The sequence below is a fragment of the Macrosteles quadrilineatus genome, unplaced genomic scaffold (genome assembly GCF_028750875.1).
Source record: "Macrosteles quadrilineatus isolate MER2022 unplaced genomic scaffold, UCM_ALF_1.0 Scaffold_4__1_contigs__length_99947679, whole genome shotgun sequence".
Classification (NCBI taxonomy): domain Eukaryota; kingdom Metazoa; phylum Arthropoda; class Insecta; order Hemiptera; family Cicadellidae; genus Macrosteles; species Macrosteles quadrilineatus.
Window position 1 is genome coordinate 59,876,183 of NW_026542597.1, and position 137,529 is coordinate 60,013,711.

Genomic DNA, 137,529 nt, shown 5'->3' on the forward strand with positions numbered 1-137,529 from the left:
AGGGCCTTAAGAGCTATGACAGGGACACACCCTGATCACTGCAAACCTCTTTTTATAGATCTGCAAATTCAAACTGCAGTAAATTTGTTCATTTATGATCTGATTGTTTATATATTAAAAAACCCTGAATATCTTCAATTTAGTAATCACAGTCACAACACTCGTTTTAAAAATACTGCGCTGTTAGAATCCCATCGTCTTAGTAAAACTAGTAATTGCCACATAATTTTATCAATTAAAGTGTATAATTCAGTAAAAAATAATATAAATTTTCATTCAATTAACAAATTTAAGGCTATATTTTATAATGATCTAATTCAGAACCCTTTTTATAGTCAAAAGTATAATTTACATATTAAGCTGAAATAATTAATATTAGGGAACTATATTAGAGAGACGCCCTCCTTGACATAGAACCGCCACTGAGTACTGTGTAGCCATAATAAAGTAGTTAGGGGATAGGTTGTGGATCATTATCGATACGTTCGATCGACCGGACAGTGAAGTGAATTGAAAACCTAAGTTTCATGATGCTGTACTGTCCGCCGACGAACGCACAATTCACCAATAAAAGTGAGGCTAGTGTAGGGAAACTCCCACATACGAATAACCTAGCCTTATTTTTATCCGATTCAATATCTCTACGGCGAGTTTCATTCACGGCGTGTGAATCAAATAAATAGAAATGATCTTGGTGACGCCAAAATGCAACAGTCACCAGTTGCCCCGTGAAAAGAAACCCGCCGTCGAGAGAATCAGCGGGCATGGCATTCTCCAAACTGGATGATAAAGACTTGACCGCCTCATCCAAGCCATCAACACAAGTCGGGTACAACCCGTTAGAAACATACGTAATTTCCTCAATGGAAATCTGTTTCTCTGCAACATCAAATGTCATGGACAGTTCCTCGGGGAACAGGAACCTGTCAACAACACAATACTCACGGCGAGATTTCGCATATAGGCGATCGCCCGCCATGAGTATTTCATCGATGGCGGATGAACTGAAACCTCCGCAGAACACTTGCCAGGCAAGGGCACAAGCTGCATTGGCCACGCACTGAGCGTTGTTACTATCAGTGAATCGTGGATCTCCCTGATGGAAAGAACCAGCAGCTTCACAAGTGTAATCCATGCTTTCAAGCCAATTTAAAACAAATAATTGTGTATCGCAAATTGGCAAAAAGCACAAGTCCAAATAGGATTAAGTGATGGTGAATCTTTAACAGGTATAGTCAAATTTGGTAGCAAAAATAAGAGCGAGAACCAACTTATTATACTGCATTACCGACCAGGTATAGTCAAATTTGGTAGCAAAAATAAGAGCGAGAACCAACTTGTTGTACTGCTTTACCAATAATCAGCCATTATTAATTTTTGGGCGGAAATGAGTAAAATTAAAAGTAAACTAGGGAAAATACAAAGCATTAATAATATTTGAAGAAAAAAAATTACGGAGGAAAGAAAAGTGAGAAAACTGTTAAAGGTTAGAAAGAAATTTGACACATTTTGGGGAGTAAAATTTGAAAATGATATTGTTGCAAATTTAACTATTAATTTAGGATCCCATACTAAAATACTACCAAATTACAAGCCTCTAGCACGTTTCTATACGATTCGGATGACCATAACAAAGTCATTAAATTTTAATGTTATTCTCCATAAGAATAACATAGGGCTCGTAAAAACTTCCAAATTTTGACATTAAACCTAAGTTTTGGGGGTTAAGGAGTAAAGTTACGAAAAAACATGTAGTGAGTAAAATTTAAAGTAAAGGAAGGAGAATACAAAGCAATAATAGTATTTGCAAAAATTAATTATTTAAGTATAAAAAAATAGCGAAAACCGGTACAAATTTGAAAGAAATTTACAAAATTTTGAAAGTAGGGCGTTTTTTGAGGGTTAAGGAGTGTGATTTTCGTAAAACGTCAAAGAGGGTTTTGTAGAAAATGTGATTCCTGTTCCTGGATATACTTTCAAATCTTTTCTATCTCTTACCGTTTTCGAGCTATAGCCCTTTGAAAATAACGTGTTTTGTCGTTTTCAGAGGTCCGCCATTTTGGATAAATTTGAAAATGGGACTTTTGAAAATTTCACCATTAGCTTATGATCCCTGACTACAATACTACCAAATTACAAGTCTCTAGCACGTTTCTAAACGATTCATATGACCATACCAAAGTCATTAAATTTCAATCTTATTCTCCATAAGAATAACATGGGGCTCGTAAAAGTGGCAAAAAACCTTCAAATTTTGACATTAAACCTAAGTTTTGGGGGTCAAGGTGTAAAGTTACGAAAAAACATGTAATGAGTAAAATTTAAAGTAAAGTAAGGAGAATACAAAGCAATAATAGTATTTGCAAAAATTAATTATTTAAGTATAAAAAAATAGCGAAAACCGGTACAAATTTGAAAGAAATTTACAAAATTTTGAAAGTAGGGCGTTTTTTGAGGGTTAAGGAGTGTGATTTTCGTAAAACGTCAAAGAGGGTTTTGTAGAAAATGTGATTCCTGTTCCTGGATATACTTTCAAATCTTTTCTATCTCTTACCGTTTTCGAGCTATAGCCCTTTGAAAATAACGTGTTTTGTCGTTTTCAGAGGTCCGCCATTTTAGATTTTCGGCGGGGTTAAAATTTGAAAATGGAACTTTTGCACATTCCACCGCCAACGTAAGATCTCTCACTACAATACTACGCAAATTTGAAGTTTCTAGCACGTTTCTAAGTTGTTCAGATGAGCTTACCAAAGTCGGCAATTTTCTATGCTATTTCCCATAAGAATAACATGGGGGGGAAATTCGAGATTACGGGGGGGTTAAAATAAAAAAATGTCACTTTTTAGAATTTTCCCGGGGGTTTGGGCACTAGACCTACAACCACCGAAAATTTCAAGTCTCTAGCTCATCTAGAAGTGGTCTAGAATTAGTATCCCCAGTGAGTGAGTGAGTCAGTTACACATCGGGCTGTATAGTTATTTGAGCAACAACACAGACATTACAATACCGGGACTACAAACACAAAACACCACAAAATACCTAGGCATCATAATTGACTCCAAGCTATCATGGAAACCCCACATAGACCAGCTCTGCAAAAAGCTAAGTTCAAGTCTCTACGTTATACGTAGGATCAAGCAAGCTTGCAGCCCAGAAGTAGCCAAAGTTGCATATTTTGCTCTATTCGAGTCCCACCTCAGATATGGCATTGCGACTTGGGGTGGAACATCAAAAGGCAACCTGGAAAGAGTACTCCTAAAGCAAAAAAGAGCAATTAGATGCCTTGCCGACCTGAACTACAGAGACAGTTGCCGAGAAGCCTTCAAGAACCTTAAAATTCTCACATCAATTTCACTCTACATAAGAGAAGTCATTATCCACACCACTAAAACAGCCCAGCCAAGACACAGAGACATACACCAGCACAACACACGACATGCCGCCAATTTTTCCCTCCCACAACACCATCTGAGTCTGTACGAGAAGAAACCATCCTACAAAGGTGCTCTGTACTTTAACAACCTACCAGAGCACCTCAAGAGAGAACAACCCAATCTGCTCAAGAAGCACCTGACAACATGGCTTATGGACCGGCCGTTCTACTCTGAGGATGAATTCTTAAACAATAAGCTACCATGAAAAAAAGAAGAAAAAAATTCTAATTGTAATTGCAAATTACTGTAATAGTTTACGTACATACTGTACATTTTATGTACCTGACGCATGAATGTTCTCTAGGAATATTTCAATAAAGATTTTGTCTATTGTCTATTGTCTATTACCATAACCTCATTCTTTAAACTAAAAAGATTAAAAATATAATCATATGTAAAAACAATAAAATATAAAATATGTTAACTAAATCTTAATAAATTTTGGTATTAATTTTTTCATTATACTATATTAATGTTTTTCTTTCTTTCCTTAGTTTTTCAATTTTATCGTAGATAGGTTGGTTTAATTTTGGAATCATTGTGTTAAGTATGTTCTTGGGGTCCTTTTTATTGTGTAGATAAATATATAGCTCTTCTTTTACATTAAGTTTCTCGCGTTCTTTTTCATATTCTAAAATTGTTAGATTTTCTTTCATCTATATAAATAAAATTAGAGTTTTGTCTTTACTTTGCTCAGAATTATATACTTTTAGGTTATTTTTACGTTTTATACATTAAAGAAGCAGAAACGAGTCTTATCTCTATTTATGTCTGTCTGTCTGTCTGTCTGTCTTTCCCTTTGTCTGTAACACTCAAGATGGCATTTTACGCAATCTTCTCCGTGAAAACCAGAGTACCTATCAAGATCCAAGTCATTTTAATGTATTCACTGGATTGGCGAGAGTGTCTTTAGTTATTTAAATATAGCCTCACTACTTTGTAAATAAAATTACGGACGTTCAAAAATGCAGTTTTGTGCGATTTTTGTCAAATTTTCGTTCAATTTTTATCACATAATCGTCTATGAAATAACGAACAGCTGTTCGGATCAAGATTATTTTTTCTAGCTGTCAATGATATGTTTACAAATGTTGTTTACAAATACCGCAACCATTTCGAATCACGTTTTGAAAGCAAATCCCAACCAAGTGAGATTAAAAACGTTTTTCTTACATAACGGATTTAATTAATCGCAAGTGCAATAATATAGTCTAATAGTGTAACCGTAAATGAAATTAAATAACTAGACATCGTCCAAATCGGAACCAGAAATTCTTTGAGTATAAAATGTTTCTTGAGTTTTGACAACCAGAAAGAAGACCTTGAATCAGTGTTGTATAGGGCTGGGACACTGAAATGATCGTCGCCAATAGCTTACAAAAAAGGTTTCCACTCATTGACGGCGCTTCAATGGCGGTTGTGTGAAGTGTAAAGTAAAAAATCACAACTGCAGTGGGTGATAGTAACAGAGGTTTAACAGAGGAAGTGCTAAACTCGCTTTTCCAATGTGTCACTTTCTGTTTCTACTCACCGTGTGATGCAATCGCTGGACCATACAGCCAATAGGCCCATAGCTCATATCTTGGGTACGTAAGCCTACATATTTATTCATAACAACCTTTTTGACGACGATCCTTGATACCGGTACTTTTCCATAGAATACATGGCCTACCTACTTAAGAAATATAATTACAAATGACCAAAACCCCAACATTGTGTGATTTTCGTCACATTTCCTTCTAATGTTAATAGATATACTAATCATTGTTTAGAGAATGCGTAATCTATTAAATAACAAAAAGTTGTTTGGGTAAGGTTGTTTTTTTTTCAAACTGACACCGATAAGTTTACGCTATAACTTTTTACGAGAAAATCCAAAAGCAAGAGATCAATAACCTCGGGACTAGATATTAATGTATTTAATTGGTCGGATGTACTATAGTTCTTAGGTAGGTTCTTACGTAGGTACTGGTTCTTTTCCTTAGAACCGTTGGTAGCTGCTAGAATCATTTTTACGTAGGTACCAACACATCACTGTAGTTTACAAATTAGTTATCGTTGGTGTTGCACCTTATTTATTAGAGCCGTCCGTATTCAATTTAAGTGATGTCTTAACTCTGTTTAGTTTTGCTTTTTCTGTCTGGATTCCAAATCTTAGCTTACCCGGTATGCTAAGAAAATGATAACCTATTTGAGTAAAACATTTGTTGGGCAAACCATCATGAATTGTTTACGCCTTTATATTGTTTATGTATCAATAGTTCGTGGCCTTTTTTGGATTGTTGTGTGTTGGTAACGCATTAATGTCCTTATTTCTTAGTGTTTCACGGAATGGACAAGAGCACCTTTGATACTGAAAATGTCAACCGGAATAAAGTGTTAAATGGTGAGGTTGAGGTAGTACTTTAAATACGTTTAAGTTAACCGATGTGGAAAGTAACTTTCAATTATAGGCCTACTTTAGGGCTACGCTTTATGGATCTATAAAACATTTTTTAGTTTAATCATTGGACATATGGACCATAACGATCCGGGTGACATTTGATTGCGAAGCATTTATTTTGGCTTGAACTGTCAGATACTGTATTTGCGAAGGTTTATATATAATAGTTTTGCCAGCATATCTGCAAATATGCAAACTAACTGCTGTTCTTAATCTTAATATAAGAAGGTTTCAACTGACTACTATAAGATCCCCGTGCGTAGAACGGGCACACAGCTAGTGTTTTTATAACTGTGGTCTGAGTTCATTATATGGTCGGCGAAGTTCGACTTCATTGATGTTAGATTTTTTGATTTCAATGCTTGTAGATGTTCTTTAAATCTTGTTTTAAAACTTCGAGATGTTTGACCTATATAATAATTGCTACAGTCACTACAGTTTATCTTATAGATTCCTGATTTGTTGTACATTTCGTCTTCATTATTTTCTGTGTATTTGATTTTTTTTTTTATTAATTGGTATATATTGTTCTTAGTTCTGTAACTTACTCTTATATCCGAGTTTTTAAAAGTATTTCTTATTGCTTTAGTCGTATATTTGTTATAAGGTTTACATATATATTTCTTTTTCTCTTCATTTTCCGTTGATTTTCTTTGCTTTTGTATATTGTTTTTCAATTTCTTCTTTATCATATTGTCTATCATTTTTTCCATGTATTGACTTTTTTACATTTAGTTACTTATACAAATATCAAATCACGTTTGTTCCGCTCAACTGGCTTTCACCTCTCTGAAATCAACCCTAGTAAATTTATTTTCCTGTACAGCTGGATGTCTAGTACTTGTTCAACAACTGATTTTTGTATCAACAATGTTTGTTTGTAGGAGCAGGGGAGCTCACAAGGGCAGGAACCAGGAGGCCTAGCCCAAGAGGTAATATTGGCCTTAGCCAACCGATTTAAATTTAATTTTAAAATAGCGCATTACTAAGTAGCTAAAATCTAAAATTTAAAAAAATCACCCTACTTTGCTTGTCATCAACACAATTATGTGCCAAACGGGGAACACTGATGAGTGTAAAGCACAATGCAAGCCCCGTAAAAGGTCCATTTTGAGTGAAACATTCTGTTTGTTCAGATCAATGACATCGGATAAAAACGAGCAAGTCAGGATACCTTTAAGTTTTTTAAGCTGTAGAAATGTTTTTCAAGTTAAGCTTTTATAATATATTTTTGACCTTACATATTTATTCTTGGTACAAAATCGGTACAGTCCAGGGCTTCCAGTATTTTTCTTATTTTATTTCATTGACATTACGATAAAAATTAATGATTTCCTGCATTTATGGTTTTTTAACAAAAATTACAGTATCACACATTATCAACAACTTAGTTTTAACCTGAGTTATCGACTCCTAACATGATAATGTCAAGAAAAAACAGTTAAGATAAAAGCTTAACCTATTTTACTACTAAGATAGGTCATAGCCATAATAAAGTAGTTAAAAATTAGGTTAAGAATTTTTAGGAATAAAAATGTTTGCAGCTGTGTTGTTGAAACGAGCAGTAATATTCTTTTTTCGCTGTCTTTCAGGTTCGATGGAACAAATACCTGATCCTACAGCGGTGGCACAGGCCCTACTGAACTGGTATTGCAACCATTATTAAAAGTATGTATAAATGTTTTAACTAAAATAATATTAACTAGGAGAAACCCGTCGAAATGGACGGTTAGGGGCCTCTTCGTTTATATGGGCGTGCGGCTTCATTGGCAACAAATAATGCAAATGACATAGCAAAGTGGCATTTCCAAAAAGCAAAGAATACTGTAAATTGGCTGTTACGTAAATATTGACGTTTAAATGCATTGTTAATCAACGTATCTTATAAAGGATGATGTGATCTAGTTTAAAAGGAATATATTGACCTTTCTCTCATGACAGTAGCTGCTTAAATAGTAGGGCCTATTTACTCTTTGTGCCATTTTTACAGCCAAAATGTCATGTTATTTTCAATAATGTTACCAACCTAGTGGGCCATGGTCCGTAATATAGGCCACTGCAAATAATTTGTAAAAGATAGGTACTGGTACCATTCAAGTCAAGGTTTCTGTGTTTGGATGTTATTAGACACAACTAAACTAACTAAATAAACTAACAACATTTTTTTGTCTGTAAGAGCTCGATGAACTTCTTCTACAGATAATTAATCTGTTGGGAAAATATAAGCCGAACTCGCCTTTGGCTCGCTGGGGGCTCCGCCCCCAGGCCCCCTTTTTTGGTAGGGGGTAAATAGAAATGGGCCATGGCGCAACGCAAGACCTGCAATTGTGCCAAATTTCAGATCTTTAGCTATTCTAGAAGTGGGTAAAATTGATTTAGACCGATGCACCTGTAGGAATAACATTGGGGGGGGGGATTCTATATTTCGTGGGGGAGGGAGTTATATTTGTAAAATGTCACTTTTCGGAAAGGGCGCAAGATCTACAATCATGCAAAATTTCAGATATCCAGTTAATCTAGAAATGTGTAAACGTGATTTAGACTTATGCATCTGTAAGAATAACATTGGGGGGATTTAATATTTGGGGGGGGGGTTGTAAATACGATAGGGTGATGAAACCTTAAGTAAACCAGAGTAAATGTATAGCATGAACGGACCATGGGAACGGGGACTTATGGTGGTTTTTATGGGGTAAATGTTTTCTCCATAAGAATAACATGGGGCTCGTAAAAACTTTCAAATGTTGACATTAAACCTAAGTTTTGGGGGTTAAGGAGTAAAGTTACGGAAAAACACGTATAGTGTAAAATTTAAACTAAAGTAAGGAGAATACAAAGCAATAATGATATTTGCAAAAAGGAATGATTTAAGTATGAAAAAATAGCGAAAACCGGTAAAAAGTTTAAAGAAATTTACCAAATTTTGAAAGTAGGGAGTTTTTTTTACCCGAAAAAGTGCGATTTTCGGAAAACACCGACGAGGGTTTTGTAGAAAATTTAATTCCTGTTCCTGGATATTCTTTCAAATCTTTTCTAGCTCTTACTGTTTTCGAGCTAAATCCGTTTGAAAAAAACGTGTTTTATCGTTTTCAGAGGTCCGCCATTTTGGATTTTTGGCGGGGTTAAAATTTGAAAATGGGACTTTTGCAAATTTCACCGTTAATATAAGATCCCCTACAACAATAATACCAAGTTTCAAGTCTCTAGCACGTTTCTAAACGGTTCAGATGAGCACACCAAAGTCGACCACTTTCAATGTTATTCTCCATAAGAATAACATGGGGCTCGTAAAAGTGGCAAAAAACCTTCAAATTTTGAGATTAAAATTAAGTTTTGGGGGTCAAGGAGTAAAGTTACCAAAAAACATGTAATGAGTAAAATTTAAAGTAAAGTAAGGAGAATACAAAGCAATAATAATTTAAAAAAAAAAAAAATTATTTAAGTATGAAAACATGGCGAAAACCAGTAAAAATTGAATAAAAATTTAACAAATTTTGAAAGTAGGGCGTTTTTTGAAGCTGAAGGAGTGCGATTTTTGGAAAACGCCTATGAGGGTTTTGGATAAAATTTAATTCCTGTTCCTGGATATACTTTCAAATCTTTTCTAGCTCTTACCGTTTTCGAGCTACATCCGGTTGAAAAAAACGTGTTTTGTCGTTTTCAGAGGTCCGCCATTTTGAATTTTGGGGGGGGGGTTAAAATTTGAAAATGGGACTTTTGCAAATTCCACCGGTATTGTAAGACCTCACACTACAATACTACGCAAATTTGAAGTCTCTAGCACGTTTCTAAGTTGTTCAGATGAGCTTACCAAAGTCGGCAATTTTCAATGCTATTTCCCATAAGAATAACATGGGGGGGAAATTCGAGATTACGGGGGGGTTAAAATTTAAAAATGTCACTTTTTGGAATTTTATGGGTGGTTTGGGCACTAGACCTACAACCACCGAAAATTTCAAGTCTCTAGCTCATCTAGAAGTGGTCTAGAATTTGTATACCTGAGTGAGTAACAATTGCGGCTGTATAGTATTTAGACTCGCCTTTGGCTCGCTGGGGGCTCCGCCCCCAGGCCCCCTAGCTGTTAGTCGTCATTAGTAGATTAGGAAGGGGTGAGAGGCCATCACCAAGAAGCCGGGGAAATTTCAAGCCCGTAGCACACCTAGAAGTAGTCTAGAAAGCACTCTCCGCATCTCTAAATTCTTTGTGGGGTTGTAATAGCGAAAATCGATATTGAAGTAATAACCATTTCACAAAATATTCGAGTAGATTGATAAGTAGAGAATAGTAAAGTATTATATTAAGTAAATAGTTTATCGTAAATATTCATGTATATGTTTATGAAAATAGATGAAGTTATTTTTGTTTCCCTGTCAGTTAGCCACAAACTGTATGGCATATCCAGTTCCGCCACGGGGAGGCCAGGAAACGTAGGAACCATATTAATTTACAATTATTTATATTAACATAATAGTATTTCAAGTAAAGAGATGTTAGTAAATATTTATAAATTTATTAATGAAAATAGATCAAGTAATGTTTGTTTCCCTGTCGGTTAGCCATAAACTGCAAGGCATATCCAGTTCCGCCACGAGGAGGCCAGGAAACGTCGGAACCATATTTACAATTATTAACACATGTACAAGTCAGTAAAATTTTGGATAAGATAAGTAGATTGATAAGTGAATAAGTTGATAATAGTAAAGTGTTATATTAATAAAATAGATTATAGTAGATATTCATGTATATATTTATGAAAATAGATCAAGTAATGTTTGTTTCCCTGTCGGTTAGCCATAAACTTTATGGCATATCCAGTTCCGCCACGAGGAGGCCAGGAAACGGCGGAACCATATTTACAATTATTTACAAATGTACAAGTTAGTAAAATTTTGTATAAGATAAGTAGATTGATAAGTGAATAAGTTGATAATAGCAAAGATAATAGTAAAGTGTTATATTAACGAAAAAGATTATAGTAGATATTCATGTATATATATTTATGAAAATAGATCAAGTAATGTTTGTTTCCGAGACGTAGGAATTGGCTAACTCAGGAACTCGCTAACTCGGTCGTGTGGCGGAACTGGCTAACTCTGGAACTGGCTAACCGTCTCAGTCAGGAATTGGCTAACTCCGGAACCCGCTAACTCGATTTTGTCTCGCGGCGGAATTCGCTAACTCTGGAAGTCGCTAACCCGGCCGTGCCCACTGCTCGGAGCGGTGCCAACCTTGTACGACAAAATAATCGTGCACTGCCGTATTTCAAAATGTCAGTGTCTATAAAGATACAGTAAATGTTATTGTTTTTTGTTATCAATTCCACTTTTAACAGATAACTAGCCCAAAGTAATTAAAAGACAATTAAAAAATCATGAAAAAATGTTTTTTGTTAAACTGTACAATGGCCAGTTAAATGTTTATGATTTCGATCTTAAATAAAAATGCCATCAGTATAAAAGAAAATAATAGAATATGAACAATATTCAAAATTTAGTTTAATTGGTAATAAATAATTAAACCTCTACGAAATTAAGCTAAAATACACGCAAGTTCTTAAACACGGAAAACAGATTTAATTGTAATGTCGTAATAAACCAAAACCATTAATTAATACAGTCATCAACCATCGTAACTTTCATAATTAATTCATAGATTTTAAATTTAATGTTCGTCTTTGAACCGTCCAACTTACGTGTACACATATGATGACATAGACTAAGTTATTATCTAGGCCTAATAGTTTGAACCAAAGCATTGTAGGCCTACTAGTAATTAGTTGCCTAATTCTAAAATGTGTTGAATTTTTTAGCAATAATGTTACATGTTTTAAAACAGTTTTTAGATTGTACACCTAAGCACCACTAGTAAAAAATAGGAGAAGATATAATATTCATATAATAAAACGTGACAGGGTTATTTTAATTCACGATTTTTAATAAACTAATTGACGGATTTTCCTGATTTGAGTGTTGGGTTTCCTTTATATTGCTTTCACAAACGATATAAACAATAGCAAGCCATTGCTCGGTTCACGGTTCCCCAGTACTGAGCTACACAATAGACAATAGCTTTGTTTTTGGATAAGATAGAACCAGCCTGGAAAAAAAACTCCAGACTTTTAAAAAGTAAGCCTACTGAAAGACGTAAAATTAATATTAATTCAACAAAATTAAGAGGATGACCCGGGTTCTACACTAATAGCCTACGATAAAAGAAATTTACAAGTTGTATTTATGCATAGACCAACTTTTAATGCAATCCATGAATACATTAGGCCTACCACTTTATAATGTACTAGCTGTTGTACCCGTGCTTTGCAACGGAAAGAGGACACAAAATAGAAACATTTTAATCTTTACATCTGTTGCATATAATAGTTACACACCCGCCAACGCTTTTAGAAACAAAATTAAACTTTATAGCCTTAGAAACGTTTAAGTTGTGTTATGACTTTTAAATTTGGTAAGTAATGGATACCACCATTTTGGTTTTGATTAATTTGAAATCTTGTGTAGGCTGATATGAGAAAAACTGACCAAATCTTCGAATAAAACTTTGACATACATGATTTACCTTCATCTCCCTTAATTGTATATCTTTTAATTTATTATTGACATTTTAAATTTCAATTTTGAAGTTGTAAAAATACTAATTATTAAATTTAAATGAACATTTTTTTTTATTTCACTCTTCTTTATATTAAATCACAAATCCTTCCATCTTCAGTTTCTTCACTCACAATAAATCATTAGCAAAACTAAGTCAGCTGTTATAAACTTTAGAAATATAATATTGCTGTGCCTTATCAATACAGTCTTTTGAAATATTAAAGAAACTATATCTATAGGTACTATAAAAAATGTTAAACAAATAATTTAGCATTTAAGACAGCAGACAAAACTAATATGATTATCAAAGCATCAAGGACTAAAAAATGTAATAGCAAATACAGTATATGTTTCATTGCATCTCTGATTCTACTCTACAAAAATATCAACAAACAACTTAATATACAAACCAGTTCTTTTAATCAGTTCCATCGTCCATTGCTTTTACATTTTCACACTTACCAAGTAAACATAGTAACAGATATTTCATTGATAGAAACAAAAGGACACTGTGTACTGCTTAGTTTTATGTTATTTTCCTTGGTTTAATTTAATCAGTTGTGTGGCAAAACACAAATAATAAATGTATCAAATAAAGTAAATGTAAACTGAAAACTATGTTAAGATAAAATAAGAGTATTTTGTATTACCATTTGATAATTAAATATAGTTACACATATACAACAGATTTTAGAAAACAAAAATCAACGACATACAATTGAGTTATTGATGATATTCTTTAGTTTAATTAATTGAAGCATAGGTTTAGCAAAACACAATAACTTATTTTACCTAAATATACATATAAAAAACAATGTGATGTGCAAGTTATTTTAAGTTAATCTAACACATGTTAAGCAGTTATAATTTATTTAAAGTAGCCTCCAAATTCATACAAAACATCTATACATAGTAATTTTCGTACTGTTTCCATGAAAACATAATAACATTATCTTCATAACTTAGACGCTTTAAAAAATCCAAAGCAGGGCTGGAGTTGATATAACAACGGTTATAGAATCTTTTTTTTCTATAATCATTGACATGACATAGGCATAGTTTTAGAATAAATAATCCATGATAAAAGGTTAGATTAAAATAAACCTACCTCATAGTTATGGAAAATATTATATTTGATTTATTTGTATCAGCTGTCTGAAACTGTGAAATATGCAGTTTAGCAGTTCTTGTTGTTTACATTTAAATGTCAAAGCAAATGTAAACAAACATTGTTAGTATTCTCATCGCAGCCATGGAGACCAATCAATATCTACTTTTAAAATGTTCACCTCAGAACTTTTAAAGCCAAAGGGGCAAATCCTACGGTCAGTATCGAAATGTCAATAGTCCTATAATGATCCTTGGTATGGTAACTATATTTTTGTGAAACTTAAGCCCAGTTGATGCAGTAGTTTTTGCACCTATTAGTAACACACATACAGACAGACACCATTAGATTTTTATATAATAGTATAGATTGATAAATATTTATTTAAATTCAATAGCTCTATTTAAAAATGCGTAACCACTACAATGTAATTCTGTAATGACGTTTAACGTGTAAATTTTATTATGATTTATGATTTAAGGTTACTACAAGCCCAGTATATAAAATACGAACTCAAAAATTGTATTTGCAGAAGTTCACAAAATGGTATTTATTCGAATAAAAGAAACAAATGGCAGACTACGAAAATAGATATTTCATAACATGTAATAGATCCAAATTAAATGTGCATTTTTATCTTTTTCATACCAATAAGCTACTATTTAAGTAAGAAACCCACATATAACACATACTCCCTTATATTAGTACATTTCTAATCCTTATGGATCATCTGAAGACAGTTGTATTGTTAGTTCTGTCCGGTGCACTGTCTTTAGAGGTCGTGTTTTGTTTACAATTGTTTCTTGTTTTCAGTAATTTAAAACCTCGTTTAACCAAATAAAACGTTCTAATTACAACTAATAACACGTCCCCTAGTTATATAACCAAACAGTAAGGAACAAATCATGAAGTTAACTATAAAATGATAGAAACACAATTTTGTCGACACTAGCGATCAGTGTCACCGGACATGAACTAGACACGAAAAACGAGCTTCAAAGTTTACAAAGGGATGTAAAGTTTACTTGTGTTGGTTAGTCTATGGTAAGACTATAATGCATTTTCCACCCTAATAACCATAAGAATAATGTTAAACATACTTCCAAATATATTTATTTTATCGACTACGTTGTTCTTACTCCTAATTAATCGTAGGATACGACATTATGGTACCGATACGATATAGGTAGTACACTTTCGGCAACACTGGCCAAAAATATTCGTGCTTGGCTCCCATTCGACGGCCCACGAGGCTTCTGATTGGGAGTTAGCGAGTTCCGCCGAGGGACCGAGTTAGCGAATTCCGTACGAGGACGGAATTCGCTAACCCGGCTTTAGAGCGGGTTAGCGGGTTCCGGAGTTAGCCAATTCCGAAACCGAACAAGTTAGCGAGTTCCTCTCATCGACCAAATTTGAAGATAGGGCATTTAACATGGGGTTAGCGAGTTCCAGAGTTAGCCAATTCCGCGGACCCTTGTTTCCCTGTCGGTTAGCCATAAACTTTATGGCATATCCAGTTCCGCCACGAGGAGGCCAGGAAACGTCAGAACCATATTTACAATTATTTACAAATGTACAAGCTAGTAAACGTTACTAACTAGGTACCTAAAGAAATATAAACAAAAACTTAACTAACTAATAAAAAGAAGAAAAAAATATATACAACAACGGGGACTTTTGATAAGGCAGGCCCCCTATCGTACTGCCAAACTAAAATACTAAAAACACACGAAAAACGACTTATTTCTAAAGAAAAAACCAAAAGAAAATATATACAACAACCTACAGCTAAAGTCAAGTCAGGGAAAGTCAAGTCAGGGTTAGAGGAGGAGATCGTCATACACGATATTCTTCGCGTATGCGATTCCACCTTGGACACGGTCGGGACGGACAAGGACGACTATATGGTCTGGATGCCTGACTCTACTGAGCAGGACGTACAACTGACCATGAGTGAAACAGTCACTGCGAAGATCGACTCCGACGCGATCAATCGTCTGGCCCTGGCTTTTGTGGCCAGTCATGGAATATGCCAGCATGAGAGGAAACTGAAGACGGCGGACACGAAGCGGTGACCCCTCAACGAACGGGAAAACGAATTGAATCCGGGGAATACAAATCGGATCATGTTGTCCAGGGAGTCGCACTGTGATCAGACGAGGTCTTATTGCAGTCACGATCACTTTAGTGCCGTTTACGAGTCCGCTGTCAATGTTCAAGTTCCTCATGACGAGACACACGGAGCCAATCTTGAGTCGCAGGACATGGTCTGGTACACCCTTGCCAGTAGCTTGGTTCAACAAGTGAACGTCTACATCCATACCATCGTCGTTCTCCTTGTCGATGGAATCCGCACTCCTCAACTCATGAACGACGCCGTCCATCAGGTTGAGAACGGTGTTGTTGATCTGCTGGACATTGGCGTTCATGGTTGAAAGAATGGACCTGCCAGCAATTCTGTCAGTGTGGTGTAGGTCACAAGCAGGAAACACAAAATCGATCAAGTCGGGAAGGGATGTCACGTATTTCAGTGGGATCAGGCCAACAGAGTCACGGCCTTCCCCAAATGGAACAGATGAAATTGTTCCATTGCCTACTTGAAGGAGGAAGTCAGAGTAGGCAGTGGACCCAGAAGTCCGGTGAGGGGTGGACAGAGAAAAGATTTGGAAACTTGACCAAAGAGATGACGCACGCAGTGATACACAGGCAATGTCGGCCGGAGTACGAGCCTTTGCAACAACTGGTGCGATCTGACGGAAATCCCCGCAGCAGATAAAGATCTTATTCCCGAATGGCTCAGGTGAATTCATGAGGTCACGCAGAGATCTGTCGATGATTTCAAAAATGTACCAGTGAGCCATCGGGGCCTCATCAAAAACAATGAGCTGTGCTGCTCTGATGAGTTCTGCTCGCTGAGACCCGTTCGTCAAGTTCCAATATCCAGTGCCATCGCCGAGATCAAGTGGTAGCCGAAACATGCTGTGTGCTGTCGTGCCACCTGGCAGATTACCAGCGGCAATGCCGGAGCTAGCGACAGCAATAGCGACCTGGTTACGACTACGGACGTATGCAAGAATAACATGTATTAGACAGGTCTTGCCGTAGCCTCCGGGTCCGTCAAGAAAGATAAGTTTTTTAGACCGGCTGTAGACTTGGCCCTGCAGTAGAGACCGAACATAATCGAAGACCGCCCTCTGGTCGCGGGAAAGTTTAGGTTCCCACTCATCTACAAGTGATCTCTGACGATTTTCACCGTAGATGAGAAGTTCCCTCCCCAGTTCGGTCGTGTCGTCGTCTACAGTAGGGAGACCGTGATCGGCCAAGCAGGATCCCTGACGTCGAAGGCTTCGATCGATCTCAATCAGAGCCAGCTTGTACGCAACCTCGTGATCAAGAGGATTCTGCTCCAAATGGTCTTCGCACAATGCGTCACGGAAAGCATCCCACAAGAGGGCCGCAGGAGCTCCCATGTTGCACAGAAGGACAAAGAAAGAGCGGAGCCTCGGGCCGACCATGAAACGAGCTGCTTCCTTGAGGGCTTGGTGGTACTCGTCCTCGTCCTCAACCAAACCGAGGGTGCGCGCAACCTGTTGATATGTCGTGCAACCATCACCACCACGAGCAAGCAGGTCGGCGTATCCCCGGCACGGAATGACCATCAAAAGGAGCCTAAGAAAGTACTGCTCGCTTCTGTTTGGCGAGACCCAGAAGAGACGACAGATCTTTTGACCACGCTTTCTTGAGGTAAGGAAATGCTTGCCGTCTGGATGGTCGTACACCTCAGCATTACTAGGGCGTTTGTTATGAATAACGTACTGCTCGAAAAAAGACTGGTAGGTTAAATCGTCGAATACCGAGTCAAGAGGCCTATTGAAATACAAGAGCAGGTCAGAGGTAGCTCCCGAAGTGGCGTGTGTCAAGTTGTTAGGGCGGAAGCACACAGTCTGTTTTCCCTCTAGGTGGACAGGGAGACAATCGACTGTGGGCTCAGACTTTGAGATGGGAAAGTCCAAGAGACGCCAGCATGCATCGCTGGCTCCCACCATACGCTTCGTGACGTAGTGCTCAACTTCATCGTCTTGTTTACTAAGAGGAGTAACTTTGACGTTCTGAAGCGAGCCACCCTTCATGAGGTATTTAAACAGATACTTGATCACACGACGAGTGGAAGCTACCTCCAAGTTGATGTGTGCCTCGTATTTAAGTAGTAATGCCGAGTTGTACGGAACGACCCAGCCGTCATGTACAGGAATCGATTTGTTTCTTGAAGTTATACTCCCCTCGTTACCATAATCACGTCGATATTTTACAAAGCACCTCTCGTCTACATGGGTTGATTCACAGGGAGGTTTGGGGAAAAATTTTGAACAGCTGCCTTTGGCAGTGTCCCAGCAAGGGAAGTCGGTCCTGTGATCCGTACCACAAGGGCCGTGGATCATGTGCCGCAGAACCAACGCCCTTAATCGGCCTCCTGCCTCCTCCGGAGATGGAATGTCAGCGCGGATGAGGGAGTCTATGTCCGAAGCCTGCACTGGTCCATCGCCATCGATTTTGAACACGATGTGGGCATGTGGAAGACCCCGCATCTGCATCTCGATGACGTGGACTATGTAGATAGACCGACCGAACATAGCTCCGCTGCGCAAATCACGGAGGAGTTCCAGCAGTTTGATATAGAAAACTCTGCAGGCCGTGCTGGGATCACTGCGACCGCTATTTCGGGGACAGGCTTTTTTGTTCTCCTCCCAAGTCGCACTATAAGTGAATGTGAGAAAAAATGTGGGGAAGCCGAGACGTGAGACCAATGCCATAGCATTCGAAGTTTCATATATCTCGGCCCCCCGGTAAACGAACTTGGGAGGTAAACTTTGCCAGCCTGTACCCCACCCTCCCCCTGAACTGTCTCGTCATTGTTAATGTCGTTGAGCACTTGCCGTCCACCACGATTCGCCGCTTCAATCTCATCCAACGGCCCTATCCTCATGGCATTTTCAGCTGCCTTCGTCTGCGTGAACTTGATGTAGTTGAGCTTCTCGTCCTCGTATCTGGCATACATTTCGACCTGCCAAGCTTGAGACAGTCGGCCGAGGTGTGAGAAACGAGGCTCAGACAGCAGAAGGCAACGGGAATAATCATACTGGGACAATTTGTTGTTAAAATTGTCGCGGCGACCAATATGCCAGCCCAAAGTGCCTTGAGGATAGAGCAGAGGGTACTGGAAGGGTTCCATGAGGGGACTGAAAAGGTTGATAGAAGTGGGTCTTCCGGATCCAACTTTCCATACGGATAGCTTGCGGGGCTCGTAAACTGTCTCGTCGGTGCTTATGACAGCGTGCACCTCAACGCCTGTTTGCCTGTCGCCTAGAACGGGACAATGGGTAGATCTACTTGTCACTTGGAAATCCAAGTGAGCGTTCACAGCTGGCTCACTACCCAAACGCCGATAGTGAGTGACGTATGGATTCTGCTGTGACAGGTATCGATTGATAGAGTCAACAACGTCACCGTCAAGTGATCTACCCAAGGCAATGTTCCGCCGTTCTTCACCGTCGTCGATGTAAAGACGGGACCGGTTCACAAACTGAACGTCCCCAGCCTTAGTGGTAAACTTTTGACCAGGGTCGGACAGATTGTAGACCTGGTGGTACATTCTCCCTTCGATTTTAAAGAAAGAGAGGCCACTGGGGTGCCTGTACCCACCAGATACCTCTAAAGCACAGAACGCAAACAGGTCGTTGTAGGCACGAGCCCTATCGAGAAAACGCCGATCCGAATAGAAGGATTCATCAAGAGGACTTAGATCAAGGACGTTGTATGCCCCTTGTCCGCAACACCACTTCTTCCTACCCTTTTCCTCCTCAAAAAGTGGAGCGCCACAGTGCATACATTTAAAAATATCACTGTCCCAAAGACTAACTTTTTTAAGACTAAAAGCTGGAATATCATTCAACAGCTCCCCCTTCCAAGACCCCATTGGACCGTGATCGGAAATGCTTCGAGCAAGTGAAGCTGGCAAGTGACGAAGATCGGTAAATAGAGGATTTTTCAGACGGAAAATCTGCACCCTTTGTCGAGAGGCATCAGGATTTCGTTGGCTATATCGACCAACCGCCTCTCTGTTGACCTTAGGGTGACTCTGGCTGTAACGCTCAACAGCTGCCCTGTTGACCTCAGGGTGCGTTTGGCTATAACGGCCAACTGCAGCCCTGTTGACCTCAGGGTGCGTTTGGCTGTAACGCCCAACAGCCGCTCTATTTACCTCAGGGTGATCTTGGGAGTATTGTTTTTTGTCATCCCTGATTTGATCGGTGTGCGACTCCCTATACTTCTTTTTAGCCGCATTCACTTGTTCTTCCCTTGTGGTTTCCAAAGTTTTCGGGCGTCCATGTTTGGCTTTTTTAGGTCTTCCGGGGCATTTTTTTGGGGCAGAAACTGTCTGGGAGGGGGGGATAGGTTGTGGATCATTATCGATACGTTCGATCGACCGGACAGTGAAGTCAATTGAAAACCTAAGTTTCATGATGCTGTACTGTCCGCCGACGAACGCACAATTCACCAATAAAAGTGAGGCTAGTGTAGGGAAACTCCCACATACGAATAACCTAGCCTTATTTTTATCACATTCAATATCTCTACGACGGGTTTCATTCACGGCGTGTGAATCAAATAAATAGAAATGATCTTGGTGACGCCAAAATGCAACAGTCACCAGTTGCCCCGTGAAAAGAAACCCGCCGTCGAGAGAATCAGTGGGCATGGCACTCTCCAAACTGGATGATAAAGACTTGACAGCCTCATCCAAGCCATCAACACAAGTCGGATACAACCCGTTAGAAACATGCGTAATTTCCTCAATGGAAATCTGTTTCTCCGCAATATCAAATTTCTTGGACAGTTCCTCGGGGATCAGGAACCTGTCAACGACGCAATACTCATGGCGAGATTTTGCATATAGGCGATCGCCGGCCATGAGTATTTCATCGATGGCGGATGAACTGAAACCTCCGCAGAACACTTGCCAGGCAAGGGCACAAGCTGCATTGGCCACGCACTGAGCGTTGTTACTATCAGTGAATCGTGGATCTCCCTGATGGAAAGAACCAGCAGCTACACAAGTGTAATCCATGCTTTCAAGCCAATTTAAAACAAATAATTGTGTATCGCAAATTGGCAAAAAGCACAAGTCCAAATAGGATTAAGTGATGGTGAATATTTAACAGGTATAGTCAAATATGGTAGCAAAAATAAGAGCGAGAACCAAATCATTATACTGCATTACCGACCAGGTATAGTCAAATTTGGTAGCAAAAATAAGAGCGAGAACCAACTTGTTGTACTGCTTAATCAATAATCCGCCATTATTAATTTTTAGGGGGAAATGAGTAAAATTAAAAGTAAACTAAGGACAATACAAAGCATTAATAATATTTGAAGAAAAAAATTACGGAGGAAAGAAAAGTGAGAAAACCATTAAAGTTTAGAAAGAAATTTGCCAAATTTTGGGGAGTAAAATTTGAAAATGAGATTTTTGCAAATTTCACTATTAATTTAGGATCCCATACTACAATACTACCAAATTACAAGTCTCTAGCACGTTTCTAAACGATTCAGATGACCATAACAAAGTCGTTAAATTTAAATGTTATCCTCCATAAGAATAACATGGGGCTCGTAAAAACTTTCAAATTTCGTCATTAAAATTAAGTTTTGGTGGTCAAGGAGTAAAGTTACGAAAAAACATTTAATGAGTAAAAGTTAAAGTAAAGTAAGGAGAATACAAAGCAATAATAATATTTGCGAAAAGGAATTATTTAAGTATGAAATAATAGCGGAAACTGGTAAATATTTGAAAGAAATTTACCAAATTTTGAAATTAGGGCGTTTTTTGAAGTTGAAGAAGTTCGATTTTCGGAAAACGCTTAACAGGGTTTTGTAGAAAATTTAATTTCCTTTCGCTAAGATTGTTTCAAATCTTTTCTAGCTCTTACCATTTTCGAGCTACATCCGGTTGAAAGAAAAGTGTTTTTTCGTTTTAAGAGGTCCGCCATTTTGGATTTTTGGGTGGGTTAAAATTTGGAAATGGGACTTTTGCATATTCCACCGGTAATGTAAGATCTCTTACTACAATACTACGCAAATTTGAAGTCTCTAGCACGTTTCTAAACGATTCATATGACCATACCAAAGTCATTAAATTTCAATCTTATTCTCCATAAGAATAACATGGGGCTCGTAAAAGTGGTAAAAAACCTTCAAATTTTGAGATTAAAATTAAGTTTTGGGGGTCAAGGAGTAAAGTTACGAAAAAACATGTAATGAGTAAAATTTAAAGTAAAGTAAGGAGCATACAAAGCAATAATCATTTTTGAAAAAAAAATTATTTAAGTATGAAAAAATGGCGAAAACCGGTAAAAATGTAATAAAAATTTACCAAATTTTGAAAGTAGGGCGTTTTTTGAAGCTGAAGAAGTTCGATTTTTGGAAAACGTCTAAGAGGGTTTTGTATAAAATGTAATTCCTGTTCCTGGATATACTTTCAAATCTTTTCTATCTCTTACCGTTTTCGAGCTATATCCCTTTGAAAAAAAACGTGTTTTGTCGTTTTCAGAGGTCCGCCATTTTGGATTTTTGGTTGGGTTAAAATTTGAAAATGGGACTTTTGCAAATTCCACCGGTATTGTAAGACCTCACACTACAATACTACGCAAATTTGAAGTCTCTACCACGTTTCTAAGTGGTTCAGATGAGCTTACCAAAGTCGGCAATTTTCAATGCTATTTCCCATAAGAATAACATGAAAGGGGGAAATTCGAGATTACGGGGGGGTTAAAATTTAAAAATGCCACTTTTTTGAATTTTCCCGGGAGTTTGGGCACTAGAACTACAACCACCGAAAATTTCAAGTCTCTAGCTCATCTAGAAGTGGTCTAGAATTAGTACCCCCGTGAGTGAGTGAGTGAGTTACACATCGGGCTGTATAGTTATTTAGACTCGCCTTTGGCTCGCTGGGGGCTCCGCCCCCAGGCCCCCTAGCTGTTAGTCGTCATTAGGGGATAGTAGTTTAGTTGCAACAAAGCGGGTAACAAAGCAGTCAGCGAAACAGTCAATATTGCGTTATATCAAAACAATTTCACGAATATATTTGATGAGGCTGGCAAGTTAATTTTAACCTCCAACTTAAAGAACCCATTATAAAAAATCAATTTTAAAGTTGCGGCAAGAGAGTATGTTAGTAAAGTATGTTTACAACTGAATTTTTGAAAAATTTTCGAAAAGGGCGCAAGATCAACAATCATGTCAAATTTCAGATATCCAGTTAATCTAGAAATGGGTAAACGTGATTTAGACTTATGCACCTGTAAGAATAACATTAGGAACATATTAAATTTGGTTTTGCTTAGTGACTTATAGCATGGCGGAAGCACATTGTACAATCTCAGCCCAGCGTACAATGGAGATTTTTCATATAGGGTCAAACGGTGTCTGGGAAGTCTAAATATATTTTCATTTCTGGTTTCATACCTGTGATTAAAATGTATTGTTTCTGGTAGCTCATTTTTAACTGAATGTATGTAATTTAATAATTCTAGTATATACAACCCCGTTAATGTATAAATTCTTAAATTATATTCATACACACATATATATATATATATATATATGAATTTGAACGGATGGTGTTTTTGGCCTCTTGGGACCTCAAAACGAGAAAAAATCAGTCCCGGGTCGAGGTCTTACCATGAGTACTACGGTAATAGCTTATTCCCTATATGGGAAATTCGCTAAAAAACGTTATTTCTATTAAATTTCTTCTCCTTGGTAGTGCTCTATAACTTTCCTATGTTTCCATAGTTTGCAAATCGGCTCTCTCAATGATTACTAAGAAATGCAGCACAGTGTTAATTCAGTTGTCTTTTTAGTATATCAATTTATCCAGGCTCTCTCGCTTTTTTCCATTGTAATATTTACGCCAACCCAAATTCAAATAGTAAATATTTAATTTCAACCAAGTCAGTAAATGGATGTAGCGAACTGCTAAATTAGATAACTTATTGACTGTTTACAATTAAAATATGTTCTTCTTATCACTTTTAATTTCTGACAACAGCTGGAGTTTCATAACAATTTTTAATTTTTGTTTCCCATGTTAATCTTATGGAGAAATATGAAACTTTAAAGAGCCCCAGGGCCTCACTCTCTAATTATTTCCCTAAAAAGGAAGTTTCCTGCACAACTTCACGTTCCAAAAACATGTCAAGCGGTTCAGTAGTTTCGGAGGAGTAATTGTCACAAAAAACCTGCTTGCGTATTAAATAAGTATAGATTTAAATGCAAATAATTTAATTAGGGGTATGCAAATAGTGATTTTTGGATTCGAATCAAATAAAATTGAATACTTCATAATCCTTATATATAATACGTGAAGGCGATTTCTACAAAACACTACTCCTCCGTTAATAATGGACGGATTTCTACAAACGACGTGTCAAAATAAAGTATTTTTTGTGTAGACGCCCCCTTTCACCGATTCATGTAGTACAAATCTTTGGGCTTTGCCCCACAGGCCATCAAAGTTGGAGTTTCTCCCATAAGATTGACATAGGGGAATCTAAATATTTTATTGGAAACTTTGTCCCCACTAATTTAAGAGAACGGTTGGGCGTAGAAACTTGGTAGAGGTGTCCAAAGAAAGGTCTTGGTCCGTAGATGAGTTATCAAAAGAAAAACTAAGCAAAATCCCTTAGGACTCTGCCCCAGAGGCCTTTAAAGATCCCTCCACAGAGTTGTTTACATTTTGGCCATGAGAATAATACTTTTTAATGAAACAGCTGTTCATTTTTAAATTGTAGCCTATTTCAAACAACACATATTTATTGGGAGTTGAATTCTACCAGATAAGTATTTGCAATGTTATTTTCTGATTTTAAAATTGATTTTCTTCTTTATCATGCCATGTTTTGCAATATAACGTTCCATTACGAAATCAGTGGAAAATCCTTTTATCACAGCAATTCTTAAATTATTTCTTATTGAACTATCTTATATCTATTGTACGGGTTGGTGTGTGCCTTTTTCGCCACTTTTGCCTACATTTTATCATATTATTCTACAAAATATCAAATATTTATGTAGAAATATCTGCTCTTATTGTGTCTAATAAAATCCAAACTTAGAAACATTGCCTAAAATGGTACCTATCTTGACAAATTATTTGCACCTGCCTATATTACGGACTTTGGCGCACTGAATTAGTAACATTATTGAAAATAACACGACATTTTGGCTGTAAAATATGGTACAAAGAGAAAATACTATTTAAGCAGCTACTGTCATGACAGAAAGGTCATATTCCTTTTAAACTAGATCACATAATCCTTTGACTGGGACGGGTGGCGTCGTCCTGTAATCCACTATCGTGACTATAGGAGGTCACGAATTGTGGATATTTATAGGAATGCACTGTGGATGCGATACTCCCTGGTGTGGATTAACGTCCGCACGAGTGAGTACTACGACTACCCGCAGTGCTATCCTGATAATTATACCAATTCATAAATACCAATGCAAAAAAATTTGGTTCCAATTCAACTATAAACTGTAGGTCCCTTGGTTGCCATTCACTGTATGGGCTATTAATTAACAGCTGTATCTAAGGAATGTCGGCCTTAGTCACTAACAAGACTACAAGATCGCGCCACTCATCCTACACTCATCTCCATTCATACTTGGCTTACCTACTATGAATGGTCGCCATAAAAAAACGTATTAAAGGATTAAAGTATTTATCATATACGTTGATTAACAATATATAAACGTCAATATATACGTTTACAACTGCCATACGTCAACAGTTACGTCAACAGCCATTTTACAGTATTTTTGCTTTTTGGAAATGTTCCATTGCTATGTCATTTGCATTATTTATTGCCAATGAAGCCGCCAAGATCATATGAACTAGGAGGCCCCTAACAGTTCAAGAATAAAAGCCAACTTTACTTCATGTATTCCACTACACCTAACATTCCGTAGAGAGATTATATTGACAACTTTATGTTATTGATAAGGCTGAGACAACTAACTGGCATCCCCCATGTCAAGGAATTCCAGCTTAATCAGTAACCCCATAGTCAATTTCTCAAAACTATGCTAGAGGGTTCATTCATTGGCACAGAAGTACGATATGAACTGACGCGACGTGACGAAGGAAAATCAAACTTACACTGTAGCGGATATACCTCCCTTTGAAGTTAGAACGTGTCATATATTTTTTCTCAAACACTGATGAAGTTGCGGAAGTGTTTAACTACAAGATCCACCAATACGATTTAAATACTATTTAAAGGTTCTACCAAAGGAAGAGATACCATATAACATACTAATAAGAACTCCGATGACGTACAGGATAGGAAATATTTTAATCATTGAATGAACAACCAAATTTGGCAACTAACGCAATATTGTTATTTTTTTACACTTATTACTCTTTGAACAATATTAAATGCTCAAAATATGTATATTTCACCCAATTCATCGAAGTTAGATGAATTAACGTAAGCCTTGAAAGTAACCGTCGATTTCGACGGGTTTCCCCTAGTATTTTTAAATATTAGTCACTCCTATAGGTTTAAAAACTAGGGCTGGAATCTAGACTTTGAAGATGGCTTTACCACGTGGTTTCCATCTCCTTGCGTTTAAATTTATTTTCCTGTACAGCTGGATGTCTAGTACTTGTTCAACAACTAATGTTTGTATCAACAATGTTTGTAGGGACCAGGTGCTCAGATTCAAGAACCTCTGATTCAAGAACCTGGTCAAGTTGAAGAGCACCCCATACCACATACAGAAGATGAACCAATGACTAGATGCATGGCAACACAAACAGGGGTAATAATTCAAATTATCTTTATTCATTCACAGTACGGTACAAGTTTTATACAATGAATAGCGTAAAATAAATATAAAGATGAATTATGCTTTACTTATTGCTAAAACAATTATTATCTTTTCAAAACAAATTTTAAGCTTAAGAAGAATTAACAAAACAAAATTAAATCAAATCATCTTTCTAAACTATCATTTATGATTTCTCTTGAATTCCAAAATTCATCCAAAGAATACAAAGACAATGAAAGGAGATAATCTTTCAATCTTTTTTTAAAAACGTCAAAACTTTTTTCCTCTGCTTAAAAGTCACTGCTACTCCCGCGGTCATTTGCCTATCAGCTCCAAAATCCCCCGATATGCAATGAGCGAACGCAGTTTTTTCTTGATTTTTACAATTATTGATTTCATTTTTCATATTTGTTTCAATTATTCTGATAGGGGGTTGAAATGATTTGTACTGGTATTCCATATCTTGGGTTTTCTACCTAGTAATGGCTTTCAGAAATATTCGGGCTATTTCAGTTGTACCAAGAGTGTTTAGATGTAATCCGTGAGTAGTATAATGAATCCTCTTCAGATGGTTAAGGTTAATTAAAACTACTTTTTTGACTCTTAAAACAAGTTCTCTTATATAGCTATTTGCCATTTTTATTTCTTGGTTTTCTTTGTGGTGTAGGCTCTTATCATATCTTGTCGGGATCGTACACAAGAACACTGGTTTTTTTTCACTTAGTATTTTTAGTTTGTTTTCTAAGTTTTTATAAATAGCTTTGAAATCCCCATTTAAGCTGTCATTAGTACCTCCAAGAAGCAGCACTGGGTTGTTATCACTATTTATGTTTGCTGAGTCAAGAACTTGTATTAGAGTCGTGTTTGCTCTTACATAACCAAATGCATTTACTTTTCCTTCACTAAGCTCATCGACTTTCCAGGCCATATTTTTCCCTTGGCTGTCAGTGCAGATGGTAACTCTTGTTTTTATATGATTTGATATATGTGGCATTTTTGCAATATTTTTCAGTTTTGAAGTAGTTGTTCTCTTATTTTTATTCATATGGACATGATGATGTTCCTCATTATAAGTAAGACTATAATTTGCTTGATCCAGTACTGTGAAACGGTTGCTTAGTATAATGCTAGGTTTTCTGGTAGAGGTTTTCTGGCTATTATGCTGCTGAGGTTGAATCACCAATGAGCTGCCTGGTTTTCTGTGCTTCACTCTTGTCCAGTGTGCATTACACTCTTTGATTTTATCACTTTCGGGGCATTCGATTGTACTTTTAGGTAAGATACTTGTAGTTGACATTAAAAAACATATATCATCGTTTGTCAGGTATGCACTGTTTTTTAGGATGTATGCTAATTGAGATCTAATGGTTATAAGTTCATTCTGGTTCACAGTCAGCAGTTTAGAAAGTAAGTTTTCATTTATTGAGCCATTAACAACAACAAACAATAACAAATGTTAAAGTTAAGCTTTTATAATATATTTTTGACCTTACATATTTGTTCTTGGTACAAAATCGGTACAGTCAAATGTTTGCGGTAAAATAAAAATAGTTGCAGCTGTGTTGTTGAAACGAGCCGTAATATTCTTTAACTTTCGCTGTCTTCCAGGAGGAAGAAGAGGGTCCCTTTATTTGGATCCGTCGATTTCTTCCCTTTTGGTCCAAAAAATAGAAAGTTTTTGACAACTCGTTGTAAGTTTTAAGGTATGTATAAATGTTTTAACTAAACTAATATGGGGTGGTAGTGGTAGAATAAAAGAAATTTTGATTCTCCAAAAAAGGGCCTTAAGAGCTATGACAGGGACACACCCTGATCACTGCAAACCTCTTTTTATAGATCTGCAAATTCAAACTGCAGTAAATTTGTTCATTTATGATCTGATTGTTTATATATTAAAAAACCCTGAATATCTTCAATTTAGTAATCACAGTCACAACACTCGTTTTAAAAATACTGCGCTGTTAGAATCCCATCGTCTTAGTAAAACTAGTAATTGCCACATAATTTTATCAATTAAAGTGTATAATTCAGTAAAAAATAATATAAATTTTCATTCAATTAACAAATTTAAGGCTATATTTTATAATGATCTAATTCAGAACCCTTTTTATAGTCAAAAGTATAATTTACATATTAAGCTGAAATAATTAATATTAGGGAACTATATTAGAGAGACGCCCTCCTTGACATAGAACCGCCACTGAGTACTGTGTAGCCATAATAAAGTAGTTAGGGGATAGGTTGTGGATCATTATCGATACGTTCGATCGACCGGACAGTGAAGTGAATTGAAAACCTAAGTTTCATGATGCTGTACTGTCCGCCGACGAACGCACAATTCACCAATAAAAGTGAGGCTAGTGTAGGGAAACTCCCACATACGAATAACCTAGCCTTATTTTTATCCGATTCAATATCTCTACGGCGAGTTTCATTCACGGCGTGTGAATCAAATAAATAGAAATGATCTTGGTGACGCCAAAATGCAACAGTCACCAGTTGCCCCGTGAAAAGAAACCCGCCGTCGAGAGAATCAGCGGGCATGGCATTCTCCAAACTGGATGATAAAGACTTGACCGCCTCATCCAAGCCATCAACACAAGTCGGGTACAACCCGTTAGAAACATACGTAATTTCCTCAATGGAAATCTGTTTCTCTGCAACATCAAATGTCATGGACAGTTCCTCGGGGAACAGGAACCTGTCAACAACACAATACTCACGGCGAGATTTCGCATATAGGCGATCGCCCGCCATGAGTATTTCATCGATGGCGGATGAACTGAAACCTCCGCAGAACACTTGCCAGGCAAGGGCACAAGCTGCATTGGCCACGCACTGAGCGTTGTTGTTGTTACTATCAGTGAATCGTGGATCTCCCTGATGGAAAGAACCAGCAGCTTCACAAGTGTAATCCATGCTTTCAAGCCAATTTAAAACAAATAATTGTGTATCGCAAATTGGCAAAAAGCACAAGTCCAAATAGGATTAAGTGATGGTGAATCTTTAACAGGTATAGTCAAATTTGGTAGCAAAAATAAGAGCGAGAACCAACTTATTATACTGCATTACCGACCAGGTATAGTCAAATTTGGTAGCAAAAATAAGAGCGAGAACCAACTTGTTGTACTGCTTTACCAATAATCAGCCATTATTAATTTTTGGGCGGAAATGAGTAAAATTAAAAGTAAACTAGGGAAAATACAAAGCATTAATAATATTTGAAGAAAAAAAATTACGGAGGAAAGAAAAGTGAGAAAACTGTTAAAGGTTAGAAAGAAATTTGACACATTTTGGGGAGTAAAATTTGAAAATGATATTGTTGCAAATTTAACTATTAATTTAGGATCCCATACTAAAATACTACCAAATTACAAGCCTCTAGCACGTTTCTATACGATTCGGATGACCATAACAAAGTCATTAAATTTTAATGTTATTCTCCATAAGAATAACATAGGGCTCGTAAAAACTTCCAAATTTTGACATTAAACCTAAGTTTTGGGGGTTAAGGAGTAAAGTTACGAAAAAACATGTAGTGAGTAAAATTTAAAGTAAAGGAAGGAGAATACAAAGCAATAATAGTATTTGCAAAAATTAATTATTTAAGTATAAAAAAATAGCGAAAACCGGTACAAATTTGAAAGAAATTTACAAAATTTTGAAAGTAGGGCGTTTTTTGAGGGTTAAGGAGTGTGATTTTCGTAAAACGTCAAAGAGGGTTTTGTAGAAAATGTGATTCCTGTTCCTGGATATACTTTCAAATCTTTTCTATCTCTTACCGTTTTCGAGCTATAGCCCTTTGAAAATAACGTGTTTTGTCGTTTTCAGAGGTCCGCCATTTTGGATAAATTTGAAAATGGGACTTTTGAAAATTTCACCATTAGCTTATGATCCCTGACTACAATACTACCAAATTACAAGTCTCTAGCACGTTTCTAAACGATTCATATGACCATACCAAAGTCATTAAATTTCAATCTTATTCTCCATAAGAATAACATGGGGCTCGTAAAAGTGGCAAAAAACCTTCAAATTTTGACATTAAACCTAAGTTTTGGGGGTCAAGGTGTAAAGTTACGAAAAAACATGTAATGAGTAAAATTTAAAGTAAAGTAAGGAGAATACAAAGCAATAATAGTATTTGCAAAAATTAATTATTTAAGTATAAAAAAATAGCGAAAACCGGTACAAATTTGAAAGAAATTTACAAAATTTTGAAAGTAGGGCGTTTTTTGAGGGTTAAGGAGTGTGATTTTCGTAAAACGTCAAAGAGGGTTTTGTAGAAAATGTGATTCCTGTTCCTGGATATACTTTCAAATCTTTTCTATCTCTTACCGTTTTCGAGCTATAGCCCTTTGAAAATAACGTGTTTTGTCGTTTTCAGAGGTCCGCCATTTTAGATTTTCGGCGGGGTTAAAATTTGAAAATGGAACTTTTGCACATTCCACCGCCAACGTAAGATCTCTCACTACAATACTACGCAAATTTGAAGTTTCTAGCACGTTTCTAAGTTGTTCAGATGAGCTTACCAAAGTCGGCAATTTTCTATGCTATTTCCCATAAGAATAACATGGGGGGGAAATTCGAGATTACGGGGGGGTTAAAATAAAAAAATGTCACTTTTTAGAATTTTCCCGGGGGTTTGGGCACTAGACCTACAACCACCGAAAATTTCAAGTCTCTAGCTCATCTAGAAGTGGTCTAGAATTAGTATCCCCAGTGAGTGAGTGAGTCAGTTACACATCGGGCTGTATAGTTATTTAGATTATAAATGTGAGTTTGGGCATTTTGTAACTGTATAAGTAAGTTACATAGTATTTTTAGGCTGCTGCTAAGTCCACTTAAGAATATATTTTTTTGAGATAAATTAAATGGTTTTTGTTGCTGAGTAGCAATAGTTAACATGCAGAACCCTCTTCGTTAGTCTAATAACATTCAAAGGCTCTCTAAAGGCGGTTTCACACTGGCGTCCGCGGACGGATGAAATGATTCGGATGGATGCTACGCGCCCCCTTCACATTGCGAGCTACGTTTCAAACGTCCACTCATTCGCGCATGCGCATAGGGAAGTTGGCCATTCCTACAACAATCATAGATTAAACATACTTCCTCTTACAACTCAGTGGAGGTGTGCAAAATGTCTGAACCTTCTGTCCCATGGTGTCAACCCGGATTTTCTGTTCTGCGGCTTGAATCAAGTAGTGATGATAGTGACGACGAGGTTGTACTTTTGTACTCATTGTCAAAAAGGAGAAAGTGGGTTCATCCGATTAACAGTAAGCGGCAGCGATTTGGTGAATCATTGTAATAATGCAAATAATCATAGTAATACAAATCATTGTAATAATTATTTACTGTACAGTAATTCGTATAAATATACATGGTTATTGGTTAGGATAATTTATTCTCTTTGTAATCTCTTTGGAGTGTAGTCGCAATTTCCAACCAAATTTTATCTTTCTCTTGTTGATCTCTATAAATTTCTATAGTTGTATCCCAGATAACTGGGTAGGCACGGACAGCCTCAATTAATTCAGCCATAACAAACAACAAGGGAGGACACAAAACAACAACTAGATGAACACTATGACTGTAAACACAAACTACTAAACACCGTGATGCAAATGACACATGCCTCGCTGAGAGCTACACGTGGTTTGGTGCTCTGTCTGCGCATGCGCGAGGGCGTGATCGTCCGCGGACGTCTTAGAAAAATCGCTCCCAGAGCGATTCCGCCAAATCGTCCACGGACGAATTTCTGCATCCGCGGATGGACGCTACGTTTCAATGGGCGGTGTGAACGGTCCCATCTGATAACATGGGCAGCGATTTATTTTCGCATCCGTCCGCGGACGATTTCTTCGTCCGCGGATGCCAGTGTGAAACCGCCTTAAAAGTTGAAGTTCTTATTTGTATACATACCCTTATTATGTTTTTACTAAGCGGAATGAATACATCGAAGTAACCTCTCTGAAAAGTCTGCAGTAAATTGCAGTTTTCCAGTTTAATGACTTTCTAAATCCTACACATATTTCTACATAAGTATTGTAAAATGTTTTATCCAGTTGCTGTACACTAATATTAATTAAACAAAATATGGACACGGCTCATATGGACAACGTGCCCTTCTGCACTTGTATTATTTTGTAATGTATTACACAATCAAAGACTTTTCCAATGATTGAAAACATGTATGACAATAATCTCATGAACCTATGATGATCTGTCTAGAATAATATGATAAAATATAGGCAAAAGTGGTAATAAAGGCAGACACCAACCCGTACAATAGATATAAGACAGTTCAATAAGAAATAATTAATTGTAAGAGTTACTATAAAATGATTGTCAACTGATTTCGTAATGGAACGTTATATTGCAAAACATGGCATGATACAGAAGAAAATCAATTTTAAAATCAGTAAATAGCATTGCAAATAATTCTTTTGGACAATTCAATAACTCCCAATAAACGTGTGTTGTTTAAAATACAATTTAAGTATTAACAGCTGTTTAATTAAAAAGTATTATCCACATGATCAAAATGTAAACAAATCTGTGGAGGGATCTTTAAGGGCATCTGGGGCAGAGCCCTAACGGGATTCACTTTGTTTTTCTTTTGATAACTCATCTAGAGACCAAGACCTTTCTTTGGACACCTCTACCAAGTTTCTACGCCCAGCCATTCTCTAAAATTAGTGGAGACAAAGTTTCCAATTAAATACTTGGATTCCCCCATGTTAATCTTATAGGAGAAAACCCAACTTTGATGGATGATCCTGCCCAAACTAATAAAGATTTCAAAAAACGAAAAACACTTTGCAAAACTACAGATCAGGGTCATTATTTTGACTTTTTAACCATTAAAATCGGTCCAAAAATGAGGGAGGAGTTCTGTTCACAAAAATCGGCTTAGCGTATTATATATATATATATATATAGATTTTTGTATAGTTTGTAAAACCTATGTAGATAAGACATGTAATGCAAAAGAGTGAAAGAGTTTTCATCTTGAGTCCAGACTTTAACATAGGTTTCCTGTAGTCACGCCCCAATTTATTGTAGTACGTCAATTCCATTAATCCGCATTGAGACACACTTGAATACATACAAATAAAATGAATTTTGTAGGTATTAACTTTTAGACATTCCATCCCCATTTTGAATTTGTAGCAAGATTTTTTATCACAATCGTTGTAGTTGTTGTGAACCACCTACAGATCTCGCTGATCTAAATCACATTATTCTGTAAATACACAAACCTTTTTACCAAGTCTAACTTAGGGAATGACTTATAGTTAGTTATAGCAACTGTTATGTTATGACCCATCAACCTGGTCAGCAACAAAAAATAAGGTGTAAAATAGAATTTAGACACTAGCGCATTCTGTGACTGGCTCACACAACTATGTTCTTTTTTCATAAAAATTGTGTTACATCTGGTCCATATAGATGGGAAGTTTAGGTTTTCCGCTCAGCTTGAGTTCTGTGAAATGTGTGAATCCTTTGTAGGCAGCGTTAGGGCTGTAGCTAACGCTATGTGCTATTAGGTGTGTCCGCTATATAATGTACATTCTTAATAGTTTTACCGTCTTCATGTTCACATGACCATGTAATGTGTGTTTCTGATCATGGTTCATCAAGGGGACGTTTGGGTTCAATTTGGGTTTATGGCACTTTTGACTGGAAAATCACTAAAATTCCATAGGTTTTTGTGGATGATATAAAAAGAGCATAAAATACAAACAAATAAGTATTTCATATAATTTATTGTTCAATGAAGGGTTGTGGGAAAAATTGTAAAGAATGGGTCCACATGTTATTTTAAAGAAACAACGGTTATTGCTCTACACTACTTAGAATGAAACTGGGTATACAAGAGTTAAACATATCCAATATGATGAAATTCACAAAGCATACCTAGGGGTTGCGACATTCCCGGACCCTCAGCGACCAAAACAAATTTAAATCAACCACTGTTAATGATACTCCAAAACCATCATGACAGATCATGATTATAAGAGAGTTAACACATAAACAATATAATAAGTTTCTCAAATCATCATAGATTATGAGAATGGGTTTTCACATGGGGTTGTATTGGGTAAATATAAGATTTTTTTAATTTTATATTCTGAAAACCTAAAAATTTCATGGGTTGATGAATCTGTTTGAAAAGAGCTAAAAAATGAATCCGTTTGAAAAGAGCTGAAGAATACAAACAAAGTAGTACTGTTTATCGCATATTTCATCCCTCAATAAAGGATTACGGAGGTGTCGGTAAAAATAGTATCCAATGAAATTTAAAGTGACCACTTTTAATGAAAATCCACTTTTAATATGATTACCGGTAAGAGAGTGAACATTATGATGAGTGTAACAAGTAATTCTGGTAAGACTACGAAAACATACTTTTTACAGGGGGTTGTATAGCGTAATGTATGATTTCTTTGCCATTTCAGATTCTGAAACCTTCAACATTCCATGAGCTTAGTGCACATGGTAAAAATAGCTTATATAACAAACTAAGTAGTTTATAACAGCTTTTATTCCCCTATGAAGAGTCACAGAGGTAGGCTATAGGTAAAAATTATATCCCATGACATTTTAACCCATAAATTTTATTCAGCATGAAAAGAAAAGTGAAAGCATCCTGGCCAGATCATGATAACAGGCTGTCATAGAGAGCTGTGGTGCAAATCTGAGTGTTTTTGTATTTGTTAACTAACTCTGAAAACCTCCTAACTACACATACTAACAGAAACTTTTTAATAGATTGTAGAAAAAAAATACTATTTTACATAATTTATTGTTTGATTTAGGGTTATAGAGAAAATTGCCAATCCAATACACATTCATATGTAAATGTACCATTTACCAAAGTCTTTGTGCGACTATGTATAAGGAGGAGTTGACAAGGGATCTTGATAATTCTATTAATTTGGTGTAATACAATAAACATTCCTTTAACATTTTGAGTTTTACGGTTTTACTAACTGTCTTGATTAGATCATGTGAACTGGCTTTCATGTGGTTTTATGGGGTGAATATGGAGTTTTTTTGCCTATTTGTCAAGAAAACATCCAACAAAATTTCAAATATTTTCGGTTCTACATTTTCTTTAATGACATCAAAAGAGTTATCATGATCCCTTCTCTTAAGTTGGCTGACAATATAAATCTTTTTTGGAAAGTTGCTTCCCTCTATGACTTTCGAGTCCTTGCTCTTCAGCTTGCTCTTTGTTTGAATGTGCCTTCGCTCTTAATAATGTCTTAGCTAAGACTTCAACAAAGAATATGGTGAATCCCACCAAAAATAAGTTGAAAACATTTAGCATTTAGCAAAATTCTCTGGATGTTGAACTCTTCATAAGAGTTCGAGCCAGACATTCACCACATCTGCGCCAAGACCTCTGGAATTCTCAAAATGATCTCATGCTCTGCAAGACACTGTTTGAGCACCTGTGTGGAAACATGCCTGCTATATCCAGTAATTCCTCTGTTCACCAACAACGAGAGTACTACCCAAATGGTACTACCGTGTATTCTGGTCGCCTTACCGCAGCCTTATTCCACTTGTTCACTATCTTCGTTTCGTCTCAATACGGGAAGAATGAGCGTACGCCTAGTATCACAAAACTAACGAAAAGTTTTAACTTATTATTTCATAAAATATTACAACTACAACCCGTTTGCAGGTTGGTGTACAACATACACGGCGGGATGTAAACAAAGCTACACTAACGCTCAGCACTCCCAGTGAGAATATTGAGAATCAACGCATAGTGGGCCAGCTCAAATCGACCCACCCTTCTCCATATACCAATGCATTGTTCCCTGACAGTCAAGCGCCGCCGGCTGGCTTTGCGTTGTCCATTACATTCTTATGGTGGCTAGAAGGGCCCAAAATCTGTGACCCTCCAATGTGTAATAAATCATGTAAAAACAACAGTCCTCCATCATGTAAAATCATGAATTGCTTACTGTCTGTCTGTAAGCACAACTATAGTGTTAGCAAAACGGGAGTGCCGATGGAGACCTGTGGGGGTGCGTGCGTTTGAAGGGACTTGACCTGGTCTCCATCGGCACTCCCGTTTTGCTGACACTGTACTTTGTGTGTGACTAGCTATCCAAAAGAAGGTTACACAGCGTAGTCTATACTATGTGGGAGGCTTCCCTTCTTGAGAATTTCTTTAGAGGTTGGACAAAAGTAACAATTATATGGGACCTACATGTTAAATGGTTTATCCTAAAGCCCTCAGTCTTTCTGTACCCAGAACCCGTATTCCTCCCATTTACAATGTAGGCCATGCCCAAGCAGATAGACAATTAGCTAAGTAACATCCCTCTAGTTACTTAAAATTTTTTACAAACTATTTACAATTTCATATAATCTTTTTATTTGTTTGCTTTTGACTGTTACAGAAGGCTGTACAAGAGAACTGTGTTAATCTTGAGTTTCCTGTTATGGCATGGAATTCTGCTTGTAAGTTCTACGAGGCAGTCGGGGCCACCAAATTAACAGTTGCCAAAGAGTTGAACCTGAATCGTCTCGCTGTCGAAGCCATGATGAAAAGAACTGCCCAAATGTGAAGTTAAGTTTTCATACTGTATTAAAACATGTTTTTTACTCCTTGTTATTTCTTCATTCCCCCTTTCTGAATGCCAATGCTATAAATTGGGTCATGAGTTTTATCGTAACAGGTTTGCTGCGGCAGGTTTGAGACAGATCGCTACCCGAGAGGGCTGCGCCAATCACAGGGTGCTCCACAATTCTAATTTTTGACCAAACCAATGGCTGTGACACTTAAAAGACCTGAAGTCCTACTGTGAACTGTGTTACAACTGGATGTAATTGTATGGCAAAACTGATATTCAGTAACCAATAACAAAGTGCGGTGTAGATCTGCAACATTTGCTGGGCAGTCACTCTGTAGATACACCGCACCCGCATCAAACTTGTTTATAGTTGAGAAATATTGAAAATGAACTTAAATGAGTTATGGTCACTTAACTTAGGCTATTGATTCAAAACAAATATATATATGAACAAGGAATCTACTTATTCTCCATACAATTATTTAGGATTTTTAAATTTACAGTTTTTTAGAATTTTTCCCATAGCTATTTGGCATACGTTTCATTATAATAAATTATTTATTTTTAAGCTCTGCAAAATCAAAATGGTTTGGAAAGAAATTGGAAATTGTATGTTTTGAGGGTAAAAGAAAAAAAATTTTCAACCAAATGGTCATGGAAATTAATGGAAAATTTTCTGTCGACACATGAAAAGGTTGCGACGCTACTTTCTGCACTGTAAAAAAAATATTACAAGTAAGTGCAGTCGCAAACGTTTGCCGGGGATAGCTCAGCCTACAATGGCTGGGTAAAGTTCCAGGGTCTGCGATAAGGTCAGGGAAACCACTAGGCCAAAAGCCGGGTCTAACCGGTATAGGACTGACTCATACACGGGCACTGTGAACAAGTAAAAAACAAGTCACCAAAACAAACCTGCAATAATCACTACCAGGCCTACGCCGATTCTCCACTCTCCTAGGGGGTCGTTGCTGACTACGCAACTCGGGCTTCGTCCTAACTATCCAATAGTTAAGCCCAGAGTGCCTAAAACACAGTGAGTTACACGACGACTTGCCAATAAAAACCACAACGCGAGTTATCCCCAGGCGGGGTCTACTAGGCCACTATAATCCAATACACAACTCTATTGCCCAAGCTAACAATCAAACAGTTCACTCAATAACAATACCATATAATAGTACAAGTATACTATAGGCAGAGTGACAAAACCTCTAGTAGCTGGTCTCAATAAATACCAAGCCAAACAAGCAAAGCTAAATATCAATTGCACTACTATCAAATTATTGAGTTACTTAGTAGCAGATAAATAAATATTAAATACGTTCCAAACACTAGATAAATATATTATCTGATAGCCGGTACTCCGCTATCCAAGCTACCAAGATAACGTGTTGGATTACTAAACAAGCTGTTCAGGTTAAATTAAGATAATCAAATGATTAATCAACAACAACCCTACTACTGCTACTGCTACTGTTACTACCAACTTTATATTACTTAGCTGGGCTTCTGTTAATAGGCTAATAATATTAGCTACTAGCCTACTGGCCACGTGCTTCCAACTATGCACGCTAAATCGTGCAGCCTAGGTTTGTCGGGCCTCACAGTTATTAGTAATATAACCAACTCTTGGTACAACGCAAAATAATATCTACTACAGTCAATAAAATATATTATTTGCGCTTTAGCACCTGCCCAGAACCGTCAGGAATATACCTTGATATTATTCCTGACTAATAAATAAATCCTAACTACCGTCAGGCTTTGACCAGTTTGGTTACAACTAACTCTCGCAATAAAATCAGATATTAATATTATCAACTCTTAAACCAAAATGTAAGGAACGTCGTCCACTCACCAATAGTGGGTCTGTACCCAACTTACACCAACACTCGGTGCGATCACACCACCAACGTACTCCGACACCACTGTCACGTACACTCCTCTCTACGTACCCCACCGACGTATCCCAGTCGTCTCCACAAGACACCTCACTATCCTCATTGTCCGGGATCCACGACTCGAATGTCTCTGTCCTAGACTGTCCTGAGAAACTAGGATATCCCAGGCTTATCGACACTGATAAGCCGGGTCAAAGGGCGCTCGCTAGCTTCGCCGCCGCCGCTTGCTGATGCCAGCAATAGGTGCGCGGTCAAATAGCAAATATTTACCCCCCTAGGAAAAATAACTCGTTACAAGGTAATACCCAATTTTTACCCCATAAACCCTGTTTTCATAGTCTGATCATGGTGGTTCGTGAACTTTTTAGAATCAATTTAGGTTTACACGTAAGTGGTGATCGATTTCGATTGGACACTCCAATAGACCCAATGGGCGAATGAACTTTACCTTGATTCGCCTATTGTGTCTTATGATGATTGGAGTGTCCAATCAAAATCGATCACCACTTAACATCTTTTATGTGTATTTACTTTCTTTTGAGTAACAGTATAAGCGTAAATATATGTTGGAAGTGTTTTAAGACGTTTCTTTCATTTACTTTCCGTTTACACGTTTAAACAGAATTTCCTCTAAATTGGATGATTTTTTTAGTTTTTGTAATCAAGGTAGATATATAAATTTGAACGGATAGTTATTTTGACCTCTGGGTACATCAAAAGGAAAAAGCATTTCATTCCTGATGGGTTCCTTACCATGAAAATAGCCCTAATAATAATCCTAGCCATGATTCCAAGGGTAATAGCTTATTCCCTGTGTATGGGAAACTCGCTAAAACTATAGCTACACAAATTAACAAAAAATAATATAATGACTACCAAATTTCTTATTCAATTTCTATTGGACCATTTTAGAGCTACAGAACCTGTTCTACCTACTAACAATTAATTTACACTCACTGACATTTTTGATGTGGTTCAAAGTATGATATGTTTACTTGCATACTCTAAAATACCTCAAAATTAAATTTTCAGAATATTTCCTCTAGCACATTTTACAACTCTACTGAACAAGTAATAGTTGTATATTTGCAGAGAGATGCCATACATGATAAGGGAATGTTTGTTAACCAGTGTTGGTTAAACTTTTGACAAAACAGCTTGTGATACGGAAGTGTGTATAAGTTACTTCTTTAAAAATCAATATTGTTAAAAGTTTGTTTATATAAAAATAAGAATGATTATTACTCACAAAAAGATTTTGATTTTGTCTCTCAAGCGTAGCTATTGCTTTGTTAAACGGATCAATATTCAATTAATAGGCCTACAGCTAGGCCCAACTAAATCGTACACTGACTTGGGTTTCAACATTGACTTTTATTGTCAATTTCAGTTTTAGTTACAGTCTTAAGATTTTTTTATTTCATGCAGCAAAAATATAACAATCTTTGTTCTTTTTTTAGTGAAAGGTTGGAAACATAAAATATGTCTCAGCGTTGGATTTTCGATTGACATTGGGGTTCGATTTAATAATGAACGATTATTTTACACAAAAAAAGGAAACTCTAAAAAATACAGCACTAACCTTAGTTTTTACTTTTGAAAAATAAGGCCAACTAACGGGCTGAGTAAATACAAATAAATAAATAAACAGAACTAATAAAGCTGTTACTTTTGTTTTTACCTTCAAAAATAATAAAAATCTTTATTCCAGGTCTGCATTATGTTGCTGACACATTATGATGTGTATTTAATTGACATGTATCGAATTAAAAAGGATGAGGACAAAACTACTTATTATTACTCACTAAGAGAAGCTGATTCTTAAACCAGGACCACTTGTTAGTCATAAATCTTTAAATGGCAAAACTAAACAAAAAACTATATTAATCAACAATAAACTAACATGTTTTTTTTAATCATTTGATTTTACAATAATTGTAAAGAGGATTTTTTATTTCATAAATTCCTTACATGGATACAAAATTGGAATCATAGGTGACACTATTAAAACTGTACACAACTTTAAGTCAAACACTTAAAAATGTTTGTGTTAGTTGAATTATGATCTTACAGTTATTTGGTAGCGGTGTGATAACAGTAACTATATGACAGACTAAGATTTAAGTAAATACAAAGATAAGTGCGAGGCTAAGGCTGTGATGAGGTGAGGTAGTCAATTCTCAACATGGACGCAAGTGTGAGGTCCATGGTACGGATGCCGCGGGCCAACCCTAAGATCAAGGCCAGCGCTGTTTCAAGATTGTTTTTCTTGTAAGTACAATGATTTTTAAGAAACGTTTTCAATTTATTGATAAAGTTTTAAAGAATGTAAATAAGTTACTAGGCTTTAATATGCACTTTACTTTAACTATGCACATAGTATTACTACTTACATTACGTATAATACTGTTAAAGCAATGTAGGATTAATTTTCATACTAAACTGTTATTCAAACCTACAGCAACTATATTACCAAGTATAGTCCATTCACTAAATTTAGGCAGTTTCAGGGGGTTCCCCCCACCACTTTTCTTCTTGATGTATGTTACAGCTTGACGGTTAGAGCTCACTATAACAGCTGACCAGCTGTTTCAAATCTGCTTTTTGCAAATTTGCTGCAAATTTTGGTGGAGGGTATGGAAATGTTTCCCCTACAACTGCCAAAATTTATGAACAGAAGCATGTTAATTCTACAACTGAAATTTACTTGACTTTCCCGGTGTACCGTAGTTGGTGACGATGATTTGTTAATAAGCTTGTAAACATGAAAGATAAAACTGTTGCATAGAACAATCCAACAGATAGTCTTATGTCTATCCATACACTGTAGTTGTTTTAATTTATACAGGTGGATGATAGATATAATTCGACAAGGCAACAAAGAAGATTTTGAAGAAGATGACATTCCTGAAGCTATGCCAGATCATAAATCTGAATTCCTTACAAATGGTCTTGAAAAGTATGTATAATTTATTAGTAGAAACTGTTTAACAGATTTAAAATATACTAGTATACCCTTAGCTCGAAATTGAGCAATTGTTACAGGAGTGATTTTATAACAGAGTAAATTAGAAATAAACTAGCATATTAAAAATATAGATAACTCTCATTATTATTTCAGATTAATGTATTAGATTCTACTTATTAAATACCTATTAAGTATCTTCTGGAATTACTAACTCTGTTAAAAAAGCTCTTAAATATTTAGACTATTGGACATATTTTATAACTTTTCGGGAGCTGACTTTGTTCATTGTTGTTTTACAAAATAGTAACAAATATAACTATTTCTTCGATTCTAAAAATCTGTTTTCATAAATAGTGTGTTTTATCCATATATAAATCCCAAAGTACCCTTGAACTTTTGAGAAAACTAAGAGTCACTCATCCATAAACCATATACTGTACTTGAAATGTTCCTCATGACAAGAAACCTTGTGCAAAACCATCCATTATTTCATAAATTGCCTTTAAAGGACATAATTCCTTTCTAAAGGGAACTTATACTTATTTAAAAAAAAATACCTTAGCTGTACTTATTTGTTTGTTATTCTTTCAAATTATTACCTCAAAATCAGGTGTGATCATTAGTTTGTATTACTGTATTCTGTTTTGTTTATTTCAGCTTAACTTAACCAATCAATAGTTTTATTAATACTTAATATGAAGTCAAACGGGGTGAAGCCCAAGGGTAAAAGCTAGTTTACATAATTTTCCTTTGTTTAAGTACTTATCTCTCCTATAGTTATTCTTTAATATGAACTAGTGTACATGTTGCTCGAATTCGAGCAATTGCAAAGTATTACAGGAGTTATTTCAAAACGAATAACGGTCATATTTACAATGAGTTTAAAAGAGCCAACTCAAAGATAACCGGTGTGTAACTCAGACTATGTTTATCTTCGTTATTGATAAACCTAAAGCACTCCAGCCGGTTTTCTCCTTCTCTAAATGCCTCGCTATACATGCAACACAGGTAGAGGGCCAATTGGGAACGAAAAGTCGTTTTGGGGTAGGCCTAGTGTTAGGGCGCATTTGTAACCTAATAGTTGAGATTGTCCAGGGTCAGGTGCTGACTGTGGATGAGTTAAACCTATTACGCGCCACTGTTCTGTAGCTGAGGTCGTTATCACGATTACGCCATCTGTCTGTTTCGTTGTCGTCGCGTTGGAGGCATTTAAAAGATTAAACAACAACTAAACAAATTATAGCTACACAAAACAACGATAAACGCATAATTTTAAGTTACAATCATGCTAGCACGATCCGTCATAGCGACACAAAACAACGATAAATACACAAATTTAAGATACAACCATACTAACACGATCATCGATCTCTATTATCCGTCTTGGGGTTATGTTTACACAAACTCAAATAGTAAATAAATGTAGCCTACTCAATGCGTTTCATTGAATTGAAAAATAAATAACAGCAATTAAATTATACAGCTGATCAAAATGTAAACAATTATGTTCTCCATAAGGATAACATGGGAACTTTCAAAGCCACTGGGGCAGAGCCCAAGAGACGCTTTCAAAAATGTAAGGTCAGTTTGCAAATCTACGCGACGTGCTCTTTCCAATGAGACGTCAACTGTTAAAATCGGTTAAGAAATGGCGGAGGAGTTCAACTGACAAAGTTTCATGTAGCGTATCTATATATACTAGTGTAAACGTTGCTCGAATTCGAGCGATTGCAAAGTATTACAGGAGTTATTTCAAAACGAATAACAGTCATATTTACAATGAGTTCAAAAGAGTCAACTCAAACATTACCGGTTGGTGTGTAACACAGACCATGTTTATCTTCGTTATTGATAAACCTAAAGCATTCCGGCCGGTTTTCTCCTTCTCAAAATGCCTCGCTGTACCAACACAGGTCATTGATAGAGGGCCAGTTGAGAACAAAAAGTCGTTTTGGGGTAGTGTTAGGGCGCATTTATAACTTAATAGTTGAGATTGTCCAGGGTCAGGTGCTGACTTGATGAGTTAAGCCTATTACGCGCCACTGTTCTGTAGCTACGGTCGTTATCACGATTACGCCTCCTGTCTATGTTTCGTTGTCTTCACGTCGTAGGCATTTAAAAGAAAAAAACAACAATTAAACACATTATAGCTATACAAAACAACGATAAATCCACAAATTTGAGATACAACCATACTAACACGATCCGTCTTGGGGGTTATGTTTACACAAACTCAAATACTGTAGTAAATAAATGTACTCAATGCGTTTCATTGGATTGAAAAATAAAATAAATAACAGCAATTACAGCTGATCAAAATGTAAACAATTGTGTTCTCCATAAGGATAGCATGGGAACTTTCAAAGCCAATGGGGCAGAGGCCAAGGGACTTTTTCAAAAATGTAAGGCCAGTTTGCAAATCTACGCGACACGCTCTTTCCAATGAGACGTCAATGGATAAAATCGGTTAAGAAATGGCGGAGGAGTTCAACCGACAAAGTTTCATGTAGCGTATTAATTATATAGATAAAAGGCAAAGCCCTCACTGACTCACTGACTGACTCACTCACTCATCACTATTTCTCTTACTTCCCATTTACCTAGGAAGCTGAAATTTGGTACACTGATTCTTTAGGCTTTAAATAGGAAAACTAATTAGTTTTGATTCTGATCGGACTCTCGGGCTCCGCCCCAGTGGCTCTGGAGTTTCCCATGTTAACCTTATGAGTACTCATATTTAAATGGAATTAATGAATCTTAACAGCTGTTTCAATTAAACAAGTTGGTTCTGTTCTATGATGTTCAATAGCATTAAAGGTACAAGGATTACCAACAGGGTGCAGCACTAATATTTTTTTAAATTTATGACAACAGCTAATTTGCAACCCAAAGGTGAGTGAGCGTAGCGAACGAGCTAACCTGAAGGCAAGTGAACGCAGCGAACGAGCTCCAACGTAAAGGTGAGTGAGCGTAGCGAACGAACTTCAACCAGGGCGTGCGAACGAGCTCACTTATGAAGTTAAACAGGGCAAAGCCCGAGGGTACAGCTAGTTAATTATATAGATAGCCATTTTAAAGTGGAAAACACATTGACTCATATACATTCAATGAATTCCAACCCAATTCTACTATTTTTTTTTTCAATGTAGAATAAATATCTCTAGCAAAATTTAGCTTTTATGGTGGGCATTATAACTACTCATCTATTAAATACTGTTTTTATCTAGTAATCTTAAAGCCAGGTTTTCCTAGGCGCGGAAGTGGAGAGTGGAGAGAGGAACGCGGAGAGCGGACTCCACTTGTCTTAGGTAATTTAATGTTACTGTTTTCCTAGAAGCGTAGCAGAACACCATGTTAATCTCTTTTCTGCTCTCCGCGTTCCTCTCTCCGCTCTCCGCTTCCTCGCCTAGGAAAACCCAGCTTAACTATGAGATCATTGGTTAACAAACTTAGTCATTATCATTTATCATTTTAATTTTTTAGAAAATGGGAGGAGGAGAAGAATAGAGCATCAATTCACAAGCGATCCCCTAGCCTGACAAAAGCCATTATCAGGCAATTTGGTCTGCAGTTTCTTTACATGTGTTTGCTGTATCTTTTGAAAGATCTAATCTCTGCGTAAGTATAGCTGCCAAAAATGTTTCTAATTCTAATTCTAATTCTAAAATGTGAAATTTTCTATGTTTCTTGTATTGTGCAAAGACTTTCTTAGCCAAACTTTTAGATATCCTGGATACAAACACAACTACAGTTGACTCCCTCTTATCCGGACTCCTCGGGACCAAGGCCAGTCCCGACGTCCCCAAAAACTCGTTAAAACGGACTGTTTACTGTGATATTAGACTTAAATTTAGAGTATTGTATTTAGAAACGTGATCACTGGTCTCAAATCTTTCCCACGAGAACAGTCGTTTCAGTACTGCCCACTTCCTGCCAATCTAGTCCGGTTAAACCAATGTGCATTTTTAGAATAAACCATGTAAGAATAACAAAAATTGTCCGGTTAAAGAGATGTCATTTCCGCCGAGTGTAGTCCGGTTAAACTGATGTCCGGATAAGAGTGAGTCTACTGTATTAGTGTCGTTAAACCGAAATCAATGCTAGGGGTGAGAGATCTTGATGCCGCCTTCAGGGATTCCGAACTGGTAAAAACCTCTGTTCCTATGGGTGATCTGTGCTCTGGGAGTTAGAGACACAACTAAGTTACTAGCTGAGGGACCTCTCAAGATTGGGTGGGTAAAACTTTGGGTTTAGAAAAAGCTTGTGACCTCAAGACGTTTTAAATGTATAAGTTTAGACTACATACAAATTCACTGCTCTCATCCGAATCAAATTAAAAGAAATTCAGTTAACAACCTTTTTGCTCTAAATCATTGGGTTATTGATAAATTGTCCTAGCTTTGAAACCAGCTGATCTTGGTAACAATGCTAACATTTCATTCATTCAACATTCTTTAACCTTGAAAGTTGAAATACACATCGTAGAAATCTAATCTGAAATCATCTGTTGTAGACTTTAGGAGTGGACATCAATAAACAATTTTAAGGCCAACTACAAGTTCTTTTATCCTATCATTCATCATTGTGTCCTCAGTGCTCTAAGTCCCTACTTGCTCGGTGTCCTGCTTCACTTCTTCAAGCCGGCCTCTACTCTCTCTCAGTCCGATGCACTGCTCACCGCTACCACCCTCTCTCTCACTACTTTCATCGTTGGACTGATCACTGTCCATTTCATGAACTCTGCACAACTATTCGCCATCCGAGTCCGAGCTGCTTGCATCTCTATGGTGTATCGCAAGGTAAACATGTCAAATTATATGTTTTAGCTTTGACTATAAAAGTAGACACAGTGCCGTATTTAGGATCTATGAGGGGTGGCTCACCCCAGACAGGTCCCACTGATCTCATTCTTCAGTACCTGGAGCATAGGGGGCCTAGAAATACACCGTGATATTGTTTCAAATTAATGACCTCAATGTGGCTAAGCCATGAGACTGTACATAGCAAATGTTTTTATTTAGACCTACTATGTACAGTCTCATGGCTTAAGCCCCCCATACACTATCGAACATGCCACCCGACCTGACAACCTGACCTGACGACGGACCCATCATCCAACCTGACTTATGTCGGGTGTTTCCCACACACTATCGAGGATGTTACCCAACAAGTCAGGTGAAATATTAGTTCTGAGATGGATTTTGAGACGACTGTTAACTGTTTCAGGGGGATTTTTAGCGATGATTTTAGGGATTTTTAGAGCCTATGGAACTAGGCTCTTAAATTTTCAATTTTATTTTTAACGAACTTTAAATCGAACTCTGGATACAGTTCCTTGCACTTTTCCATCAGGATATCGTGCCCCTATGTGCATGTTTGTTGCAATAGAGTTTACTTTTGACATCCCACAACGCCTTCTGGTCTCTGTAGAGTTAAATAAATTCTGACCAGAACTGTTTATTATTATTAACATTTTTGTTTATTATTACAATTACACACGGTCCAACATGTCAGGCGGACGGCTCGAGTCGGGTGGTGCTACTGGACCGAGCATCCGACCTGACATATCCGTCGAGCATGTCGGGTTGGAACCCACACACTGTCCAATATGTTCGACAAGACGTCGGATCCCGACATGTCCGTCCAACATGTTGGATAGTGTATGGGGGGCTTTAGCCACACTCAATCCTTTGTTTTCAACTGTCCGACGAAATAGACCTAGTAGGCTAGAAGATGAGCTAATAAATAATTCAATTTTTTTAGCATAACAATAGGGGTGTGTGTGAAACATTTTGGCCAAATCAGGTCAAAATCGGGTTGCTTTAGAAATCATTGGTTTTAAAAAATACAATTGTTGCAGTAATCGGTTTCAGCAATAAAGCCGGGATTGTGAACACCAAACAAAATTGAAAATAAAACGAAAAAGTCCCTTGGAGTCTCAACAAAGTCTTGGACATCTTCTGCGATCACGGAGATATCATTTTTGACTTGGCAAAGCAGTGAAACCAAACCAAAACCATGAACATCTCTTGTAACCACAGGAAAATCTTGATCATCTTACACAGTAGCAGAGACTTCATAGTTCTTTCCCACAACGATGGCAAAATTGTAATTTTTATAGCGCAATCTTCGCAGACGCCTATGTTGAATGTAAGAATAACAACGCTGCAAAAAATTTGAGCCTCCTAACATATTACCGATGAAATTCATTTTTCAAGAGAAAAAAAAGTTCCTAAGTACTGTAGCCCCAAGTGAGGCCCTCTCCTAGGCCGAGGTCCCTGGACATTTTCTTAGTCTGCAGGTTTTCTGTGGCGGAGGTATTTTTGCATTGCTAAAGCTTGTTGTATTGTTATTGAGAATAAACATATTGTATTAATTGTACATTTATTTTCAGTGTTTGAGACTAAGTCAGTCTGCCATGTCGGAGACCTCCCCTGGACATATCATTAACCTTGTCTCTAACGATGTCGCCAGGTAATCTGATTGTATTGTTTAAGTCAAATTATTGAGCTGTATGGGATGTGATTAAGGAAGAACGTGAATTAGCAAACTTCAATGGAATACAAGTCAAAATTAGCTGTACAATTCTTTAGGAACCCTGTTTTGGAAATTAAAAAAGAATAATGATTTGAACATATATTATTATGATATATATTTTTTTATAATTAATTTAATTTAAATAACATTTTATCACGTGCTCAAGTTGCAGACCAGTTGAGCATACCATCCTGAGTCACAATCATGTCATTGGTCAATGAGTTTTATTGAAGTAGTATGATGTTGTTATCTGATGATGTCATAGGTTTGGTTGCAATCACGGTAGACTATGATAGGCTAATGACTAGACTACAGGAAGTATTAACGATTTTGCCGCGATCATGGAAGACGACAATGACGCCTCGGTGCCTCGGGAGATGCCGTGCCAAGCTAAAGTGTAAGTTTAGGTGGCAATACATGTGATAATGTTTTTAAAGATTATTGGGAGAGGGGGCCCTGCGATCCAATTTTCCGGGGGGGGGGGGGGGGGCGGTCTCTTATCGTCGTCACTGTGTTGCCTTGACAGGGATCTCTTTCATAGACACCGTACATAATGGATGGGGTACATGCCATCTTTTTTATTGGTTGATTGATTGATTGATTGAAACATTGGTGTTCCAGATTTGAGCTGGTTACGTACATGATGATGCCAATGCTTAGTGCTCCGTTTTTGTCCGCAATTCTAATATATCTAAATTACCAAATTGGAGGACCAGCCAGTTTAGCTGGTGCCGCGGCTCTTGTGATAATTCTCGTCATACAGTGTAAGTTGGAATCCATAACAATTGTGGTAATTTAATCATTCAACTATCCATTAAAAGTACTTTAAAATCTTGATTTACATGATACTTGTTTCATACAAGAAGTCTGCAGGTTTTTCGGTGGTGGGGGTGTAAATTTTTATCACCTGTTTAGTTGTACATTTTGTTTACATTTTACTCAAGCATAAGACTAAATAAAAGTTTGTTTGCTTCTGCTTGCTACCCGATCATAGCAGAATCACAATTGCTTGTCCTAGTTAATAACATACCTGTCTCTAAAAGCTGAAAACTGTACAGCTCTCATTGGGTTCTTAATTTTGTGTTATGTCTAACCATGTTAGCCAATTGTGGCTTGGACCTAGAACAAAGTTTTATTTGATATATTTACCATGCAGCTAAACAAAAATGAGACTGATGTGATGAGGATTGTGTTAGTCTGTAATCTTTTTCATGATATGTATATAAATTAGAAAACCAGAAACTTAAAATTAAGACTATAGTCATAAAAAATGAAATATATATTTAAAATCAAATAGTTTTTTTTTTATATTTCTCTGTGGTATTGACGCTGTCTTTAATCATTGGTCAGCTTGATTTGATAGATGTAGAAAATCTGTTGCAGTTGCCAACGCGAAGTTCACTGCATATTACCGTCTAAAAGTAGTAAAGCGCACAGATGAGAGGGTTCGGATGATGGATGAAATAGTGCTGGGTATCCAGGTGATCAAATACTACGCTTGGGAGAAACCTTTCCAGGCCTTCATTGATCATGCGAGAATGTAAGTTGGATTATACATTTTCAGTTGTTGTGAGTTGAAGTAAAAGTGTTCAAGACTTTTCCCCCTTGATCTGCATTTAACATGTGTATATTTATTTATCATATGTTATTATTTCTTTCTGTTTACTTTTTCATTACATTGTTTTTATTGCTCAAGTCAACATGGTTTCTTTTTATAATTATAATTTTTCCATTTCCCAATCCAACATTTGGTCCTAATTCGCAGCCGGATGAAAACCTGGTAACTATATTCATTCCTTGTTACCCCATTTATAATCTAAATGTTCTACTCAGTTCCCTTACAGTCCACTATTAATTTATTGTTTTTGAAGTTTACCCGATTATAATCTTTTTGGACTCAGATCACGATATGAAATGAACTCTTTACTTACTTTAATACTATATTTTTGGTGCCAATCAATCAAACAAGCTCAAGTTTATTAACTTTTTGTGCACTTAATAGACTATACATTCCTCCTTTTAGTTAAAAACTTGATTGAAAGAAAATTATTATCTGTATCTTTGATGTACAATTCATTGTTTTGACTTCAAACTGAGATTTTGTGTTTACTCAAGACCTTTTTATATTGTGTGTGCTGTTGGTAAATTTTGTGTTCTACTACTTTAATGGCTCCTAAAACTTCTGATTTTAAGTCATCCACATACACTCGCTCAACATCTCTAATTAAAACTCGTTTTAATAAGCTTAAAGATACTGTTGATGAATACTCTACCTCAACGGAACAACTCACCCCTATTCAAATTAAACAACTAAATGCTCATTTAAATGAAATTCGTAAAAGAAAAGAAGAATTCGACAACAATGTGCAACGGGTCTTAGTCTTAGAAGAGGATCCTATCTCTGACGAGACATTGTCTCAAGACCTGGATGAAATTGAAAGTTTATTTTCTCATATCGTGGCTACTATTGAGTTCTTAATGTCCCATCCTGAACCTTCAAATTCTGCTATCTTAAGTGACTCTTCTTCCGTTTCTCTTCACCAAACACCGATTTCGCAAGCAGTACACCTTCCAAAATTGGATTTACAAAAATTCTCCGGTGACCCACTAACTTGGACAAGTTTTATAAATTTGTTTGATACTGCAATACACCACAACGCATCGCTTTCCAGTGTCATGAAATTTCAGTACCTCTTAAGTGTACTCAACGAAGAACCCCTCGACTTAGTCAAAAGTTTGAATCTTACTGAAGCTAACTATTTGGTTGCATATAATCTCCTCCGTGATAGATATCACAATGAACGCCGCTTACAATCTTTGCACCTCAATCACATTTTGGACCTTCCTACCATTAATGTATTTACTATAACAGGACTTCGCCATTTTGTAAATTGTTTCACTGAACACACGCAAGCTTTAAAAGCTTTGGAATGTGACATTACAAATAATAATCCCCTTCTCTCCGCACTGCTCCTGCGTAAGATGGATGCTGATTTACGCAAAAAGCTTGAAATGTTCCGGTCTTCAACCGAAAATCAGCCGAATTCTCACTCACTTCCCGAGGTCAAAGATATAATAAAATATCTGAACACTGAATGCTCTCAGGCTGAGGATGCAAATCTACACAGCGCTCCCACACTGAATAAAATTAATAACACTTTTGCTCATGCACCCAAAGACACTACACAAAAGCAAGTACAATTTCGCTCAAGAAACGTTGCTATGGCCACGACCCACACTTCCCCCCATCAGTCATCTCACTCAACAGGCATTAAAAAACCGACTCATTGGCAGTGTTTTGCATGTAACTCAAACGAACACAAGATCTATGCCTGCAGTGTGTTCCAAAATAAATCTCCGCATGAGCGACATAACCTCGTCAAAGAAAATCATCGCTGTGTCTCGTGTCTAGGCCATCATAACCTCAAAGATTGCCATTCACAAACTTCATGTCGTACATGTAACAAGAAACATCACACTTTGTTACATTTCCCTGCACCTCTTGTTGATCAAAATCATTTTAAGCCTGTCAATGCAAATGTGAGTTACCCACATGAGCCTACTCAAACCTCAATGACGTCAACTTCACAAGATCACTCTCAGCCACCTTTTAAAAGCTCCACTATACTCTTGGGAACTTTTTTGATAAAGGTCACTTCAGTTCAAGGCACATCTCATGTGTTCCGTGCCTTACTTGACTCCGGCTCCATGTGCGACTTAATCACCGAACGAGCAGCTCAACTTTTAAACGCTCGACGCTACAAGTCAAATGTTCAACTTTCTGGACTTGGCCAAAATGCAACTAAGAGTAATGGGCAAACTTACCTCAATCTTGAAACTCTTTCTGGATTTCTCATATCTCCGCAACATCCAATGCTCATTTTAGACAAATTGACTGACGACTTACCTCGTGTTCCAGTCTCTCCGGAAGTGTTATCGCTCACTAAACGGTTTTGTCTAGCTGATCCATCATTTCACCTGCCAGGACGCATTGATATCGTGCTTGGTTGCTCTCTCTTCCCTAAGTTACTAACTCATGAAAATTACTCTCTTGGCCAACATATGCCCCACGTAATAGGAACTCATTTTGGATACATCGTGATGGGTTCTGCACCCTGTGAAATACCAAGAAATTCCACACCAAATTTCATCAGTCACACCGTCTCCCTACATTCATCCAATGATGTTGACCTTCAGTCCTCACTTCAGCGATTCTGGACTCAGGAAGAACTTCCAAATCGTCAAAAGAAAACTGAAGAAGTACTCAGAACACAAACCTACGTTGACGACATCATCACTGGTGCGGATACTGAGGAAACGGCCTTGAAATTTCAAGATCAATTGGTCAACCTGTTACGAAGAGGAGGATTTGAATTACGTAAATGGGTCTCCAACTCTGATCGTCTTCTACAAGCTTTCCCCAAGGAGCATCTTGAGACTCCCGTCTTTCTCCAAGATTCTGAACAGCCACACTTCACAATACTTGGCCTACATTGGTCTCCCCACTCTGACTGCTTCACTTACAACCTTAACTTCCCTATGGACCCTCATCCATCAAAACGTTCGATCTTGAACATCATATCAAAAATCTACGATCCTTGTGGATTTCTCGCTCCCTGCATCATGCAAGCAAAATGTTTTATGCAGTTACTATGGACCACAGGCTTATCCTGGGATGATCCCCTGCCCACTAACCTCGCCGAAAAATGGCATTCATTCCTAATCGATATTCAATATTTATCTCAAATTTCTATTCCTCGAGCGTTACAGTTTTCCCTGTCATGCACCGTAGAATTACATGGCTTCCCAGATGCGTCAGAGAGTGGCTACGCTGCTGTCGTATATTTCCGCTGTCAGATGTCTAATGGTGACACCATCATTTGCCCAATAATCTCAAAGACTCGTGTCTCTCCTCTCAAAAGAGTAACTCTTACTCGCCTTGAGCTTTGTGCTGCTCATCTTCTCGCGCAATTAGTAGCACATTGTCATTCGCTCTTCTCAGATAAAATTGCCATAAAAAATATGTATCTATGGAGTGACTCCTCAATAGTCTTGACATGGTTACGGACTCCACCCTACAAACTCAAGACATATGTAGCCAACAGGGTTTCTCAAACTCAAGAACTTGTTCCCATCGACTCTTGGCGACACATATCAAGTACTGATAATCCTGCAGACTGTGCGTCAAGAGGAATTTCTGCTTCCCTACTTGTCAACCATCCGCTCTGGTGGACAGGCCCTCCTTGGCTTAAGCTCCCCAATTGTTATTGGCCTACCTCGCACTTCACTCCTGAGGACCTCTCTTCGTCAGAAGAAATCAAGAAGACACCTTTGGTTGTTCTTACATCGGCACCTCAAAAGGAGTGGGAACTTCTTTCTGCCTACTCATCGTGGAACAAACTCCAACGCATTGTCACTCTTCTTAACCGCTTCATCCACAATTGTCATCATCAAAATGACCGTCTCAGTGGTTCTTTCCCATCGTCTGAAATCTACAAAGCTTGTCTCAAGATATTTCAACATGTTCAACAAGCCACCTTTGCAGATGAAATAGTGTCCCTCCAAAAGAAGCTTGACTGTTCCACCAGACTACAACGTGAAACGCCATTTCTTGACTCTGGTTAAAGCACTTCGTTGCTTTAAGGCGGGCAGTATGTTCAAGACTTTTCCCCCTTGATCTGCATTTAACATGTGTATATTTATTTATCATATGTTAAAATTTCTTTCTGTTTACTTTTTCATTACATTGTTTTTATTGCTCAAGTCAACATGGTTTCTTTTTTATAATTATAATTTTTCCATTTCCCAATCCAACAAAAAGTGTATAAAATATTATTAGAAACATAAAATGTAAAATATAGATTTTGTTAAAATATTGTTATAAAATGTTATTAAGTCAGGGTCAACGCTGGGGTGGAGTCAGAAAGGATTTCAGAAAGGATTTTTGAGATAAGAATATGTATATATGTTAATCGTGAATGTGAGCTATCACCATACCAAATTTCTGCCCAATCCAACCAGTAGTTAATGCGTGATTGAACTTCAAACAAACAAACACACAAACTTTCACATCTATATATATAAAATCCAATTTATGTTTGTTTGTTTGTTTGTCCTTTATGGACTCCGAAACCGCTTAACAGATTGTAATGAAACTTTCAGGCATTTTTAAGCATTATTCAAGGATGGTTTGTGTGAAGTTTGGTGCAGATTCGTCAAAAGGGCTCCGCCCCAGTGGCTCTGGAGTTTCCCATTTTAACCTTATCAGTACTCATATTTAAATGGAATTCAAGATTCTTAACAGCTGGTTCAACTAAACAATTTGATTCTGTGATGTTCAATAGCATTAAAAAGTTAATAGGTTTACCAACAGGGTGCAGCACTTTTTTTTAATTCATGACAACAGCTAATTTGCAACCAAAAGGTGAGTGAGCATAGCTAACGAACTTCAACCTGGACGTGATTGAGCCATGCGAACGAGCTCATCTTGAAAATGAACGAGCACTTGACATAAAACCACATTAGGACAGGACGACGTCTGTCGGGCCAGCTAGTTTATAATATTATTAGTAAGATTCTGCACATCTACAGGCAAATATCTTTCTAAAGCCCCGTTGACACGGGGCGAGTTTACAAGCTACACGCCAGCGTATAAGAAGCCGGCGAGTTGGCGAGTGTGCTTGTATTCGTTCACACGGAGCTTGTCAACTCGCAGACGTGTAGAAAGACGCCAGCGAGTCGGTGAGTGCGCTTGTAGTCGTTCACACGATGCTTTTTCCACTCGCTCAGTAGCTGGCTTGAACCAAATCCTCCAACATCTTTGAGTAACAAGCACACAAGCACAAGCAACTGTGTTCACACTGGGCTACTTTACACGCCTACTCGCTCAAAAGCTGGTGAGTTGGCGTGTAAAGTAGCGGCAGCGTCAACTTTTTCCAGAGCTTTTTTACAAGCAGCTTTTGAGCGAGTACGTTGTTCACACTGAGCTATTTTACTAGCTGCGTGTAAAAAAGCCGGCGTGAAGCTTGTAAACTCGCCCCGTGTGAACGGGGCTTAACAGTATGCGTAGATTTTCCCTGCAATGCACAGAAGCTGAGAAAAAAGGTTTTGAATTAACATGCTTGTCTTTTAATATATAGAATTAACTCCAAATTAAATCTTCATAAGAAAAGTTGAATTTCCATTTTTGACCCAATTAACATAAATATTCTCAAAATACAAAATATAAAACCTGCACATATAGGACCTTATAACCTTTCTTTTGGTACAGCCCACATGTAATTCGGTCCAGTAATCAGGCTAGCTGTCATCAGTTTTGCAAAAGTTTTTAATATATAAGATGGATTCCAGTTGAGTGAAAGTGGCAGTACACCTCAGAGTTATCTTTTTAATGTTTAATATGTAAGAAAACAACTGGACCACAAACAGAATATATCTTTTGACTGGTTAGCCTTGATGATTCTCTGCAACTTGTTCTTACTTCGTGAGATTAAAATTGTAACCTTTTTAATTTGAGTAAACACCTTGATTACAGATACAATTTTCTAAACAGGTATTTTATATCCGCCTGTAGTCCGAATTACATCAACAAAGTACTGACCGCTTCCATTGTAAGACCAACATCAAAGTTTTGCAACACTTCAAAACCTAAAATTTAATTATTCAAATTCAAACTTGAGCATGTTCTGGCTCAAGCTTTTCTAATCCATCAGAAATTTTAGAAAACAACTAGTTTACAGGTAGATAATTTCTTTTTACAGGTTAGAATTGAAAATCCTCCGCAAGCTGTCCTTCCTTCGCCTGTGTTTCATGATCTTTTCCCTGTTTTCCCCTCGAGTCAGCTTGTTCTGTACATTGTTGGTTTTGGTTCTCAGTGATGCTGAAATAGATCCAAGCGCTGTAAGTATAGAAAAATAGTTGGAATTGTAGTTTTTTGTGACAAAATATTGCTATAAAATAAATGTCAACATTGTCCATGAAACGTTGTTCCTGAATCACTTATAACTATATACATTTTGATTTTACTTTAACCTTTAGGGTCAAAAGGCCGATATATTGAACATAATGAGTTACACAACCTAACATCCATTTACAAACTACATTGCCAGTATAACCAGTGACTTGGATGTAGAGCTGAACAAAAGCATCTCATACCTAACATATGTTTCAACTTGGGGTCAAGTTTAGAACTACCATGTTTGGGTATTTTGTTCACTAATGATACTAATGTTGGGTATAGCTAACAGCCAAGGTGTACAAAACATTGTCACTTTCCTTCAGGAAACAGCCCTTAACAATCATAAAAAGTATAATATATTTGTATATTCACTTGCTTGCACCTCTTCTATTGATACGTTTACTCTAATTATTTTGTCTATAATTTTAATATTTGATCAAATACACACATAAATATTTGTATTATCTTTTCTTTTACATGTCTTTGTCATGCTTATCTACTTCGTCCAACTCGCCAACAATTTGGGAGGTTTTGTCACTCGAGGATTTGAAGAAATTTATCAATGTTTGGTTTCCATTCATAGAATACAAGTAAGTGACAACAGTATGTTACTTTGTGAAATTAATTAGAATATTATACTGTTTTGCTTTATGATAAAAATTACAAAATAATAAGTATTTTCATTAGTAAAAAAATTGGCTGATATTACTTTGTTTTGTTACTTTTATTTTATCAGTATAAATACAATTTTTGCTCCACAATCATTAAAACAAAACACATTATTCTCTTATGATTAATTTAATACATTCAAAAGAGTCTGTAGTCTGTACTCCACTCACTAAATTTTGGCTGTTTGAGGGGAAGCGATTCCACCCCCTCCACTTCATTTTAACTTTGAAAAAACAACTGACAGCTAATCAGCTGATATATTAAGCTAAAGAAGTGATGGGGGAAACCCAGGTAACATTCCGCTTACACCGCCTATTAGATATACAAATAATACAAAATATATGAACACAACTCTTGATACATGTTTATTTCTTAATAATAAATGTAAACATTGAATTATTTTCAATATGAAATTATTCCAGTCATATGATCAATATTAAATAAAAGATAGATTATTTGGAATATATAACAATTCCTCCCTACTTATTTAAGAGAATGTTCATTTACAAGTTCATCCTTTTAATTGGTTTTCTTATTCTCAATGAGCGGCGAATTTTAGGGACAGGAACATCTGGTTGTGAGTTTGCTTTGGACACTTCAGCGTCTTGTTGTGTACTTGGCTCTTCGGCCTCTTGTCGGCTGCTTGTACGATGGATTGTACTTGACGCTTCATTGTTATGTATAGGGCTTTTTTCCTCAATATTAGGCATAGTGCTTGCTGTAGGACCCGATGTTTCAGTGTCTATAGTTCCTTCCCAGCTTGGGGTGTTACTTGAGACATTTTCTGTATCTTGTGACTTTTCTGAATTGCTTATTGATTTCCTTAACATACCGTACCTTGTATTTCCCATGAATATAGGTTGTCTTGAACAATTTTGATTGGTATTTTGGAATATTAAAGTTCGATTAGTTTGCTTTGGCTTACTTGGCTTAGTGGTACTTTGGCTTTTGGGTCGCATCGGTTGTTTGAACTTTATTGCCTTGTTTGTGTCAATGAGCTAGGTAGAGGGCTTTTGTAATGAGTAGAATCTTTTGGCACTTGACAAGCTCGAAGTTGATTGAAGTGGCGTTTTATTACATACCCATCATCAATTTCTACGAGATAGTGAAGTCGTCCGAGTCTTTCCACCACAGTTCCAAATTTCCACAGAATGGATCCTGCGTAATTTCTTGATTGTACTCTCTCCCCAATATTGTAATGTTTGTTAAATATTGGTTGTTGAGCCTCATTTTTGTCATCTTCGCCAGGCCTTAAGAGATCTAGCTTGGTTCTCAAGTTCCTGCCAAACATTAATTGTGCTGGGGATGCACCAGTACTCAGTGGTGTAGCTCGGTACCGAAATAATAGTGCACATAGTTTTTCATGTAAAGTGCCCTGTTCAAACTGCATGCACCTCAGTTTTGTCTTGAGTGTTTGGCAAAATCTTTCCGCTTGACCATTTGTAGAGGGGTTTCCTGGTGCAATGAATCGTTGTCTTATTCCTTGGCGTTTACAGAATGCTTGAAACTCTGCAGATTTAAAAATTGTGGCATTGTCACTGACCAATATTTCTGGTAGGCCATGGTGACTGAATATTTCTCTGAGGTAATGAATAGTACTGGCAGTTGTTGGCGCACTTTTTATCGGATATATTTCTGGCCACTTTGACCTGGCATCTACAACAATCAAGAAGTTGTGATTCAGAAAAGGTCCTGCGTAATCCATGTGGACTCGCTGCCAATTGCGTTTTGGTATTTCCCAAACATGGGTAGGAGCCTTCTCTGGATTTTTCTTATTCTCACAACATGCCTTACAACTTGCCACCATACTCTCAATATCTGTATCAATGTTTTTCCAGTAACAGTAGTTTCTTGCCAGACTCTTCATCCGCACTATTCCTACGTGTGTTGAGTGTAATTCTTGGAGGATTTTAGGTTGTAGCTTTTTTGGAATGATAACACGATTTCCTCTAAAAATAATTCCGTCTTGAAGTGATATTTCTGGGTCAGCGACTTCTCCGTTTAGGAGCTTTTCCTTTAAGCGAGAGAGTTCTTCGTCAAGTGATGTTTCTTTTTCTATGTCTTTAGCCATGATTGTATCGGTTGCTATGCAGTGTATTGTCTCTCTTCGAACAGTGTAATCTTCGTCAACCACATTTATATTCTCTTCTTTTATTGGCAAGGGATGTCTTGAGAGGTAATCTGCATTACAGTGGTCGTTTGATTTTTTATGTACGATCTCATAATCAAATCCTGAAAGAAAATGAGCATATCTAAGCATCCTGGATGAAGTCAACAATGGTAGTTTCTTGTCTGGATGAAATATGGTCATCAGTGGTTTGTTGTCAATGGCAAGAGTAAACTTCCTTCCGTATATATAATCGAACATTTTTTTACACCCCCAATATACAGCAGTTGCTTCTCTGTCCAATTGGCTATAGTTGCGCTCTGCAGCAGTGAGGGATCTGCTGGCAAATACAATAGGCCTCTCTTCATTATTTGGCATTTTATGAGACAGCACAGCTGATAAGCCAACAGGGCTAGCATCTGTAGCAAGTATCACGGGTAAGTCTGGGTTGTATGGAGTAAGGACTGTGTCACTTGCTATCTCTTCTTTAACACAATTAAAAGCTTTTTCACATTCCTGGGACCAGTGAAAACGTTTTTCTTTCCTTAGAAGCTGATGTAAGGGATTTAGCAGTGTAGATGCATCTTTGATGAACTTTGAATAGTACTGTACTAGTCCAAGGAATTGACGCACTCCTGTGATATTTGTTGGACGGGGAGCATCCTGGATTGCCCTCACCTTTTCTGGTGATTTCTGGATACCGTCTTTGCTGATGATATGACCCAGATACTGCACCTTTCTCTCAAAAAACTTGCATTTTTCAACATTCACATGTAGATTGTGTTGTTCCAATTTTTCTAAGACCTTTATGAGCCTGGATTTGCATTCTTCAAAAGTGCAGCCTTGTACAACAATATCATCAAAATAAGCCACTGTCCCTTCAAGATTTTGTACGACTTGGTCAATAAATTTATGAAATTCATTTGGGGCAGTCTTAATTCCGAAAAACAGTCTTTTTGCTAGATATGTACCCTTATGTGTGGTAATTGTCTGGATCTTAGAACTTTCAGAGTCCACTGAAAGATGTAAATAAGCCTTGTAAATGTCTAAAGTGCAAAAATAGTTTCCATTTCTCATTTTGTTAAGGATATCCTCTATTCTTGGTATTGGATAACGACTGTCATGTAGTTGTTGGTTCACAGTTACCTTGTAATCCGCGCAAATACGGACCGCTCCATTTGCTTTTGGAATCACAACAATCGGTGTTCCCCACTCAGATTGATCCACTTTCTCTATTACGTCTTCTTTTTCAAGTTTTTTCAGTTCATTCTCAACAGCTTCTCGAAGAGCATGAGGTACTGGTCTGGGTTTTAAGTACACAGGTCTTGAATTATCCTTTAGTTTTAAAGAGCATGTAAAGTTGGGTGTTTTACCAATGCATTGTTAAAAAACGCTTGAGAATCTTTGCTTGATAGATTTGACAATAGTGTTGGTATCAACCTCTGGTTTCTTCATATTAACAAGATTAATATTGTGTAAGTTAATTTTCAATTTTCGAATCCAATCCCTTCCAAGAATAGCGTTTTTAGGTAGATTTACAATGTATAGATCCTCTCTGCAAGATCTCCCTTCGTAAGATATGCTTAGGGTACAGACCCCGATTGGTTTGAAAATTTGTCCAGTATAAGATCGAAAAAGAGCACTTGTTTTGCAAACTGGAACATGTAAGTCTAGTTTCTTGAAGTCATCATTATTTATTATGCTTACACGACTTCCGGAATCACACTCAAAACGTTGCTGTTTACCATTTAGAGATACGTTAATCATCATTCTGTCATCTCCTTCGTCATTCTTCAATACATTTATGATCCGTTGAACGTCGTATTCATATTCAGAATCAATTTCATCAACTCTTTTTACATTTTTCTCTGAAGACTGTAATTCCTGTATTCGTTTCGCTATGCAAACCTTTTCTATGTGTCCATCTTTATGACAATACCTGCAATTTAGTTCATCTATTAATCGGCAATTTTGTGTTTCGTGGTTATTCCTTCCACAGTGCAAACAGACATCTAAAAGTCCAAGTCTTTGTAGCCTTTTGTTTTTCCTGTCTTTCTTTTTGCTTGAGTCATTAAAGAAATGGTTTTTGGTTGAGAAACTTTTATTCTTAGGGCCGATATTGTTCTTTGTTGTTTTACTTATTTTGTGAATGTCATTCTGGTTATTACTAGTATATAAAATCTGGTTGTCAAGTTTTGATGCCTCTATAGCCAAGGCGATTTCTAAGGCTTTGTCAAATGATATTTCCCCCAGTTGTAAGAGTTTTTTCTCTGATGTCCGAGTCATATAAGCCTCTGATGAATTGAGCCCTGAGCATGAGGTTTATAACTGATTTTGTACATTTTCCTTCTTTACACCCAGATTTGAAATCTGCTGAACAAGCCAGTTGTTTGAGGACTGTGACATAATTTGTGATTGATTCATTTCCATCTTGTAAACGGGATAAGAATTTGTGCTGTTCTGTAAGTATGTTCTTCTTTGGGCTTAGGTGCTCATATAGTAATATAAGTAATTCTTGATATGTTTTTGAGTCTGGTTTGTCTGGAGATGTTAGACTACAGATCAGATTGTAGTGCTTAGCACCTAAGCAATTGATTAAAAATAAACCTTTCAATTGTTCAGTCTCTGAATCATTGTCTGTCAATCCTTTTATTTTAAAAAATATTTCTAAACGCTGAGTGTAGCTTTCAAACGTTTCCTTACTTTCATCATAAGCATCAAACATCAAGGCATTGCTCTGTAGTAGTTCCTTGGTACTATGTTTTGATCTAGGCTGTTCTGTCTGTTGACTTGTATGTTGTGTCATTAATGTCATAAAACTGTTCAAAGTAGATATAAGGTCTTGTATTTCAGTCATTTTCTTCCTCGTCGCCAAATTATTAGATATACAAATAATACAAAATATATGAACACAACTCTTGATACATGTTTATTTCTTAATAATAAATGTAAACATTGAATTATTTTCAATATGAAATTATTCCAGTCATATGATCAATATTAAATAAAAGATAGATTATTTGGAATATATAACAACGCCTAAATTTTGTGAATGGACTATAGTTTTCTAAACAGGGTTTTGTTCAAAACCTAACCCTATTTCAAAGATTTTTTAAAACAGAACCTTAATGTGTATAATTTTTCCACCAACCTATGTAAGAACACAAATTTAACATATGGATCTAAAATAGTGTCATAAGTCAAAACAATTCCTAATTCACAGTACAGTTTGATTGATAATTCTGCTTTCATATTTATACTGTTAATACTGTTCTGTTAATACTGTATATTTGATCTGAAAGTGTATATGTTTACACCACAGTTTTGTAATCTCAACAATTTCAGGAGTTTCTTCTTCTTGATGAGTACAGACCAGTGGTGTCAACAAACATGCAAAAAGCCAAAAATGAAAATAGAGGAGGTATGGAGAATGGAGGAGTGTTGGTAGAGGGAGAGTGGCGAGGATCCATCGTAACTCTTGAGGGAGTCTCCGCTAAGTGGACCAAGAACGGAGATATGACACTGACCAACCTCAACCTGGACATTCAGGCTGGTCAGCTGGTGGCTGTCATAGGTCCTGTAGGTTCTGGCAAGGTTAGTAAACTGCTGATATCAGGTATATAAAATATAAATCACACTTGAGGAGGTGTCTACTAAGTGGACTAAAAACGGATAGATTTAACAACTTAAATTCAAATTCCATATTCTACATTAACCCTTCTGTCTATCAACACTAAAAAAAACACTTTGTCTAGATAATGTACCTAGGTTTATAATTGTTGATTCAGAGCTCCATGTTGAACCTGCTACTCGGAGAGCTGATCAAGAAGGAAGGCAAGTTCAAGGTCCAAGGTGTAGTGTCCTACGCAGCTCAGGAACCCTGGATATTCAGCAGCTCCGTCCGACAGAACATCTTGTTCCACGAAGACTACAACTCTTCGAGGTACAAAGCTGTGAGTATGACATACATGAGGGAGTCTGGTAGTTTTAGTTTGTCTTGAAACAATCTTGAGTGCCACTCTGGTCTGAGTTGCTGAGTAGTGCTCGCCTTCAAATCTGAAGGTTGCTGCCAACTCGCTGGTTTGATTCCAGGCAAGATCTGTACCGGACCCAGAAGCCATTTGTCATGGGGTTTTCAATTAATGATGTTATGGTAAAATCCTCACACAATGTTTATTTTATGTCCAGCAAAACCTAGAGTGTCAATGTTGACTAAATTTCCCTTCACTTGAAATGGGACTTTCCTACTATTTTCCAGTCAATAAGCAAATAACCATAATTTAATTTCAAATGTTAATTTTGGTAAAGAGGACATGCGCATGCAATTTAAATTTAATATAGGCTATGAGATGAATGTTACTATAGGTGTGCAAGGTGTGTCAGCTAGAGAGAGATTTTGAACTTCTCCCAAGAGGAGACAAAACTCTGGTGGGAGAGAAGGGTGCGTCTCTCTCAGGAGGTCAGAAGGCAAGGATCAGCTTGGCAAGGTGAGAGTCTAAAATAGTTTAATTAAGTGCATTATGATTTTAAATTCCATTTTTACAGACCAAAAGTAGTTGATTCTTTCAAAAGAGGGGGGTTGTTGAATTGAACTAGACGAGTGTTCTACAATCAAGATTTTATTTTCTCCGTAAGCTTTAGAAAATTTTCCCCAAGGGAAGAAGGTATTATAATAGGTGGCATAGTAAAATCTAAATCCATGTCTCCTTTTTTCATTTTTATCTCCCCAGAGGCCAAAAACACTACTCGTTCAAATGTTTATATATAAGCCAACATGTGTTGGTAATTACAATAATTAGAGCAATTGTAGTCTGATTTTGATGAAATGTAGCATAATTGTGTGTGCAAGGCTGAAACTTGTGAAACTCAAATTTATTTATTTATTTACACCTCTTTTACCTTGCATTTGCCCGTCTAAATGGGTCACAGAGTTCTGTGCGTGTGGAACGTATCCTGCAATGCAAGTAGGGAGCCATATTACAGTACAAAGGTGAAAAGCTAAACAAACTTTGCTGATAAAATGTAGTGGCAGGTACCAGGATCCGAACCCACTACATGACTACCTTGAGCCTAAAGTTCGTGGTACTACCACTCGTTAAGTATAATCTGGTCCAACAATTTGGTCCAGTGGTTATTGTGTGATGGAAAACATACAGAAACCTAATATTTCAATTGGTACAGATGTAAACTTCAGTATACGTTACAGGTGTAATTACAGTTTGTTGGTTGTTTTTTGATTGATATTAATGCTTTAGTATTTTTTAGGGCTGTATACAAGAAAGCTGATATCTACCTTCTGGACGACCCTCTATCAGCAGTTGATTCTCATGTCAGCAAACATCTGTTTTATCATTGCATTGAAGGTTGGTCAGCAATACATGCCAATTTAGAATTAGTTACTTGTACCTTTTGGGTATTTACTCAGGGGAGGTATAGAAGAGGCTACGATGACAGCTGTGGGCTTCTTATTAGCTGAGGGAACGACATTACCGTAAGAAAACTGTCAGTAGCCATCAGCCTCGGTGGTCTAATGGTTAGCGTGCCGGGCTGGTATACTTTAGGTCCCGGGTTCGAATCCTGCTGGTAGCATTAACTTTTTGTCCAAGATTTTTTTATTATCAGCAAGTTTGGTTGGTTTGGTTCGGTTATTACAGTTTAATTTTATTATTAAGTCATTACAAAATTTTAATTGAGCGAATTCTAGTTTTATTTAATAAACAGAATTATTTTTCCGATTACTAAACTTTTGTTATATTATTTCTTTATCAGCAAGTTTGGTTAGTTCGGTTAGGTTATGATAGTTTAATTTTATAATTAAAAAATAATAAAATTGAATTTGAGACATTTATAATTTTATTTTATGAACAGAACTATTTTTGCGATAACCTTCATTGCCAAAGTGCTCTCTACTACAGCGCTGTTCACGGAGGAATTTTGAACTAAATGCCTCATTCGTACCTCCCCTAAGTCAGACCCATTTAACTGTTACTGTAGGTATTTTGTACAGGTGGTTTCCGGTGAAGTGCTGGATATATAGTATAAAAATTATTTATACTAGAGGACGTCCAGTGGTCAAAAACTCGACCACAAATATGTAATGTACAGACTTCTCTATTTTTACCCCAGTTGTAAATAAAACATGTGATTGGAATTTCTTCCATTTGTTTTGATTTTCTGTTTATATTTTGTCACCAGCATGGCAACCCATAAAGCCTGTGTAAATTTTTAAAAATTTTAATTCATTTTTTCTGCTTATTTTTTAGACTATTTTATTTTATAAAAGGATTGTGTACATCTACAGGGAAATGTCTTTCTAACAGTATGCATAGATTTTCCCTGCGATACACATGAGCTGAGAAAAAGGGTTTTCAAGAAGCATGCTTGCCTATTAATATATGGGATTAGAATAGGTTACCTTTGTTGTTGTTGCCTGTGTTCTTGAGTAGGTAGGATGTTTGTTTCAGCCTATGCATTTCACCAGCTTGTGTGGCATCGTCAGGGGTCTTCTTGTTAATCATCTTCTTGAAAGAAGACCCCCTTGTAGTCCATTAAAATTTTACCAAAAAATTGCTTTATTAGGTTCTCTGTAGCAGCGAACCTAAGCACTAGGAATAAATTTGATACTCTTAAGGAAATATTTGTATTAAAATCAAATCAGCCAAATAGAGTCTGCAGGTTTGCTGCAGCAAGGGTATTTCCAAAACATATTGTATTTCAAAATAATTTCTAGAAGAAATTCCACAAAATCCCTAACTTGAGGACTGTGAATGAGGCACATGTGATGTTACAAATTTAGGACGACACAAATTAATGAGTTAAGACAAGACTGGATGTACAAAGCATCTGGGTTGAAAACTGTTAACAATACATCGTTATAGGGGGAAAAAAATTTATAGATTGCTTCACTTCTCTCAAATTTATATAATACCAGCTGTAACTCGCGGGCTTTGCCCCGTTTAACTTCTTAATTTTTTAGATTATCTCGTTCGCATGGCTCAATCACGTTCTGGTTGGAGCTCGTTCGCTACGCTCACTCACCTTTAGGTTGGAGCTCGTTCGCTGCGCTCACTTGCCTTCAGGTTAGCTCGTTCGCTACGCTAACTCGCCTCCAGGTTGAAGTTCGTTCGCTACGCTCACTCACCTTTTGGTTGCAAATTAGCTGTTGTCATGAATGTAAAAGGAATAATAGTGCTGCACCCTGTTGGTAATCCTTGTAACTTTAATGCTATTGAACATCATAGAACAGAACCAACTTGTTTAATTGAAACAGCTGTTAAGATTCAATAATTCCATTTCTCATAAGGTTAACATGGGAAACTCCAGAGCCACTGGGGCGGAGCCCGAAAGGATTTTTGAAATAAGAATATGCCTATATGTTAATCGGGAATGTGAGCTATCATCATGCCAAATTTCAGCCCAATCCGACCAGTATTTTTCGCGTTCACTTGTCACAAACATACATCCATACATCCATCCATACATCCAAACTTTCTCATTTATAATATTAGTAGGATTTTTTAGAGTAGTTATTTCACTCAGGGTGAAAATAAATATCTTGGCAAGATTTACAGAATCACCTTTTCTTTTTTGGCTGTTAATTTTATCAAATGCCACTGATTAGGGAAAGTTTTTTTATGTTTCATTATGTTAACAGAGTTTCTCGGTGATAAGACCAGAATCTTGGTCACTCATCAAGTACAGCATCTTTCAAAAGTGAACCATCTCATACTAATGGACAGTGTAAGTTGAAAAGTCAGTATTGTTTAGTTGATATTGTTGCTTTGTTACTTTACCTGCTCATCAAATCAAATAATTCTTTATTCGTTATACATAAAATAACATGTATTGAATAGAGTCAAATATAGGCTACATACATATACAAATATTACAAAGTGTTATATATTATGACTTACTGCCAAGAAAATTATCTTTAAAAAGTGAACAATTTCTAACTTAATATTTAAACAGAAATATAACATTATTGCAATCACAATAACATGAGCATGGTTATTTCATTGACTCTAAAATTTATCGTATTCTTAAAATTCAGATAATTTTAATTTTGTTACTTTAAAGAACTTGAAGAAATTTGTTCTTATTATCAGAGCCATAGGGCCCGAGACACTCGTCTTAACTCCTATGCTGCGACGCCCGCAAGCATTTTGATTAGGGGTGCGATATTGACCTCTGGTTTGCGCCATTCAATTTCTCTTGATAAACCCTTTAAAATGAGGGGTCACATGATAGGTGTTATATTTGAAAATTTGGGGCTGCCCCCAAAATACCCCATTTTAGGGGCTGGGGCAAAGTTGTAACTTTGATGAAAAAGTTCAATTTCTTATTTTGTAAATATGTGTTGAGTTTTTTTTTCCTACTGCAACGCGTTAAAAAGTTAACTGGGGGGTTCCAGACTTTTGCCTAACCCTGTATTTTAGTCATTGTTAGTTTGTTTTCACCTAAGTTCCTTCATTTTAATTTTTTGGTATCCAAAGAAAATGGGCTTTTGAACTGAAATAGTCAAAACAAATGCTGATAGAAGTATTCTATTTAATCTATTTTGAAGGGCAGAATATTGGCACAAGGAACGTTTAAGGAATTGAGACGCAGCAGGCACAACTTCGCCTCCGTCTTGACCACTCCTGAGCTGGAGAAAGGACCCTTCCAGTTCCTCGGTGTCGAGCCTTCGCTTCAGAGAAATGTGCAGCGGAGATCCACAAGGGTGAGTGAAACAAAGATTGTGGATACTACATACATTCATGGTCTATACCACATACAGGGTTATACAATAAGTTCATACCTCTCTTATCTGAAACTATATACTCTTTTATAATTAATCAATCTACCACGATATTATTTTGTTAAAGCACTATTGCAGATATTTTCCATCCCAATTAGTAAAACACAAAGTGAAAACTTGTCCTCATGGGAGACATTACCAAAAACACAACATTAGTACACAAACCCAGCCAAAGATGGATAATCACAAAAAAGCGACAGAGATAACTAAATAGCAGCACGGACGCCTCATAGTAGTAAAAAAACAAGAAACGAAAAATGCTGAAAGAAAACAGAAATTAGTACTGTAGAGGGTTGTGACCACAATGGACAAGTCTGAACAATATGGTAGCTGAAGTGATGATCCTGCTCAGCAAATGACCGAAGCGATGGCAATGGAAAATGAAGTATACCGGTACTTATTTGTCATTTGTCAGCCTGGTGAGAACAACAGACTGTATATAACTTTTCTCTCCACTTTTATTTACACTGTAATGAAGTAGATTTGTTTGTTATCTTTTTAACATGTGAATTTTAAAATTAATGTAAAATAATTGTGAGTGACGTACTATATGTATCAGATTTGACAGGAGAAAATAATAACAATATTTTTTTCTCTTCTAAATGGTGTCCACCTAAAGATCTGAAACAATGTTGAGATTTGTTTTTTACTCATTGTGATGAAAAACGTACTTAATAATCCCTGAAGTAACATAAACTCGTCAAAAATGGACTTTATATTTTTAACAACGATATTCTATATATTTATTTTTCCCATAGTTTATCATACAAGTTTAATCAAACTTTTTTACTTTTACCATTTAGAGTGAGCGGTCTATAAACGTCGCTGGAGACGAAGTGGTTGAGTTTGAAGAGTTTGAAAATGACCGAGAAGCTGAGCAGATCTCTCACACGCCAGCAACCCAGGTGTACCAACAGTATCTGCGAGCTGGTGTCAGCCCTGCGTACTGCTGCGTAGTGGCATCACTGTTCATACTCACTCAGCTCACTGTCAGCGGGTTTGACTACTGGGTGGCTTACTGGTTTGTAGACTATGTGAAACTGATTGGTTTTTGGTTGATTTTTTACTGTAGGGCCTTGATAAGAAATGTGAAGAGGTGCTCTTCTTGTTGAGTGTCGTGTCTGATCATTTTTATTAGCAGTTGTATTATCAAGGCTAATGAAAGCACTGAACATCATTATCGTAAGTCACGGGTCCACAGTAGTAGAAGTAATAAATCCCCCCGCTATGTCAGGCAACGCCGATAGGTAACAGCTAGTGGTTTATAAATTGTTCCTTAAGGTGAACTAAAATCTTTGATACCACCAATTATTGTATTCTACTGTAATGGCAATATTTTGTTTCCAGGCTGCACAGGGAGGAAGATCGGTTGGTTGATCCTGAATCTTCTGAACTCTGGCCTACAACTACTTACTTAGCTATACTTGGGTGTTTTCTCATGTGGTAAGACTAGGCAAGAAATTGAGTCGAGAACAAATATCAGGCATGACTGAATATGTCCTTGTTAAATGACTTAATGACAAACTGTACATGGTGAAAAATATGGTTACTTTGGGATAAAAACATGAAAATGTAGCAGGCTTTTGTTTTGTGCTTGGATATTGATCGTTGTTCAACATTTGTACCACTACTACTTACAATCCTCCAAATCCTGTAATTACACATAACGTTTAAATATAACAAAGCTGTTTCCATGTCACCCTTTAACCTTCATACTATTCACTGAGGGTATATCTGTGCGGATAAAATCTGATATGTTTATTTGCAGTATTGCTGTTGTGGGAAGCCTGAGAGGTCTTGCTTATTATGAAGGATGCATCAGATCATCCAGAGGCGTTCACACTCAAATGTTCCGGTCTTTGATCAAAACATCGTTGAGTTTCTTTCACAATAACCCATCTGGTAATTCTATGTTTTGTTAAACTCAACTAGCTGTTGTATTCATTAAAAAAAACCCATATTAGTCTACAGTAATTTTTAGAAAACCATTTTTTACAATTAATGTTTAGTTTGGGCATCTAAATGGAATTTAATCAATTTCTCTGGCCCAGAACAAGTGTTGTGAAATGTGTATGTTTATATTTTGTATGTTAATTGTAACCAAAAACATTTCAGGCCGTATTCTGAACCGCTTCTCCAGAGATTTAGGAGCCGCTGATGAGCTTATGGCCAAGGCAGTGATGGATATGGGACAGGTATGCTATTTTGTAATTTTTATATACCTACTAGCAGAGTACCCGTCCTTCGAACGGGGTTGGCGTATGCGCATAAAATACTTATTGCAGTTATTCTTGTGCTTTGCGTTTGCAATGGGAGAGAACACGGTTAAAAAAATGTTGTTCTTTTAATTTACGGTACGGTATTCTATAGTATAGCACATCTACCATAGACATAATATTCTACCACTGCACCTAAACAATAGGAACAATTAAAGTTCTCGCAGTTTTTTGTTGCTGCTTGGTTCAAATTAGCTGTTGTCATACTGTAAATGCAAAAAAATGTAAGTGCTGCACCCTGTTGGTAAACCTTTATAACTTAACCTAAACCTAACTTTTCAAAACTTTTTAATGCTATTTCATAGAACCAACTTGTCTAGTTGAAACAGCTGTAAAAATTCTTTAATTCCTTTTAAATATGAATAGGTACTCATAAGGTTAACATGGGGAACTTTAGAGCCACTGGAGCAGAGCCCGCAAGGATTTTTGAGATAGGAATAGGCTTATGTTAATCGGGAATGTGAGCTATCATCATACCAAATATCAACCCAATCCAACCAGTAGTTAATGCGTGATTGAACTTCAAACAAACAAACAAACACACAATCTTTCAATATTAGTATGAAGTATGATGAATACCAATTACCTTTCCAACATATTATATTGGCTATAGTAAACTCTGTATTAGTGATGTGATGTGTCAATCAATACTACTTTTTTACAGTCGGTACCTGTACCAATTTTCAACCAACCAAAATGTTTGGTTCGGTTTTCACTGCCGGTACCGTCGGTAACTAAATACTTATTCTTTCAACGTTTTTAAGCTGCAAACGTTAATATCTTTTTATGACATACTAGCAGAGTACCCGTCCTTCGTACGGGGTTGGCATATAAGTTTAAAATGCTTATTGCAGTTATACTCAAGCTTTACGTTTGCAATGGGGGAGGACATAGTTTGATAAAATTTGCTTCTTTAAATTTACGGTATACTATGGTATTACACGTCTAACATAGCCATAATGTTCTACCACTTCACCTAAACAATAAAGAAAAATAAATTATTAAAAATTTGCAAAAAATCACAAATTATTCATGACAATAAAAACATAAACATAACTGTAAAGAATCCTACTTTGACAGTTTTCATTGCATATCACAGTTTTTAGTTGCTGCTTAGTTCAAATTAGCTTTTTACATAAATGCAAAGGAAATTATAGTGCTGCACCCTGTTGGTAAATCTTATAACTTTTTAATGATTTTGCATATCATAGAACCAGCATTTTTAGTTGAAACAGCTGACTAAATTCTTTAATTCCCTTTAAATATGAATACTCATAAGGTTAACATGGGGAACTACAGAGCCACTGGCGCGGAGACCGAAAGGATTTTTGAGATAAGAATATGCCTATATGTTAATCGGGAATGTGAGCTATCATCAAGCCAAATTTCAGCCCAATCTGTCCTGTGGTTTATGCGTGATTGAACTTCAAACAAACAAACAAACAAACAAACAAACAAACAAACAAACACACAAACTTTCACATTTATAATATTAGTAAGATTCATATTGTTGGATGACAAAATGAACTGGTTACTTACAAATAGCTATCTAATTTGTGGTTTATGCTTATATTAATGATCACAATTTAAGAATTGGGAACAGATAAGATATATACGTACAAAATTGACTTTAGGTAAGAGGTTTGAACTTTGTCGAGATCCTTCAAGTAAGGTCTCTCAATTTTTGTGATGAATGAAGCACAATTAGTGGAACACTTAAGCTCTTTGTGTAAGAAGAATAGTAGTGCTCATGCATTCAGCACTAATCATTCCCACCTGTAATTACATTCTCTGGGTCGCCATCTATAAAAATATAATCTAATCTAATCTATAGTTTAATCTAATCCATCTAGCTAGTGTAGTGTATCTAAGTTCTAATCCCTTCCTTTGTTTGAAGGCGTTTGCTCAAGTTGCTGGAGCCTTGTTAATCGCTATATCAGTCAACTTTTGGCTCAGCATCCCCATAACAATCCTGACATGTGTTTTGTGGACAGCTCGCAACATCTGCCTCAACGCTTCCAAGAAACTCAAGCGAATAGAGGGCATCAGTAAGTTAAAGTACCCTAGTAGACGGTGTGGAGTGTTTATTGTGTAAATATCAAATCAAATCATTTCTTGAAACAATACATTACATAAATTGCTCACAGCAGTGACTTATGTTTAAATTTATAAATGCAGTTAAAACCATTGACTCTTGGATAGGTACAAGTAGACATCCCATCTGTATGGATCAGCTGTAGCCAAGAGTGTGCTCCTGTGTAACATTTTATTTCTCCTCTAGTTTTTGTCGATGTAACATAAATGATACCATGGTTTAAAATAAAGTTTCCTTTCCTTGGTTTTATAAATTACCATATCGAACAGAAACCAGTCATTTAAATCAAGCACATTGAACACTCTGACCACTCTGTCGATGGTTTAATTCATTAACTCTTAAACTGGCCTCACCTTTAATGTGGGTGTGGAATGTATAACTCTGTCCATATTCAAAAGTTAACACATTATAATAATACAACAAATAAAGATTAAAATATCACAAAGTTTGTTACGTAACTTGGAAAGTAAAGTTTATTTTGTTGTTTCTAAGAACTTGGATCGTTCTAGTTGAGTTTTGTGGATTAAAGTTTATATACGTAGGTATTGGTTGTAACATCCTTCTTTTAGCGAATTTTCCTTATATAGGGAATAAGCTATTACTGTAGGTGCCATTGTAAGACTAGGGCCTGGGATTGATTTACTTTTTGTTTTGATGTCCCCAGTGGCCAAAGACACCAATCGTTTGAATTTAAATATTATATATATTATCAAATTTATTATAAATTATCAACATATTAAAAATCAAGAGTGAAAATGTAGTTTTTTACATTGTTACACTATAAGGGTGGCTCATTAATCTAGTTTAGTTTTGAATGAAAAATGTTAACCAAAGTACTATATACATATTTCAGATGGATCAGGGATATTTTTCCAGTATTGAAGTATTGAGTTAAATAATAACAATGTTAATGATTTTGTAGTCATGGTAATTAGTTAATTTCATTTAATCATTTCAAAATGGATATTGTGCAGCGTTACATAGTTCACGTAGCTTGTTCTACATTTATATTATTCAAACTCTACATGAATATTGCAATCCCTTTCTTTTTGGGCTATGGTGCTGCTGCTTACATCCTTCGTTAATTAGAACCACCAACTATTTTCAAGACTTCAAATTTGCTCTTCAAAATTGTAAATGAATAAGGAAATTTGAATGTACTAGAAAAGAGAGGACAATCCAGTAAAGCAGAGGCCAATCACACGAATCCCACAAAGTAGAAGTACCTGTATTGAAGATAAGAAGGGGTCTGAGCACGAGTTAAGGAACAAGGAAACTTTAAAGAAGCAAGGACAATCAAGGGGATATGGCAGTGAAATTATGAAAATTTTTCCAAAAAAGTTTTTTTTTTAATTTGGTTTTTATTTGTTATTCATAATGCTGAAAATAAGAAAAATTTGTCAAAAATAAAAAATAATTTTTTTTCAGTGCTTAGGCCATATTTACAAAATATGGAAAATAGTTTTGAAAAATCCGGTCGATGACTTATTTCAATAATAATAATAATTATTATTATTATTATTAATAATATAATAATGAAGTAATAATTACATAATAACATAATAAATAATAATAAAATGCTTGCATGAACAAATACATTGATCCATAACTCAATAATAAGTAAAACTACCAAGTATAACTTTTAAATCAGATTTTTAATAATTTTTACTGCTAAATCTGATATATAATATATATTATCTTCAAAACGGTTTATGCTACATGATTCAAATTTTTACGAACTGTTATGAATGTTATTATCTAAATAATTAGGTAGAATTGTAAATGTATGTCTATTCTAAAGTGTAAAAATATTTTTTTATTTCCATAGAAAACCATTTTTTTTAATTACAAAATGACCCATAAAAAGTAATAAATCAAGATACAGTTATAATTCTATACCTAAATATTTAGAGGGCATTATTCTCAGGAAACTGATAGTAATAATTAAAATCCAATAATTAGAACTGAAGTTACATCAAATTTAGTTAATTACCTAAAGAAAAGAACATAAAAAATATTAAGGGTGTACTTAACTAAAAAATTTACTTTTAGCATTTTTTTTTATTATTTTCCATGTCCAAATTGTATTGTTACTAATTATATTAAAGTAAAAAGTGTTTTGTTTTTTATTCTAATTCCACTCCAAGTGCAGCCATTTGTCTTTAGGATTTAAATTAAAGGGGCTAACTAGCTAACAAAAAATTGACAGGTTTTGGATATTTTTACATGGAAATTGAACAAATTTCCGTCACTTTGAACTAATTCATCCTCCTAAGTATTTATCTTCTTCACTCGCTTGTAATTTCAGTAAATTACCTCAGGCTTCTTTTTACCCAGTCCGCAGTCCGATCTACGCACACATCAACGCGTCTCTACAAGGCCTAGTCACCATTAGAGCTAATTCTGCTGAAAAGCTGCTTCAGTATGAACTCAGTCGATACTTGGTAATTATCTTAACCTAACAGAAAACCGAAGTCAATGTATTAACGGTAGGTAACTTCATTGTGAGTGCAATCAAGTAAATAATATTGTACAAGATTGGAAGTTTTTGTAATTTTACATTAACTCTCACGTCTCAAGAAATGAAATACTTATGAAGGATAAAGATCCTTCATAGGCTTAAAATAGGCTGAAATTAAAGAATTTCAAGGCTTATAATTGTGCCTATATTTTATTCTCCTTAGTCGTGAGGGGGGGGGGGGTTAAGAAACTTTTTTCAACCTTAAAATTGGTTGATTAGAGCCTGTCTACTTGAACACACTCTAAACTACAGGTTACTTAACGTTCATGACATTTTTTCACAGCTAATACTTTTAAACTTTTTTTTTGAAAACAAATATCAGAAAGTTAAACGTTTCAGTTTGTTTAAGTTAAAATTGTAGCAAAAATGCTGACTTTTTAAGTTGGCAGCCTGTGCATGCAAAGTACCAAACAAAATAAGGGGTGCACCGTTACTGTATCAGAAATCAACACAACTGATAATGTTTAGTGTTGGCAGTGGGATAGATCTTTGCTCCATTGCTGACATGTAGTCCAACTGAGTCCCAGACTCACCACCACGTACCAATGATCACATTCCTCAACAAATTCGTGGGAATTTTTAAACAGTCTTAACTTTAACTGTCTCTTATTTCAATCTACTTTTTGAAAAGTCCTACACTCAGACAAATTATCAGTGTTATGTTATGCACCCTTTTATGGCGACTAAGCCCTTGATTCTAATTTTCTCTTTAGATTTCTCAGCTATTTCTTCATTTGCTGGTAAGCTAGCTGAATTAATTCTTTAAAAGGGAACTTCATATCATTCTAATGAGTTTTTCTAATGTTACTGTGATGTTCAAAGGACAGCAACACCAGCGCAACCCACATATTCTACAATACAATGGCTTTCTTGGCTCTTGTCCAGGAGTTTGTTACAACTTCCTACATGACTGTGTGTATCTTCAGCTTCACACTGTTCAAGTCTGGTGAGAAAAACTATTTATTAATTTATAGTAAAATCTGTTTTTAATAACAAAGTACTAAAATACAGTAGACTCGAGAAAATCCACTTATTAAACCTTGAGTCGTGTAGACAAAATGATTTTATAATTAATAACAATAACAAGGGTGCTATCTTCTACAACCAGCTGCCAGATAATAATAAGGCAGAATTACCAGAAAGGAATCTGAAGACAGCCCTGTCTCATTGGCTACTTTGGACCAAACGATATTGTCGTCATTGTCGAGCTGGAAGTTTCTCAAATGGAGGAATGAGAATGAACTGTCTCCAATACTTTCCTTTCATACTATGTAGTTAAATTCTAGCAACCTGTCACACTGTAACTCCAAGGACATTTTATAATAACTAGGTTAAGTCTTGACTCAGCACTCTACTCAATGTAAATGTGAATAAAGATTGATTGATTAATTGCATTTCATTACTGTATGTTGCAGCGTGGTCAGACACCAACGCAGGTCTCATCATTACCCAATGTCTGACCATGATGGGCTACTTGCACTGGGGCATGAAGATGTCAGCTGAGGCGGCCAATCAGATGGTCTGTATAGAGAGAGCCTTGGAGTACACTCAGTTGGAGCCCGAGGAATATGATCAAGGCAAGATCATTAACTAGAGTTATTTCTTTTGGTATGATAAGATCCTACAACTATTGTTTTCTGATTTGATAATCTGATTTTGTCAGTTTTGGGATATGGTTTGCATGTAAGAAACCTATATTCCATAGCACGCAAAGTTCTTCTAATCATTGTATCATGAGTAAGCTCATAATGGATAGTGACATTTTAAATTTCCTTTTTTATGGTATAGCCTCTGGATCACTGATTTTTACAATAAAAGGTTTAAATTACCTGTATCCGTCAAGTGATCCTGGTTTGTAGTTGGTTGACTACATCTGTTTCATGTTAATATTAACACATCTTCAGGTCAAACTGTTGCATTGATTTATTCCATAGAATGGTCGTCATAAAGTTTAAAGTTCACAAAAAAATAACTCATACTTGTATTCGAAACATTTAAAACTGATTGGCCAAAACACAAAGTGAAAAAGCGCTTAATAAACATCGGACATGTACGGCGCCGGTAGAAGGTAGGTCATGACTGTCGTGTGCCGGAAGTGATAGCCCCCCACCCACTATCAGCTGTTATCTATTGTGGTCTAAGATGCATATGGTGGCATTGTACATAATATTGGACTCGAATGAGAAATTTTTTTATTTTAAGATGATTTCAGGCTGTTTTTTTTAAGCACGGTATATTTCGAATTCTTCTAATGTGTCCATGTATTTTCCTTTGTTGCATGAATGGAGAACGTTGAGATTATTGTTTATATCTCTATAATTGTGGTTGGAATTAATCAAATGGTTGGAAAATGGCGGCTTGGAGGATATTTTAGGCAGGTGTTCGTTGAACCGGGTGGTAAATGATCGTGAGGTCTGGCCGATGTAGATGCTTGGGCAGTCATTGCAAGACAATTTATAGACTCCGGTTTTATTGAACTTGTCTACCCTTTCTTGTTTGTTTCTTGATTTGAGCATCGAATCAAGTTTAATTTGACGTCTTGAATGCTACAACAATGTTGCTTTTCGTCATTTCGCTTCTTAAGGTGTTATTAAGAGCAACGCCATACTCAGTACTGACATATTTTTTATTATTCCCATCCAAACTGGTCTGGTTGTGTTGGTGTGTTTGTTAATGAATTTGTCGATTATGGAAGGTTTGTAACCGTTGGAAACAGCAATGTACTTTAATATGCAAACCTCATTTTCGTAGTCAGTATTGTTGAGAGGAATGGACAATAGGCGGTGGACGAAACTATTATAAGCGGCAATCTTGTGGCTGTATGGATGGTGTGAAGATACGTGTATTGGCTGATCAGTCGTGGTCGGTTTCCGGTATATCTTAAATTGCAAGCTATTTTCGTTCTTTGTGATAGTGACGTCTAAGAAATTTATTGAATTGTTGTTTTCGGTTTCTAGAGTGAAGCTTATGTTGGGATGGATACTGTTTAAGAATGTGCCAAATAGTTTTAACTGTCACTCATTGCCATCAAACAAGATCAAAGTATCATCGACGTATCGGCAATAAAATGATAACTTTTTGTTTTTATGCCGGTTATCATCTGACCATAAGTGCTGATTTACGAAATGGTTCAAAAATATCTCAGACATTATACTAGAAAGGGGGGAGCCAAACCTTTGTTCTGAATGTTATAATTATTCTCGAATATGAAGTAGTTTTGTTTTAAGACACAGCTGACTAACTCATCAATTCATTTTTCGCTTCTTTCTGCAATTTAGAATGCTTCTCTAAATTATTCCGTAGAATATTAATTGTTTCATCAACTGGTACGTTAGTGTATACATTCACTATGTCAAACGATGCAATGGTGTGTGATTTTTTTATTTTTTAAGCCTGATATTTTGAACTCTTTGTAATAAGATCGGCCTTTGCGATAAGAGCGTTGCTTTGTTGTAGCTCTATAAATTGTCTTGCAATGACTGCCCAAGCTTCTACATCAGCCAGACCTCACGATCATTTACCACCCGGTTCAACGAACGCCTGCCTAAAATATCCTCCAAGCCGCCATTTTCCAACCATTTGATTAATTCCAACCACAATTAAACAGATATAAACAATAATCTCAACGTTCTCCATTCATGCAACAAAGGAAAATACATGGACACATTAGAAGAATTTGAAATATACCGTGCTTCAAAAAAACAGCCTGATAACATCTTAAATGAAAAACTCTCATTCGAGTAGAATATTATTTACAATGCCGCCATAGGCATCTTAGACCACAATAGATAACAGCTGATAGTGGGTGGGGGGCTATAACTTCCGGCACACGACAATCATGACCTACCTTCTACTGGCGCCGTACATGTCCGATGTTTATTACGCGCTTTTTCGTTTTGTGTTTTGGCCAATCAGTGTTAAATGTTTCGTATACAAGCATGTGTTATTTTTTTGTGAACTTTAAACCTTATGACAACCATTCTATGGAATAAATCAATGCAACAATTTGACCTGAAGATGTGTTAATATTAACATGAAACAGCTGTAGTCAACCAACTACAAACCAGGATCACTTGACGGATACAGGTAATTTAAACCTTTTATTGTTAAATTTCCTAATGTTTTTAAAATGCTGTTTTTGAGCACTTTTCTTTTTCTTCTTTACTTACAGATAATTTGATTTGTTTAAAAATATTTATGTCGCAGATAAAATTTTGGTTAAAGGGCATCTTAAGCAGTATTAGAGAACACACTATTATCAGTAATGCTGAAAAGTTTGCTTCACCACAGATGGGAAGGTGAATCCTGAGCCGAGCTGGCCTCAGTTTGGTATGATAGAAATGCGCTGTGTATTTCTGAGATACGACATCACCGAACCGTATGTGCTGCGCAACCTGAACCTTACTATACTGCCACAGGAAAAGGTACAGTGTTAAATGATCATTTTGGGATATACTTAAGATAAAGGCTTAGGCTATGTGCTTCAAAGTTGTCGTGTATAATCTTTTTAATTGCATATTTCAGATGAACATAAGTTTGCTTGAACAATTAAAGCAACTATTAACTTATCCTTTCTTGTCATTACTTGGTGAAACAATTTTGTCTTGTTTCCTGCGTTTTAAAATACCTAATTAGAACATAACAAATTAGTTATCATTGATATTTCCCGAATAAAGTCATACGGTATTTATTTTATCTAAGACTAACTTTGTAAATATATTTCCATACTCAATCTTATTTATTTAAAAAAACTTGGTTTTTCTTTTCCGACTACGTTTGGCTCTTCTACCCGACCAATTTTCATGATTGAGGTCTCAAATTGAAGGTATGCACGCACAGATATGCTATCCAGCATCGGCATATAATTATCTATAGTATCACTCGGTTTATACGCAAACGAAATTTGCTCCCCATGTATTTCTCATGGAAGTTAAATTTGGTTTCTCTTTGCTGAGTTCGTTTGGCTCTTCTACCCGACCGATTTTCATGTTTGAGGTCTCCAATTGAAGGTATGCACATACAAATTTGCCATCAAGCATGGGCATGTATTTATCTATAATCCCACTCGGTGTATACGTAAAAAAAATTTGCTCTCCATGTATTTCTTATGGAAGTTAAATTTTGGTTTTCTTTGCCGAGTCCGTTTGGCTCTTCTACCCAACCGATTTTCATGATTGATGTCTCGAATTGAAGGTATGGATATGGATATGGGTATGGTATGGGTAACTGGTTCTGGGCAAATGGTCTGGCCCTAAATGTGGAAAAAACACAAATTATAAACTTTTCAGCTAACTACAGGGATTAATACAGGGATTAACTAATAATCAAATCACATTATCCTTTCAAATCATCAATTATCTCCACAACAAAATGTAAAATTTCTCAGATTAATTTTGAACAAAAATCTTAACTGGGCATCTCAAATTGAAAATGTAAGTAAAATATTAGACCCTTGCATTTTCTCAATAAGAATAATGTCACAAGTAACGAATCTAGAACCCCAGCTAATAATATATCTAAACATTTTTGCCACCAAGACTGATATTCGAATATATAATAGGTTACGTACCTTGGTCCGTCTTCAGTCTTATTTTAGTCAATGGATGACTAGTTTTGGATGACTAGATTGACTAGTACCTCATTCTGAAACATATAGCTGTTAGCAATGGCTACCCCAGCAGTATTATTGATAAGATAATCAACAAACAAAAAAACAAAATTAGTAAACCGATTGATAAACCCAACAACTTTGTATCTGTCGAATTCGGAGCCAACCTACACTATACCTTAAAAAACGAATTAAAGAAACATAAAATCACCTTAGCCAGTAAACAAACTACAACGTCATTTGAGCCAAAACAGCCCTAAACAAAATGATAATGATTTAGATGATACAGGTGTTTACAAACTTTCGTGCAATGACTGCTCAAAATTATACATAGGCCAATCGGGACGTTCTTTTAACACCAGGTTTAAAGAACACCTCCCTAAACCAAAACTGTCACTACAACGTTCCAAATTTGCAGAACATTTAATTAATACCAATCACAATGTCAATAGTTGACAAAATAATTTACAAATCTTGCACAAATGCAGTAAAGGCCCTCTCATGAATGTCTTAGAGAGTCTAGAAATTTATAAAGCTTATAAAAAATCCCCTCAAGACGTCTTGAATGAAAAACTAAATTTTGGTTCAAATATTTTATTCGATAGAATTGCAAGCATTGACAACAGAGCTAATACAAGTCTTTATCAGCTGACGTACCCCCTCCCCCAAGGTCAATGTCACCAACTGGACAATGGATAGTTCTGTCGTGTCCGCCGTGTAACCTGTGTCGGTTTGTCCCGTGTTAAAAGTGGCCGGCCTATCAATCGTCTTATATGTTGCGTAACTTTTGTTTTTTAAATAATGAACTTTATGTGTCAACATGTATTTATATAATGATGAAGACTTCCGTCGGATTTTTGACTAGCTTCTACATGATGTTTTGAAAAGGATTTGACAATGGGTCTTTGTACCCGAAACTAGTCATCCATTGACTAAAATAAGACTGAAGACGGACCAAGGTACGTAACCTATTATATAATAATATATCATGCATATTTCTCATCATTAATGACATATGGTATCTTAATCTGGGGTAACTCTCCTTATTCAAAAAAGATTTTTAAATTACAAAAAAAGTAATACAAATTACAGTATTGGCAAAGTTCCCCCTAGAACCCCTAGTAAAAAACTGTTTCAAAACTTTAAAGTTCTTACTTTTAACTTTTTACGATCACTATATTTTGGAAATAGCATGCTGGGTCCATAGAAACCTCTCCACTTTTATGGAGACCCAAACTCAACATAATTAATTACAATACAAGAAAAAAGAATATTATCAAACCTGTAGCTTATAATTTACAAATATTCCAGTTATCACCACAATACATTGGTCCAAAAATCTTAAATAACTTACCAACAAGATTAATTACTCTAGAAAATCCCTATAAGTTTAGACTTTCTTTAAAAGAATGGCTCAAGACTAAATTTTTTTTTTCATTGGCAGATTATTTTAAGGACTGCTGGAATTAGGTATAAATAAACCTTCCCACTCCTTCTAGCTCAATTTTTTGTCACGTAACGATGTTGTATTTTGGGAAGATTTAGTTGATTTTGTGTAAATAAAGATGTATTAGTTTTATCTATTAGTTTTAAGTCTTTATTTAACAATTGACAATATGCCCTGTTATTATGATGTACTGACATGTAACTCAATAAATAAACAAATATGTACGCACAGATTTGCCATCAAGCATCGGCATATATTTATCTATAATCCCACTCGGTGTATACGTAAACGAAATTAGCTCCCCATGTATTTCTTATGGGAGTTAAATTTGGTTTCTCTTTTCTGAGTTCGTTTGGCTCTACTATCTGACCGATTTTAAGTAATGAGGTCTCAAATTGAAGTTATGCACGCACAGATTTTCCATCAAGCATCGGCATGTATTTATCTATAATCCCACTCGGCCTACACGTCAACAAAATTTGCTCCCCATGTATTTCTTATGTGAGTTTAATTTGGTTTTTTTTCTGAGTTTGTTTGGCTCTTTTACCCAACCAATTTTTATGATTGAGGTCTCAAATTAAAGGCATGCCAAGTTTTCTCATAAAGCATCGGCAAATATTTACCGACTGTATTACTCAACCAAAACACATAATTTGATTTATTTTCTCATTCTTACTTAAACTTAAGATGTACCTTCACCAGTTATAATTTTAAAATCCTATATATTTTAGTCAGAGTTTCAAGCAAACACAAGGTGAAAAACCAACATAAAAATTATTTTTTCATACGGTTTATATGATTAAAAGTTAATAGCTCCAGTATTGGTAATGTTTTTCTATATATATGTTTTTTGTCATAAATTTCATTATTTCTCGAATATTATATTTGTTTTAACGCTGAAGAGCAGCACGGGTCCTATAGACTCAAAATAATCAGTAAATTATAGGCTTTAATATGAGCTAACGATCGTTTAAATCAGTTAAGCTCAAGATACTGTATTACTCAATCAAAAATCATAAATTTAATTATTTCTCGGATATATTATATTTATTTTAAAGCTGCAGAGCAGCATGAGTCCTCTAGTTTACTATTAGCAAAACATCAATAGCTTAGCTATACTAGTTTCATGAATCCAGATTGTGTATGGAATTTGAACACATTATTCAAATCGTTATCATTTATACAAGATGTTTACTTTTTCTAATATTTTTTGTCATAATAGATCTTTATTTTTGTTATGGCTATGGATAATACATTGTTAAAACGTAATCAACAATGTTTTATCTGAGCCACTGTTTTACTAACTTAATATTCTTAACTTAACTTAACTTTTCATTTATTCATTATTCAATACATTTAGCTTTAACTAAAATTGAACCTCAATAACAAGACTACTGTATTGTTAACACAAGTGTAATTTTCAAATTCCCTTGAATTTATTTTACCCCATATCACAATATGTTAGGTACTGCAAACCTTGAAATGAAGTCAACCTTGATTTTATTTATGAACAGAACTATTTTTAAAATTAGTACCCTTCATTCGATTTTTATCTTAGGCCTATATATTTTTTAAAATTATCAGCAAGTTTGGTTGATTAGGTTAGGTTATCACAGTAAAATTTTATAGTAAAAAATTTTAAAATTAATTTTATAATTAAAAAGTTAGTTTTATATTTAATAAAAACTATTAAATAAATTTAAAGATTAAAGTGGGGGATTTCCCACGATCCCCCACTCCTTCGCAGAACAGGTTCTCATCAGTTCCTGGAAGAGGGAAATGAGACGCTAGTAAGATTCATCATTATTGGACCAAATTTTATTAAAAAGAATTTGTTACCATAGATACGTAAGACTTCATTGCTTAAATTTTCTTTGGATGCAACAATTTATTATTTAAATTGAAAAAGTTCAATTTGGCCTTTGAAAATGAGCTGGCTCAAACGACTTATTCCAAATTTGGCTGTTGCACTAACAACTGTTGAGACCACTCGCCGCCAGTACTATAAGGTCCAAAAGGAACTGAAATTTTACAGACGAATCCATAAAATTCTCAAACAAACCCAGAGTGAAGACGAATCCCCAACTGATCCTGATCCCTAAAATTATAGCAAGATGACAAAATTTCTGTGAAAATATAAATTAAGAGTAAAAAAAATGTTATTCGATGCAATCAAAATTAATGAAGATAGCCTGAATCCTACCAGAGACGATAGCTGAACCCTACTAGAGACGATAACTGAATCCTACCAGAGACGATAGCTGCACCCTACCATAGACGATAGCTGCACCCTACCATAGACGATAGCTGAACCCTACCAGTGACGATAGCTGCACCCTACCATAGACGATAACTGAACCCTACCAGAGACGATAGCTGCACCCTACCATAGACGATAGCTGAACCCTACCAGTGACGATAGCTGCACCCTACCATAGACGATAGCTGAACCCTACCAGAGACGATAGCTGAACCCTACCATAGACGATAGCTGAACCCTACCATAGACGATAACTGAACCCTACCAGAGACAATAGCTGCACCCTACCATAGACGATAGCTGCACCCTACCATAGACGATAGCTGAACCCTACCAGTGACGATAGCTGCACCCTACCATAGACGATAGCTGAACCCTACCAGAGACAATAGCTGCACCCTACCATAGACGATAGCTGCACCCTACTAAAGCCGATAGCTGAACCCTACCAGAGACGATAGCTGAACCCTATATGAGATGATAACCATCCTTACCCTGTCTGAGACAGAAACGCTTCCTGATTGTGTCAACAATACAACGGAAAACAATGTTTTCTTGTATTAAAATATTGTAACCAACCAATCAATTTTAAAATTAAAAATTATTATCTCTTTGTTTAAAGGTGTATTAATAATTTTATTATGTAACAATTTTCAAATTCAACAAATCACAGTGTGTGTAAACCAAGCATTATAAATTAAAATAGAGGCTTGAATAAACCATTTTCTGATATTCTCAACAACATCAAGGATGAAAGTGGTTCAAGTATTGGTGATACAAAATTTGTTTCTAATATGTTTAAATAGATTTTTTGTGGAAGTAGGCAGTGGAGAGAGATTTTTCTTAAGGAGCAAGAAAGAGGTAGTAGAAATAGTCAAGACCTTGTAAACCAAGCCATCGTCAGCTGTAATAGTATGTCATCAAAGCATCTGAAGTCCTGTTGTGAATTTATGGTAGATCCTTTGGTTCATATAACCACTACTTTCAAAAGGGAAGTTTTCCACACACAATAAAATTATCTGTTGTTAGGCAAATATGTATATACAGGGTGATTGATATAAGTGTGCCAGCCGTTTTATTCGAAAACTAGAGATATCAAAAAAAGTTAAATGGTAAGTGCCATGGATTTTCTATTTGAAAAAATGTAGTCAAGTCAAAAAAATTATTTTAGCCGCCATTTTTCCAATATGGCCGCCAACGTAGATTTTTCTTATGGAACACCCTGTATTTTATGATGTATTCAGGTAGAAAAAGTAATTTTAAGACGATTTTATTCCTGTGATTTTTTTCATAAACCTAACCGTTTCAAAGATAATAATGGTTAAAGTTTTGAAATTTCTGCATGAGAAAGAGTTTCGATAAAGGCCTAAGCAAGCACGCCAGCTGTTTATTTCGAAAACCATTCAAAATTTCATAACTTAAACCATTATTATCTTTGAAACGGTTAGGTTTATGAAAAAAATCACAAGAGTAAAATCGTCTTAAAATTACATTTTCTACCGGAATACATCATAAACTACAGGGTGTTCCATATGAAAAATCAAAGTTGGCGGCCATATTGGAAAAATGGCGGCCAAAATAATTTTTTCGACTTGACAAAAATTTTTTAAATCAAAAATCCAAGGCACTTACCATTTAACTTTTTTTGATATCACTTATGGTTTTCGAATAAAACGGCTGGCACACTTATATCAATCACCCTGTATATATATATATATATATATATAGTTATATATGTGCCCGTAAACGCGATTACTTGATTAGTTTTTGTCTGATTTAAATGAAATTTGGTTTGAAGGTGTAAGGCGGTTGGTTATAAACTTAAATGAGTTCGGGTTTATTAAGAAAATATCCATAGATGTAGATCCAGGTTCTACTGTACATCGTCCTAATGTAATTTCCTTCTCTAACTTGTGTTTGGTGATCAGATAGGTATAGTTGGACGTACGGGAGCAGGCAAGTCATCCCTTATTACAGCCCTATTCCGTCTTGCGCCGGTGGAAGGTCAGATCTTCATGGATGGTCTTGACACTGGCACTGTTCCTCTGGAGCGTCTCCGATCTGGCATCTCCATCATCCCACAGGATCCTGTCTTGTTCTCCGGGACTATCCGGACTAACCTGGACCCCTTCCAGAGGTACTCGGACGCACAACTGTACAGTGTGCTTCAGGAGGTTTGTGTTTCGGTTGCAAATATCTGAGTATTAACTACCAACAGTCAAAGCTATTTCAGGATGTACATATAAATACAGTCCCCAAACTCTGCACCCTATAAACCCAGCTGTCTGTATTTCTCAGTGAAACTTTGAAGAAGAATTTTTAAACAATTTTCTTGTTAATATAGTAACCCTGGTGGTGAGCCATACGACTTCGTATGTTTGATAGTTGCACTGTACTGTATTATAGAACTTGAAGTAATTAATTACAATATTATCTAAGACTTAATATAATAAATTTGTTTAGGGTTTCAACATTTATTTGCTTACAGGTTAAACTGAATGATAGTAACCAGGAATCAGAGTTGCTTAATCTCGATACACAAGTGACTGAAGGAGGAGGGAATTTTAGTCTTGGACAACGGCAGTTGGTATGCCTGGCTAGGGCCATCCTGCGGAGCAACAAGATTCTGGTCCTTGACGAAGCCACAGCAAATGTTGACCCTCAGTAAGATGTTAACATTTACATTTATTATTATCATTTATCGCAAAATGAAGAATACCAGTTTCAATAATGTTTAGTGGTGTGTCACTGTTCCTAAGTTGATTGTAAGGGTTTGGTGTAGTATGAATTTTTAAGAGTTATGTTGTTACAGTTTTTAAACCTTATTATTAACATTAACTTCGTAAAAAAAGTAATTTCAATGGAAGTGTTAAGAACAAAGAGGTGCACACTGAAGTTACTTGATCAAGAATAGAGAGGTTGACTCGCAGACATTGTCTTCGAGGTATTGTTACAACAAAATAACACCCTGTGGTAGGTGGTAGCACATCACCGATTGTACCTTCAATCAACCTTAGCTCAAGTCTGATTATTCTGGACTCCTCTCTTGATTGGTAGTTTTTTAAAGTAATTTTAGTTTTATCGTAGACTTATGAAACAATCTCCTGATCCTGAATACCACCCATGACTGTCCACCATCTGACACGATTATTGATTGATACTGATTGTCTCTACACATTCTGTATGTTGGCAGGACTGACGCTCTAATCCAGAGCACCATCCGTCACAGGTTTACCAACTGTACAGTACTGACTGTGGCTCATAGACTCAACACTGTCATTGACTCTGATAGAATTCTTGTCATGGAAAATGGAACAATTGCTGTAAGTAAGACTAGAAAGTAATGGTTTTTTTAATAAGTAATGAGTTGAAGGGTTTTTGTTTTTTCAATTATAACACCAAACAAGAAGCATTTAATTAAAAAAATGTTGTGAATGCCTTTGCCTAAATTGTTTGGAAATTTAAAAAAAATTGTGGATTAACTATATAGTTTTGTTGCAGGAATTCGATCATCCACATATCCTGCTCAGCAACAGTGACGGATTGTTCTTCCACTTGGTTCAGCAGACAGGTTTTGCGATGGCCCGAGATTTGGCTGTCATTGCTGAACAGGTGACACAGATTGTTTGGATAGAGTTATATCAATTGTATCTATTTTTAGAAATAAGTTGAAACAGAGTCTTGATTATACTCCTTTAACAGGCCACAACAAGGTTGAAAAAGCTAGGATAAGAAGAAGAAGAATAAGAATAAGAATAATTTATTCCATTGATCTTTTACAAAGAAATAGGACAAGTCATATACAAGTACATCAAAATACATCTGATACATCAAAATATTACATAAAATACAATTAGGCATAATAACTTATTTCAATTAAAATTTAACATCAAAATTGCACTTGATAAAGTCACTTAGGTTGTAAAAAGGATTTTTAATAAGCCAATTGTAAATTCTTTTTAAAAAAATATAGTCAACAAGTTTTGCACTGTCAGGTAGAGTATTAAAAAAGCGAATTGAGTTAATTTTGAAGGAGTCACCCGTTTTAGCTAGTCTATGAGGTTTCATGCTGAGCTTGCCTCCACCCCTAGTGTTGTACTCATGAGTGTCAGATCTAAGGGGGGAAGAATGCAAGTTTGACTTGGTGTAAAAAAATACTTGAAAAATGTACAAATTAATTACTGTTGGAATTTTTAATTCTATGAAAAGAGGTTTACAATGAGCTAGGAATCTAGAATTAGCAATATTACGTACTGCCTGTTATTGAATCGACAGAATATCAGCTGAACCCTGCCAAGACCCAAGTTTGTGCCTTTCACCTAAACAATAGAGAAGCAGGCCGTGAGTTGAATGTGTGGTGGCGGGGAGACCCTCTTCAGCATTGTCCTACACCCAAATATCTTGGTGTCATACTGACATTTAAGGCGCATTGTATTGCGACAAGAGGTGAAGTCTCAGCGAGGAATAATATCATCAGGAAGCTCACCAGCAGATGCTGGGGTGCTAACCTTAATGTCCTCAGAACCTCAGCTTTAGCGCTCAGTGTGTCGGCTGCGGAGTACGCTGCACCAGTATGGAATGCATCGTCACATGCAAAAAAGGTTGACATTGCAGTCAATGACATGGCTCGGATTGTAACTGGGTGTTTGAAACCAACCCCAGTACACAAACTCTATCCTAGCATAGGGATCGCCCCTCCATCAATCACGCAGAAAGGACTAAGCAAGAGACAGACCCTTGTCACCCATTACACGGCCACCAACGTGCAGAGCGACGGCTTCGGTCCAGAAAGAGCTTTTTATCACAGACACGAGTCCTGGATGACAAATGGATATAAGGATGACAAATTAATATGAGTTTATTTTTCAGAATTTCAAGAACTTATGATCAACTAGCCACATTCTTACAACATTTTACTCAAGATTGACTACAGTATTGTTAACCTTTGTAAATAAACTTATATTATCTAAAATATCAATATTTTACACTGACAATATCTCTTATCTCTTAATCCCCCCTCCTAAAATACTGATTATAATTTGTTTGGGTAATGTGTTGTTTTCAGGTCCACCAATTGCTTTACTAAACCAACACTTTAGCTATGCAATATTTTACTGCAAGAGTGAAATATGTAGTACTTAGGTTTGCTGAAACAGGGAGGGTAAAAAGGTTTTTTTTGTAAAATGTTAATAGTTTAGTATGAAATAAATGCATTTTCCAAATTGTTGTTCAAAATAGTTCATAAACAAGCAAACTACACCAGACAACTTATTCTCCATAAGGATGGTGTGTATATAGGTATTAGCTTATTCCATTTTATGTATGGGAAATAAATTATCTAAAATCATTTGTGCTATTAATCTGTCGCAATCATTCAGCTCGCTCTATTCAACCTAAATTCCTAGGATGCCTCATGCTTTGCGCCAAGTGTCTGTTCACCATTAATTAATTGATAATACAATGCATCATATACTGCAGACTTCCTGTTATTGGATGGTCATGTGCGTATGATTATGCAGCCAAATGCACATGCTTTATCTTTAGCCACATAAACTTGGTTCTGTCCTATACGTGCTGATATTATTATATTTTCTTTATTTTGTATATTAAATGTGTGGTTTTGAAATTTTTCCATTGTTTTTAGCTTCTGGTTTGGACAAGGGTTCAGTCCTAAAATTCTCTAAATGAGAGTCTATTGCAATGTTAAACATTAAAGCACTTTATATAGGTATACTTATATTTTGAACACATTTGTTTGACTTTAAGTACAACAGAGTCTTGCTATTCCAACCTAATTGGGAAAAAACCTTTTTAGGATTAGCAGGAATTCAATATAGGCTAATTTCACTAATTTCATTCGGACAACAATCCAAACCGATGTATTGAATTGTATTGTATAATTGGCATTGCCTAATAAGTGCAACAATATCTGATAATCAAATATATAACTTATTGATAGTGATTCACTGAATGTTGGAAGGAAATTACTTTCAATGACTGCTTTTCCCAAGTGCTATATGGAGATAGTGTTGTACAAACTACTGTACTAGACTCACCACCCCTACCACTCTACTATAACTGTCTTTTCAAAATTAAGGTGGTTTTAGGTTTCCTAGGTTTCCCCACCTTTTTTTAGCTTAATCCATATAAGCTTGAGCCATAAGCAGTCGGATTTTGTTTCAAAGATAGAGTAAGGTGGAAGGGATGGAATCGCTTCCCCTCAAACCGCTTATATTTTGTGAGCGGAGTATAATCACCCCCTTCCCTGCGGTTTACTCACTTGACTGTGACTGTATTTTTTTAACTATGTTCAGAACAGCTGGTTTGGGATAGCAGGACTGTATTCTTACACTGTTGAAGTGTTACATTGCAGTTAGTTGCAGTAGTCCACCTGCACCTGTGTCCGGCAAGTTTTACACTTGACGTAGCAACACCAGTAGTACTTGCAGTGACATCTCTCCAGTCTCTCCTCCCAGCGAGTCTTGTAACCTCTGCCGCAACACATGTTGTTGCAGCTAGAGTAGCCCTCAACTGAGCTGTTACATCTTCTGCAACAATAGAGTGATTAGTAACATAAACTACAATTACCGGACCACTAGGTCATTAGGAAGATACCTCATGGTATGGTTTGTGAATTGTTACTATACGTTTCAATTTCAACTCCAATGAACCAAACTTTGGTAATCTATAAAACATTAAGAGTCACAAGGTCTGAAGGGATATGAAATCACTGCAAACAATTTAATGATAAGTTTCAAATATTTAAGTTTAAAGTTTCAAACATTACTGGGATTACCTGGAGATGCCAAGAAATTGAACGGACCACAGGAGTCTGTATCTGTACACATCAGCAATACCGTATACACACAGATATCACTTCAAAAACTACTTTTTTGGGTTTATGGGGACCAAAAACGAATATTTTCCTCAAAACAAGCGAACATTTTACAAAAACAAAATGTATATTATATTGTGAGACTGAGAGGGGTGGATTCGTGGTCGAAGCCTGTCAACCGAAGCTTCTATGTACAAGGGGAGGGGGGGCGTAATGCCTAAAGTGAAATATCCAACGTTACACCAGTAAGAAAAAGCTATTGCCGAGATTTCAGCTCAAGCCCAGTTGTTCAAGGTACTAGCGTGAGTAGTTACACTCCAAAACTCAGTTCAGAAATGAGACCATTTATCTTGGAGAACGTCACCTAATTTTACCTCATTATCTCACCATTCCTGCCAATCAAAGAGTTAAACACGGCCAATAAAACTTAACAGGAAACGCCACGAGAGAATAGGTAATAATGCCACTGGACTACACCGTGTCATCAGATAAAACCCCAGTTATCTAAAGCATTCCACTTTTTCACTCCAAATTAAATACCCGCCCAATTAGTTTTGAACACTCATTATTATATTTTTTCGAATGAATCACCGCCAGATTCCACATCACAAAATGGCGGCGACGAAAGACATGATCGGGTGGAATGCGGCTGTTGCGGGTTTTTGTAGGTCTTTGGGAGGTTTTCTCCAGCAGCTAGGACGAAATTACAGCGACCAAGTTGTCTGGGTGAATTTAATTATTTTGTGAACGCTGCACACAAAGGGAATAGAGGGGATAGCGATAGCAGGGTGAATATTTCACAATAATTTTTAAGCGAATCATTATTAGGAATCAAAATTGGAATACATAGTCAATCCTATCACCAATATCTTAAAAAAAAATAAAATATCACAACGTACCTATTCAATTGTTAAAGTTTCTCAATAATTGGCGCATTTAGTAGGCGGAAGATGGTTAAATGCATGGTAGTCTACTTCAAAGACAGCTCGTGTTTAATTAGAAAATATAGTTAATGCTGTATTTAGGCGTCAGTGTATCTCAATATAGTATAGCATGTTATTTTTTGGGGAAAATGTGTTCAAAGTGCAACCCCGTTTTTCCTTTATAGGAAGTATCGTGTAGAAATGTTATTTTTATTTTGGCAAACTTAACTTATGATAAAATTTCGTCGACCCAAAATATGGTAATCTTATAGCCAGTGTAAGATGTAATTACCTTTCCCTAGTTAAAACTTCAGTATTAGGCCTATTTATTAACAGAGGGGCTTTTTAAATCCTAATAACCCGTTGCACATTTTTAGGTTTATTTTCACATCAAGTCGTCACAGAATTTCGATCTGCTAGTTGAAGATAAAAATAAGTGACTTTAGACTTTATAATAAAATACTTCATGATTGACCCAAAGCTGCAGTGAGGCCATCTTTTGACGGTCGTCCACACAAATCTCAGCAAAGTACTTTTCTTCTTAGGTGCAGTGCAGAGTGCAGTAGCTGAGGCTCTGGATGATGTGGGAGTATTTGTATACTGTCAATTTTGCCATTTTTAAAGTCATATTGCATTCTAGTCCGGGTGGGATCTTGCTTCTTACTTGTCCTCGCACCCTCAAACCACATAATAAGCCACATATCACGCAGTTTAAGAAGTTCTTAGATTAAAAATATAAGTACCGGGGACCAAGCCATGGCTCGGTATAGTTTGTTTCGGTTGTAAAAGCAATGTAAAGGGAACTCACGTTGTATGTATAACTAATTTTGGCTTTTATTATTATTAAGTTTCAGTGGAATTTCAATTTGTTATGATGGAAATTAAACTTTCATGAAAACAAGTGTCGAAATTTAGTTAAACTATAAAAAAGAGTGCATACCAATAATTTGTAAAATCTACTCTTAAATAAGAGTGAAACGTTGAGTTGACGCCAGTGCACTCAAACGTCACCAACACGAAACACTCATCAACACTTGCTCTATTTCCCCCTATATCGAGTAATATTCTTTGTAATCTTTGCTCAATAGTTACAATTGATATTTATCCCTTTGTTATGTATTATGTAGTTTGCTAGTATACTGTGGAGTGTGGATGGCTTGTTATAAACACATGTTACAACACAATTCTTTTGTTTACTTTTTCCTTGTTATTTTGTTCAACCAACATAGTTTACTTAGCATCCCATAAAGCCAATTTTAAATTTTCAAATGAGTTGTGTAGTGAAATACGAATTTTCCTGAGGTAGGCTATATAGTAGCTGTCGCCGATCACGTTTTAGGGCTACAAGTCCCTAATTCAAAAATGTAGTAATATCCTTCCGCTGGATTTCAAGATACTTTATCATCGCCAGAGGAGATTCACGTGAGCCTCTTTTCAATATAGATGAATAGCTCATAATATTTAATGGCGCTATCAATTTATTCAGCCCTGGCTGGTCAATGATCATGAAGAAGTTATGTATTTGGATGCGTTTAGGGCTGGCGTTACAATTCAAGAAAAATACAAGTTGCCATGTATGGAACTTTATCCAATCCAGTCACGCGAAAATATTTTGTAATTTCGATTTCACACACTTTTAAACTAGCCTAAAAAGTACTCAATTGTGGAAACTGCTTCCTAAAAAAATACTACGTTCAACAATGGTTCAACACTGCAATGAAATATATGATAAAGAAAACGAAAAAAATAAAAGAGGGTTTCATAATAAGAGAACCGTTATAACATTTCTCAAACCTTGTATCAGCTTGAAAATAGATATGTAGGGCCTACCTGCCATGTGTACCGACGCTGCCGGTACGATAGTCTCTGTGGCAGTAGTCAGGGCTGTCGTTTAGGTACAGAAGATCATCTGGAGAGTAGAGAGGACCAGGAGAGGGTCTAGCAGGTAGAAGTTTCCACCCCACAGCCCCACCCACTCGGACTGCAACAGAGTGGGGGTATCTGCGGACCAATCGAGTGGCGATCTCTTGTAGTCGTGACGGCAGAGCTCGCCAACACGTTCGTATACTGCACGACCCCGAGACTCCGTGACACTTGCATTGTGACTGCTCACTGCTCTCCACGAGCTGAGGAATGGAAATAAACCTAAAATCTGACTTTAGCCCTGTAAAATTAAGTCCAGAATATTTCAAGTACATTTCAAAATTTACCAATAGGACAGAGCATATCACACCAAGCACTCATCCCTTCGGCATAAATACAGCGATGGAAAAATAGAGTTTACAATTTTAAAATGTAAGAGGTGAGTAGTGTGCAATTTGTATTCTATGAGAGATAGCGAAATTAAAGTCAGTTTTTTTTTCACAGTACTCGATATCAGGGCTAGAGATCGATATTGCCTATCCCTGGGATGCCCTGTGTTGTAAAATGGTCCTTTCTGCTGGCAGAAACATAGGCCATGGAACATTCATAGGCATATGGAAAAAGCATCCTATACACCCCTAGTAGATAGGGTTGCCTGATTTTTTCTCCGGCGAATAAAAGTGACAGCGATGTTGGGAATGAGTATACGAGTGTGGGCAGGGGACGATTTGTCCTCGAGCGAGCGACGACGACTTGTGCAGGTTAAAACTGTATGTTAGTTTGTGTAGACTGTAGGCACTAAGCACTGTATATATAAGAAGTATGTAAGTATTGGTTAGCAGACAAGTAGAGGTTACAGCAGAGCTGTAATTACCAGCCCGCTGTTGCGAGTATAAGTGCGAGGTGAATGTCATGGCTGGCTGTACAAGTGATTGCAGTAGAAAGTGAATTCACTTTCAATTCGGCGCACTAGGTCATGAATGCAACTCAGCGCAACCTGTCTGACCTAGAGAGCTGACACTAAGTTAAGTAACGCTTGCGTAAAATACACATGTCTACATCTACATATAGTACTTAAGACTAAAAAAGGACTGAATAAACTAAATACGTATTCAGTGAGCAAATATCAAACATTTATTGTTTCCAAATTTTTATATTCGGAGAGTTCCCGCTCATCCCCAAGTATTGAACCCGATATGCCTTGCTCTCAGCGATTTCCTTCAGTTCATCTGAACTCAACGCCTCGCTGAACCGCTTCGGTAAGAATATACAGAAGTCGGCACTCTTTTCTGGCACATGGATGTCTAGGACGATGGACGCTCCGTATTTGGTGTTTACTGCCCTCCCTGCCACAATGGAGTAGCCCTCTTTGTTAGTAAGCGCCGAAACGTCGATCCTAGGGAGGTATGGTCCTTTCTCCAGGGTGTTGAGTTTTGCTGCTAGGGCCATGATTATGATCTATAAAAAAATATCCTGTTTTAAAAGTCGTACTAATAGTATGCCATATTATAGGCCGAGTACTGATATAATGAAAATTTATCGAGTTAACTAGCTTAGCATTAATAGACAATGCATAAACAACTGGAGCACTACAGCATAAATAGTACAATTGAAGATTGCTGCGTGAAACAAGTATGTCACAGCATATAACGCAAGGTGTAATATCATAGAAATATTAGCGCAACGGAGGGCAACTAGATACATATAAAACGTTTAACAGCTTAGTAATAACAGCTAAATGTATAGAAAAACCGTTGCACTTAGAATATACAAATATAACAAGTAAGGTTTGCAGATTGTAACAAGTATATCGCTGCATATATCGATTAGTAGAGTGTAATACCATACACATAGCAGTCCATCGTAGCGCAACTATATACATATTACAAATAGCTCTAAATAGCTAAATGTGTAGCAAAACTGTTACACTACAACATATGGATATATTGTAATCAATGTTATCTTGTATCATGTGTCAGGAATACCGTTTCATATAACAAGTAGTAGAAATATTAGTCAGTATAACATGTAGGCAGTACCAAGACAGTATAGCAAATGCAGCAGTGTAGAGAAAAACACATATTGGGACAGACAAAGGGGGGAAACCTTGAGTAAGTGGAGGGTATGAGAGTAATGCATCATTATGCATTAACGCAAAACAAATATCAGCACAGCAACAAATAAGAATATACAACTAGCACTCTTAGAAAATACAATTATGGAGCTATAGTAGTAGTAGAAAAGTGTAAGCTAAATAAGCATATACAAACTAAAAGATCATACAAGTAAGATTATTCTCACAGTTAATGCATAAGCACACGAGACATACCTGTTCGGTTGCGTGCAGAGAACTGTGCAGCCATGTACGCTTATGCCGCTTATAAGCAATCCTGGCTCCCCACAATCACTGACCTTACACAAACTGTATAAAAGCAGCCCATTGGCACTGCAAAGTTGTATTCGACTCCAGCTTGCATTGTGAGTAACTCGTGCACCTCGGTCAGTTTGTGTGTCTGGGGCAGTACGTGCATCAGTCGAAGTCGTCTACGCTTGTGTGATGCCAGAACATCTTCTCCATAGTTGTAAGTACAAACATATCGTAGTTTGCAATATAGTTGCTAGGATTTTAAAAAGACCATAAGATTTAAGCTTTTCCTATAACTCCTTGCTCTCCTTACCATAAGAGCAACGTTAAATAGCTAGACTCAAAACTTACAAAATTATTTACAATTATTTAATGTCAAATCTGAGTGTTGTAAAACGTGGTAATGCTCGTTAAATTAGAAATCTGAAGTGAAGTATGTAGCTAGAATATTAAAAGATGTCTAAAAATCTGTTTGATTAGAAATACGTTGATCTTTAAAAACCAATTATATATTCAATAAATAAATATGACTAAATAAACTTCTAATAATACGATTAATATAGATTAATTATACAATCTCTGGCTATCGCATGATTATATGTTGAATATACACTTAATCAATACTATATACAATTTGAAATATTCTTCTCTCAAATCAATACAAACATTCTATTTCAAATGTCACCAAGAACTAGTTTGTGTAAAAAGAAATAAATAATCCGCTAGTGTGTGTTTGCATTTAATATTGTTCTTACTGGACAAATCATGACGCTAGCCAAGGGTTAAGGGTTCTTCCTTGTTCAAATAACTAGCTATTAAATATAAAGTACCCTAGTGACTAGGGATGTAGGTACATAAATAAAAGTCAATAAATATTTCTTTTAACTATATATCTATTAAAATATATATGTTCACTATTTAGTCTTTATTACTTAATAAATAATTTTTAACCTATATACCCTATAGAAAAAATTAAGAACACTTCTATACTACAATGTTTTGAACGTACTAAAAAAAAACGAATTAATATCTATCAGAAAGAAAAATCATTAGGTATTATGAACTTAGCAAGCATGTAGGATTATTTTAGAAAAACTTGCATATACGCATTTTTTGTCATAAGTTAAGCTAGCAAAATAAGAAAAATAAATAAATAAATCATGCTTAGAAATGAGTGTAGATTTTGTCTTTAGAGCTGTAGCTTAGTATATGCATAGATTAAGCAACTTTAAAGCTCGTTCTTTGTGTCTAACTCTTGAGTGCTGTCTGTGTTTGCTAGTGCAGACACAACCATCTCTCTACCATGTGTAATTCTATGATTTCCGCATTATTGTTAGGCTAGATAACTAGTGAATGCATTATTGGCTATGAAAAAATCACTTTATTCGCATTAACAAAGTTTAAAATTATTAAATTGGCAAGAAAAAAAATTGTAAAGAAAAACACGAATGCTTAAAACTAAACTTTGTAACTTAAGTTTTGTTCGGTATTTCGATATTGTTAATATAAATTTTGTGTGATTATATTTTAAGCTTATATCACAAACGTTTTAAATATAACATATTGACACTAATCAAGTATGGATGGTGAATAAAGATATTTTGATTTTGATTTGACGATCTATGCAGTGGATAGAACTAACTGGCTTCAGTTGTTATATAATGATGAAAAATCTACTTAGGAAGGAGTATGCTTTATTTTTGGTATTGACGAAACTACTATATATGACAACTGACACTTTATTTTTACATTCACAGCGCTAGAAGTGAGCAGTCATTCCCTATGTGCCGTCTTGCAAAGTTCCGCTTAGATGTTAAACCTTCAATGAGCAGTCTAGCTGTGAAAACTTCTACAACAATGTAAGTAGAAAGCCCTATCAGTTTTATATCTTCTTGGTACTACGTTTAGTAAACTATTATTTGAGAGCTTACAACTTAATATAGTCGAATGTAAAGAGCCCCTTAATACCTCATATTGTCCTAGCAAAAACTACACTAAACCATGCAGCTATATAAGCAACATTCATTGTTGCAAGAAATCCACACAACTAAAGACAAAATGCGTGTAATATGAGCTTAAAGAATCTGAATTGTAAAATCTCATGCTGAACATGATAACATAGGCAATAAAACTTAAATTAAAATATTAAAATAGGTAAGTGCTAAAAATTAATGTATTTTTTCTAAAACTTAACGTAAACAATCTCAAACCAAATATAATAGAACTATAGCAGACCATGAGCAATGTACTTAATGTTTTAGATGTATCTACAATGTGCCATCTGTCGAGAAGCCTACTTCCTTAGTGCATCCGCAAGGAGCCGTCACCAGCAAATGTGTTTGGCGTTGAACGACTACTTCACATCAGCAGTAGCGAGCAACAATGACAACAGACGAGAGACACACGAGGCAGCAATTCAGACACCTCCACAGCAAATTAAAGCAGTACCCAGTGGCAGTGGCTTGAAAAGAAAACTACCACCTCCAAAGGTGACTAAGCGTCCTGTGACTAGTGTATTGTCAAGTCCATCATCACATACAAGTTCAACAACAAGGCTGACGTGGTATTTAAAAAAAGGTCTTCAATCAGCCAAAGACTATGTTATAGAAAATAATGAAAACCTCTACAAGGACCTACCGCCATTTATTGAAGCTGCTAACGAAGTGGTGCTCGATATACTACAAGATGAGCTGCGTGTCACCAAATCCCTCAAGTACAACGTCGTACTGGAGGCCGTCTACTGCCATCCTGAAGGACATTGCGAACTTATGAACTTCAAGACCACGTCGAGGCTTATACACAGCGCCTGTGATGAGCTACAAGAGCTGCTGAAGAAGGACGCCAGCAAACTGCTTCGTGAGGAGTCTGAAGCGCAGGCGAAAGGCAGTGGATGGACTTTGCATGAGGTAAAGAGCCTCACACTTAGACTAAGCAAATTTTCATATGCATTGCCTGCTGGAAGTGGCTATCTGCCACTGCCCCCAAAAATTGCTAAAAGGAAATGCATTTTAAATGTAAAAAACAGCAATAATTGTTGTTTCATGTATTGTATATTAGCCAAAAGTCTACCTAATATATGTTATGACTCAGTGCTTACTGAGCATAGCTTTAGGGAGTGTGAAACACATTACAACTTTGATGGTATTTCATTTCCAACGCCCATTTCACAAATGAAAAAATTTGAAAAACAAAACATCAACACTAGCGTAAACATCTTCGAACTGGACGAAAATGCCCATATTACACCACTCAGGATAGTTGATGAGCAGCAAGACCATTTTGATCTCCTTCTCGTTAGAAATGATGAAGGAGAGGCTCATTTTACGTTAATATTGAATTTCACAAAGCTTATGCAGCCACAAATTACAAAAGGCAGCAACAAAATTACAATCTGTAAAAGGTGTAGCACCTTTAAAGAAAACAGGCGCTGTGTTCCGACACCTCAGCACTGGTTGAGTGAACATTTAATGCTCTGTGGAAAATCAAAACCAAGTGAAGTGATTTTGCCGGAGCAGCATAAAAGCAAACTTAGATTTGTTAGCTACGAGATGCAAATTGAAGTACCAATTGTAGTCACAGCTGACTTCGAATCAACACTATATCCAGTTCTCTCGACAGACAATGCCTATCAACGGCACGAGGCGAACTCGTTTGCTTATATCGTAGCAAGTAACCTTCCCAAAGAGCTGTTAGAGGAAGCTGAGATAAACACCTCACCCTACATACACAGATCGGAATCGGCTGCAAAAGAATTCCTTTTACAAATGCAGGAGCTAGCTGTAAAAGTGGAAAAGCTGTACACTAAAAATGTGAGTATGATTGCATTAAATGATGAACAACAGAAACAGCATGATGAAGCGACAAACTGCGAGCTGTGTGAAATAGCATTTGATGAGACATTGGTTCAGTCAAGGAAATGCCGGGACCACGACCATATAACAGGTCAGTTTCGTTATACCTTGTGCTCGTTGTGTAACACCCGCTGTCAACTTCCAAACTTCATACCAATATACTTTCACAACCTTTCTTCATACGACGAAGCATTCATTATTAAGAACTTGGCAGTATTACCCAACAGCGAAATAAAAGTGATCCCTAGTAATTCAGAAAGATTCATCAGTATATCGATAAAGATTGGGAGGATGTGGCTTAGGTTTTTGGATTCATTTCGCCTAATGGCGGACAGCCTTGCGAATCTCGCTTCGTATCTCACACCGTCGGAACTCGTAGAGTCATCCAAGCTTGTGCCAGAACAGCATGTGGAGTTGATTCAAAGAAAAGGGATTTATCCCTATGATTATGTAAAAGACTTTGCTGTATTCAGTGAGGAAGCACTGCCACCACGTGAAAGCTTTTACAATGCCCTCAATGACTCGGAAGTTACGGATGCAGAATATCAACATGCCCAACACACTTGGAATACAATGAAAATGAAAAATTTTGGACAATACCATGATTTTTATCTGTTATTGGATGTTTGTCTTTTAATGGACATAATTCAATGCTTTCGCAAAAACTGTGTAGCCACCTATAACATTGACTGTTGTCATTCATTTACAGCGCCAGGTCTAGCATGGCAGAGTATGCTACGTATGACTGGTGTAACTTTGGAATTGTTGACGAACTATGACCATTTCTTAATGTTTGAAAGTGCGATTAGAGGCGGTTTGGTACAATGCTGCCACCGCTATGAAAAAGCCAACAACCCACTTTTAGAGAACAGCGAAGACTATGATCCAAACAAAGAAACCAAATATATGTTGTATTTGGACTGCATAAACTTGTATGGAAGCCAAATGAAAAAACACCTTCCAACTGGAAATTTTGAGTTTGTAAATGATGTTGATGATCTTAATTGGTCAAACTTACCTGAAGATTCGCCGTATGGACTTTTACTAGAATGTGATGTCACAGTGCCAGAGCACTTGCACGATCTAATGAACGACTTCCCCATTCTACCAGAACAAAAATATGTGGATAGTCAGGGAAAACTACTTGCTACGCTTGAAGATAAAAAACACTATATCGCTCACTATACAGTGTTCCAGCAGGCAGTCAAACTAGGCTTGAAAATTACAAAAGTTCACAGAGCGTTGCGATTCTCCCAGTCGCCGTGGATGGAAAAGTTCATCGACAAAAACACCACATTAAGAGCTGAATCTACGAATGAGTTTTCCAAAAATTTCTACAAGTTTATGAATAATAGTGTGTTTGGAAAGACGTTAGAAAACGTGCGCAATCGTGTAGATATTAGAATAGTAACTTCTGATGAAGCGTTCCAGAAGCTGTCACGTCAAGCAAGATTTGTTGACAGAAGCATTATCTCTGATGGTGTGATCGCGGTACATTTAAGAAGACAAAAGGTAGTATTAAACAAGCCAGTCTATGTTGGTTCAGTAGTTCTCGACAAAGCAAAAGTTCATATGAACTGGTTTCATTATATGGTTATGAAGAAAAAACTAGCTCCGCCAGACTTTGAAGTGTATGTTAACTATTCTGATACTGATTCTCTATTATATACCATAATTACCAAGTTAAACCTAAATAATGAATTGAAGGAAAGATTGGGAGATGTACTGGATAGGTCATGCTATCCCAAGGAGCATGAGCTGTGGCTGGAAGGAGCGATTCCTCAAATAGGCACATTTAAGGATGAATGCAAAGGAAGACAGCTATTTGAGTACGTAGGATTGCGTTGTAAAATGTACTGCTACAGGTTCAACTCCAGCCAACAGACAACGGCAAAGAAAAAGTGTAAGGGAATAAGCAAACGCTATGTCGAAAACAAAATTTCATTTGATCACTACAAGAAGGCACTGTTTGAAGATAAACAGTACAGAGCGACATTTAACCAGATAAGAAGCAAGACATTTCAACTCACCTCTAGAACAGTTGATAAACTCTCTCTGTCAGCCAATGATAACAAACGCATAGTGTTGCAGGACAAAATTAGAACTTTGGCGTATGGGCATTATCGAGCTCGTCAAAATGACGATGGAGGATCGTCAGAATATGATTCTAGTCAGTCTTAGCTCGATGGTTGATCAGCACTCTTTAGGAGTAGTCAGAATGTTGTATTCATTGAGCATGGATGCCGTTGCCCGTACTATTCCATATGAAAAAGAATATGAAAGAATCGAGGATATCGAAATGTTTTCGATTCTCCCTTCCCTCATGCACACAGAGTTGAGAAGCTCTATTAAACGGACTTGGATAAAAACTACAACAGTCAACAGAGATTTAATAAAAAGTTATGAGTTTAGAGATATCGACTTTATGCAAATTGATAGTTATCAGTTTGTCATGCTCATGAACCATCCTCTGGAGGAACCAGAGTTTTGGAGTCGAAATTACAATGGTAATAATTGTCATATAAATGTGGACTACTATGAAACAATACAAACAGAACGTCCTATGAAGTATTGTCGAGGCTGCTTTTTTAACCTTTTTACACTAAAAGACGATAATGATATTGACTATCAAAGTTATTGGCACGAAAAGGGGTTGGCATTTGTACATGTTGTACAGCATTTTGAAGTTAACTCTAACAGGCTAATTGATGCAGTGGTTAAACAAGAAAATAACTGGTGTGACTACTGTGTATTTCGACCATTGTTTACATTTCTAAACTACTTTGACTGTAGAGACAATAACAACATGTTACATGATAGTGATGAAGACAGCCCCGCATCTCCAGTGACAATGTTTAACCGTACAGAACTTTATGATCCGTATAGAGAGTGACATACGCTAGTCCAGCATATTTGAACAATGAGGCTGTTGGTCAAGTTTTGTTTTTTTTTTAACCATACAATTTCACGTTTACTGTGTTTGTTTTTTGCGTTTCTGTTTATATATTATGTTTTATTGTAAACCCTAGCTATTGTAAAATAATTTGATGAACTCATGCCTTTTTGTTGTCTATACTCTATAAGAGTTGTTTATCTACTTGAGAACTGAATTCTAGTAGTATATAGCTAAAATATAACTTAATAACATGATATAACAAAGTAAGATAATGCTTAGCATTATGATATTTAACACATGTATATTATTGTGCACATTTCATGAATATTTTGTAATGTACTAACAACCTTTTTCTATCTATATTTGTTTTACTATTACATGTTTACTAATCTTAACACATATATGTAACGCTAGAGTTGTATATAATAAACACATCTAAAATGTTTATGGTTATCTGTTATGTTGGTGTTATCTATATAGCATTTATCTTTCAAATAAACTTATGTTAAACTTGACTACTTTGTTTGTTGCTAAACCCATTATTTAAAAGTTTTCCAAACACCCTCTGAAAAATTACTTTAAAAAGTATTATTGCTATGTATGCTAAGAAAAGTAAAGTCAATCCTCTACTGTGTTGTTGCTAGCTTAGCTGAAGGAAAGGGTAAAAAAATAAAGAAAATCAAAGTTTGTAATACAAATATATTACCATAAGATACATTGAATACAGCAATTTTCTCTTTACCATTTTGACAAGTATTTTAAGTTCTCCATCACAGCTTCGGTAATGTTTGCTGCACAAAAGCGGCGTACCTCACTGTCTATCCACGGCATCATTGATGTCCTGAGTGCAGTCCGTTCATACCAAAAATCTTGAGTCTCTGCAGGCAACCTCCTTTCATTCAAGTCAGAAAGTAAACGTGGCAAATCACTTGTAATGTGTCGAACGAGTTGTTTATCCAAAGTCATTGAAGTCAAGTCATTTGTAGTGTTTGAAGAAAGCAAGGCCATTACCTTATAGTGTTTGGTAAAATATCGTGTGTAACGAGAGATCAGAAACTGCACAGTTGGGTTTATTTCAAGTAGGATATTAAAGTAGCTTTCAAGGGATGGGAACAAGCGTTTTAAAGAAATCCATCCATCATTTTGTAGAACCACTCTGGGAGTCTGTCGAATAATATCAGATTCACTAGAAGCTCTCGAAAGCGTAACAGAATTCAAATTGTGATTAACTGGCTTATTTCTCAGACGATAGTTACAAAATGATACTAATCCATTTGGTCTGGGTTCCAATATGACTGTATGTAGATAGAATGGATTGAATGGAGTTTCATTGGAGTAAAAGTTGTTGACAGAGTGGTGAACTGTAGAGCTTTGCAGACTTAAAAGATCTTCAAATGTCAATTCAATTGAGGTTTCATTATTCACTAAACAAATAGAAGGAGAAAAGTCTTTAATAGAATCAAGACCAACAACCGCATGAGCCTGGCTTGCAACTTTGTAAATCTGTCTGAGTAAAAGACGTGGTTCCCATGAGTTAGACTGCTGGTTAGAACGCACAGCTGCTTTGTGTGAACTATGAGAGTGACTCACCACAGATGTTGTCATCACAGGTGTTGAAGTAGACGTCGAAGAAGAACACACGTATGACACTGGAGGTGAAGTCGATAGTGTGGTCGGCGACGTAGATAGCTTAGGTGCTGATGTATTTGATAATAGTTGTTGCGAACGTTGAGGTGGTGGTGGTGGTGGCGGCGGCGGTGGTGGCAGTTGTGATGACAGTGATGGCAAAATCGAGGCATGAAGTTTTTCTTGATGACCTTTCTGACGAAAAACCTGGCTCGACCTGGCGCGTGTGCCAGATTTTGCCGAATTGGAGTGGGCTGGTATTTTCTGTTGTACGATTGACGGCTGTTCCGGTCGATACTCTTCCACTTCCTTTGAATCGTAATCCTCATCCTCTTCCACTGCATTACCATTTTCACTGCAAACTGTTGAACACTCGCGGGTATAGTAATTCGCTTGGATCGCACTTGCACCCGCTGTTGTGTGTACAGAATCAGATACGTCTTGTAGAGTCTCACCAGTTAGAGATGCAAGAAGCTGGTCAATGTCCATAGTATTTACATCGGAGTATATTACGTTATGCACTGGGGGTATAGGAGGAGCTTTAGTACGTTTGCGTTTCACTCGCGATAGATCTTTACGTGGAACTGGTGCTGACCGCTTCACTGACGCGTTCATACTGACTGAACCAGCAAACCAGTTCTAGGTTTTATATGCAGTGTATTTGCAGGTCTGGACAGGTCTTAGTACGATCATTGACCTTACGAGGCGGATGCTGAGCGCCAAGGACAAATCCATTGAACCTCTTGGATCTCTTTCTTTTTTGCGATTACATAACGTTGTTGTATAAAGAAGGCTTTGACAACAAGTCTAGACAGGTTTCCATTTATTTATACATACTAGAAATTTTAAGAGATAGATAATCCTGTTGTCGTAAGTAATGCAGTGAGCTTTCTATCAATAGTTGCAAAAAATTTTAAAGTTTCGGCATCTGATTTATCCAACGTGTTTAGCCTTTCATCAATGGTCCTTAATAATTTTGATGTTTTCTCATCTGATTCTTGCAGCTTCTTTACCTCTCCATCTAAGGATACTAGCGATTTAGATTGTTTCCCGTCTGAATCATGTAGCTTCTTGAATCTTTTATCCAAAGACATCAAAGATGTAGAAACTTTCTCATCCGAGTCTTGTAGCTTATTGAGCTTATCACCCAAAGATGCTAAAGATGCAGACGTTTTCTCATCTGATTCAAACAGCTTTTTGACATTTCTATCCAAAGATAACAAATGTGTAGACGTTTTCTCATCCGAGTCTTTCAGCTTCTTGAGCTTATCATCCAAAGATAATAAAGATGCAGACGTTTTCTCGTCTGATTCAACTAGCTTTATTAGTTTGTTATCCAAGGAAGCAATTAATTGTGATGATTTCCCATCTGATTCTTCTAAGTTGTTTAGTCTATCGTGATAGGATAACTGATTCTCCTTTATGTCTTTTAGCTCGGTCTTGATAGAACCCTCTATGGAGACTATTGATTGTTTTACATCCTTAACTGCTTGCTGGCCCTCTTTGAGGCTAACAACAAAGGTCTTTAACTTTCCTTCCACCTCATTCAAATCGTCTTTGTTCACATAGAAACGATTTAAATAGCCTTTAGACACCTTTTGTCGTGATACGTCAGGTTCCACTGCAGCTCTAAACCTCTTTGATCCATCTTCACTTATCACATATGCATCATCTTCGTCATCAGATAAGTGATGCTTCTGTTCTTGATACAAAGCATGTCCAAACTTATCTATAATGTGTCTTCTAATCATAGCTTGTACAATATATGTTTACAATAACAAGATCTAATCCAGAATGATGGGAGAAACAGGTTAATATACTATTTAAGCCCATGAGTTGTAGCGTGAGGGAAACCCAAGCCATTTGACATAAATCTTGTTTCCTTTGCGCTTTATAACCTTTTCAACCAAATACGTATCTGGGTAATTTGTCTTTTGTAATTCTGGTTCGTAAAATGCCCCTTTGATAATGTCCCCTTCTTCATCTTGCAGGTAGTACACTGGTGGGACAGATTTTCGCACTCGTATGATTTTAAATAATTCAGTACTCCAGTTTGGGGTGTAACCTTTTTCAAACAAAGTTTTATACTTAGAAACCCTGACTTTATCATTGACTCTTAGCTTTGGAATCCCTTGTACCTTGTTTTGATTTAATTTCCTCACCAATGCCCTCTCGTGAAACGATGTAACATCTCGTGGTCTCATGCCTGTTGTCCGATGTAGCCTTGAATTGTACATGGAAATTAAACGAGGAAGCATGTCTAGCCACCTATAATCTCCCTGTACAGCAAATTCCTTATACATCCAATTTTTAATCGTTTTATTCAGCCTTTCTACCACAGAGGCCTTCAAATGGGTGAATGTACTGAAATGATTTATCGCAAAACGTTGCATTAAGGATTTAAATTCTTTATTATAAAAATCTGTACCAAGATCACTTTGAATGTTTTGTGGTATTCTTCCGCTATTTTTCAAAACATTTTCCATAGCTGAGGCCACTGTCTTCCCTTTTTTGTTGTCTAAAGGAACCGCCCATGCATACTTTGAAAGAACATCAATTATCATTAGGATATACTTTTTCCCTTTATTCGCTTTTGAGTAAGGTATCATTTCTATCAAGTCGACTTGCCACAAATCGTCAATACCTCGAACAAAAACCTTTCTTCTGACAAAGTTTTTCCTAGCTGGTTTGTGTAACTCATTAACAATACCTCTCTTGGCAGCATCTGCTTGACTTGACATTGTCTTCTTTCTTTTATTCATAATGCCTTTACTACCTATGAACACTTAAGCGATAATTCCGTTTAGTTGAAGCAACTCTATAATATAGTCTATTTCTTCGCTATGAGCGTTGTGACCGGCTTCTTGTGACAAAACCAAGGTTTTAAGTCGCTTCACCAGTAAATTCGCATCAGATGTGTACCTGTCCACGTTGTCAACAGTTATACCACTTCCACTAGCGTGTTCCGGTGTGGTCATGCCTTGCTTTGGTGGAAAAAGTACCGATATTACGCTTAAGTACTTTTTGCCCCTATTTGCATTTACAGGTTTTTCAGCAGAATACATCTGTCGGTGTGCATTGGTGTCTTGAAGGATCTTTTTATACACTTTCAAATCCTGCCTTTCAACTATATCCTTATCGGGAACCTGCATAAATAGTAATTCAAGGAGTCCTGGAGTTGTTTCAAAGCTGTGATTCCTTACCTGTATCTTTGAATTTGTAATTTTTATTCTAGAATCACCAATTGTCATATTACCCCTTCCATCAAGTCGAACACCATAAGTCGTGTCCATTTTATCTTTTGTTTGAGGATTGGAAAGCCTTTTTAAATACGTATCCAGCTGATTGGGTTTAATGGTTTGAGTAGACACATCTAAGGACTTATTGAAGTCATCCTCCTTTTCTTCGTCTTGTACAAAAGTTCTATCCATAGTTGTACTCTGATCATCTTTTTTAACCACAAAGTCTAGTTCTTCTTTTTTAACAGGTTTATAATAGTACTGCTGTTCCTTCAAACGTCTCTCTACTGTCTCTTGCAGGGGTTTGACTATGGGTTTAGCTTGCACTTCTAACAACCTCTCAACATAATCAGCATTATGCTTCAATTGTTGAAACTTTTTACGCACAGCATTTGTTAGTCTAAGTAGTTCATTTTTTACTATATGTTCGTGCTTGTTAGCACTGTCTTGGTTCCGCTCCTTCAAGTTTGGTATTGGATATTTCTTCACTATACGTCGGATTACTCGTTTCGCTCTTAGCTTTCTTTTCTTGGGAGCTCTAAGAGCCATCGGAGCACTGCCATACTTCTCCATCCTCTCACTGTCACTCTGATTAACGTTTAGTGTATTAATACTGAAAGGAGCCTTTTATATATCGACTATATAGGTATCAAGACCTAAACGGTAACGACCTTTGTTGATTTCAGAATCTTTATCTATGGTTACAAATCCGTACTTGTGTTTGTTCCAACAGGTGTGACACAAAGACTTAAATTGATCAAAAGTCATATCGCTATTAACATGATCATTGTATACATGTCTTAGATTTAAGTCATCCTGCTTGAAAAGAATTATTAAATTGGCGTTATCTCTAAGGAGATGTTTAGGGAGCCGCGTGTAAGTCTGGATCAAGTAGAACGTATCTACATCTCTATGTCTTCCCATGCTGAAGTATGCTTTCATATTGTCTTGTTTATCACAGGCCACGTCATCAAATATCATAATTGAGTCCTTTATAGCTTCATCAGGATTGGGAACATCTTCACTGTTAGTAAATGAAAAATAACCAATACATGACAGGTTTTGCATTATTTGTTCAAGCATCTTGTATTTAGGTTGCAGCAATGATTTACTAAACACATATACGTTAGCATACTTTAATCCCTTTGGTTCAGTCAAAAGGCTAAACATCAAATTTGTTTTTCCACAGTTAGATGGACCACAAATGATGCCTCGAATGGATTGAGGAAGGAGTTCACTATGTTTTTTCACTTCTTTGGATTTAATTCCATCCGAAGTGGATTGAATGAGTTTTTCAACAGCATTGTCCACAACAAAAGTGTCACGGTGCTTTTTAAATTTCATCTTCTCACACTGGGGGACAAAAGTGAAATGAAGAATCGTATATAAGGTGTTCATATTTGTAAGACCTGCTCAGTATGCGTAGGATCACTAGAGGATGTGGTCTGCTTAATCGTGCTATAAACTCTCTTCCGCTAGAACTTCACCTGCCTGGAGGATACCAATTTTGTGGACCTGGTACAAGATTGAAGGAAAGGTTGGAAAGGAAGGATCAGGGAATCAACCTATTGGATCAAGCTTGTAAACAACACGATATTGCCTACAGTAAGAGCAAAGATCTTTCATCTCGACACACTGCTGACAGAGTATTAGCAAACGAGGCGTGGGCAAGGTTCAAAACAAAAGGTGTTCCTATTGGTGAGAGGCTCGCTTCCTGGGCTGTTGCAAGCGCAATGAACGCGAAATTGAAGCTTGGTGCCGGAACAACCGAAGGCAGGAGGAGGAGGAGACGGCAGACTAGGCGAAGAAATCGAGGGAGGTTAGGTAGGGGATCGTTAGCCAAAGGAGGCACAGCAAGAGGTGGAAGTGCGCTAAAACGAAAAAGAAAAGGCAGCACTAGAAAGTGCAGCAGAAGACTTAAACCTTTTACTTTTTCCGATGTATTACGACAAGCAAGGACGGCTGTGCGGGGATCAGGAATGCATCTTGTTGGCAGAGGTGGAATATTAAACAGAGGGAGTAGAAAACACATAACAAAGGCAGCATCATCAGCGTTGAACGCCATCAGATCTATGAAGAGAGGGAGGCGTAGTGCGTTCAGTCATTTACGACGTAGATCACGGATTCTATCACTTCCCAAGTCAGGAGGTGTGCTACCATTGCTGCCAATCTTTGCAGGGCTTAGTGCATTGGGAAGTCTGACAGGTGGGGCTGCTGGTGTGGCCAAAGCAGTGCTTGAAGCTAGAGATGCCAAGAAACGGCTGAGCGAGATGCAAAGACATAACGAAACTATGGAGGCAGTAGCTTTGCGACATGGCAAGGGCCTGTACTTTAGACCATATAAGAAGGGACTTGGTATTTACATGGCACCTTATCAGAAGCAGCCAAAAAACTTATAGATATTTTGCCCAGAAGGGCAATGTATGATTTTGAGTTAACACATTGGGCCAGGAAGCTTAAAATCCCCCATTTTAGAGGAGTGTTTATGCGTGACAACCTTCCTAAAAGTCCATGGAGGAACGAGTCTGCAATAGTCAACTTGGACAATACCAATGGTAGTGGTACTCATTGGGTATGCTACAAGAAGAGTGGAGACTACGTGAGGTACTTTGACAGCTACGGGGACTTAATACCTCCACTGGAACTTCAGAAGTATTTAAATGGGAAATACGTATCTTACAACCGAACCGCTTATCAGGATGTCAACACTCACTCTGAGATCTGTGGGCATCTGTGTTTGTATTTTTTAACCTCAATTTAAATGATATTACAGTGTACACATATATATATTTGTGGTTATCATTTCCACCCTTTAGTCATGTCTCAGACGTTCATGCTTTCAGCTAGAACTTCTACTCTTTCAGTAGACTACTTTCCTCCCATCGAACTTGAAGGTGGTTATGATTATGAAGTTGGTTTGCTTAGCTTCGAGTCTTATAACTCCATACCAAATGTCGACGAAACAAACAACCAGTTTCATTTTGATAATGGAAAGATTATTAAAATACCTACTGGTACATATGAAGTAATGGATATTGAACGTTTCATACAGGATAAGCTAAAGATGTTGGCTACACAGGAAAAGAAGTACTTTTTTCGCTTGGGAACAAACAACAATACATTGCAAACTACTCTGAAATGTAACGCTCAGGTGGATTTCTCTCAACCCAACTCTATTGGCAGCCTCCTGGGTTTCGATTCTGAGGTCATAGGACCTGGAAATGAGCACTACTCGAAGAATGTTGTGGATATTTTTAAGACAAACACGATTAGAGTTGAATGCAGCATAGCGGGCGGGTCTTTCGTTAATAATAAGCAAAGTCATACAATCCATCAGTTTTTCCCAGCAGTACCACCAGGATATAAGCTTGTTGAAATACCCAGTACAATCATTTACCTTCCAATCACCACGAGGGCAATAAGTAACATAACACTACGGATTGTAGACCAGGACGATAGGTTGGTGAATTTTAGAGGAGAACGTATTACAGTGTGTATACACTTGAGGAAGGTCCCTAGTTGAACAGTTAGTAGGAGATGGGTTACTTATATTTTTCAAACTGTTTATCAAGACCAAGAATATCAAAGGGTCATATAGACAGAGTCAAGAAAACCCATAACTCCGACGACTATTTATTGGGCGCACACTCAACAGTACCAAGCAGTGTTTGTTTGTCACCCAAGCGACTAACACACACAAACCGAAGGTTTTTACGCTCCTTGGGCTATAAAATACTTCAATAATGGATGTACTGGATATTTTTAGTAGTGTCCCATTTGATGACACTATTTCTCACATGGAATTTCACACTCATTTCCCTTACTCTTCTACCACACTAGACAACAATGACGAGATAAGAATACCAATTCAACAACAAGATATATGCATTGTGCCTTCTATGAGTTATTTGTATGTTGAGGGAAAGCTATTGAAGTCAGACAATACAGCAACTACAAAAACAAAGTTCACTCCAAACGCATTTGCATTTTTGTTTGACGAGATACGGTATGAAATAAATGGAGTTGAAATAGATCGCATTAGGAATCCAGGTATAACTTCTACAATGAAAGGATTTGCTTCTATTGGAGAGAACTCTTTAAGAAGTTTAGGGAACTCTGGCTGGCCAACCGAGGTAAATAAGTTGTCTTCCACTTTGGAAAGTCATGTGACTGACACTGATGGAAATTTTAGTTTTTGCATACCGCTAAGTAGGCTTCTGGGGTTCGCAGAAGATTATAGAAAGGTTATTGTCAACTGCCGTCATGAGCTTGTTCTACTGAGGTCGGCCGGGGACAAAAATGCAGTTTTGTGGACCTCAAGTGGTGCTACTGACACAACTCCTGAAGATATTAAAGTTAAACTAGAGAAACTATGCTGGAGGGTTCCCTACGTTTCTTTGAGTGATAGACAAAGAATTGCATTGCTTAGACATTTGGAAAGAGGAACGAGTGTTCCTGTAGAGTATCGAAGCTGGGAACTCTATGAGTATCCCTCTTTGCCACAATCAAACAAGCAATCTTGGTCAGTAAAGACGGCATCACAGCTAGAGAAGCCAAGATACGTCATAGTGGCTTTCCAGGAGAATCGCAAAAACAACATGAAAAAGTCTGCCGCATGCTTTGATCACTGCAAGATATCAAACATAAAACTTCATTTAAACTCTATTAACTATCCTTATGATGATTTAAAACTAGACATTGCAAAGAACCACTACGCTATACTCTACGACATGTATACCCGTTTTCAGGAGTCGTATTACAATGTTCCATCACAACCACTTTTGGACGTTAAAAATTTCATTTCTTATGCACCACTAATCGTAATTGACTGTTCTAAGCAAAACGAATCCCTTAGGTCAGCCCCTGTTGATATTCGTTTAGAATTTGAGGCCAGCGAAGCTTTCCCTCCAGGGACTGCTGCTTATTGTTTGATAATTCACGACAAGTCATTCAGCTATGAGCCAGCCACTAACCTGGTTCATCGGATAATGTGATTCATGCAGAAAGTGTTGGAATTTGGGGTGGGGATAGGCTATAAAGCCCGCTCTTGTCGGTTTGGTTTCTCAGTCTCAACTTGAATTTCGTTGGAGTTAGAACTTTCAGTCATGATTAAACAGGCCATCATAGATTTTAGTGCTTTTATCGGAGAGGATAAGACAGTGGTTATCAAGGAATTGAGCATATTGGACTTGGATTCAAGATGTGTACAACATTGGATTTTCTCACCACCTAAGGATGGATCCAGATCTACTTTTCCAAGCACACAACATGATTGCGGAGGGTGGCACAGTTCACAGTTTGACAATCATAACAGGTGGTTGAGTAAACACTATCACGGCCTCGGATTCGGAACAGGAAACGTTGAATATAGCTATCTCACGTCATCTCTGAGAGACATTTGCTGCAATGTAAACCTATTGTATGCTGCTTCAACTGAAAAGGCAAAGGTTTTGGAAAAGTTGCTAGAGAACAGAAGAGTTGTGTTCAGTCTTGAGCTACTTGGAGGCCCCCCTCTATCGAGCGATTTTCTACTACTTCCTCCCGTTGAAGAACTATCCAAACAAAAGAATCAGTGTTTGTTTCATCATTTACATGCTCCAGGATTTTATTGTTCACAAACCAATGTACACAAACTGGCTGATTGGTGTTTGAAAAACCCAGCTATGCTAGACATGAACAACCCAGAAGTGAGAGTAAAGACCTTTGACGAATGGAAACTTAAAACTCCTTCTGCTAAGCAGCTTGCCGATGAAGGCTTTGTCAAAATGGCTGCTATGAAGGACACCACTAAATGCGTTTATTGTGGAGTTAATCTTTTCAAATGGGAAGAAGGTGATGACGCAATAGAAGATCATCGCTACAACTCACCGTTTTGCTCCTATCTTCGCTTCAAGGAACAGACAACAGACAAGGGCAGCACCAAGAATATAGTCTACTGCGAGGACGGATCAGATACATTGGGCCAGGATGTCACTGGGAGATATACATTGTCTCTGGAAGTCACTCATGATGATCTTCTAAATATGTGTAAGGCTTGAAATGTATTCAACTTCATATTTTGAATAAACAAATCTTTATTATTTACCAATGTTGTTTTTTACTAAGCTTAACCTATATATAAACTTACCATCTTTCATTATCATCCAGATACACAGCTACTCTTATTGACTTAAGTCATAACAAGTTGCTCATGTCTCAGTTTTACAAATGTGAAAAGGTAGTTACCTTTTCTAATCCCATGAAGACAACTTTTTACTTTGCTGATAATGAAGACAGGCGCTGTACCGGCTCCATCGACAAGGAACGGTTTAAACTAAGAATTCTTCAGGTTGGAACAATTTTGCAAGACTCACTTTTATCCAAAGTATTACACATTAACACATGCCAGTTTAGTGATCACTCCAATTGTTTTATAAAATTAAATAAACTTACTACTTAATTTAACAAAGACTCATAATTTCATATCCTAGCTTTCATACACCATAAGTCTTTACCAGCAAGCACTCTGCTGGAACTAACATACAGTTTTAACCTGCACAAGTCGTCGTCGCTCGCTCGAGGACAAATCGCCCCCCTGCCCACACTCGTATACTCATTCCCAACATCGCAGTCACTTTTATTCGCCGGAGAAAAAATCAGGCAACCCTATCTACTACCCCTTGGAGTTCTTATCTCGTGGGGTACTAATTGCTGACGCTAAATTGACTATGACTAAAGCTATTTTAGGATGGATAGTACCTCATGTACGTATACATTGGTGGCACTTATAAATAATTGGATAGTTAAATAAATGATCATGGAATCTCTTACTCTTCTCCCAACTCGGTTGTTGTGTAAGTTGATCGAGGTCATCGTTGTTCTTTCTGAGGCTCCGTGGACTTCTGTGTCAGTTTCTGATGTTCTAGTTGCGGCTGACTTGGGTCTCATTCGCTCTCTGTATCTTAAACTGGTTTTGTGTCTGAAATGCCGAGATCAGAGATGAGTTTTAATTATCTATAGCTTAGAATTAATTGAATCCTAAAAGTATAACTAAAGAGATTGGTTTATAGGAAATGTTATCATGCAACAGGCATTTTATTTTATGTTTTTTTTTTTACCTACATAAACAGAAGACAATAATGTCATGAAAATCTGTTGACTTAATTAATTAGTAATTTTAGTGTGGGTGTGGAGTGTGTGACTGTGAAATAAGAAAAATCCTCATTTTCTACCACACAACTACGGCAGTACAAAAAGGCAATGGAATCATCAAACCTCTCTGAAGAGTCCACGAACATAGCTGCAAACTGTGACGCCCAGCGTAGATTATCACCGCATCCGCCCCATTTGAAGTTTCCATTTGGAGGTTCCTGGGGAGGAGATGCGCATGAGCATTGCGGCAGCAGACCTGAAGAGCATGCTCGTGCTACTGCATGCGTGACTGCAGCAGACGCCAGCGCGTATACGAATGCCTGCTCCCGCGTACCTAAATGTTGACAATATGACTAGTCTTACTTTTCACATTGTAAAAAGCATAATAATTGACTTCAAAATCCCCGAGGTTGCCTTTCGCAGATGGGCTTGGCAATACAGTACTTAACATATATAAAAGACGGAATTACTTTATGTTTATGCTTTCCATCGACAATCGTAACCTCAATTTCCCATAGTATATACACCTCCGGAATTTTAACAACATCCTCAATGCCTTTGGTATTAATTCACAGTTGTACCGTATGGGAGGGTAGCCCCAGAGTCCCAGGCACATCAACCAAGCTTATTGTGCATAAGTGCACAAATAGACACAGATCAACTCTTTATGCTTGTATTTATACATCTTATCCTTAGCTCAGATTCCAAGATGGAAGTGCAAGTGCAAGCATGATAATAATACCCCTCAAATAATCGTATTCGTAAGTACACACGTAAGTACGCCGTATTTCGAATCGTAGCCCCGGCAGCTCCCTCCAGAAACTGCCAGAGAGGCTCCTCTATTCTGATTCTTTGGGGGCCGGTGAATTACACGTTTTGAATCGCTTCAATTCGATGAACTCGACCTTATAGTCCACGATCCTATGAGGTTGCCATCTGATTAAATTGTTACTTTCTTTTATATTTAAAATCAATATTAATTTTTTATCATTGCAAAATTATGACCTTCTTATTCCGCGGTCACAAAGAGATCGCGGACGTATTCTGTGATCACGCTATGATCGTGACGTTTGATCACACAATCTTTTCAGACGCTTTCGGCGATCAAGAAAATAAAAGCTCGGCTCAAAAGTCAAACCACCGAACCATCTTTGTCCGAGAAATTTTTACTGCGGAAGTAATATACAGGGATTCCCCAAGTGAGGCTCGTCCAAGCCAAGGCTCTCGTCTTTACTACCATAAATACAGCTCTTCTACCACATGTGAAGTGTGTACCATTAATTAAATTGAGAAGTACATATTTTGGTAAAAGAATACGAAGAGGGTATATTTCATATTCTTTACCTTCAGAAGTCATATTAAGAAAATAGTTGTTCATATGGAGATCGAAGACTATATTTCAAACCAAACTTACCAGATGTAAGGTCTGGAGTAAAGTTTGGTGCCAGGAGGACCGAAGAGCAGTTCCATCTTCTATCCTGTAGTACGTCCTGGCACACCGAGACAGCAGTGAATGCCGCACGAACTACCACGGCGAAGACCTCAGGGGAGGTCCTGCACAGGCGAGTCTGTCTGCGGGAGAGTTGCAAGGAGTTCCGGACCGAGCGACACGCTGAACTGGAGTTCCAGTGGATGTTACCGCTAGAGTGGAGCCCTCTGGAATATAAGAATATGACATAGCTGGAGTCAGCATCGCAATGTGCAAAATACCACAGGGCCAGTAAGACCACCTTTATTTTCAGAATAAATACATGGGTGCTATATATTGTGCTGATGAGAAGGTGTTTGTTTTTAACTTTTTGTGATTATTCCAACAAATTAATTTAACACATTGTTGCAATTGCAGTACAAACAAGGCGATTATTTGACAGTATGGACGATTTTGAAATTTTGCATTGTATCAACAGTTGAAGATTGCATTCACTGGTTCTTGAATTAATGTTTCAAGCTTGTTGTTCGATTCGTAAACGCGTGTTTAATTCATAATATGTAGGATTAAGTCTTAAAATATAAAACACCTTATCGAGAGCAAAATTTCGTTTATATTTAATAGGGTGTTCCGAAGGTAAATCCAACAAATTTAGGCAAAAAAATATCATTGTATATTTCCATAAAATAACCAATGTATTAGTTATTTAAGTTGTAAAAATTAAATTGGTCACCATTTTGAAACCAAATAATATTTTTTGTTATTATATTTTTTATACATTATGACTTGATAAAGTCGTATACAGAATTTCATAAAGATATCTTATATATTAAAAAAAATGTTTTTCTCTTCCGAGTTCGTTTGGCTCTTCTATCCGATTTCACACCAAGCATCGGAATACATTAATCTAGAGACCCACTCGGCTTATACGTTAACGAAATTCGATTCTTATGAATTTCTTATGGGAGTACAATTTGGGATTTCTTTTCCGAGTTCGTTTGGCTCATCTACCCGACCGATTTGCATTATTGATGTCTCAAATTGAAGGTATGCACGCACGGATTTCAGATCAAGCATCGTCATATATTTATCTACTATATTAGTCGGAAAAACATAAATTTGATTTATTTTCGAATTCTCACTTCAATTTAACAAGTATTTCACCAGTTATAATAATATAATCTATCTATAATATTAAAACGAAAGTGTGTTTTTTTATTTCACGATTCTGAATCAACCACTCGACGGATTTTCACGATTTTTGTGTTGAAAGAAAGATAATTTTGAAAACTAGGGAATGTCGAAGCCATAATTTTAGTTTAGGGTCCCAGTTTTTTAGAAATTAAGTTTTAATTTTTAAAAAGTCTAGCAGCCGACGCTAAGATTCTAAACTAGCTTTTGGCATAAAATAATTTGCTTACATAACAGCTGTAAACATTCAGCTTTCGAGTCACAAATTCAGCATTTGGATAAAAATGTAAAGACATACTTAGGGTTGACTTATTTATACTATGTGTAATGCCAATCATTGATACGTTCAATTCTTCTGTAAGAGGATGACAGATTAATTTAATATACATAGTAAAATACTAGGATGTTCAAATTATTTTTTTAATCAGTCTTTGTAATCTTCGATTTGTTTTAGAGCAATATAATTTGTTTTAACTAACAGCTGGTTAGTTATAAAAATGCCATACAGAACTATGAGGTTATTTACTCTGATTTTGTCATTGATTATAGGAAATAAGTAAGATTAGTAGACCACCGAGATAAGTAACACCATCGATGTGTACAAGTCGAGGCTCTGTACACGAGTTAAATAAAGAAGATATGCAAATTATTTTACTTCTCAAAGGGATTTACTTGGAAAGGGTAGGAAAATCAAAATGTTTTTATGTTTTAATTCATCTTGAGTAGGGTAAAAATGAGAGAGCTAGCACCACCGTGTTATTAAACGGCTGAGAGAACTGGCACGGGGAGAACGTACATGGGTGAGAGAGCTGGCACGGTGAGAGAGCTGGCACACGGTGTCGAAAGTTTCCGTCGGCGTGTCGGGGTGGACGGTTGAGAGAGCTGGCACCGCGGAGGCTGGCACACGGGAAAGGTGTCGGAGGTGTGTCGGTTTGGAAGGGTGTTTGTTACCTGATGTCGGGCGTACGACAAGATGTATTATAAATATTTTTATTTAAAACTCGATTTTTAAGGTGGTAACGTTTGACTGACAAACGCTTCTCGCTTCTGCCATTTAGTGTTGAGTGTAGATAGTTTTCCAAATGTGTGGAGTAAATAGAATGTTAAATTGTTAGCCTTATGTAAGAAATAATGGATAAATAATAATATCTTAATAAATTAATTTAAAAACACTTATGGTGGACTTAAAAGCGCTTTTATGGCATGTCATTTAACGATGACGTTGTTTACCATGAAAACAATTTGTTTAATAAGGATATTTGTACATTTATATCTGAAATTCATTTATATCATAAAACTACTGTTTGTATATTTAAATAAATATTTAGCGCTGAGCTGATAATTATCCTTGATGATGCAAGGCTTATCGTGACGTGCAAAAACTCTTGATAGGGATTATCATGGATGCAGCATTAGTTTATCAAAACATAATAATTTGCGTAACCATTACAAAGTGCAGCGTTGCAGCGTGTGTGTTTAATGACTTCCGACTGATAACGTAAATACCACGTGTGGAGGTTAAGGTCAAAGACGTCATATCTTATCAGTATATATATAGATATATAATTCGCGCACACAAAATCATTATCATCATGTCTTCCTCCAACGCGCTGACCACACCCTCCACCTGGGACGTTTCCATCGTCGAGGGATCAGGCCTGGAGAGTCTTGAAGACCTCTACATTATCTTGAAGGCAGTGTTCCCTCAACCTAATGTTCAGGTAGGAAAAAAATAAAAATATTATTGATAAAAAACTTTAGATTTATAAACGTTATACTTTATATCTTTAAAATGTTTTCAACCAAATTCACCTAAGATTCAATAGTGATGATATGTTATATCACTATCTGATAAATACACTGTATATTAAACTTATTTGCAAGTAATAATACCCTAAATTAAATAATCATACTTATGAATTAAATTATCAATGTCAATTTCTATTTTTATATCTACATTTTGAATTATGATTATTTCAAAAATGATTGCCCAAAAAACTAAATTGTCATTGTATGGAACAAGAAGGCTTTAATTTATCGTTTCATGTTCATCATTATTTTCTTTGTTAATTAATGTTTAGGTTGATTAATTATTTTTTTACCTATAAATTAAACTTATGACTAAACCTATAACTAAACTTTGATATATTTCTAGATAAGGTACAGAAGATAACAGCACTTAATTTATTTTAACACACGTTTAAAAAATATTATAAATTAATTTTATTTTACATGTTTGTTTAAGTTTGAACGGAGGGATGACCAAACATACAGAGTACGGCTGCCGTATTGTGTGAAGCTCACATCGCTCCAGGCCAGGTTTGGGGAGTATGCTGGGGCAGTGACAATAATCTCCGCTGCGGCAGACCTCACGTTGGCTCAAACCAGACGCCTGGCTGAGCTGCGCTCGAAGATCATCAATAGTAAGAGATAGTGAAAAACCATCAATTACTATAGTACAATTCATCGTAGGGACTAGCCAATTATAGAAAAATACATTTTATAATTTGAATAAGAAATACTCCATATCATTGTCAAATATAAATTACTATTCTATTGTAATCTGTTAACGATGCAAAACTATCTTGCAACGATTAAACTCAAATTTTGTAAACCATGTAATACGTGGTACAGAGAATCTGACAATCACCCTGCAAGTAACACTCATTTAAAAAATACATTGGGCTATTTGCCAATTATTGAGACCGAGTCTGCTGCAAAATGTAGGCTTAAAACCTATTACTTAACAAATGGTGAAGGATACATCGATATAGGTAATTTTTTAAAATATCACACGAAACCTTTGATTATTTCAAAAATTCAAGAACACCTTCTTAAGTCGAAAACTCTGAAATGTAATATTATTTTAAAATGTATCTATGCAAGAACTGAAGGAGAAGAAGATGAAATCAAAGAACTGTCATTTAAGACTGCAAACGAGCCCATACTACTAGGTACAGATCTAAACACGTATTGTAAAAACGCTTTTGATAAACTTTTAACAGAACAATCAGAACACCAAGGTAAAGGTTCAGGATGGAGTCTAAAGAGTATTATAGGGCTGGAACTAAGAATTAATAAATACTATCCATTAAGAGGATGTAAACATATATCCTTACCAGCTTTCATTGCAAACAAGAAAGCTGTTGTAAATGTAAAGAATCAGGATGATTATTGCTTCAAGTATAGTATATGGGCGAAAAATGTACCTCGTAATCCACAAAGAGTCCGCAATTATATTGATAATGCAGAAATGAATGCAGCGTATGACTGGGACTGTATTAACTATCCTGTAAAACTTAAGTCAATACCTAAATTTGAACAGATAAACAATATGTCTATAAATATATTTGGAATAGAAAAGAAACACAATAGTGAGGAATATATTGTATATCCTATTAAAGTAACAAAACAAGAAAAAGATGATCACCGTGATTTATTACTATTGAAAAATGAAACAACATCTCACTATGTGTGGATTAAAAACTTTGATAAATTAGTAAGCGCGCAAACCTCTAACCACAACGGAAGAAAATTTGTTTGTAAATCATGTTTAATCCATTTTAATGATAAACCTACCTTCGATGTACATAAACAGCTATGTAACAATCATGAACCTGTTGCTGTAGAAATGCCTAATGAAGATAATTGTAAACTTAAATTTAAAAATTTCAAACACCAACAACAAGTCCCGTACATTGTATATGCTGATTTTGAAAGTATATTAATACAAAAAAGTCCATGTAATAATTGCAATTCTTTTACCTGTAAAAATCCCAATGAATGTTGTATTAACTGTTTCCGAGTCAACTGTAAAAATTTGAATCAATGCTGTTTGAACTGTAAAAGACCGAATTGTAAGAACTCCCACACCTGCAAAACTAAACATGCTACGCAAAATCAATCTACCTCTTCAACTGTTGACTATCAAAAGCACTACCCATCAAGTTTTTGTTATTATGTTGTTTCAAGTAATGGTGAAAAATCAGAACCAGTCCTTTTTCGCGGAGAAAATGCTGTGAAGGTATTTTGCCAAAAGATCAGAGATGAAGCTCTTAAAGTGTACGAGACGTACAAAAATAAGTTGCCTATGGAGTTAACGGATGAAGAAGTGGACATGTTTGAACGTTCATCTTGCTGTCACATATGTGAAGAACAGTTTACTGCTGATAATTTAAGGGTTAGAGATCACGACCCTAATACAGGGAAATTTAGAGGTGCAAGTCATTCAAATTGTAACTTGTCATATCAAAATCCACACTTTTTGCCCGTAGTCTTGCACAATATGTCAAATTATGACCTCCATTTTATTATTAAAAGTCTCGATTATGATGAAATGGAAATAAAGGTAATCCCTAATACAGAAGAACGGTATATCTCTTTATCAAAGAAAGTTGCTGCTAGATTTGAAATTCGTTTTCTTGATTCGTACAAATTTATGTCTAGAAGTCTTGATGAACTAGTCAAAAATCTTGACAAAAATCAATTCAATGAAACACTTTCTTATTTCGGTTATGATAAACTTAATATTGTTACAAAAAAGGCTGTTTTCCCTACGAATACATAGATGGCTGGGAAAAATTTAATGAGACTAGCTTGCCTTCTATTGATCAGTTTTACAGCTCTCTAAATAAGTCAGAAGTTGCTGTAGAAGATTATAATAGGGCTGTTGAGGTTTGGAACAAATTTAACTGTCAAACCTTAGGAGAATTTTCTGATATCTACCTTAAGACTGATGTGTTACTATTAAGCGATGTATTTGAAAATTTCCGAAAAGTTTGTAAATCCAATTATGGTTTGGACCCAGGTTGGTATTTCACAGCTCCTGGCCTTTCGTTCGACGCGTGTCTTAAATTGACTAAAGTTGAAATCGATTTGTTAACAAGCTATGAACAGTACATGTTCATAGAAGCTGGTATTCGTGGTGGTATTTCTATGTGCACTAAACGTTACTGCGAGGCATCAAATAAGTATTTAGTTTCAGAAACAAATCTTGACTCGGAATCACAACCTGGTGTCAAACCTATGGATCAGGGACTCTGGACAGTTGATAATTCAAACTTTATATTATTCCTAGATATAAATAACCTTTATGGGGCTGCAATGGGAGAAAGTTTACCGTTAAAGGACTTTAAATGGTTAACCCCTGTTGAAATTGATGAAGTAAAAAATAAAATTAATGATATTGGTGAAAATGATGAAGTAGGGTTTATACTTGAGGTAGATCTAGATTATCCGGCACATCTACATGAACAACACAACGACTTACCATTTTGCGCCCAAAGAAAAGTACCACCAGGTAGTAAACATTCAAAATTGTTAACAACTTTAGAACCTAAACGTAATTACATAATTCACAGCCAAGCGTTAAAACAGGCCGTAGAGCATGGATTGGTTTTGGTTAAAATCCATAGAGGTATGAAATTTGTTCAGTCTAAGTGGTTGTATGGATACATCGAAAAAAACACAACATTTAGAAAAAATGCGCAAAATGAGTTTGAAAAGGAGTTTTTCAAACTCATGAACAATTCGGTTTATGGCAAATGTATGGAAAACGTAAGAAACAGAATGAATATGGAAATAGTTTGTAGCACTAAAAGGCTCGATAAGCTTATTGCTAAGCCTAATTTTCGTGATAGAACTATATTTACAGAAAAACTGATAGCAGTTCATCTAAATAAAACTAAAGTAAATTTTAACAAACCCATTGCAGTAGGTATGGCTATTCTTGAACTAAGCAAAATCGTAATGTATAGATATTTTTATGATATTTTTCCTCGTGTATTTGGTCAAGGAAATGTAGAACTATTATATACAGATACGGATAGTTACCTTATAAATGTAAACTCAGTTGACGTATATGAGCAAATCAAGGAGAATATACATTACTTTGACACTAGTGAGTACCCAATAACACACGCTTGTTTCTCTCTCGATAATAAGAAAAGACTTGGTGTTATGAAAGATGAAACTTTATCAGTTCCCCTAAAGAAATTCATTGGTCTTAGGACAAAGCTATATACTACTCTTAGTAAGAATTATGATTGTAAGAAACGTGCTAAGGGTGTAAAGAAAAGTGTTGTTAAAAATGAAATAACTTTTCAGGACTACGAGAGAGCTTTGTTTTGTAATCAAAACCAGTACAAAGAAATGAATATAATTAGGAGTAGGAAACATGATGTATACACAACGAAAGTACGAAAACTAGCGTTATCGTCTCATGATGATAAAAGATTTGTATTAAATGATAATATCCATACCATGGCATATGGCCATTACAAACTAATTGAGAATAAAAAAAGGAAAATTGATTTACACAAAGAACTGATTGCAAAAAAAGCTAAAATGACCAATGATTCTTGTTAAGCTCAAATTATTTGTTAGATTTGTATGTAAGTTAATTTAGTTTTTTACTTTTCAGATAATGTTTTTTTGGAAACTGTACCGGTCAGGTACGAACAACTTTCTGTTGACGAGGGCTTCCTTAATATGCCTGAATACGAGAACATGGGTCGGGTTGCTATACCTCTGCACGCATTTTTCCCTTCCTGTATTTACACTATAACCTTAAATCCTGGAGAAAGAAAAACCATATCTGCGGGTATAAAAATTAGAATACCTGAAGGTTATGAAGGACAAATTCGACCGGTAGCATGGCAAGCGGAAACTTTCGGGGTGACAGTTTTAGACTCTCCAGCGTCTATTGACTCCAACCATACAGACGTAGTCAGGGTTAACCTAATAAATCATGGAAACGAGCCGTTCAGCATTAATTACTGTAGTCACATCGCAGATCTTGTCCTAATAAAGGTTGCTAGGGTGTGTTGGGTCTTAAACGGTGGTTCCGAAGATCACGATGATCCGGACTGTAAATTAGAGGAAATAATTGTTGACAATCATGTGTCTGTCATTGTAAGAAGGGACATTATCTAGTTACAAATAAATCAAGTAATTTGAGCTTTACAGTAAATTTATGTAAATAGTGGAATAATAGAAAGTATTATGACTGTAATGAAAAAAACTGTAAACTTAACTTATCTATTTAGTTTGATTGTTTATGTTTTTAATTACTGTAACCATTGAATCTTCAAATTAATACATAGATTTTTTTTCATAATTTTGTAAGTGTAACAATTATATTTGACATTTGTTATGTATATTTGTAATTTTGATATGTTTGTAAATAAATATAAATTATTTTGACATACAATCTGTGTTCAGTGTTATTTATTACCTACCTTGTTTCAGATTAATTTATCTCCCTTTCATTTATCTGATATAAATATATATTTATACACAATTAAATATTACGTCATGAATAAAAACATAGTTATATCAATCAAAATAAGAGAATAGCATCATTTGATGTTTGACTTTCAAGACGATGAAACCAAGTATCGACAAGTTTGGAGGTTATATAGGTTTTACTTCCAAAGAAAACGTTGTAGTAGGACCTTCAGGAATAGGTTTCAAGCTAACTGATAAACAAAATTTTAATATTGAAAACAAAAGGTTAACAAACGTAGGGGAAGCTGTCGATTCTAGTGATGCCGTTACTTTAAATTATATTTCATCAAAATGTCTATTGTTAGAGGATAAACAAGTTAATTTAAGAAAGAGAAAAATTGTTAATGTCAATGATCCTGAATCAGACATGGATGTTGTTAATAAGAGGTACTTTCAAAATAGTATGGACAAAGAACTACGAGATACTATTAAGTTTGATAGAAAGAAATTTATTATTGATTGCGAAAATCATAATATTAAAAATATATCAAACCCTGTAGATGGAAAAGATGCAATATCTCTCGATTATTTCAAAAGCAATACTTTAATGTATGAAAATGGCAATTTTAATGCTAAAAGAATGAGAATTAACAATATTGGAGATCCTACCGAGTTAACGGATGTGGTTTCTAAACAATACATCGAAAATTATGTTAATTCACAGATTAATTTAAAATGTGTGACTTTTGGTATCAATGATGAAATTAATATGAAGAATAAACGATTGAGCTTTTTTAAAATTGAAAAAGATCCAACCGATAACTCTGATGCAATAAATAAACTTTATCTAGATAAAGAATTAGTTAGGGTAAATCAAATAATTAGCAAGACGGTGGAATCCTTCATTAAACCAGAAAAAGGAGAATTAAACTTTAAAAAGTTTATAATTAATATAAATGAAGCCATAAATAATTATTCTCCCATTACTTTAGGTCAGGCAAGAACACTCATGCAGAAGTATTTATACATTGATGACAAAAGTGAAGTAAATATCAATAATTCAATAATAACAAATGTCAAAAAGCCAATTGAAAGACATGATGTTGCAAACAAAGAATATGTAGATGAAACAGTACGAAGCAACAATACAACTTTAGTTGAAGTGGTACTGAGGGAAATGATAAAGGATTATATTAAACCTGATATGAATGGTGTCATAGATTTAAAAAAGTATAATATTCAATTGGTTGTCAAAGCGAGCGAGAATGAAAATTCACCTGTGACTCGTAAACAATTAGATGCTTTCAAAAACAGGATAAACTCTGATATGTCACGTATTGATGAAAAGCTTAAGGTTTTTTATCCAGCTTCTTCGTTGACTGCAAGGTCCCGAAATAGAGAAGGTAAGCCCATATCAGATGTCATGAGTGCAATGATAAATGACTTAGCTTATCTTAGGTCTGAAATAAAAACCTTGAAAGAAAGTAAATCAACAGAAGATGATGATAAAGACGACTTTTGGGATAGGGTAGGTAAGTTGAATAGCAAGTAGGACTGGTCATCAGTATGGTTCTGAGCTTCAAACGAGGTGGAGGTCTAATTAATAAGCTTATTGATAACCTACCTTTTGAGGCACATCTGTTGGGTGGATACCAATTTTGTGGGGCTGGTACTAAATTGGAGAAACGTCTGGCAAGGGGCGACAAAGGGATCAATCCACTTGATAGTTACTGCAAGGAACACGATATAGCATACGCTCAGAACAAGGATTTAACGAGTAGACACAAAGCTGACAGGCTGCTGGCCGATAGGGCGTGGACGAGAGTATCGGCTCCGGACGCTAAACTCGGTGAAAAGGTAAACGCTTTTTTAGTAACGAACGCTATGAAAGCAAAACTTAAACTCGGTGCTGGTATGAAGAAATCGAAGTCAGAAAGTGTTACAAAGAAAAGGCAGAAAAGGAGTCCGAAACATGACAGTAAGAATGGAAATACACAGAAGAAACACCTCAAGGATGCTATACTGGCGGCTAAAAACGAACTTAAAAAGAGTAAAAGCAAAGAACTTAAGGTATTGGTTCCTGCAGCGTTGAAAGCTGCAAGAAATGCGATGAGGGGTGGTAAAAAGGATCAAATAAAAAAACCTAGAATCATACCCATACCCAAATCTGGAGGAGCGTTACCGTTCCTGTTGCCATTATTTGCCGGACTGTCTGCCATCGGAAGTCTGGCCGGCGGAGCTACCTCAGTGTATAAAGCCATAAACGAAGTTAACAGAGCAAGAAAGGAAAATGTAAGTGACGTTAAGATTAAAACAGGAAAAGGATTGTATTTGAGACCATACAAACAAGGGATGGGTATTTTTTTAGATCAAACGCACTAACCAATCTGGATTTGGAAAGGTATGCTAAACGATTGAAAATACCTTACTTTAGAGGAGTATTCTCTAAGGATAAACTGCCTTTGCATCCATGGAATAAAGAAGCGATAATCATAAACTTAGACGATGATGATGGGCCCGGGACTCATTGGGTCGCTTTACGTAAAGATGGATCACATGCAAAGTATTACGACAGTTTTGGGAACCTCAAACCACCAATGGAAGTTATACATTATTTAAAAAACTGTATTATTTTGTATAACTATGTTAGGGATCAAAATTTTAACACTGAAATATGTGGACAGTTGTGTTTGAAATTTCTGTCTGATTGTAATTAAAATATTCTCCAATAACTATCTCAGTCATTATTTGACCATCGTACAAGCAACATGTCTCACCTATTTGTAATTTCGGGAAATAGTTCACTCTTAAGCTGTGAAATATTCCCCAAAATTGAACTAGAAAATGATCGAGATTACGTGTTAGGGTTCATCAATTTTGAAACATTTAATTCAATTCCAAATGTTGAGGAAGGGTGTAATATGTTTTATTATCTTACCGATAAAAATGAAGAGGTGGGTATAGAAATACCTACTGGATCATATGAAGTTAAAGATTTGCAAAAGTATTTACGAAAGGTTCTTGGAGATAAGAGAGGTGAAACAGAAACTGACATCGATACTAGCTTATCATACAAAAATGCGTATCCCATTAATCATGATGTACTGATAACAATTCAACCAAACAATAATACGTTAAAAAGTGAGATAAAGTGTTCCAAAGACATCGACTTCACTCCTTCAGACTCAATAGGTCCTTTATTAGGTTTCAAAAATAGAAAATTAAACAAGTTTTTCACTCATGTGTCGGATGGAACGGTAAACGTCTTAAAAGTCAATACTATAAACGTGGAGTGTAATATAATTACGTCTTCGTTTGTAAATAGTAATCCAAGTCATGTGATACATACATTCTTTCCCACTGTTCCACCAGGATTTAAAATAGTTGAAACTCCCGCCAATATAATCTATCTTCCAATCAACACAAGGACGATTGATAACATATCCCTTAAAATAACTGATCAAAATGGTAAACCTATCAATTTCCGTGAAGAAACCATCACAGTAACATTACATCTTAAACGTTTGTAATCATGCCTATGATCTTCACCCCAGTTAAGAACATACCGTATTTGAAAACCGTGAACATTTCTACACCGGACACCGTGAAGAGAGGTTCTCTTTCTAAGAGTAATAGAGACTTTTTAGTATCATTAGGCTTAAAAATTAAACATGGCTGGTAGTATATTACAAGTAAGAGAGCAAATTTACTTTGACGAATCGATAAATAAAATAGAAGTACACGCACATCAACCATATGCTAATTCTTCATTCAACAATAATGATGAAATTAGAATACCAATCCAACATCAAGATATCTATACGTATCCCTGCAACAGTACTCTCTACATCGAGGGGGTGGTTAAATCAACAAATACAAAATTCATTAATAACGGATATGCTTATTTATTTGATGAAATACGATACGAAATCGGTGGAGTTGAAATAGATAGGGTGAAAAACGTTGGAATTACAAGTACAATGAAAGGTTATCTGTCTTTTAATGATAGTGACATTAAAATGTTAACTAATGCAGGCTGGACGAGTGAAAAAGGTAGTTTATTGACTCTCAAAGAAGACAGTACAAATAAAGGTACTTTCTATTTTAATGTCTGCATTCCTCTTAAGATTTTAATTGGGTTCGCTGAGGATTATAATAAAATTATATTAAACGTTAAACAGGAACTTATACTTATAAGATCAAGAACTGACCTAAATGCTATGCTTGGTGAGGTTAAGACTGAAACAGGAGCTGCAGGTACAAGTACAAGTATCGAGCCAACGATGGACATTAACATCAAGAAAATTCAATGGAGAGTTCCCTACGTATTCCCATCAGATCAAGAAAAACTATCTTTACTCAAAGTTATTGAAAAAAATCAATCAATTTTCATCAATTTTAGAACATGGGAGCTTTATGAATATCCTTTATTACCACAATCAAATAGACAGACATGGAATGTAAAAACATCAACTCAGTTGGAAAAACCACGATATGTTGTATTAGCATTTCAAACGGACAGATCAAACAATATCAAAAAAAATGTCAGCGAATTTGATATATGTGACGTTTCAAATGTAAAACTTTATTTGAATTCAGAGTGTTACCCGTATGACGATATGAACCTTGATCAGTCCAAGAATCAGCTAGCGATTCTTTATGAAATGTATGTAAAATTTCAAGAAAACTACTATTTTAAAAAGGGCGAACCCCTATTCACATATAGTGAATTTGTAACACATGCTCCGTTAATTGTAATCGATTGTTCCAGACAAAACGAATCCATAAAATCAGGACCAGTGGATATAAGATTAGAGTTTGAATCGAAAAGTACAATCGCAGCTAAAACTACAGCATATTGTTTAATATTACACGATCGTGTCGTTGAATACAACCCGATGACAAGTTTGGTAAAAAAGTTAGTATGAGGTGAAAAAAGGAAAACAAAAGGTCAGGAACAAGGTCAAGGGTTAGTAGGTTGAGATTAAACAAGTTGTAACGTGATAATTCACAATTTTTATTCCAGTTGCTAACAAGATGTCGAACAGAACAGTCGTATGTGATATCCAAGGGTTCCGTGGACTAAAAAATGAGTTCATCGTGAAGGAAGCAGCTTTTCTCACAACTTCAGGTAGTAAAGTGCAATCGATTATTTTCAAACCACCTTTTCCATATACAGCGTTACCTGAAACACAACAAAAGGTTGCAACATGGGTTAAGCAATTCTGTCATGGAATTGACTGGAATGACGGTTACACTCCATATTTCGAAATGAAGAATATTTTTAACAGGATATTAGGATCTTACGATGTTGTATTAGTCAAAGGTATGGAAAAAAAGATTTTTATTGAAAATACTTTATCGAATAAAACTGTGTCCGTGCGGGATATGGATGAAATTTGTTGTCCAAGAATCAACGATCTGAGAAAACAGATGAGCTTTAGAAAGTGTTTTTACCATTCTCGAACGACTGATCAATGTGCAAGTGAAAATGTTAGACTGTTGTTACACTGGTATATAAACAAGGTTGAAAAGAAATCCACATTATTGGAGATCGAAGACAAAACAGTTGACAAGATTGGAGAAATTATTGATAAATTCAATACGCTTGATAAATACGGTAACAGAACTTTAGCCAATTTAAAAATACAAGAAATATCTTACCTACCGAAAGAGTATTTTGTACATCACGTGTCCCCGAGTGACCTATGGCACGTGTGGGACCTTCTCCCAGATCACAAAAAAGATAAGCTAAAGGATATAATTTACTGCTATGAACATTACAACTCCTCAGGTGCGGGTACAGATCACATCGACGGAAAACCTCAGAGAAAAGAAAATTGTGCAAGATGTACGCAATCGAATTAGAGCTTTTTATTCAAAGTAATCCACAAATCGTTCAACATTTTAACGGAATATTTCACGCTGAAGGTAGAATACCTTCATACATCAACTATCCCTCATCATATATATTCAATACTGGAGACCGATGGGTAGCCGTTTACATTGACGAATTTCATCGGGGTGAATATTTTGATAGTTTCGGTTTACCTCCACCTTACAAAATATTTCTCTTCATTCAAAATGCTACTGAAAAATGGAGTTACAATCGACATCGAATACAGAGTGAATCATCAGACTACAGTGGATACTACACTTTGATGTATCTGATCCATCGATCTTCTGGGCAAGACATTGAGGGGTTTACATCATTATTTTCAGACTGCACAGACGAGGAGAAAGATAAGCGTATCGGTGATCTGTTTTCAAAAAGCTTTAATAGTTCAAAAATTAAGTCAGTAAAACTTGCTGTAGAAAAAATGAAATCTTTATATCATAGGATGGAAAATAGAACCATGTGGAAATAAAATAGTTTTCATTTATATTTTTTCGTTTATTATTTATATTCCCTTGTGTACTACTTATAAGATTACATAAGAATTTAAGAATGCCGATCAATCTCATTTCTGCATAGAACGTGGTAAGAGAAGGTTATCTCATAATAATGAAGGTGATTAATCAAAAACAAAAATTAAACATTGAAAGTTTTGATTTAAAACCGGTTGATAATAGACGAAGACATAGTGGGCTCCTTCCAAATCAAATCAGATGTTTAATTACAGGACCATCATCTTGTGGGAAAACTGCTGTGATGTTAAGCCTAATTACAGATCCTAATGGATTAAAATTTGAAAACATATATGTTTACTCAAAGTCCTTATATCAACCAAAATACCAGTTTTTGGAAAACGTTTTAAAAAATGTAAAAGGAATTGGTTATTATAAATTCTCTGAAAATGAAGAAGTAATTCAACCTTCTGAGGCTAAGAAACACTCGGTGTTTGTGTTTGATGATATAATATGTGATAAGCAAAACAACGTAAGTGCATTTTTTAGTATGGGTCGACACAAAGACGTGGATTGTTTTTATCTTTGTCAATCTTATTCCAGAATTCCGAAGCAGTTAATTAGAGATAATGCTAATATGATAATTGTTTTTAAACAGGATAATAATAATCTTAAACATGTTTATAACAATCATATTAATCCCGACTTAACATTTACGGAATTTGTAGATATGTGTCAAATTTGTTGGAATAAAAAATTTGGATTTTTCGTAATCGATAAAGAAAGTGATCTGAACAATGGTAGATATCGCAATGGGTTCGATAAATTTTTTATAAGGTAATATTGTATGTGATACCACACAGTCTTCATCCAACTTCGAAAGGAAATGGATGTTAAAAAGGAGTTAATCAAAACAAGTAATACGGTAAGAAAAAAATATTTAGCACTGAAACGAGGTATTGTGGATGAAGAAGAAATATTCAAAAAGAAATTTAAACCTATCGTCGATCCTATTAGTGAAATAGTAAAAAATATTGAAGAGAAAAAGAAAAAAAAGAGTGACAAGAATTCATCAATTCTTGATAGTGAACAAACTCCGTCGTCATCACTTAAAGTTATGAATGAAAGCAAACCTTCACAAATTCAAACCAATGAATCATTATCAGAAGAATCGGATTCCAATAGTGAACATGATGAAAACGAAGAAAATTTTAACGATTATATCAATAAATCTATTAACGATAGTAAAAATGAAATGGATCATACGTATGGTGTATATTTAGGTGATAATGATGAATGGATGATTGGAAATAGTAAAATTAACTACGATCCATCTGATAGTTTCATTAAAATAAAAGGTCAAAAATTTAAACCAACAATTGGTTTGTTGGAACTTATGTTTAAGAAGAAACCAAATAAGACACTTATCACTAAAGATGATCTGAATTCTTTTAAAGATATATTACTGCTTACAAATGCTCATTTAGTGAGACATTCTGATGGAGAGAAGGTTCAAGCTACAAATACATTTAAATACAGAAACTATATAAAAAATATTTTTAAGAAAGGGAGTGGGTTAAAAACTCCCTATTTAAAATTGGATACTTATCCATGTGCTCCAGACTATGTGCATTATGATAATATAAATGAAATTGTGGACAGGCTGCGATTATTGAAATTATCAGAGATTTCAGGTAATACTAGTCACAATAACGAAGTTATAAATATAATATCAGAGCTCAGAGATAAAGGAGTTATAGAGTAACTAATATTATGGGTATAAAAGAAGATATTGCTAACGAGTTACATAAGTCGGTAAGAAAGAATTTTCCTCGACGAAAGGTAGTTGTGAAAGGGTTTGACGACCTTTGGCAGTGTGATTTAATTGATATGACAAAATATTACAAGGTCAATAAGGGATTCAAGTATATAATCACAGTAATTGACGTTTTTTCAAAATATGCTTGGTCAAGACCTCTCAAAACTAAAACCAGTAAAGAGGTTACTTTTGCAATGGAAAACATATTAAAACAGGGAAGGGTTCCAAAAAATTTACAATCCGATTTAGGAACAGAATTCTACAATTCCGAGTTTAAAAAGTTGATGGGTGATTATAAAATTAACCACTATTCTACCTACAGCATTTTAAAGTCGAGCGTGGCAGAAAGATTTAATCGCACGTTAAAAAATTTTATGTGGAAAAAATTTACAATTAATGGTACTTACAATTGGATCGACATACTAGACCAACTAATGGACTTCTACAATACAAAGAAACATTCGACTATAAAAATGAAGCCGTGTGACGTATCAAAGAAGAATGAAATGGAATTACTAAAGACCATTTATTCATATAAACAACCCAAACTACGAATGATACCTAAGTTTGAAATTAACGACTACGTCCGCATTAGCAAATATAAAGGGGAATTCGCCAAGGGATATACTCCGAATTATTCCACAGAAATATTTCGCATCACGCAAGTAGTTCCGACAGAACCCGTCACTTACAAGTTGGTAGATGCCGAGAACCAACCCATTGCCGGAGGATTCTATCAAGAAGAGCTAACTAAGGTTAAACATAAAGACGTTTACTTAGTCGAAAAGATTCTCAAGAAGAAGGATGATAAAGTGTTTGTAAAATGGCTTGGTTTTCCTTCGTCCAAAAACTCCTGGATTCAAAAAGATAATATTGTTTAACATGATATATAATAGACATTTTTTATACTGTAGTACTACTGCTTATTGTGAATAAATATATACTAAACTCAAAAACATTTCTTTTATTACATATATAAATTACAATTAAATATAGTAAAAATAAATTATCCTAATATACTTACCTTCGTCAGTCCCGAACCCGGTCCCGTGGCGTCGAAGCCCGAGACGATAACCGCTCGTCAACCTGAAACATGACCTACACAACCTACCTCGTATCGATATCAGTATAAAGACTTGCTTCAGATTGTAAACAAATAATTGGTATATAAATTAGACATCTTATCTGTTGTTTGACTCAAATGAATTGATGATGCACTCGCAGTTATCACTATCGCATGTTTTCTGCAACGTCACGATAAGCCACGATGCAAATCCATTAAGCGCTTATCTAAATACTATACAATCTGTAAATTGTTTAACTTATTTTAAAATACAACATATGTCAGTCCTAAGATTTTTTAAACAGATGAAACTAATATTTTATATATATATTTTTTTAATCACATGGTAGTTTTTAAAATATAAGTTTCGAACACAAATTCCCAAACAAAATATGTCACATATTTGTGGAAACAACCTCAACGTTAAATGATATACGAGCGCATGCCATAAAATCGCTTGCGATTCCACCATAATCGTTTTTAAATTAATCTATATAAACATATTATTTATCCATTATTCCTTACATCAGGCTAACAATTAAACACTCTATTTACTCCACGCATTTGGAAAACTATCTACACTCAACACTAATTGACAAAAGCGACAAGCGTTTGCGAGTTAATCATCACCACCTTAAAAATCAAAATGTTAATTTAAATATTTATAATACATCTTGTCACACCTGTACCCTCCACGGTGTCAGCTCTCTCGTCCGTCCACCACGACACACCACCGACACCTTTCCCGTGTGCCAGCCTCCGCGGTGCCAGCTCTCTCAACCGTCCACCCCGACACGCCGACGGAAACTTTCGACACCGTGTGCCAGCTCTCTCACCGTGCCAGCTCTCTCACCCATGTACGTTCTCCCCGTGCCAGTTCTCTCAGCCGTTTAATAACACGGTGGTGCTAGCTCTCTCATTTTTACCCTACTATCTTGGCAGCATTTGGTTTACAATCAATGTTTTTGAATGCTTGAACTTTGTTTGGATTAGGCCCGGAAATATTGATGTCATAAAGATGGAGATCAATAATCCTCAGGAATACGATTTTTAATTACCACCACAACCTCAGACGGGTGTTATCCAAAGATATACAGATGAATGACATAGATTGAACACAACGTCATCATTGACCTAGGATACTGCAATTAGACTAACCATCCTTTTATGACATCTAAAAAAGTTGTTTGGCGTGTGTTAAGTTGTGGTTACGTTTGGAGGCGCTGAATAGTTTATAATTTAAATAAATGAATATGGGGAATTACGATGTACATTGATCCAATGAGGGTGGTTTAATTATCAAGGATATTGGAACTGATAACGGAATGGATAATGAACATAGACAATTAATTACGTCAATATCTTTACTAGCGTTTTTACTTTTTAAATTCCTTCAACATGTGACCAGTTCTTTTGTTCAAATGAATATTATTTTTGACTCAGCTGTTTACAAAACAAACTAATATGTTGTTGTGTTTACTTTTCTTTGTTTATATTTATTTATTTAGCATTTGGATTTGATGCAGTGAAATTGACATAAAGGATGTGTGTGGACGATTCGTTTAGTGATGTCAGGACACCAACGTTATAATTATGAGTACTGTGAATTTTATTGGATGTTTTCGCTTTATTTTAGGGAGTTTCAATTCAGACCTACTGGAAATTGTGTATAGTATGAGTAATTGTATTGTGGTGATAATGATTATGGAAGAGGTAGGTATGCGATGGAAGGTGATATCATTGACTAGCCCTATACACTTCTCAATTGATAATTACTCTTTCTACTGTAGGCTGCAATAAAATTTGTCTTTATACGTGTAAACTAGCTGTTCTGAATTATAGGCCTACACCGTTTTAACTGACTACTCCCGTACGTAGGACGGGCTAACACCTCGTATATATAAAAGGCAAAGCCCTCACTGACTGACTGACTCACTCACTCATCACTAATTCTCTTACTTCCCATTTACCTAGGAGGCTGAAATTTGGTACACTGATTCTTTAGGCATTAAATAGGGAAACTAAGCTGTTTTTATTCTGATCGGACTCTCGGGATCCGCGCCAGTGGCTCTGGAGTTTCCCATGTTAACCTTACGAGTAGTCATATTTAAATGGAATTAATGAATCTTAACAGCTGTTTCAATTAAACAAGTTGGTTCTGTTCTCTAATGTTCAATAGCATTAAAGTTGCAAGGATTACCAACAGGGTGCAGCACTATTATTTATTTACATTTATGACAACAGCTAATTTGCAACCAAAAGGTGAGTGAGCGTAGCGAACGAACTTCAACCTGGAGGCGAGTTAGCGTAGCGAACGAGCTAACCTGAAGGCAAGTAACCAGGACGTGATTGAGCCATGCGAACGAGATCATCTTGAAAATTAAGAAGTTAAACGGGGCAAAGCCCGCGGGTTACAGCTAGTACCTTAAATTTTGGTCTAAGAACCTTCAGTGAAATACCGGCTTTCATTTAAGCCTTGACTATTAATACAAATACTGGATAGCTTCAGTATCCAATAGTCTAATGCTATTAGTTATTCAAATCGGGCGAGTTACAAGCAAAAGCGAGGTAATCATTATTTTTATTAGGGTTTTAGAAATCAATAGCTCCTGTTTATGTTTTTTATATGTTTTAGATTCAAAATAATCGATATATTATAGGCTTTAATTTGAGCTATTGATCGTTAGAATCAGTTAAGTTCAAGACACTATACTATATTACTCAATCAAAAATAAAAAAAATTATTTTTTTTCTGATAATATATTTATTTTAACGCTGCGGCGCAGCGCATGCTGCTTGGGCCCTATAGTATTATTTAATTTTTGAGCTATAAATTTAAAACACAAAAAATGGCAAACATCTCGCTGACAGGGCATTTTTGGAAAAGATTTAACTCTTGATTTTTGTTTTATTTTCAATTTGTTGTACTTACTTACAGGACACCCAATATGGATAAATGATCTACAACTAACTACAACATAACACACATTATATTAACGTTGTAATCTATAAAAAAAACTATCTATTCATAAAACATAATCTTGTAACGAGTTTAGTTTAAAACTCGACTTTAGAATTGTTCACTAGATCGATATCTTATTAGCAGCAAGAACGAGCATAATTTTGCTGAATTAGAATATCTACAATCTGCCACTTATCATTTTGACATGTAGTTTCTTAACAATGGCAAAGCATTGAGCGAATCAAATTATCATGCTAATAACGGATAAATTCTGGCCCAGGAATGTTCGTTCTCAGATAAAAGGCACGATTACTAGAAAATTGGAAAACAATTAGACCTTTTGAGCCCCTGATTTCTAGTAATCGTGATAAAAGGATTTATACATTTCTATCGGGTGTGGTTCAGTACTTATCACACAGTTCATAGTTACAAGTTTTCCATCTGTTCAAATTGTTTAGCGTGTCTAACCTTTATGCGTTGTTGTTGGATTATTTTACAGTTTTTGAATAGTAATTTGAAATATTGAGAGT

General features: G+C 36.2%; 3 protein-coding genes across 3 annotated transcripts; 2 read left to right on the forward strand and 1 right to left on the reverse strand.

Moving 5' to 3' along the window:
- The first annotated feature begins 41,180 nt into the window (after nt 1–41,180).
- LOC128991300 (ATP-binding cassette sub-family C member 4-like) lies at nt 41,181–89,211 on the forward strand. The gene is made up of 29 exons (XM_054414079.1): nt 41,181–41,260; nt 41,838–41,948; nt 45,441–45,575; nt 46,552–46,756; nt 48,352–48,431; nt 49,116–49,258; nt 49,878–50,034; nt 56,255–56,391; nt 56,929–57,041; nt 62,573–62,821; nt 63,016–63,180; nt 63,593–63,714; nt 64,493–64,590; nt 66,882–66,967; nt 67,791–67,946; nt 68,828–69,045; nt 69,372–69,467; nt 69,793–69,926; nt 70,140–70,219; nt 72,198–72,348; nt 74,733–74,839; nt 75,739–75,862; nt 76,332–76,493; nt 79,207–79,340; nt 86,160–86,405; nt 86,720–86,895; nt 87,425–87,554; nt 87,733–87,843; nt 89,101–89,211. The coding sequence occupies exons 1-29, from the start codon at nt 41,196–41,198 to the stop codon at nt 89,116–89,118; spliced, it is 3,909 nt and encodes a 1,302-aa protein (XP_054270054.1). The 5' UTR covers nt 41,181–41,195; the 3' UTR covers nt 89,119–89,211.
- A 1,393-nt stretch (nt 89,212–90,604) lies between these two features.
- On the reverse strand, nt 90,605–119,165 carry LOC128992964 (protein Wnt-11b-2-like). Its single transcript, XM_054416711.1, has 6 exons — nt 119,158–119,165; nt 116,375–116,616; nt 115,084–115,294; nt 114,640–114,787; nt 93,820–94,115; nt 90,605–90,779 (listed from the first exon to the last, which is right to left on the reverse strand). Exons 1-6 carry the CDS (start codon nt 119,163–119,165, stop codon nt 90,605–90,607), a joined length of 1,080 nt encoding a protein of 359 aa, XP_054272686.1.
- Nucleotides 118,964–120,218, forward strand: LOC128993379 (uncharacterized). The gene is made up of 2 exons (XM_054417246.1): nt 118,964–119,301; nt 119,826–120,218. The coding sequence occupies exons 1-2, from the start codon at nt 119,173–119,175 to the stop codon at nt 120,012–120,014; spliced, it is 318 nt and encodes a 105-aa protein (XP_054273221.1). The 5' UTR covers nt 118,964–119,172; the 3' UTR covers nt 120,015–120,218.
- The last annotated feature ends 17,311 nt before the right edge of the window (nt 120,219–137,529 follow it).

Bases quoted from the DNA above. Each gene is read 5' to 3' on its own strand.
- LOC128993379 (XM_054417246.1), top strand. From the start codon at position 119,173: ATGTCTTCCTCCAACGCGCTGACCACACCCTCCACCTGGGACGTTTCC. The intron at 119,302-119,825 runs GTAGGAAAAAAA...TGTTTGTTTAAG, and splicing joins TCCCTCAACCTAATGTTCAG to TTTGAACGGAGGGATGACCA.
- LOC128991300 (XM_054414079.1), top strand. From the start codon at position 41,196: ATGGTACGGATGCCGCGGGCCAACCCTAAGATCAAGGCCAGCGCTGTT. The intron at 63,715-64,492 runs GTGAGAGTCTAA...AGTATTTTTTAG, and splicing joins GCAAGGATCAGCTTGGCAAG to GGCTGTATACAAGAAAGCTG. The intron at 79,341-86,159 runs GTACAGTGTTAA...TTTGGTGATCAG, and splicing joins CTATACTGCCACAGGAAAAG to ATAGGTATAGTTGGACGTAC.
- LOC128992964 (XM_054416711.1), bottom strand. The intron at 115,295-116,374 runs GTAAGTTTGGTT...GTCAACATTTAG, and splicing joins TACTCCAGACCTTACATCTG to GTACGCGGGAGCAGGCATTC. The intron at 94,116-114,639 runs GTAAGAGATTCC...TCCATTCCTCAG, and splicing joins ACAACCGAGTTGGGAGAAGA to CTCGTGGAGAGCAGTGAGCA.